The sequence below is a fragment of the Erpetoichthys calabaricus genome, chromosome 3 (genome assembly GCF_900747795.2).
Source record: "Erpetoichthys calabaricus chromosome 3, fErpCal1.3, whole genome shotgun sequence".
NCBI lineage: Eukaryota > Metazoa > Chordata > Cladistia > Polypteriformes > Polypteridae > Erpetoichthys > Erpetoichthys calabaricus.
In genome coordinates, this window is record NC_041396.2 from 92,657,360 (window position 1) to 92,785,789 (window position 128,430).

General features: G+C 37.9%; 1 protein-coding gene across 2 annotated transcripts; it reads left to right on the forward strand.

Moving 5' to 3' along the window:
• The first annotated feature begins 18,116 nt into the window (after window positions 1–18,116).
• nucks1a (nuclear casein kinase and cyclin-dependent kinase substrate 1a) lies at window positions 18,117–82,346 on the forward strand. 2 transcript variants are annotated; one of them, XM_028797127.2, is made up of 8 exons: window positions 18,121–18,421; window positions 48,157–48,206; window positions 65,705–65,810; window positions 66,035–66,084; window positions 71,326–71,481; window positions 74,856–75,011; window positions 80,383–80,523; window positions 80,875–82,346. In XM_028797127.2, exons 1-8 carry the CDS (start codon window positions 18,405–18,407, stop codon window positions 81,111–81,113), a joined length of 915 nt encoding a protein of 304 aa, XP_028652960.1. In that variant the 5' UTR covers window positions 18,121–18,404; the 3' UTR covers window positions 81,114–82,346. The 2 variants fall into 2 exon arrangements, with proteins under 2 accessions (XP_028652961.1, XP_028652960.1); XM_028797128.2 differs by lacking the exon at window positions 74,856–75,011 and having other exon boundaries at window positions 18,117–18,421.
• The last annotated feature ends 46,084 nt before the right edge of the window (window positions 82,347–128,430 follow it).

Below are 128,430 nucleotides of genomic sequence, written 5' to 3' on the forward strand. Positions count from 1 at the left end.
ATAGATAGATAGATAGATAGATAGATAGATAGATAGATAGATAGATAGATACTTTATTAATCCCAAGGGGAAATTCACATACTCCAGCAGCAGCATACTGATACAAAAATCAATATTAAATTAAAGAGTAATAAAAATGCAGGTAAAAACAGACAATAACTTTGAATAATGTTAACGTTTACCCCCACCCGGGAAGGAACGATCTCCTCAGTCTGTTAGTGGAGCAGGACAGTTATAGTCTGTCGCTGAAGCTGCTCCTCTGTCTGGAGATGATACTGTTTAGTGGATGCAGTGGATTCTCCATAATTGATTAGGAGCCTGCTGAGTGCCCGTCACTCCACCACAGATGTCAAACTGTCCAGCTCCATGCCTACAATAGAGCCTGCCTTCCTCACCAGTTTGTCCAGGAGTGAGGCGTCCTTCTTCTTAATGCTGCCTCCCCAGCACACCACCGCATAGAAGAGGGCGCTCGCCACAACCATCTGATAGAACATCTGCAGCATCTTATTGCAGATGTTGAAGGATGCCAGTTGAATCCACCTCCGATACACCTTGCCTTACTCCCCTTCCATTTAGTCTCTTCTACGCGCAATATATCAGCCTTCCTTCTCTCCATCATATCGACTAACTCTCTTCCCTTACCAGTCATACTGCCAACAGTCAAATTTCCTACCCTCAGTTCCTCTCTCTTTACCTTCCTCCTCTTCTTCTGCTTCTGGACACATCTCCCCCCTATTCTCCTCATTTTTTCAGCCAACAGTAGCCCAATTTCAGCCAGCACCCTGTTGGCTAACAGTACTGGTGGCGGCTGTTGTCAACCCGGGCCTCAACCTATTCGGTGTGGAAATTTGTATCATTGTCCGCATATTGATCTGGCAAAACTTTACATCAGATACCCTTCCTGACGTAACCCTCCCCATTAATCCGGGCTTGGGACCGGCACGAAGAAACACACTGGTTTGTGCATCCCCTGTGGCTGGGTTACCAGTGAATCCTGTGTACTCCACCAAAAAATATTTATTTTATACTAGCTGCGTAAGCCCATGCTGTAAAAAGCCTGAGGTTCTAGAAACTATTGAAATCGTCAGAAAAAAAAATTGAAATGTAGAGATGTCAGGTAGTTGAAAGGAACTACTTTGGGCGTCTATCTCCTAGGAGGATTCATTTTGTCGTCGTTCTCACATCGCTTGTGCATTAGCGGAAGGAGGAAAAGTAAATGGGATACCATTTTGCCGATGTTAGCGGCTAAGCGACTTTGTCTTTCTTTTGAGGTTTCATTTTGCTGATGTGCTGGCCCTGCTTGTGTTATTAGAGGCTAAGTGAGTTTATATATGTTTTGTCTTGGTAGAGTAATATATATATTGCTCTACTTTCCCCTATTGTATTATTAATATGTAGCCTTAGAATGCCTAATCTCACAGACCTACCACTGTTTATAAGGTGTTATTGTATATAACTTATCCCCACCTTCCCTTCTATATCTATAACCTCAGGCAATTAGATGTAGTAAAAAGACAAGCAGAAGTTAAGTTGCAGTTTAAACAATGAATTATTGATAATATTCATAAATAATAACAAAATGCAAAGTATATTTGAATATTGGTAACCATACAACCTGATTAAATGGTGATATGTAGTTTAGGCGGCACACAGTCTTCTAGTTACTTAAATGTCTCTAGTTAAGGCATCATTGGTGCTCAGCTTTCAGCCACACGTCTGTTCAAAATGGCTGCTGAGCTGTGCTCTTCATTGTGTTGTCTTCATCACAGGATAGCAAGAGAGATGCTTCTTTCAGATGTTGGTTAGTAAGAGAGAGATTGTGAAGTTAAACACATACAATTATAAATGTTCTGTCCAACCCCGAGAGCCAATAGGACATCATGGTACTTAAAGGCCTCTGAGACCAGCCAATTCCAAACAGCCATAGCTCAGACCAATGGGGGAATAGAACATCTTAATACCTGCCACCCCCAAGACCATATGTCTTTAAGTCTTTCTTGCGGGGGTAGAAATGAATTAAGCAAAGAAACACTAACCAAACCGGTTTAAGGCACATCTTCCCCCAAATCCTGTCGTAAAATTCAAAGAGGCTCAGTCGTAAAAGGAGGGGAAAACACGAATGCCTCTCACCAAAGTAACACTAAATTACATTGCTTTGCCTAAAAATCAAATAAAGACATACAAAATTTTCATTAAGTTATATGTAAAATCTCACATCACAACAATATATAAGAAATTACTTTCCCCATGTAGTTTGTAGTGATGTTTGAGAAAAAATTTTAATCTCAGACTTTCTGATATAATACAGGTCTATGGTGACCAATTCTGGACAACAGCAAATAATATCAAAAAGTCCATGAAAAAATCTCATATTACTCGTGTCTCACAATCCACATGTAAAGTCAGCTAGTTGCATGCTCGCATTATCTAAAATGCATGTATTTTTTGTCTAAAAAATGGTTAAATAAACCAGAAATGCTCTCATAAAATAAATTTTATCTGACTTAGACGAGCCTGAGCATTTGAACTGAAGACTCCCTTCCTTGCCTTATTCAGGAATCCAGCCCATTAACAACTCATTTATTGGCTAACATTTCACATCACGTGATATCAAAAAATATGTACTGAGAGAAAAATAAATATTAAAAGTTAAAGAAAAGTGAGTGAAAGCCTTATTGGAAAGACAATATGCCTTGGATGTGTGTATATGCTTCAACAAAGAGAAGATTACTTCATCTGTGTAGTTTCATAGACTTTCGCTAAATAATCTGGAGTTACTCCACTTGTGGCTCACTGCTATGAATATGTATATAAGGACGGAAGCTGGGTCCATCATTCAGATGCTTCTTCGTGTGTGAGTGTATTCCATTTTTGTTCATGAGAGTGTCTTCCGGAGGTGGTTTATTTTAAAAAAAAATTGTAAAAGTACATGTGTTTGGAATGTTTGGAGCATATGCCTGGATGACATTACAAGTGGATCATGCGACACAAGCAACATTATATTGTTTCATGGATGGTTCTGACATTGTTTGCTGTTGTCCATATGATCATTTTTGAGTGGAGTATCCTTTAAAGAGACATCATGGCCCTTCTGTTCCACCTTAACCTGTTTACAACTATCTAGTGACCTGTAGGTCATCTTGCCTCCTGCAAGAACTTTATAGTAGCTCTCTCTCTTTATATAAAAAAAAACAGTGATAACATTACAGCAGAACTTTCCAAAATACTGTACTTGTAGAAAACGTATTTTCATTTCATTGCATTAATCATGTGAAACACTTTTTTTTTAATGTGATGTTGTAGAACTGTGTAGAACTATATAAACCTTAAAATAAATCTATCAGTTCATAATTATCTGGAAGGTAGAAACCAACCCAGCTCACTATAGCAGATGCTCACTCACAGGCCCATGCTCAACTGCATGGCTTTTAGATACAGAAGGACGCCATACAAAATAAACAAGTACATAAATAGAACATGCAAACACCACGCAGTCATTATCCAAGCCAGTATTTGAATACAATCCCTTAGAGATGCAGTAATAACCAGTGAAATACTCATATACTTCATAGGCATGACTGACTCAAAATAGCCACATAGTCCATTACCTATGACTGCAACATCTCAGACAAAAGGCAGGAACAAACTCTGGTCAGACCAATAAGTAACCACTCACAAACATACTTATCCATACTAATTTAGAGATTCTGAACATGCATGTCTTTGGCAGTTCTTGGGCTTAGCTTTGAACTGTGCAGCTGTGAAGCAGCAGTACTAACCATAATTTCTTATACAATTTCAGTAACCTTCAGTAAAAAAAGAACTAATTTTTATTGTATTATATTGTACAGTAAGCTAAACATTTGCAGATCTTCACTTACATATCCTTAATTTATTTTCATGTAATTGTATTATTGCATTAGAAGTTCTTGCTACTCTTAAATTCATTCTTGTTTATCTTGTACTCTATGTGGTACTCTATGAAGGGAGGTTGCAAATAAAGATTTCCAAGTCATTCTATGTGTCAATTTTTATTTTATGTAGTGGCTATTAATAATATTTTTAAATTGTTTATCTAGTTTAGGGCCCTAAACAACCAGTGCCTATTGTAGCAGCAATGGGTGCAAGACAGAAACTAACCCTGGATGAGGCACCAGTACATCACAGGGCCCACAGTTGCATTCATTCACACTTTACCCATACAGGAGCAGTTTAGACTCACTAGATGCACATCACCTAAAGTTCATGTTTTTGGGATGAAAGGACAAAACTGAAATACTGGGAAAACACGTATGCAGACACAGGATTAATGTGCAATCCCCATATAGGTACTGCCTGGCCTGGAATCTAAACCCAGGACTCTGTGCTGTGAGCTGTAATGAAGCAATGCTAGGCATTATTTCAACCATTATAGAGCCCATCACATTCTTCTTTACATAACTAATATAGTATCAAAAAGAAATACACTGAAATTCAGTAAGAATAAAAGCTATACATGTGACTATCAAGCCAAACTCTACAGCAGATTCCTAAAGACAGTGGTTAATCCTAAACAAGATACCATTATGCCACACTTGGATTTAGTTTAGTATAACTCACTGATTTAGGCTTTTGGAGGTGAAAGTTGGACTTCTTAGTTGAAATTTGTATAAAATGCACAATGAATATGAACTTGTCACACTGCTGATGTGAGCCATTAACACTAACTGCTATGGCACCATACTACTCCTGATTTCACATCAAGCGCCTCAGCATACTTAGAATTTTTTAAATGAAATGTCACTTTCAACCACATAAATAACAGTCTGCAATTTCACATGAAAGAACTTTTCTTTGGCAAACTGAAGATGTGTATTGTGTTTTGGGAATTTGTATTTTTTCAGTTTATCACAGCCTGTTTTAATGCCAATCCCTTTGATGCAGTGGGGTTTTTCTTGCTTAAGGGATGGTGCTGTGAGACAACACATTCTAAATTATTTTTTTACAAAGTACTTTTTTAATTATAGTACATAGCAATGCACATGATAGATAGTGTTACTTGGTTCGGTGCCAGGAATATTCAGAAAAAAACAGTACCAATATAATTGGCTATGCAGAAACTACACTGTCTTTAAACTAGGCAGGGAATTCCAAAACAATTACACACTTCTGTTGAGGAGATCCGTGCTGCTCTCTGGCCTCCATTAAGCAAGCAGGCATTCCTGGTTGACTGATACTTAAGCCCCAGTGGCAGTTTTCACAGCAAACAAGCTCAGAGGTTAATCCATTCCATATTCTGCTTGTTATCCTCAGACTGCACTTTGTAATCTGATTCCAAGGTGGATAAGCTGATCTTGTTCAATGTAGAGGGAGCATCTCTACCTTCCTCTACTCCTTACATATTATCCCAAAGTAAACAGTACAAGAATGACTCCCTGCTACCTCTTTATTCCTCCAGCTCACCACAAAACCACTGAGCCTAATTGTAATCTCACAACTTATTTCAGGGGAATAGTTTTGGCACCCAGGAAGCCTCAATTCAACAGAAAATCAATTTGTATTTATGAACATTAAACTACGTAATGATTGTTATAAGACCATAATCAAAATGGAAAAAAAGCTTCTAACTTTATTATGAAAACACAATGGTGGGAAATATAGTCAGATATGAAGATAAGGATATGAAATTATTACCTGTTACTCCAGCTAAATTACATGTACAGCCAAAAAAAGAAGCAGATCCTCTAAACCTAAGAAATATCTTCTGATTCTTTTCTGAATTAAAGCCTGGACAGTATTTGAAATAAGGGCAGGTTGATCAACCTAATGCACCTCAATGCACAAAATGAAAAGATGTGCATATTAAATTTAAGCTCTAAATTCACCCAATTATAGGTGAATTTGGGTGTGAAGACAAGTGTGCCCAGTGATAAGATGATATCTACTGTAGATAAGGTGGGTTTACTCCTAATTTAAATGTATATGATGCTTCAGTAATAATGTGAGGATCATCACAATCCAGCAGGTTACTAAAATACATCTGCATAGCCATAATATCTATCATTAAGGGGAATCAGAGCACCTACAAGCAAACTTCTGCATGCATCCCCTTTTAATTAATATAGCATAACATAACATTTTGAAACACACTTAATGCAACTCAGGGACACAGAAGGTTAAAGCCTATCCTGGTAGCATCTGGCACAAGAGAAACAAATCCTGGACAAGGCACCAGAACAATCACAGAGCCTGCACTCACAGAAATATTCCAATAAAATATCTCAATTTAGAGTTTCCAGTTAACTTAGCACAGCTCTTTGGAATGAAAACTGGTACACAGATGAAAATCCATTCAAACATGAAGAAAATCTGTCAGCTCCACACAGACAGCAACTGGGTCAAAATACAATCCCAGGGCTCTGGAGATGTAAGGCAGCCCAGATAACCACTGTGCTGCCCAGACTTTAATTAATTCATTCACTATAATCTTCAGTCAGAGTTTTTGTTTTAACTGTTAAAATCTATTGTTTCTATTGACCTTATCACTTTTGACTTTTACTGGCTTTTCCTTGCGGCAACCTGGCAGTCTTTGTCAGCTCTTAAAATTTTAAACCCCACTTCCTATAATAAACATGAAAACCTTCCCTGATAAACTTGACCTGAGAGACAGTTCTCTAATGTAATTTCCTTTTAGATACTGATTCCACACTCTTGCAATGATCCAACTCACCTTTCATTTCATGATTTTCTGATTTTTTTTTCTTGCACCAACATAAATGATCATTATATTCTTACCAATATCTTTGTTTATGTTGACTGCTCCTCAGCTGCCTCATCTTCAGATTTTCTCCCTTTATCTCTCTCTTTCCTTGACTCTTTTGATCTTGTAAAAGTGGTTTACTCCCTTACGTTAACCACATGCAGAATCTTCTTATTTCTTATGGTGTCCCTATGACTATCTGCCCTTCTGTCTAGCATTTTCTCATATTTCATGTCTTTCTCAGCAATCCTCCATCTCCCATTTGTGTTACAATCATGTACCACTCCTTTCTGAAACACATTTCTTCAAACCTTTAAGTTTACCTCTCACCAACTTCATCCCATCAAATACTGACAATGTAGTTGAACTTTACAGCTTTACCTGGTCTCATATAACTTCAGGCATTAGTTCCCTGATGACTCAAGAGCTGTAATGACCAGGGGTGGTCTTCACATCATATTATATCACATACATTATATGAAAGCACATAACTAAGTACTATCCTATGCAGATCAATAAAAAGTAAAGAAGCTATACCCAGAAGGAAGTGCAAGCTCTCTGGAAATTCAGCTCTTTAAATGCTAGTTACATAACAAAAGATTGTCATACCTGTAGCAGTGTGGTAATCATGGTCTCCTTCAGTGCTCCAGTGTTGGCATAGCACTTAAATCATATACTCATACCATGGAATATGGACTAAATTAGCTATGGAGAATGCTATCAGTTAGAATATGATATGTATATCATAAGTAAATGAACTGCATCACACACAGATGCACAATCTGTAAACAAAATGCCATACTGTCTTGTACCTCCGATTAGGACCACTCAGTAGAGTACTTTTTACAAAATATATGGTCTAAGAAGTATTGTCTGCAATGCTAAAATGGCTATTTTGTCAAGTGGATTAAGATAACTGTACTCTGTGAACTAATCTGCCACACTGCCACAGGACCAGTGCTGCAGCTCTAGTTAGTTAAGAGCCCGGAAAGCTCTACAATACAATACAATACAAATTATTTTTTGTATAGCCCAAAATCACACAAGGAGTGCCACATTGGGTTTTAACAAGCCCTGTTTTTTGACAGCCCCCAGCCTTGACTCTCTAAGAAGACGCGAAAAAACTCCCAAAAAAAAAATCCTTATAGGGAAAAAATCGGAAGAAATCTTAGGAAAGGAAATTCAGACAGAGACCCTTTTCCAGGTTGGTTGGGCATGCATTAGGTGTCAAAAAATGGAGAAAATACAATTCAATACACAGAACAGAACACAAGTAATCCTCAATACAATATAATAGTACAATATTAACAGTACAAGTACAGCGCAAAATGCAAGAGTAGATAATGCTACATAATATGATTCCAATTTGTCCAGAGTCCTGGAGACCTCGGCCATCAAGCTGCCTCCCCCAAACTGGCCAGTCCATAGCTGAGTCAGTGCTGGGCTGGCCAATCTGATGATTCCAGTGCTCCCCTTGGCATTAGGACAGTGGCACCAAGTGCCACATTTGAGTACTGTGAAGAGAAACAGAATAGGTGAGGGTTAGTAACAAATTATAACTATCAAATTACTTATGTTTTACTGCAAATGCAGTATGCATTTTAAAGCTAAAACAGTGTTTCTCTACAATGTGAATGCAACTGGTATCACAGAATCTCTGATTTATAACACCATGACAGTTTTAAAATGCATTTTCAGAGACCTGTCCCATTACAAGCTTTCAGGGTATCCAAACAGTTAATTGGAGGTGTTATACCTTCATACTGGATTCCTCTATTTCATATCTTGGTCATGGTATTTAACTGATAGGGATATAATTAAATATTTGCCTGAACAAATACAATGAATTATAAGTCTGAAGATATTGGGAAGCACATTGAGCGAGGTAGATAATAAACACTACTGTAATCCCTTACTATTCAATTCTAATGCATCCTGAAAATGGTTCAGAAAACATAAAAATCGGCCATTGAGAAACTATTTCTCATCACTGTAAATGGGAAAGGCCATTCAAAAGCACCCAACTAATTTCCCCAAATATCATTGAAACACACATGAACACCAACTGCATATAAACATTAACCCATGATTTCTTAATTATGATATAAAAGAGTTCATTCATTAATTACCTAATTAAGAAACTGTTAATGACATATGTGTAATTAATGGAAATGTTTCTGCACATTAGACTACATTCGGCAATTAGAGAGAAACTGGACATTCATTGTTTTAATGCAGAGGGGGGAATAACGCTTCAGTACTGTGGAAAAATCCCACAGAAAAATGTAAAAAAAAGAAAAAAGAAATTGCACTACCTTTTCAATTGCTTTCATTGATCTATTTTTGATGTTTATTTTGTAATGATGGGCTACTGAACAAGTGCATCACAGTGAACAGTGAACACAGGCACAATACTAGTAGGAGGCAGCTCAGAGTGCATGGGCATCAACAGCAGTATCCTAGCATACATTAGCACACTAGTGCTGCGTAACTTTTAAAATGTTTCTCTGAGCTGTGTTAGATGGTATTTTCTTTATAATGAAAAAACTGTCTGGATACCACATTTGTGGAATACAAAATTAAGGGTCATTACAGCAGAAAATCACATTAGGAAAAGATAGATAAAAAGGAATGACTGTAATGTTATGGAGGAAAGGGTTAATATTGTAAAAAGGTTGATGCAACATTGAATCAAGAAACTTAGTGAGTGCACTTCACTAATAGTGTAGTTGATGGGCATTCTGTCTTGCCGGGGAAAACTGAGTAACTCTTGACTAATGGAAGGTCTCATTGGATAAGAATAGAATGTGACATTTAATATTTGGTGGGTTGCTATTGTTTGTGAACATAGTTCATTTTCAATAGTTAGCACAATATTTGTCAAATAGCTTTAGTATGTGAACATTTTATATTCTTATTTTGTTATGCAGGCATTGCAGTGCAACAGTTTTAACAGGCTATAAGAGTTTAGGTGCTTCTAGTAATATCTGCAGAACTCTGACAGTCTGGAAGGATTTTACAGTATAAGATATATGACAAGAGAACGTCAAAATGGAAACACTCTTACTGAGATGAAAAGATGCATTTATATTAGTGTTTTTAAATGTGTCTTGGGTGATTGGTTTACTTTGGGATAAGTGCCTCTGAAAACTATAATATAAAAAGTAAATACTTAAGAAAGCGAGGAGCCGTCCAACAGAGAAAGTAAGGAATGCCTTTTGTTGGACTGAAGAAAGCAACGGTTGTTTTTACTTCCGGCTCTACTTTAACTAATTGTTTTAATTATTGGTATTAAAACAAGCTAAGTTTTTTGGACAGCACTTTGTAAGCTGTTTTTGCAAAGAACAAAATTCTATTCAATTAAAAAACTGAACTGCCTGGAAGTGATAACCTGATGCTGGATACAGAAATCAAAATGTCTTCTTCAAGACTATCAACAAAATCTCATTAATGACTTTTGGTTCAATCTCCTTCTCCTCTTTCTTTCACACCAAATGTTACTCCTACATATTATGTTTGCTCAAGATAAGAAAGGGTGTCCTATTAGATAGTTCTAACTTTTTTTTAATGTTTTGAGCAGCAAACACGAGCAAAGACTCTCCAGCTGTATCTTTCATCAAAATCAATTGGTTGAAACAAAAATCAAAATGAAAGGTCAAACCCAGAATTTATGTTCAGGAAAGATAACCAGCAATGCATAACATCTCTAGTTACAAAATAGCAGTGCAAAGAAAAACAATTCTATAGTAATGTGAAATTATTTTGTCATGGTTGTAATGATAAAAATTTACAAAAATGGAAATAAAAATAATATTCAAAAAACAAAACAAAAACTGTCTAATGTTTATTCTTCTAATGTTCATTCATATAATATGCCTAGAAGCAGACATTTTTCCTTGGCCTTCATTATTATCATTATCCTTCTAGATCCTCTGTCTTCATGTTGGATCTGTACACCTGCACTGTTGATCCTTCCATTATGTGCTCACTCAGCCTGTCCCTTCAGTTAGGTTCAGTTGCTGCTGACCTCAAGGTGGAAAAATGTGCCCCTGTATTGAAGAACCCAACCTTCAGCTTACCAGGCCACGTCATGCTTGGTTCCATCATTAATATGCCTTTCCTGTTCAAGGCCAATGTTTCTCCACACTTCATTCGAACTGATCTTAAGCATCCCCCTGATTATATTAATATGAATGACACAAGACCTTGTCAAGTGTTCTAATTGTCACTAAGATGAAATTTTACAACACTTCTGCCACTTATTGCATTCCCACGGACAACATTGACACTGTTCACTGCAGTTGCACAATACAATTTTACTAACTTAGAACTGTGATAAGCTTTATAGCCAACTACAGGGTGCACTATACATCAGGTGCTACTCACCCAATGTTAACTAATGTCTACATAAACATAAGACAAAATAGCCCTAAAATTAAACAAGCTTGGAAACAGTGGAACTCTGGAGAGTCTGAGTGATTTGTCTTAAGGCCATGTCATATTAACCCACTTTTCCAGTGATTTTCAGTCATAGCCTTCATTTACATAATCATTGATTGTCAGTCCTCATGCACAAAGAGCCCACCCTTACAACTAAAGATAAAATTGAACAGATTTGTCAAAGAGAGTCACAGACTAGTTGAACTGAGTCACTGGTCACTGACTGCCTCCGACTTGCTAAGATTATGTACATGAAAGCTGAGTACTGCTGGAAAAGTCATGTAATGTGACATGGCCCTAATGTGACTTCAGCTTTAGAGTCTCTTAAATTCATACACCCAGTCAATGCATCAGAGGAATTGAGGCTGTCCTCTAAATATTTGGCCATGTAGCATTGCTGTGAGTGCTATTCAAGTCAAAGGGCCTTGAGTTAAATTGACTTAAAGGGAGATACTTGACCAAAAAGTATCGCTATATATATATGATACTGTATATTGTTCTATATTACTGAGGCATACTAATAATTTTTAAATTCACTATATGTATTAGAGGAGTTTTGCAAACTTTATTTCAGGAATTAATTTTAATAAGAGTAATTTATTTCAAATGAGCTGCCTTTCATGTTGGCTTAAATTTGACCAGTTTTCTTTAACTTTCTCACAGCGGTTCCCATTAAGTGTTTAGTAATAATAATTGCTCAAGAAGTTAAAGATTATTTTTTCCAAATGTATCTTTAGCAGCTTAGTTGAATGTATTCAGCAATAGCTCATTAACTGGTCAATTCATCATCTCACATTAGCTGGAAGAATTAACATTGTGAAAATGAATATTCTCCAAGAATATTTATATATTTTCTTTATAAAATAAATTAAATGCAATTTTTGTAACTTTGTTAATTTTTGAATACAAACGGGCCACAGATAAAATAATAATAATTCATCATATTTATAAGCCAGGGGAGATATGGCAATACCTAATTTTTAGTTTTGTTACTGAGTTGTAAAAATTCATACTATGGCATTATTAAAGGAATCAGACAGAAATTAACTTGTATTTACTTGGTTAGCCATGGAGAAGATATCCTGCACTATTTCTTCCCTGTATGCTTTGCTCTGCACAGCAGTTGCCATTAATTACCACTGACTAAGTAGAAATCCAGTGGTTCAGCGATCACTTAAAATATGGTAATAGCGTATGAGACACTTTAAGGCTGAGATGTTCCTGTTACTCACACCTGTAGATGACAATCCTATACTTTACTACCCCTAAAGCATACATATACAGTAGAATAATTTTGGTATTACGATCTTTAGTTATTTGTATTTCATTAATATTACTATATGTTTTGAACAGCTATACCTCAAACATAACCCTTCATTAAAGCATTTCTTCTATCATGGACAACTTAGATACTTTGTTAAAAATGTGAAACAATATGCCATACTTCATTGAACTTATGGAAGACAGTCAATGCACAGAGTTAAAATATTTCGTAAATTACGTTCTTGTTCTGACTGCTTGGTAAAGCTTTGATTTTATCATCTTTATTGATCAGATTATTTACCTGTTTTTCTCAAATACACATCCTGTAAGCTTGCCCTTTACAGAAGCAGGACACATTTTGTGATTAAAGGGATCAAAGTGTAATATCGCCTTGCCTCCTGGGGGTGGTGGGGGGTCTAAGTGCAGGATATGATGTGGCCCAACTTTGGCTGAATTATAAGAAGCATACCATCCATGGTTCTTTTTTTTTATTACATTTAATAAAGCTTAGTATTCTCCCACCTAAACTACAGTGCCTATAAAAGGTTTACACATTTTAAGGTTATACAGCGTTGAATCACAGTGGATTTAATTTGCTTTTTTTCACACAACACTCTTTAAAAATGAAATGAAAACACATCACTGCAAAGTGATCTAAATTAGTGGCAAAGATATAACACAAAACAAATTCATCCTATAAGTATTCAACCCCTTCAAGTTAGTATTTACTAGTCGCACCTTTGGCAGCAATTCCAGCCTTGGGGGTATCCACAGGTCTCTATCAGCTTTGCACATCTGGATATTCTTCTTTCCAAAACTACTTAGGTTGCATGTAAATCATGAGTGAACAGCCAGTTTCAAGTCCAGACACAAATTTTTAATTAGATTGAGAGCTGGACTCTGACTCTGTCACTCCAGCACATTAACAATGATGTTTTAAGTTATTCTTGCTGGAAAACAAATCTTCTCCTAAGGTGCAGGTTTCTTTCAGACTGCACCAGGTTTCCCTCAAGGATGTCCCTTTATTTCACTGAATTCATTTTACTCGCTACCCTCACAAACCTTTCAGAACCTGCTGCAGAGAAGCATCCTATTGGCAAAATGCGGCTAGCACCATCCTTAATGGTTGAGATGATATGTTTTTGATAATGTACAGTATTTGGCTTTAGCTTAGAGTAATTTGTGTGATGGTCATATAGCTCAATTTTGGTTTTGTCAGACCATGGAAATTTCTTCCAGCTGACTTTAGAGTCTCCCATGTACCTTCCAGCAAACTCTAGATGACATTTCATGTGCTTTTTATTTAACAGTGGCATTTCTTTTGCCAACAGTTGTTGTACGCACAGTCTCTCCAATCTTAGCCACTGTAGCTTACAAATCCTTTGCAGTTCTCATAGGCCTCCTGATGGTCTCCCTCACTAGTCTTCTTCTTGTATGATGATTCATGCTTTAGGCAGATGTATAGTTTTCAGTTTCTTACTAATTTATTTAACTGGTCTCCAAGAGATATTCAGTGACTTAAATATTTTTTTATCTATACCATGACTCATGCTTTTTAATCAGTTTTTCCCTAAGTTGCTTGGAGTGTTTTTTTTTTGCCTTCTTTGTATAGGTTAGGCCACAACACTGACTTGCCACAACTTGGACCTTCCAGATTTAGTTGTTTTTATACTACAATCCATTGAAACCACCCTAGTACAGAAAAGTAATCTCCATCGACCTTATTATTGTATTTGACTTCTAATACCATCTGGCTGCACCAGTGATGGTTTAGGTGTATCATAAAACTTATGCAAAACACTATGTTGAACTTTTAAGTGCCATTTTCTGTTGATCAATGTCAAAAAAACTCAATTATATCCATGCTGATTCACTGTTGCAGAAAAATAAAAAGTGACAACTTCCAAGGGAGTGAAAACTTTTTATAGGCACTGCATCTGATCTCATTTGAATACCTATATGCATTGTAATGAACCTTGAATTAAAGGAGGAGATGAGGCATCTCTTATATTTTCAGGTTGATAATTTTTAACTGCAGGAGCCCTGCAGGTAAAGACACTACAGGTTATAATATGTTATTTTAAGTTGTTTGAATTTTAAGTCCAGAGATCCTTATTTTTCCATCCAATTGAAATTTAAATTAAATATATACAGTGCATCCGGAAAGTATTCACAGTGCATCACTTTTTCCACATTTTGTTATTTTACAGCCTTATTCCAAAATGGATTAAATTCATTTATTTCCTCAGAATTCTACACACAACACCCCATAATGACAACGTGAAAAAAGTTTACTTTAGGTTTTTGCAAATTTATTAAAAATAAAAAAACTGAGAAATCACATGTACATAGGTATTCACAGCCTTTGCTCAATACATTGTCGAATTTGGCAGCAATTACAGCCTCAAGTCTTTTTGAATATGATGCCACAAGCTTGGCACACCTATCCTTGGCCAGTTTCGCCCATTCCTCTTTGCAGCACCTCTCAAGCTCTATCAGGTTGGATGGGAAGCGTCGGTGCACAGCCATTTTAAGATCTCTCCAGAGATGTTCAATCGGATTCAAGTCTGGGCTTTGGCTGGGCCACTCAAGGACATTCACAGAGTTGTCCTGAAGCCACTCTTTTGATATCTTGGCTGTGTGCTTAGGGTCGTTGTCCTGCTGAAAGATGAACCGTCGCCCCAGTCTGAGGTCAAGAGCGTTCTGGAGCAGGTTTTCATCCAGAAGGTTCTCCTCTCTCCACAGAGGACCTCTGGAGCTCTGACAGAGTGACCATCGGGTTCTTGGTCACCTCCCTGACTAAGGCCCTTCTCCCCTGATCGCTCAGTTTAGATGGCCGGCCAGCTCTAGGAAGAGTCCTGGTGGTTTCGAACTTCTTCCACTTATGGATGATGGAGGCCACTGTGCTCACTGGGACCTTCAAAGCAGCAGAAATTTTTCTGTAACCTTCCCCAGATTTGTGCCTCGAGACAATCCTGTCTCGGAGGTCTACAGACAATTCCTTTGACTTCATGCTTGGTTTGTGCTCTGACATGAACTGTCAACTGTGGGACCTTATATAGACAGGTGTGTGCCTTTCCAAATCATGTCCAGTCAACTGAATTTACCACAGGTGGATTCCAATTAAGCTGCAGAAACATCTCAAGGATGATCAGGGGAAACAGGATGCACCTGAGCTCAATTTCGAGCTTCATGGCAAAGGTTGTGAATACTTATGTACATGTGCTTTCTCAATTTTTTTATTTTTAATAAATTTGCAAAAATCTCAAGTAAACATTTTTCATGTTGTCATTATGGGGTGTTGTGTGTAGAATTCTGAGGAAAAAATGAATTTAATCCATTTTGGAATAAGGCTGTAACATAACAAAATGTGGAAAAAGTGATGTGCTGTGAATACTTTCCGGATGCACTGTACGATAAGTGTAAGGGCATTTCCATTTTAGCTTTTTTGAGAGATGACGTCTTGGGTGAGCTCTATATGATACTATGATTTGTCTGTCAAAATATGCTTTCTTTTGGGTTTCTGGCAATGGGAGAGACAGGTAAGGGAATTAAAGATGTATGGGAGATCAAAGTGCATCAGTAATAATGTGTATGCTGGTATATAGCTGTGTGTCAGCCTGCTGTGTGGAATATCGCCATCCACAAACTAATGCACTCTGTTCTGCTGGTCTAAACCAATTCTTTCAAATCAATTTCTACGCCTTTTTTTGTACTCTTTGTTGCCTAGCTATTCACATATTAGCGAGGAAGGGAATAGGAATGCTTATAAATGTCTAAAAGAAGGGATGGGACAATGCTATGTTAAGTGGTAAAATTATATTATTGTATTACTGTTTTTCAAGCACTAATTATAGAGATAAAAATATTCAGTGCTTTCTGATTCCATACCATATCAATCCATTATACTGCAACTGTAAATATTGCTGTTTTTATTCTTTTTCTCTGCTTCAGGTTCTGATGTTTAGCATCTTCACTCTATTATGTGTGCTGCACTCCTAGTTTTCTAAAAAGGAAACAAAAAACCTTGAGCAATGTGTCTTGCTTAGGCCTTTCAGAAATATAAATAATAAAACTAAGCCTGTAAATGTTTTTTTTTTCTTCTTAAGATATAGATACTGTTTACAACATTTCTTTGAAATGTTTCTAGTATAACTTGAACATTAGATGATTTATTTATAGGACATTTTAAAAATGAAAAGTAACCATTCAGTCCATCAAGCTTTGTATGGTTATTGAGTTGTCCCAAATCTTAAGATTTCTTTTACTGCTATTTTTCCTTATCTTTTACAACTGTCCTAAACTGCTTTGGTTCACTGTTTATCTGAAAGAATTCTGCTGGATCAACATTACAGCTGCTGTTTTGAAAATTCATGGTGAGTACAGTAGTTAGCTCTATTGCTTGAACAGCACGTAATTATCTTTGCAGTGTTTCAATGTTCCCCCATGTCCAATTGTTTTTTCTGTTTAATTTTGCATCCCAAACACATACAGTTTAAGTTAAACTGGAACTTGGTCCCATATGAGTTACTGTGGTAGTGTGTGAGCATGCCTTGCATTTGGACTGGTGCCTCATCTAGGAATACATTTCTTGCCTTGCAATCTTGTAGTACATTCACTAGGTTCCATCCTGCATGGATGTATAGATGGATAGTTTTGGTCCTTAACAACACGTATTTATCCAAGGCAAAAGATATTTATTTTATTTTGTCAAACTAAGCATATGATACTGTGTTTGTTCCATTGGAAAAAAAATGAAAGTCACTTTCATTGTTAGGCTGCCCATTATTGATGTACATTATACTATTTATGCTTATTTCATGTAAAAAAAAAACCTAGTTTTTCATATTTTCTCAAATAAATACCAAGGATTGAGTGTCCTTAAGATTTTCAAGAATATGCATGTAACATTGATTTTTATTTTGTGGGAAATTACTATTGCTTATTTGACTGTGTTCTCTACCCAAGCCGACTTAGAAAAATAAATCAGTGCAAAGGTATTTCAAATCCTGTCGCTTATTTTCGCTTAAAACTGTACTTTTATGTGTTTTTAACTCCACAAAACTCCTTTAACATAACTACAGAATACAAACATATTTACCTAAATTTTAAAGGAAAATTAATTATTGTAGGTAAAAATGCTGCAGTATGCCTCCAGTACACCCACATTAATTTTTCGAAGGTAATTAAAAAAAACCTTCTTATTTTGCACAAAGCACAGGAGTAACTAAAACACAATACGGAGTGAACTTAGCAACCCCTCCCCTCATTTTAAAACGTTAAGGCTGCCACCGATCCTTGATCAGCCGCGGCGTTTTATCGCAATAAAATTTTGCGTATTTTTTTCCTACAACATCAAAATAGGCATCTCAGGACTATATCCTCATAATGCATCTAAAAATGTTTCCTTTTGATCATACTTATTGATTTCATTAACGTTTGCTCATCGCTTTGCGAAGTGCGCGGCCTTTTTGTTTTCTTACCAAAATGCCATCTCAACCAATTTTGTGAACAAGGGGTTGGACACATAGTGCAAGCCTCCTGGCTCACTGACAAGTGAAGCCACCAACGGGCTACTGGTTTATGATTTAAATTACCCAATCCTAGACTTAAACGAGCACACTCCGCCTGTTCGTTGCCGGAAGGCAGGTTTTCCCATCAAGCCCCGCCTCCAAAAATCTTAGGGATAGGTTGAGCGTGAGCTGCAGTTTCAGTTTGTTTTATTCACCATTTTGTGTAGCTGAGGGGGCAAAAAAAAATCAAAGATCGTTTTTAAAAAAATATATTTTGGTCGTTTCCTTTTGCAGATTTTAGATTAAGATTGAGCATCCGGACGATCTACTTTTTGCATGCCGTTCTTGAATTCCCTTCTTCAGTCGTGAAAGCGAAGAGCTTTTTTTAATTTGCTTGCTTTTTGTGCATTTTGCTTTTTTATTTTCACCTCTACCACGTTTGAAAAAAAATGTCAAGACCAGTGAGGTAGGTGCGTTTTATATTTTTTGCATCCTAATTAAAAGTGCATGCAATGTGAGGGAATGCGTGACTGGTTAAACAATATGCAGATGCATCGTGCATGGATTACTGTTAAGGTTTATTGAAAAAAACAGCATGTATGTTCATTTTACGGTGGTACGTGAATACTAATTTTCCTTAACAGCTATAGCTAGATATTCTTGTGCACCTTTTTCACATTGTGGTAAGCGAGCATGCATGTGTGTATATGTGTATGTGTATATATATATGTGTGTGTGTATATATAAAAGACTATATGTGTATTTTGCGCGCGCGTTTTCGTTTAGCCAGTGTTAAACCTGCCTCTTTTCGGGTGTCGCGTTTTAAAATTAAATATGGCTTTTCTACCCTTGCCATGGCTTCCTAAAACTACGAATACAAGCAGAGAGTCGGGGCGAAAACGGTAATGTTACGAAAACGAAGGAAATTAAATGAATTACAGGGTCACGCGCAAAGCGACCTGTTTGAAATGTTGCGCTGTTGCGTGGCCATTCTTTTTTGCATACGCTTATTTATTTAATGTGCTTCTCTCGTTTTCCACTTTTTTTCTCCGTTTGCATAAGAGGTTACGATAAATGTATAACCACACACCCTGCAGCGCCATTGGCTAGCGTAACAGCCATTGGGTTTGAGACATTTGATGCGCTGTCACAGGGGCGGTGTTTGAGTTTCTGCCCCGCCCCACACAGTGTACAGCCTTTCGCAGTCATGCTTTTGCCACTGTTGTGTGTTCCGCGAAGTCGGCGGAGCTCGATATATGTTTGTGAGTAAAAAGTGATCACTTTTGCCGTTTGTCTAATTTTTTTTCTTATTATTCGCTTTATTTTTAGTTGGATGACTTCACATTTAAATGTTGCGTATGATATTCCATTGACGTCGTAAAATGCATGTGTTCACCGCACGTTTTACTGTCATTAAGTAATATTTGCCCACCTTAAATTTAGTATCCTTATTGCTCATATGTTGCTTGGTCATGCTTTGTGTTGTTTTCGTTATGTGTTGCAGTTATACTTTGCTACGTTCAAGAAGGAAATCTAGTCTGTTTAATTATGCATTATTTACTTTATACTTCCCGTTTTACGATTACTTTGAACTACATCGGCTCGTTTCTTAGAGGAACGATTGATTCACGTAGAAGTTACAGGCATTTGAAGCACTGTTACCCTATTCCTGCGTGTTCTTTAAAAAAAAAAATCTACGTTTTACGCAGATAGTTTAATTTTCTTCTTTTTCGGACTTATGGTAGGATGGCATCACTTCCGGTTATAAGTAATATTAACTAAAAACAGTATCAAGATTTGTAATAAACAATCACTAAAAATGAATGGTTTTCATTTCTGATTAAATTTATCAACTAGTTTAACATTATTTCTTACGCTTTTTTGCAGACATTATGAAGTGTTGTATGTAATGTTCCCAGGGCCGGATTTATATGAAAAGAGGCCCTAGGCTATTCCACTTATGAGGCCCTTTCACCTTCCATTTTTAAGTTTGTAAATTACATGAGAGATAATAAAATACGTAATACGCGTTGATCTTAACCAATACATTTTTATGTTTGTTTATTAGTCATATGCGTAGAATTTCTCCTTATTTTCGGTTCAGTGTTTTAGTGTTCACTGTTTTTAGAATAGTGTAATTTTAATTTTGCTAACAATTTGAATGTAGGCCCCTCTTGATCTTGAGGCCCTAGGCTGAAGCCTAGTTAGCCTATAGGAAAATCCGGCCCTGAATGTTCCTCATCCCCCATATTGAATGCAGTTTCCATCTCTACGTTTTCCAATATAATACCGACTTAATCCACAGTGTCCCAACTGAAGTCTTAATTACCACTTCTTACCTTAACTGACTGGTTTATCACTATATCCTTCTGTAAATGTACTTAATATCAGAGTAGAAGTGTGGGGTGAAGAAGCAAAATGTCACCAAAGGGGAGTAAAGTAGGACCCAACCCTGAAAAGGTCACTGCTGCTGCATTGAATCCTCTAGGATGAACCCTTAAAAACCAGAGTGAAACTATTTTAAGTACATTTATATTTGGTAGAATGCCTAGTAAGGCTTTTGGCCTCGGATCCACTGAAGATTTTTTCTTTTTCTGACTCATCGGACACATTGTGAGAGACCATATATAGGCACTATTTACAAAGATTATACTTATACAGTACATCTATTTTATGTGTGTATTGATTTTTATTTTTTACCTGATTTACATTTATTCTTGTAATTATTACACCTTGCCAGATGAAGGGGCCTTAGCTGCCTCATAAGCTCGCATTTGTAATCTATTTAGTTAGCCAATATAAGGTGTCATTTCACCCTACTTTCTCCTGTATCAATCTATGGCTAACATGGTACAACACTGTACTGCTTTTAACATCTTGTAAAACACTTTGAACTACATCCTGTGTATGAAAATGTCCCGTAGAAGTAAATGTGATTGTTGTTATAGAGCATGCTGAATAACTGCCATCCTTATTTTATGAGCAATAGATCCTGCCCAAACAATATGTTTACAGGCAACTGTATTAGTAGACACAAGCAAAGCATGTGACATAGTTTAGTTACACTTTCAAAAAGCCTTTCACACGGTTGCAATCAAAAGATTGAAATGTATAACTAGATGCAATTTGACATCAGATGTAGCTTATAAAGTGGATTTCAAGTCAGTTAATTGGCAGGCAATAAGTAGTAGAGATTAAGAGGTGAATGTTCCTAATTAGGTGATGTCATCAGTGGATGTCCGCATTGGTCTGTGTGTGGCATAGTGCGTTTTCTAGTTTTATATTAAAAGGATGAGTTTGGTATTTTTCAAAACAGATATTTTTTCCAGCCACTGTATACATTAATTTGCCTTGAAAATGGTGAGGCATTTTTGTAAAGCTAAAAAAATGGCATGTCTGTTCTTACAATTTAAAGTAGGGTTTATGGGGCATTGGTGCAGATGTGAAAAAGCCTTAAAACTTAACAAATGTATTTACTTTCCATTAAAGAATGATCAATTCTAGTATATTGATCCAGGTCTTGAGATCACTAATATATTGTAAAACTGTGCATCCATTTTCAGAAAAAAAAATGTCTCTGTTCTTTACCACGTCTGTCATAGTATACAACAACTGTTCACCCCAGCCCCATAATATTTATTAAACATATACATTTTAAATGCATGTTTTACTTTGTGACAACTGATGTAATTAAAAAAAAAAAAAAGGTAAGCAAAAAATATAAAATGTGCCAGTTTCCTGGACAGCAGTGGGTTAAGATTTTGATCACTATTGCTACAGTGATTCAATTCCCAGACTTATCAAGTTCAACTCTTTTGCTGGGAAGTTCAGTGGTTTAATATCTGCCTTGTACTACATGTGTGATTTTTTTTTTTTTTTTAAACCGGTCAATATCAACCATCAGCATTAATGCAGTTTTACTTTGTCTGGTGAAGTGTTTTGCTAGCCGAATGTTCAGATGGGAGTGAATCAACTGCGTAGTTTTTATAAGTGTAGTTCTTTTTATTATTCTATTTAAGAAACTATACAAGTGGAATCCTGTTATAATGAAACTCACAGGACTGTAAAAATATTTTGTTTTAACGAGTATTGTGACCGGGGCTGCAGACGATTTGCCATGTCTAATGGCAGCAGCGCAAGGACAGCTGTGTGCCTCTGGTAAACAGTAACCTAAGAGCAAAGCAATTGGTTGTACTCTGCAGGATCAGGGGTACTGTGTACCATGCTTGTTGTTAACATTTAACACCGGGCTTTGATCTGCTTATCCTTGCACTCTCCTGATCTCTCTTCCCCAGACCACATCTGTCACAACAGTGATTGTGAGTTGCTGATATACTAATCTGAAGATGGGAGCTAAAGCAGGACGATCGCCCGTACCGTGCCTCCTAACAGCTCCTATTTTGAATGAAGTCTTTATTACTGTGTAGAGAAGGCAGATACAGTCTTGAGTACCTGTATTTTACTTGAATACATGGGCTTGACTTCCCATCTCTTGTGCAACCCTGTGTCCCAAGTGTGACAATACCTGTGTGTGTGTGTATATGTATATATATATATATAATATAACATATGGCGCGTCTTAACTACACCGCAAAAATTATTTTATTTGAAAGTGAGCCGTAAGATGTAACCTTTTTTTATTTATTTATTTATTTTTTTTGAAATATATATAAATGCATGTTTGAAAATTCACTATGAAAAGGAGATGTTAGATGAAGGTGCAATTCCAAAAAACTTTTTTGCCATTTTTCTTCATTCCGGAATGAACTGTGCCCAGATTAATTTTTCCTTCAGCATAAACTGACTCCATTTCTCTTTTTTTTTTTTTTTTTTTTTTTTTCCATTTCAAAGAAAACTGAGAGCCGCTAAGAAACTCATGGTATGGTATCCGCACCACACAGGCACTCAGTGCAGCACCAGCACAGAATTCCACTATACCTGTAGGAAATCACTCGCATCTACACTCTTGGTGAGCCTGCTGTAGACCAGAAATTTTGCAACAGACTTTTGTTGTTTGAGACTACCTGTTTCAGAGTTCCAAAGATTCGGTGCAGAAAGTGTTGGAGCAGTATTAAGTATTTTTTGCATCTCATTATTATCTTCGGCGGCCATTTTTGCCTGAAAAACGTTTGCTATACTAAGATATTCATTTTGTTAAAGTGATTCATTTAATATGATGTTCTATGAACGTTTGTTTGGGCCCACATCAAGTATTCATTATTGTAAATATTTTGGTACTTCAGTACTCGCTATAGCTGCATTTAACCTGTACAGTAATCCCTCCTCCATCGCGGGGGTTGCGCTCCAGAGCCACCCGCGAAATAAGAAAATCCGCGAAGTAGAAACCATATGTTTATATGGTTATTTTTATATTGTCATGCTTGGGTCACAGATTTGCGCAGAAACACAGGAGGTTGTAGAGAGACAGGAACGTTATTCAAACACTGCAAACAAACATTTGTCTCTTTTTCAAAAGTTTAAACTGTGCTCCATGACAAGACAGAGATGACATTTCCGTCTCACAATTAAAAGAATGCAAACATATCTTCCTCTTCAAAGGAGTGCGTGTCAGGAGCACAGGCTGTCAGAGAGAGAGAGAAAAAACCAAACAAATCAATAGGGCTGTTTGGCTGTTAAGTATGCGAAGCACGGCGGCACAAAGCTGTTGAAGGCGGCATCTCACACCCCCTCCGTCAGGAGCAGAGAGAGGGAGAGACAAACAAAAATCAATACGTGTCCTTCGAGCTTTTAAGTATGCGAAGCACTGTGCAGCATGTCGTTTCAGGAAGCAGCTGCACAAAAGATAGCAACGTGAAGATAATCTTTCAGCATTTTTAGACGAGCGTCCGTATCGTCTAGGTGTGCGAACAGCCCCCCTGCTCAATCCCCCTACGTCAGGATCAGAGAAAGTCAGCGCAAGAGAAAGAGAAATGTAAGCTGGGTAGCTTCTCAGCCATCTGCCAATAGCGTCCCTTGTATGAAATCAACTGGGCAAACCAACTGAGGAAGCATGTACCAGAAATTAAAAGACCCATTGTCCGCAGAAACCCGCGAAGCCGCGAAAGGCGAAGCGCGATATAGCGAGGGATTACTGTATACAGTTTGTGTGTTGGGTGGTGATGTTGGACGAAACTCTGTGTTCAGTTGGGAAGAACGTGTTAACATCACAAGAATTACAGGTCTTAAAATTCAATCACTGGATAATCCATGACGCAGCAGTGTTTACCATCCTCCCTACATAAGAGCTGCTACTCTATGCAATGTTCAGTTTGATAGTAAATGACCTTTCCAGTTGCTGATACTGTTATTGCTATTATGAACTACTTCAGACATGTTCAAGCGTTTGTGCTGTTTTACTTCCTTCTTAACTTAACTTACCAGACAACCGAAGTTAAATGATTCTTTAAACCAAGGAAAACAGTGCCAAGGATCGGTGATGAATTAAATTTTGTTGTAATAAAAATGCTTTTAGAACTCAGAAGGCATTTTTTATAAAATCAAAGTGTTTGCTGTAACTGGTAAAGTTTAAAAAAGAAATAGTTAACACTGAAATTGGAGGGCTAACAGATACTGTGAAGTCAGCAAAAACAATTCCAAAATACCTAGACAATTTTGAAAACTGGGGAAATACTTGGATATTGCATTTTAATGTAGAAAAGTACAAAATGCTGCACATAAGCCTAAGGAACATTAAAGGAGCACTGCACACAAAAATGATAGTTGTTCCTTGCCCCTTATTTGTAGAGATTGCTGAGGAAAATGTATAATTTCCTGTTTTTGTTGAGAATGCAGGTAAGAAAATTCTTGATGCAGTGGGCATTAATGGGGACATAACTTGAAAAACTGCAAACCGTTGTCGGATGTTCATGGGGGAAAAAAATTCAAATTTTATATGTTGCATAATCCAAATTTTAGATATGTAGTTATGCAGTTAACATCAAAAACGCACATTTGCTAAAATATTGGTAAACGGTTTCCATTAAAGTTTCTTTAGCTCAACAGATTTTGAATTGGAGACTTGCCTCCACTTTCATTAGTTTAGGAGTCCTGCCCCAATAATAGGTCAATTATTGACTAATATGGTACATCATAAGCTATCATTATCATAGGGCAAGATCTGAGGGGATCATACAAATGGAGATAGAGTTTTCACTTGCTTTTCTTCAACTTTTAATCGGTTGCAAAATTACGACCATATTTTTTCATATCTGAGATGCTTCACCAAGCAGAAGGTCTGTTTTCCATTGCAGTTTCACAAACTACCGTTGGTGCCGCCAAGGGATGCTGTAAAAGTGGAGGAGCCATATGGCATGAGGTTTCCGCCTAACGGGTTGGCCAATATAAGAAGACTTGAGTCGGGAGATGGAGGACACATTTTGTGAGGAGGAGTGGAGGCGAAGAAGAGAGAGAAAAAAGAAAGGACTGTGCGTTACATTATTTGGTGCTTTGTACCATGCTGCAAAGTGGAGAGCAACAGAAAACGCTTCCCCTCTTAAATAAAAGTGTCTGGCAAACCTTGTGCCTCAGCCTGTCTGTGTAGCAGGAATATCCAGAATTGTAAGAGCTGTTACTAGTTTGATGCATCCTTCTGAGAGAGAGGTTAAATTCACTTTTAGTTTCTAGGATATTTGTTACAGCCTGAGCTGATGTGTTCTCTGCCAGAATATGTTGAGTGAGGTACCCTACTGGTGCGAACCAGCTATTCCGCCTCATGTTTCCTGCCTCGGGGGTTCCTGGTAGGCTTCCTGAAGAAGGCAGACTTTACCCACATCACTTGTGATGCAGCCTCACTAAAGTGTGTATAGTGCTGCCAGGTCCATCCATCCATTTTCCAACCCACTGAATCCGAACACAGGGTCACGGGGGTCTGCTGGAGCCAATCCCAGCCAACACTCTCCCACCAAACTGATGATATGACTACATAGAACTGCAGATTATTCAATCGTTTAATTTATTGGGACATTTGTAACAGTCACCCCTTCAGTCTGTAATGTAAATTCCACACATTTCCGTTTTTAAAATCTAAAATCCATTTTTATGCCTTAATTCCATGATTCTGTCAGTGTTTTCCGCATCGGGGAAATCATAGTGCCCTAGGTTTGAGGAGCTGTACACCCCCTAGTGGTGCACAGCTATCAGAACTGGGGCCTTGGTGCACTACTTTGACTGGGGGCCAATGATGCCGTTAAGACGGCCCTGCATATTTTTGTACACATTTTATTAGTTACAGTATGTATTGTAAGGAAATTTTACTTATTTTAGCATTTTGTGATCACTGAACAATAATCCTACATAACTGTTCATTTTTTAAATAACAAAATGAAATTAACACCTGTGGTATATAGTTTAATTATAAAAGTACACTTTAATATAGAACAAGGCTTATATTTATCTGGTTATGCAGGAGGTTAGTATAAAGTTTTTAAAGGGATAAAGCCGATCAAGTACTGTAGCATGAAAATGGTGATCGGTGTTGGCCTTTTTTTGAAGAAAAAAAAAAAAAACCTGATCGGAGCATCCCTATTTTCAGGCTTGCCATTCTTTTAATGATATTATTTTTCAAGTGAAGCGATTGTCTTTGGGAAAAAAAACAGTATGATATTGTAATGGCTGTCATTTGTAAAATTACTTTTCATATTCACAAGTAATTTTATCAGCATATCACAAGGCTGTTAATATAACACACTTCATAGAGATGAAAACCATTTTACTTGATGCTTTAAAAGCATAATTAAGACCAATAGAAGCCTTTTGTTAAGGCCTCATTACATAGCAATACATGTGTAACAGATGCATTTTTGCAGTACCTAAACTAAAATGACATTGCAGTGGGAAAGGGTTTTTTTTCCTTTAATACTTTTAATGGAACTGTAAGTTCAGTAATGAAAGATTGCTTATGGAATATTATAATTTTAGACCTTGATCCTGGGGCAAATGAACTTTTTTAAAGCTTGTGTATCATTTAGCAACAATAAAAAATGCAGAATCATGCTTTCATTCAGCATTCTATTGGTCTTTTACTAATTGATATATTTGCCAACTTGTCTTTTAGTTTGTCCTAAGCTGGCCAAGAAGCTCCACAAGTTAACTCTTGGTTATCTGGGCAGATTCACTGAAGCAGCTAATTTCTTTCATGTACTATAAGCAAAAAGATCTGAGATGCAGGGCTGCTTTTCCACAGTCAGAAATAAGCATGCGTCAAATTAGCTGAGCTTTGCTGTACAGTGGAACCTTGGGTCACGACTGTAATTCGTTCCAAAATTCTGGTCGCAACCCGATTTGGTCATGACCCAAAGAAATTTCCACCCATAGGACTGTATGTAAATGCAATTAATCCATTCCGGACCGTACAAGCTGAATGTAAATATTTTTTTTGTTTGTTTAAATTTTTAAGCATAAAAATAGTTAATTATACCATAGAATGCACAGTGTAATAGTAAACTAAATGTAAAAACATTGAATAACACTGAGAAAACCTTGATCAGAGAAAACTAACATTGCAAGAGTTCACACTAATAGCCTTACGAACCAATCGCTGTAAACACTTTTTTTTCATTGAGTTTTAAGCACTGGGAAAAAAAGTGAACATTGAAAAATCCGTAATTTATACAAAAACTAACCATAAACAACCAAGAAAACTAACCTTGCGTGAGTCGAGTTCTGGGATGAAGGAAGTGAGGAGGAACTGGGTGGAGAGGAGATTATAGTTTTGAGGTAAAGTCCCTCTGCACGATGCACGTCTGACCGAGAACAATCTACTGTACAGGTACGGGAGAGACTGAACACGTGCATAAATCACCGGCGCGTACAAACCGGAAGGGAAACAGGCTTGTTCGTCACCTGAGTGTGTGGTCATGAACAGATGCAAAAGTTTGCCGAACTTTTTGGTTGTAACCCGATTTGTACGTGTCCAGAGACGTTCATGACCCGAGGTTCCACTGTACTTGTTAACCCCTTAACCGCCCTCTGCCGGATATATCCGGCACCGTCGTTTTATTGCTAACGCCATACTGCCGGAATTATCCGGCACATTTGCCTGTGGTTATATGAATGCCTGGCAAGTAGTATAACTGACGGTTTGGCGTGGGTATTATTACTACGTTGTATTTCGACAAGTCTGTGGTTGTTTTGGCCGGTCATGTGACGTGATTCGCATGTAACAGCTGTGAATATGGCGAAACGTAAACTGACTTCAAGTGAGGCTTTGCAGGCGATTTTGGACAGTTCTGATCATGATTGTAGCAGTTCTGAAGAAGATTTTAGCGACAGTGATGAGCAGCAACGTGCGCTGCATGATACTGTGAATGAAGACGCATCGGATGACGGCGCTGAGTGGGTGTATCCCCAGCATCTCAGCTGGGCTGCTGCCCGTGGTGAACTACCTTTTCTGCATTCGTTTGAGGGAACGTGTGGCTTTATTGTTGATGTAAACAATTACACTGCTGAGCAGTTTTATGAGCTGTTTGTGTCACCTGATTTGATCAGACATTTTGTTCATCAGACAAATCTGTATGCAGCACAGTTTATTGAGAAAAATCCCAATTTACCTCCACATTCCCGTGTTCGTGCTTGGTTTGACACTGATGAAAACGAAATGAAAAAATTCATTGGGATTTTGATGTTGATGGGAATAATCAGAAAACCAGATATTGAGATGTACTGGTCTACAGATCCTATGTATGCAACACCTATTTTTGCAGCTATCATGACACGTAACCGATTCTCTTTGCTGCTGAAATTCTTTCATTTGAATGACAACAAAAATGAGCCAGATAAGAAAGATCCAAACCGCGACCGCTTGTTCAAGCTACGTCCTTTGATTGATCATTTATTTGAAGCATTTCAGTTGCCCTACATGCCAGGACCATCAGTTACAGTTGATGAAAGTTTATTGTTGTGGAAGCCTGAGAAAAGGTACATTTTGTGTTTTATTATGTGTTTGCCCATTTCTAGAACTTGCACAACATTTAGTGGTCAATACTGCTTGAATAAATGTAAAAAATGTAAAAAAAAATGTAAAAAAGTAAAAAAACGAAAATTGTTCAGATTTCGCCTGGCGTGGGGAATATTTAGGGAGTTGGCGGTTAAAGGGTTTAAGAGCACAATACATTATACAAACAATTCAACACCATTCAGTCTAAGCTTGTTTCCTTAGCCAAAGGCAAAATTGTGCTAGTAGATTATCTGGATGTTTTTAAAATCTTTTAGCTATTGGTTCATCTATGAACTTGTAATTTGGAGCACCTTTTGGTTGTAGTATTGTATAGTTTTTGTTTTCTACAGTTTTCCCTTAAGCTGCTGCATAAAGAAAATCTATACATTTACTCTCATGTTAAAGTGGTGTCCATGGTATTTTTCTAAGTAAAAATATCTGTAGACATCTGGACAATCTGTTTACCTTTACATATCATGTAAAGGATTCCTGGTTCTTCATTATTACTCCAACTTTGTTTTTGTGCTCTGCCCCAAATTTTGCCCGGCTGCTACCAATTTACAGGCTGTTTTCTAGTAACAGCTGCATGTGCAGTTCAGGCTGAGTAACATTTTGTTTAGTGGAACACTACACCTTCATTACTGGAACAGTAAGAAAAGCAAAGCTTGAACAATGTTTTCAAATCGGATAGTTTGGAAATTTCCAATCAAAACATTTACAGTGAAAATTGACAGATTAATAGTAGCATTACTAACTTTGTCCCAGATTGATCTGCATTTGACATCAGTTTTGTTTATTCTGTGTATCATACTGTGCATGATCATGGTCAGGATTACAGTTTGTCTATAAATGTGAGCTTTTGGTTTCCGTGGGTTACCTCAGGAAAGACTAATTTGTAATTGTTGCATACTATTGTATTGTGGTGACCAACCTTTTATGAGGCTTTTTTTTTTGTTTACCATTTTTCAGTCAAAAAAAAAAAAGCAAACATAGCTCAGTCAAGTTTGTGCACAGTCAAAAATTTCAGTTGTTTGGTTTATTTTCAGATAAGCATAATCTTTAATGTTCTTCCTTCACACAGATTTTTTTTTTCTTGATCAATGTAATTTGATGAAAGCTGAATTATACAACAAACTGCAACTGATTTATAAAAACCATATAAAAAAGCATGGGACCACAACCTTTTTTGGGAGCACCTGTCACTCTTATGTTTATTCTACCAGCGTAAAATCTATATCTAGTAGTGTCATAATCTTAGTCGATAGCAGTATGCAAAGCTTCTTCTTCAGTTTTTCTTTTGATGATCATGATGGCTGGTATTTGACACTGCACTGTAAATAAAAAGATGTTTTGAAGTGTGTTAGACTTGGTTCATCTTGTAGTCTGTGCTCCCATTAAGTGGATAAAATCAAGCTATGCACTCTAGACAACTTTTGTTGACGCTTAATAATGGTTTCAGACCTCTTCCCCTTGATGCTGACATAAAAGTGTTGAGTTATACTTTACAGTTAGTAGCAAGACTTGTGCTGTACAGTTTTTTGGCAAGTGTAGTTCTAGAGCATAATTGTAAAGTACTGTTGCTATGAAGGGTAACACTGAGCAATTAAGTTTTAACATTTTTGAGCAAAACACTTGTACTTTTGCATAAACCTCTGATTTAATTGGTTAACTGAAACAATAATAAGCCAAGTTTCAATTATAAAACCATCCCATCCATTGCTATCCAGTAAGTTTTTGTAAAGTGCTCAGTTTAAGCCTGTGGCACATAGACATACACACAGACTAGTAAGCATGTTAATTTTAGGCAGAAGTTGCTGGATTTTTATCACTGTAAGGATGCTGGATTACGTGCGTAGGAGTAGTAGAGGATGACTTTACTGCACAGTCTCACATTTCCCAAAGTATTGCAGGCTCATTGAATATGAGACATCAGACAAATGAGCTCCTCTTTTGCTTTTGTGGTCCACCCACTGTTTTTTTTTCCCCCCTTGTGGTTGCAGTGTATGTGTTGTACTTTCAAGTGAGCACTCGGTAGTTATTCGGCTCCCACACACACAAGAGCCTGACTGAAATCAAAATCAAGCCCATTTGGTGTGAAGATGCTCTGATCAGGGTTTTCTAGAGCTCTTTCTGATCACACATATCCTGTTACTGCATCAGTTGATTCTGATACATTGTTTTCTTTCTCTTTTAAAAAACTTTTACATTAAGTTCCTGCATAACCAGATGCATAGAAACCTTAAATTCTATTTTAAAGTGTTAACTTTTGTATTTTTATAATTGTACTATAGACCACAGGTTTTACCTGTTACAGAATTTAATTGTTGTTAAAGTAAATTTATTTGGTGATCGTAAAAATGATAAAATTTCCTTAAATACACATTTTATTAGTGTGTAAAGAACACATTTATCCATAATCTGTATGGCATTAAAAGAAAATGCTTCTCATCATAAGCTGTCATGTTGTTTAACTTCTGAAATGTACTTATCTGACACAGTTTAATTAAAAATATAGTTTTCACCTTTTTATCAAAATGTACTGTATGATGCACTCTAATAAACACCATATAAACCTTTTAAAAAAAGTCGTAAACCTGTCAAATTATTCAAAAGACGCTATCTTGAAGATTCAAGTCTAACCTGCTTAATAAATTTACAAATAAAATAGACAAATTTTGCTGTTAATCTAACAAGACAATTGTTTACTAAATAGGGATTTGAAATTGTTTTTTTATCTCCTTTTTCTAATAAAAAATATGAGCTGTTGTACTTTTTACACACTCACTCACTCTCACTCACTGTCCAAGCTTAGACAAGCACTATTCATTTTAATTATTGGAGTAAATAGTCTGAATTCATTAAATTAGCTTTTCTTGATGTTTGTCTGATAGCTCAGAACAACTCCTCTGATTCTTTTTTTCCCTTAATTTATTGCTCCACTTTCTTTAATGTAAAAGCTAATATTCCAGTCTTTGTTTTTCTGACTGAACTACTGTAATACCTTTGTGTAAAGGACCACTACAACTAAATTTCCATAAAGCTTAGAAAAGCAGATGTTAAATTTTTTTTTGTGATTGGCCAATTTACTAGTCATATATAGTTACTTGTAGTGAAAATTGTCTGATTTAAACTGGAGCGTCACTAGTTTGGTCTGTGTGATTCACGGGGGGTGTTAAACTACACAACTGATTATCACTGGAGCACTGTGCAACTACTCTTGAGTCGCTAATATTACTTAAATGAAGCCTACTACTGAAATAGTACTGAAAATAACTGGAAACTCTTGTCGATAATGTTAGTAAACCATGCAACCCCTCAAACTACTGCGCAGAAAGATGTGAGGGACAAATATGATAGACATCACAGGGCTTTCATTTCTTTGACAGGGTAGCATGTAATTATAATGTTACAAGTTTTGAAAATAAAAACAAAAATGCACATAGTATCTTATTTTCTACTTTTGTAGCTTACTAGTTGCACTAATTGTATTTGCATTGGTGCCTTGAGGAAGAAAGGTGATAACTTGATCCAACTGGTTTCCCATTACTATAGTTTAAAAAAAAAAAAAAAAAAAAAAAGATGACTTCACAAAACAATACAAATTACAATAAACTACACACTTGGAATTTGATTGCAAATGAAGTTCCTGTAGGTTTAATGAAATAATAAGCCTATAGCAACCTGGTATGTTGTTCCTAATATAAACATTTAAATGTTTTAAAGATATCAATTTTAAAAAAAAAACAAAAAAAAAACAACAACAAAAGCTGTACTCGTGACATTTGGTATACAGTGCATCCGGAAGGTATTCACAGCGCATCACTTTTTCCACATTTTGTTATGTTAGTCTTATTCCAAACTGGATTAAATTCATTTTTTTCCTCAGAATTCTACACGCAACACCCCATAATGACAATGTGAAAAAAGTTTACTTGAGGTTTTTGCAAATTTATTAAAAATAAAAAAAATTGAGAAAGCACATGTACATAAGTATTCACAGCCTTTGCCATGAAGCTAAAATTGAACTCAGGTGCATCCTGTTTCCCCTGATCATCCTTGAGATGTTTCTGCAGCTTAATTGGAGTCCACCTGTGGTAAATTAGTTGATTGGACATGATTTGGAAAGGCACACACCTGTCTATATAAGGTCCCACAGTTAACAGTTCATGTCAGAGCACAAACCAAGCATGAAGTCAAAGGAATTGTCTGTAGACCTCAGAGACAGGATTATCTCGAGGCACAAATCTAGGGAAGGTTACAGAAAAATTTCTGCTGCCTTGAAGGTCCCAATGAGCACAGTGGCCTCCATCGTCTGTAAGTGGAAGAAGTTCGAAACCACCAGGACTCTTCCTATAGCTGGCTGGCCATCTACACTGAGCGATCGGGGGAGAAGGGCCTTAGTCAGGGAGGTGACCAAGAACCGGATGGTCACTCTGTCAGAGCTCCAGAGGTCCTCTGTGGAGAGAGGAGAACCTTCCAGAAAGACAACCATCTCTGCAGCAATCCACCAATCAGGCCTGTATGGTAGAGTGGCCAGACGGAAGCCACTCATTAGTAAAAAGGCACATGGCAGCCTGCCTGGAGTTTGCCAAAAGGCACCTGAAGGACTCTCAGACCATGAGAAAGAAAATTCTCTGGTCTGATGAGACAAAGATTGAACTCTTTGGTGTGAATGCCATGCGTCACGTTTGGAGGAAACCTGGCACCGCACATCACCAGGCCAATACCATCCCTACAGTGAAGCATGGTGGTGGCAGCATCATGCTGTGTGGATGATTTTCAGCGGCAGGGACTGGGAGACTAGTCAGGATAAAGGGAAAGATGACTGCAGCAATGTACAGAGACATCCTGAATGAAAACCTGCTCCAGAGCGCTCTTGACTTCAGACTGGAGCGACGGTTCATCTTTCAGCAGGACAACGACCCTAAGCACACAGCCAAGATACCAAAGGAGTGACTTCAGGACTAGATAGATAGATACTTTATTAATCCCAAGGGGAAAATCACATACTCCAGCAGCACCTTACTGATACAAAAAACAATATTAAATTAAAGATTGATAATAATGCAGCTAAAAAACAGACAATAACTTTGTATAATGTTAATGTTTACCCCCCGGGTGGAATTGAAGAGTCGCATAGTTTGGGGGAGGAACGATCTTCTTAGTCTGTCAGTGGAGCAGGACAGTGATCGCAGTCTGTCGCTGAAGCTGCTCTTCTGTCTGGAGATGACACTGTTTAGTGGATGCAGTGGATTTTCCATAATTGATAGGAGCCTGCTGAGTGCCCGTCGCTCTGCCACAGATGTCAAACTGTCCAGCTCCATGCCAACAATAGAGCCTGCCTTCCTCACCAGTTTGTCCAGGCGTGAGGCATCTTTCTTCTTAATGCTGCCTCCCCAGCACACCACCGCGTAGAAGAGGGCGCTCGCCACAACTGTCTGATAGAATATCTGCAGCATCTTATTGCAGATGTTGAAGGACGCCAGCCTTCTAAGGAAGTATAACCGGCTCTGTCCTTTCTTACACAGAGCATCAGTATTGGCAGTCCAGTCTAATTTATCATCCAGCTGCACTCCCAGGTATTTATAGGTCTGCACCATCTGCACACAGTCACCTCTGATGATCACAGGGTCCATGAGGGGTCTGGGCCTACTAAAATCCACCACCAGCTCCTTGTTTTTTCTGGTGTTCAGGTGTAGATGGTTTGAGTCGCACCATTTAACAAAGTCATTAATTAGGTCCCTATACTCCTCCTCCTGCCCACTCCTGATGCAGCCCACGATAGCAGTGTCATCAGAGAACTTTTGCACGTGGCAGGACACAGAGTTGTATTGGAAGTCCGATGTATATAGACTGAACAGGACCGGAGAAAGTACAGTCCCTTGTGGCGCTCCTGTGTTGCTGACCACAATGTCAGACGTGCAGTTCCCAAGACGCACATACTGAGGTCTGTCTTTAAGATAGTCTACGATCCATGCCACCAGGTATGAATCTACTCCCATCTCTATCAGCTTGTCCCTAAGGAGCAGAGGTTGGATTGTGTTGAAGGCGCTAGAGAAGTCTAGAAACATAATTCTTACAGCACCACTGCCTCTGTCCAAGTGGGAGAGGGATCGATGTAGCATATAGATGATGGCATCCTCTGTTCCCACCTTCTCCTGATATGCAAACTGCAGAGGGTCGAGGGTGTGTTGAACCTGTGGCCTCACTCTTCATCCCATCCCACACTTCCTTCATGCTGTTATTCTGCAACTTCTGCTCCAGCTTTCTCCTGTACTGCTCCTTTGCCGCCCTGAGCTGGACTCTGAGTTCCTTCTGCACGCTGTGTGAATGCCCTTTCTACAACTCTGTGAATGTCCTTGAGTGGCCCAGCCAGAGCCCAGACTTGAATCTGATCGAACATCTCTGGAGAGATCTTAAAATGGCTGTGCACCAACGCTTCCCATCCAACCAGATGGAGCTTGAGAGGTGCTGCAAAGAGGAATGCGCGAAACTGGCCAAGGATAGGTGTGCCAAGCTTGTGGCATCATATTCAAAATGACTTGAGGCTGTAATTGCTGCCAAAGGTGTATTGAGCAAAGGCTGTGAATACTTGTGTACATGTGATTTCTCAGTTTTTTTTATTTTTAATAAATTTGCAAAAACCTCAAGTAAACTGTTTTCACGTTGTCATTGTGGGGTGTTGTGTGTAGAATTCTGAGGAAAAAAAAGAAATTAATCCATTTTGGAATAAGGCTGTAACATAACAAAATGTGGAAAAAGTGATGCGCTGTGAATACTTTCTGGATGCACTGTATGCTACATTATGTGAGTGTGAGAAGCCATAGTATAAAGTTTCCTTTTATTTTCCATTTATCATTAATTAAAGTGTAGAGTTTGGGTAATTCTCTAGAGATATTTGTTAGAGTCAAGTGTTAAGTTTAATCTGAAAATAAACAGACATATTTCAATAAACAAAAAATGGCTAAGTCATTGTAGTTGCACAATTTGTGTAATAAATTTTATTTATATAGTGCTTTTCCCATGCTCAAGGCACTTGTATTAAGTTTAGTGTTGAGTGTTGCAAAGCCTTTGAGATGCTAACTACGTTAATAAAATTACTTATCAATATACAACCCAAACACTGTACATATATGTGTTAATCACAATATTCTTACCGAGGTTTTGTAATCAACTGAAGAAAAACAAGCAAAACAAAAAATGCATATGCCTTAGAAAATATTGCATCATATGTTTACATTGCTAATATTAGTATGTCCCTATTCACCCCTTCAAAGGCACCATCAAACAGAGGGAAAAATAATTAAGGCATAAAATCTTGTGAATCTGATGTCAAATTTTATAACAACTTTGACTCCTGACAGTAGCAAACTTGAAGATGTTTGCCCTAAATCAAGTCTGTTGATTCAACATAATCTGCAAAGTGATTTGACAAACTAAAATTAATGGCTGATCTGAATGTCTGTATGGATGCTTTGATCAGGTTTTTTTTAAGGCTGATACAGATCACTTATTTCATGTTACTACTTTGGCTGGCTGATACTGATACCTTTTTTCTTTTATCGCTTAACCAGACTTACAGAAGTCTTATGTTAAACTGTATAAATAATCTAAAGACCATAGTTGTTAACTGTTTATTTTTTATGAACAAAATTAAATTCTGTAGACTTATTGTTCAGTGACTATAAAAATACTAAAATAAACTTTCCTTATAATACATACTAATAAAATAGGTACAACAATGTGTCCATAATGCATATGGCATAATAGAAAATGTTTTTTATTAGTTATAAGCTGTCATATTGCATTTTTCTATACTGTACCACAAAGCTTAATTAAAAATAAAAAAACAAAACATTTTTCACTAATTCTCTATTTTTTTACACAATTAACTTTGGAAATGAAACACTGCTTAAATGTAAATATACATATACTTACAGGTTTTAATCACTTCAAATTATTATTTGTACTTCAGCTTTTTTGCTGTTAAATGTGTGTGTGTGTGTGTGTGTATGTATATATATATATGTATATATATATATATATATAATATATATATATATATAAATATACACACACACATATATACACAGGCTTTTTTAATTCTTCAGTGTACCAACCAGACTTTCATAATTCTTGAGGTGTTGTTATCAATGAGTGCAGCCATAATGCTTACGGATTTTTGAAGTTCTGTTTCTCCTGTGGTGGTCTTTTTTAAACTTTTGCTGCAAAGTCTGCTGCTTTTTTGTTTTAAGTTTCTTTTATTATGTGTGATTTTAAAATTTCCTCACATTTGCTATATGTTGTAAGGTGCTGTAATTTTCCAGTGTTCATTTGCGTAAACAGTGGCACTACTCCTCTGTGTGCTTATATACTTTAAAGTGTGCATCAGTACATTTATTTAGTACATCAGGTCTCATTTGCAGCCCAACAAAAAACACTCGTGGAAGAGCACATTGACATGCTAGTCTTCCTTGCAAAAAATGTGAAATTTGCAAAGACTTCCTTGTTTATTTATACGAAATTACATTGTGCATTGTTTTCCGTTTATGCAAAGCCTTTAAGTGTATTAGTGGTCTGGTTGTGTGTTGCTTTTCTAAGCAGAGTTTACAAAAGACTATATTAATATATGATGACTAAAATTTCTGTATTCATCACTGTTAAGATTTTAATGCACACAGAAGCGCAGTTTAATTTTTTTTTAGTTACATTATATACTTTATTGGTTATAAAAATTACATTGAATTTCAATACAGTACACCCAAATTTCATGGGGTTACGTACCTAGAGCACCTGCGAATTGTGGAAAAACCATGAATTTTGGATGTGGTTAAATAAAATGCCTATTTTTATAGTTTAAACCCTAAATATGCCCCCAAAACACTTTAATTTAATTTCAAACTCCGCTTAATACATTACCTAAAAAAAGAATGTAAAGGTAAATCTGTATACTGCATATTACTGTACTGATATGTCTCCTGCAGTGCTAGAATGTTACCGCTACATGTACTGTAATTCATGCAAGCACGTTTTCATTGCCAGAAGCCTTAGAAGGTGCCGGGTGTTTCGACAGCATCTTGTGGCTTTAACTCTTAAACTGCCACATACTTGGGGGTTAATGCATACTTTTTTGCTGCAGTTTAAGTAAACGTCACAATTTACAAAGAAAAAGAGAAATTTTAATGGAATTCATTTTTTTTTTCTTGCAAAGAGCATCACAATTACTGCAACACTGATAATTTTACACACTGCTAATGAACTGTAAAAACTATTTTAAAAACTCCTGGAACAATATGTACAAGGTGTAACGGACGCCATGGATGAAATCACAGAGCCAACTGCGCTTGAACTGGCTGTACGCAAGCACACAGCGGTAAGCGCGGATGCTGGCAGGCTATAGTGCAGCGGCTCAATCTCCAGGACAGTGAGGCTGCAGGTTGTCACGCTTGGGTCACAGAATTGCACAGAAACACAGGAGATTGTAGAGACATGGACTTTATTCAAACACTTCAAACAAACCTGTTTCTTTCAGAAGTGAAACTAGCTCAGTATTCAGTTAGTTCTCGTTTAAAAGAATAGGCATACATCATAGGGGAGCACAACGGGAACGGGACCCCCAACAGGAACAGAGGATGTCTGGGGGAGGAGAGAGAAACAAAGCAATCGGCCAAAAAGGACAGGTGCTGTTCATGCTTTTAACCCTTTAACCGCCAACTCCCTAAATATTCCCCACGCCAGGCGAAATCTGAACAATTTTCGTTTTTTTACATTTTTTTTTTTTACATTTTTTACATTTATTCAAGCAGTATTGACCACTAAATGTTGTGCAAGTTCTACAAATGGGCAAACACATAATAAAACACAAAATGTACCTTTTCTCAGGCTTCCACAACAATAAACTTTCATCAACTGTAACTGATGGTCCTGGCATGTAGGGCAACTGAAATGCTTCAAATAAATGATCAATCAAAGGACGTAGCTTGAACAAGCGGTCGCGGTTTGGATCTTTCTTATCTGGCTCATTTTTGTTGTCATTCAAATGAAAGAATTTCAGCAGCAAAGAGAATCGGTTACGTGTCATGATAGCTGCAAAAATAGGTGTTGCATACATAGGATCTGTAGACCAGTACATCTCAATATCTGGTTTTCTGATTATTCCCATCAACATCAAAATCCCAATGAATTTTTTCATTTCGTTTTCATCAGTGTCTACCCAAGCATGAACACGGGAATGTGGAGGTAAATTGGGATTTGTCTCAATAAACTGTGCTGCATACAGATTTGTCTGATGAGCAAAATGTCTGATCAAATCAGGTGACACAAACAGCTCATAAAACTGCTCAGCAGTGTAATTGTTTACATCAACAGTAAAGCCACACGTTGCCTCAAACGGATGCAGAAAAGGTAGTTCACCTCGGGCAGCAGTCCAGTTGAGATGCTGGGGATACAGTATCATGCAGCGCACATTGCTGATCATCATTGTCGCTAAAATCTTCTTCAGAACTGCTACAATCATGATCAGAATTATTGTCCAAAATCGCCTGCAAAACCTCACTTGAAGTCAGTTTACGTTTCGCCATATTCACAGCTTTCACTTTCGAATCACATCACGTGATCGGCCAATACAAGCGCAGAGTTGTCGAAATACAACGTAGTAATAATACCCACACCAAACCGTCAGTTATACTACGCGCCAGGCATTCACATAACCACAGGCAAATGTGCCGGATAATTCCGGCAGTAAGGCGTCAGCATTAAAGCTACGATGCCGGATATATCCAGCAGAGGGCGGTTAAGGGGTTAAGTAAGCGTAGCGCGAGAAGCATAACGTGTGACAGAGCAGCCGCAAGTAAGGGAGCAATGTGAAGGTAGTCTATCAGCGTTTTTTAAGAGGGTTTTTTTTTTGAGGAGTGTCCATGCCTTCTAGGGGTGCATTCAGCCCCCCTGCTTACAAGGGGCTGGCAGTGGTCATGAGCTGGATGCTCAACGAATGTATGACACTGACTGATCAGCTCCTGCATGATCGCAAATGGCACTGGGAAATGACTATAGCCGGTTGTGGCGGTTTAAGGGTTCAGAGGAACAAAACGGAAAACACAAGAACACTCAGCTGGAGATGCATCACAGTCAATCAGCAGCAATGAGAAATTAATAACGCTGTAGCAGTCCGGTGCCTCTAAGATTCACAACATCGAGAAGTCGGTGATTTATTTTTATGGTGGAGATTCCAGGGACACACCCAGCCTTGGCCCGACCCGCACGGCGATTACACATTAAATACAACAAAACACAAAGAAAACACACACATTAAATCATGATAAACAGCAATGGATGAAATGTAATGATGAAAATAGATAGTCCAGAGATCCGCACGTTGAATGGGAATGTAAAGATAGTCCTACCGCTAGTTCCTGAAATGGTGAAGACAGGTGGATGGGTTCAGGAGCGCTCCTTTCTTTGCAGGATGGCCATGAATCCACTTGCAGTCCTGATGTACACAGGCAGACGGCAGACAATCCAGACGCCAAAAACGAAATGATCCAGGACAAAACAAATAAGTACAGGTAACCCAACAGAAGGCAGACAGACAGGAACTTGAAACACAAATTACAGAAACATGTTTTTTGCTCTTGGTCACTGACCCCCTTTTTAAAAGCCGCGCTGACATCCTTTGACCCAAACAGCCTCAGCAGAAGACCAATCAGAGCCACTGATGGGAGTTGCAGTTTCAAATTCTATGGGCTACTTTCACCATCCCAAGCTGTGTTTTCCTCTACAGTTGCTTCCTGTTCGCTCTACAGTACAGTATTGCCATGAAAAAAGCCATAAAAATTGCGGAGGGTATTTGCGGTTTCTGCTAACAATTATTAGATAGGTTTTAAGGAAAAATCTGCAAATGACTGAGGCCGCGAACTCTGAACCGTGACTTCGCGAGGGTCTACTGTACTTTGGTAATGTGACATCCCTAATCTATAATCGGTACTTGTGCTTGATGTTACTGGGCTGTATTTCCCATATAATGTTCTCTGACAGGCAGATTTGGAAGAAAAAAACAAAATGGAAACCATCGTGGCCTGGAAGGTTATATATTTATTTAGATTATAATACATGGGTTAATTCAAATTGAAGCTCAATAGATTTGAATATCCTGTTATGCCAAATTGTAGTTTTCATTTGGAATCAATTAATCTTACAGCCATAATTCCTCCTAATGCAGCAAATAGTATTTGCAATGGTTTTATTTTTATAATGAACATTTGTTTCCAAAAATGTGAATTATGAATTGAATGCTATTTGTGAAAAGTACCATAGTTTTTGTTACATCTGGTTTCATTCTCCAGGCATCACTGTCTGTTGTACTTTCCAACCCTTTATAGGCTCGTCTACACCAATGAAAGATTTTCAGGTTTCTGTAGGACTTCTTGATTACTGAAATATGGGCTGAAGTCATGTTCAGGTCTTTAAGTTGAATGCAATTGATCCTGTTGCCTCTCTTATCTGATATCAAGCAAACCTGACTGGCTTCTTGCATTTTCCAAACTAAGAATTTGCCTTTGAGGCCTTTAGCAGTAACTTCACCTGCATGAGAAAAGAATATTTTTGAAGGCATACATTTTCCATTTTTTATTCTCAGACATACCTCAGCCTGTATATTATATGCTTGTCTTTTGATGTCTCTGCATAATTTTATTACAATTCAAGTGTAAAATTTTACATTTTGAAACTTTTTTTGGGGGAGCTGTACTCCTTTATCCATGTATACTTTAGCCTTATTATTTTATTTAGAAATTTATCTTGGTGTCTGTGTAATCTTTCTACTTGCGTACTATATAGGTTTTAAGTATTAGTGTGTGAAAATGACCTGACTGTCATGACCTGCTTTCTCACTTCTGAATTTTTGGTTGCCACATAATTGATCACAAATATGTTAAATCATTTATTTGTCTTTTACTGGATGCTTTTATTTAATTTATTTTCTTGAATATAGTAAATGCACACACAAAAACAAATCGACACACCTTAAACCCATACAAAAAGGCAGAAAATAAAAGTTGGGAGATGCCTAGTTATTCCCAAGAGGGTTTACTTCATTTAATCATTCCAGGCACCCAATGTATACAGACCTTCCTCATGTTTTAATTTTAAGGATTTCATGTAACCATTAAGTAATTCGTTCATTGCCCATGGTGGCAATATTGTGTTCTGTCATTGTCAAGGCTGGGATGTTTTATTTTTGTAATTAATTTTTATTATGATTGTTTTGCTGATATTTTTTAATTGTTTATTGGATTATGTTTTACATTTTGTGGTTTTTAAACTCAATACAATTTACTAAAACAAAGATTTTTACATTTGTTTGGCTTCTAGTGACGAGCAAACATTGCTAAGTTTGCTTCGCTAATTATTATGCATACATAGGTCACACCCTTCCTTCTCTTATACTGACCTGGCACTCAAAGATCAACCTGCACATTGGTGAAAAACCTTGAACAAACTTACAGGATAATGACTAATAGCATTCCATTTATCAACTTAAGTTATGGTTTTAGCTTTTTGGTTCTGGTAACAACTTGTATTTGCTTAATAGCTTTTAATAAAATTTCACAGACAGTTTCACTGTCTAGTATTTCATGTCTGGCCTGTTTAGAACTACCTTCACAGTTGCTCAAAAACCTTGTTGAAAGCTGGCAATTCAGAGATGTCAGCTGCAACTAAAAAAGTAGGTGGACCTACTCTATGCAGTGGTCTAGCCAAGAATTCTAGATACTTACAGTTGAGACAATTAACATTTTAAAGTCTGTTTATTATAATACTGTATATTTATGCTATAAAATGTGAACTGAGCTGTGCGGCAGCAGTTCCAACCACTGCACCACCGTACCTCCGTGATATCAAAGAAGAAAGAAGACAGTCAGAGATGCACAATCGTATGTTTCATCAAAACAAAAGGGAAATGCTGAAATCATAATCAAAAGAAAAATAAATGTTGGTTTTTTAAAGACAGAAAATTCAAAGTGGGATGTTAGGATTGAAACCACTGGCTCATTCTATTTTTTGAAGTGTTTTTTTGAGGTGTCAGGCTCCTTCAATGTTTGTTTTCACTCTCCCTGCGCCATGTGGCTAATTAATGTGCATGCATAGGGCATGCACCTCCTCCTCTTGTGTTGACATGGAACCCGAAGATCGACGCAGGATGTTACATTGGCTTTGCAAAGCATTATGGCACACTGGTTTTAAAAATTCTCCTAAACCTTCTGACTTATTGGTAAATAGTTCAACAAACAAGGGCAAATGCAGCAAATTCGCTGCGAATAATGCTTTGGCAAAATTTGCTGATCAACACTATTGGCTTGCATTTTGACTTGTTTCTAAAAAGAGAAACCTAGTACACTATAAACAACAAATTCCAGAAATTTTGTAATTCAGATGTTTTACTGCACAATAGCTAATCTTAGGCCTCTTACAAATGCAGAATTGTAGAGAATACCACTTTTGGGTTTATGCTCAAAACGTGTCACCATATGTTAGGGATGCAGGATTATGACAAAACTGATAACTTGTGATTATTGTCCTTGATTTTATAATTGCAATTTTTAATGTCAAGTAGCCTCCTTACCATTGATTCCCTCCAGATGAATTTTGCCAAAAACTTTTTCCACAAGAAAAATGTTGTGTTGCAGAAACGTGTAAATATCAAAACCTCGACATAAATATAATAGGAAAGGTATACCTAGTATTCACTGCTATACAGATGCAGGGTATTACATGTTTTGAAATAGTCAGCATGACACAGTCAGACATAACAATTGGGACAGTAGAAGTGTATTTCTTTGCACACTTATTTTCTGTTGCAGGAGTGTGTAGAATGACCGTGATTGCTTCCTAAAATTGATATGCCCCTTGTGTTACTATAGGCTTCAACAATATAAGGGACAGTGACTTCCACATTAAATTTTACACAAAAGGCAGTTGCTGCATTGTGAACAGAGCTTATGGGGTTAACATCTTTCTACTTTATCACAATCATTTTGCCTTTTTTTTTTTTTGCCATACGACGACTTGATATCATGTTGAACCTTCAAGCATATAACTTCAGTTTGGTCGTACAGTGTCATATGTAACAGTTTCACTCTCCGTGTCTATGTCCCATTTGTGCTGTCTTCACTATCACTTGATTGAACCATTTGTTCAATCAAGTGATAGTGAAGATTGTTATAAAATTGGCCTTACAGCTTCTTGTTTTGGTAGAAGGCTTTGCACCCACTCATAAATATTGATGAGTTATCTTAGAGTGGCAAAAGTCATAGAAATTTTTTTTATAGCATATTTTTTCCACTACATTATAGCAGAATGTTGTCCCTAGAGTTATTCAGGCTTTACACTGTAAAGGGGATCATTTAAATAACACAGAGTCTGACTTTGGCTTAATTACTGTACAGGTAGTCGGACCCATCATAAGTCTGGACATACGGTTTATGTATTTAAGCCTGACTGTATGTATAGCATTGTATAATAAGTCCATTAAGTCATTGTGTAGATTTTTTTTTTTTATTTATTATTGTTGCTGGTATTGTAACCAAACCTTAACAGTTTAACAAATAATTTCTTTGTCTGTGTCATGTTACGTTATCAGTATTGAGTCTCCCAAACTTCATTGTGTTAACTGTGAGAGGATTAATTGTACCAGCAGAGTTTGAGCATTCATATGTTTTCTGTTTCAACATTTTCAGCATGTTAATTAACAGGTAAAGGAGTTCTATGTAGTTTTACTACCCCTTCGCTGAAACTTTGGAGGTTAACTAGATTCAAAGTCAGAGTGCAGCACCGTTTACAATGGAATGACTTAAAAGTTTTGTGCGATCGCATTCACTTTCCTTCCTCCCTCGTACTTCTTGATCACCTTCAATTTTGTGTCAATAAATTGCCCTTTTCCTCTTTTAATTGTAAGACAAATGTAACTGAACGTAGTTGAAACCACTGCAGGTAATAAACTGCAATAGAAATGACTGAGTCACTGTATACAGAGCTGGTGTGACAAACTGTCGTTTGCATTTGAGATGCGGTAGCAGTTGTAAGTTAATAGTCGTAAGACGCATAGGTTGTAAATTGACGACTACTTATGTGATAACATGGAATCCCCAAACCATGTTACACTACGATGACATACATATTTTCTGCAGCCAACGGTATAGGTACAATGCCATAGAAACTCCATTTAGCAGGGGACCACTTAAAAAATGAATGTATAATTGGTAAATTTTGGATTTTAAAAAATGTCCTGCATAACCACATTTGGAGAAACCTTACAGTATGTCCTGTATTAAAGTGTTAACCTGTTCATTTCTTACTTTGAAAATGTAAATTCTGTAGCCATATTGTTCAGGGACTGTAAAAATAATCAAAAATTCCCTTAAATTACATATTTTATTATTTAAAAAATATTTTTCCAGAATATGGCATTAAGGAAAGCACAATGCTTCTCATACCAAAAAATTACAAGTTCATAGTGTTTTAATTTCTTCTGTAATGTATTCATCCAAAAACAGTTAATAATAACTGGCAAATAATTTTAAGGAAGCAATTTTCACTAACAAACAGACTGTCTGCCTATATTCTCACACATTGATTTTGGCAGTTATATACTGCTTAAATGTAAATATACAGACTTATTTTGCAGTTTAATAATTTTTAGTCATTGCACTAAAGCTTTTCTTAATGTTAAAATATACATTTACTGTATTTATACAGTGTGTTTATTTTTTTACCAGTGTAATAATATCGTGGTCTTTCTCAGGTAGTCTGAGCTATTGCTCTTTGTTTGTAAGAAATAAGACATGGGCTTGCTGAACTACTGTAACTCCTGAAGTAAAGGAGAGCTGCAACTAAATTACCACAAAACTTAGAAAAGCGCATGCTGAATTTTTTTTTCTGATCAGCCAATTTGGTTTTGAATTTCAGACATTGTATAAATGTTTGATAGCAGTTCTAAAAATGCGCACAGCACTATTGCCTGTAATTAATCATTTGATGCAATTGCCTCTGTTTTGCTGATGTGCTCAGGATTAGGAAATATCCCTGTTATTGCTCTACACAGCAAGTGAGTGTTGTAAACATTGTGCAACTGGGAAAGCTTGATTTCTAACTGTGTGAGTACTAAATGGAATGTAGTAATCGCCACTTTTCACAATTAGTATAGTCTATCACAGTACCTGTAATCATGATAAATGTGTAATTAATAGTGCAGCTCTATCCCATGTGTACAGTATATCCAAGGTCTGATCTTTTATTTGTATATTGTAAATGAACACTGGAAATTGCTAGTGATACCCACAAATTCAGTTTTATCATACTATAATATTGCTTTCATATTTTAAATATTTTGCAAAGATGAAATGTGTTGGAATTTATTATTCTATTTTATTTGATGGAAGTTGAAATTCTTTTGTCATAATGTGAATGTGTCAATTTTACACCTATTAACCCTTAAACCGCCGGAACCAGCTATAGTCGGTTTCCAGTGCAGTTTAGAAGCACGCCAGAGCCGAGTACATTCGGCAACATACATTCATTGAACTCCGCATCTGGCTAAAGTTGTTTCCTAGTGCAGTTTGCCAGCATGCTGGACCCGAGTATATTCGGCGATGTATATTCATTGAATGCTGCAATCGGCTATAGTAGTGTCTCTGTGCAATTTGCCAGCACGCAGGGGACGAGTATTGAACTCCGCAACCAGCTATAGTCGCTTCATAGAGCAATTTGCCAGCATGCTGGAGCTGATGAATCAGTGCCGTATATTTGTTGAGCAGCCAGCTCATGACCACTGCTGCCCCCTGCAGCATCACTGTTCCTGGGATTCAGCCACTGCACTAGACTAGCCTGCAAGCATCGGCGCTTAATAATAATAATTCATTACATTTATATAGCGCTTTTCTCAGTACTCAAAGCACTATCCACACAGGGAGGAACCGGGAAGTGAACCCACAATCTTCCACAGTCTCCTTACTGCAAAGCAGAAGCACTACCACTGCGCCACCTCTGTGTGCTTGCGTGCAGCCAGTTCAAGTGCAGTTGGCTCTGTGATTCACTGAATTTCATCAATGGTGTCAGTTACACCTTGTACATATAATAATATATTGTTGCAGTAGTGTTTTTAAAAGTTTTTACAGTTCATTGGCAGTGTGTAAAATGAACAGCGTTGTTGTATGAAAAAATGTGTTCCATTAAAATGTCACATTTTCTTTGTGAATTGTGACGTTCACTTAAAAAGTCCAGCAAAAAAGTATTTGGCGTCCAGGGGTGCATTAACCCCCATGTATGTAGCGGTTTAAGGGTTAAGAGAAAAACTGGGCTATTTTTTTTTTTTTTTTTTTTTTCTTCTGGAAGCAGGTTTCAATATCTCTAAACAGTCTCTCCTACAAGTCTTGAATGTTCTTGTCTAAGCCTTGTATGATTTTTTTTATGCTTGCTATAGGGTTACCAGCCAGTATTGTTTGAATGTGCATTTAAATTTATGTTGGTTACATACACTATTTCATGCATGTTTTGTGTCAGTAAGCTATTTATGTGCTGTTTTCACAATAAAGTGTTGGGGACCTGAGGTGAAGATTACATGTGAAACGTGTGCAATAGCAAAATATGTTTCTGTTCAAATCAGTCTTGCAGTCCTCTGTGCATCAAAAAGATTGGTATGTGAAGGGAATGCACATTCCTAGTTTGTAGTGTGCCAGATTACTTGATATTTCATTTAAAAATACTTGCGAACTGCATATTTATGTCTTTCCTCTCCATCCCAGTAACAATAAAATAAATGTGCAACTTCAATGTGGACAGAGCAGTTTGTATAGACATCTGTGTGACATTGCTAACATTTAGTTTTGCACCAACGTTGTGAATATAGAAGTAATGCACAGTGTTATGCAAAGTGAACTTAGTCTACATTCACATAGACCGGGGGGGGGGATTAATAGTGGTAAATATTGGATCATGATGGACAGGTTAAAGAGAACTTAAATATTCTATCCGCCCCCTCTTCCACCTTTGGTGTAATTCACAAAGGGCCTATGCAAACTTTCCTCAGCAAAGTCCTGAAACTAAATCTACATTTATAATGTATGTCTTTCTTGTAATTTTTAAGATGCATGATTAACTGTGAAATTAATAAATTGGGCACATTTGCTTAATTGTGAGGGGGTTTTTTTTGTTGTTGTTTTGTTTTTTTTCCCCTCCCACCTAACTGACATGTTCTTCAATGTGGCATTTTTTTCTAGGAACAGGAAGGTGGTTGACTATTCACAATTCCAGGAATCTGATGATGCAGGTAATTGTATCAGTACTTCAATTTTTGTAATGTTTTAGGTGGTGGGCTGGAATTTTATCATACTGGAAAATTCATTGTGTATTAGTAGAGAATTAGCATTTCATCACTGCCCATATAGACCCGCCCTTAAATTGTAAAGTTATTTAGCAATTTCACCCTTAATTGACCCACAGACAGATTTAGAATTTTGTCATCTTGTAGAGCAAAAACAAGCATGAAAGGTTTCATTTTCTGGGAGTACAGTGGTGAATTACTAAAAATAGCAGCTTTTTTAAATTGCATTGGCTGGTGTGCTCACTTACTGTGTTTCTCACTTTCATTAAAGGATCCATCTGGAAACTGGTATTACCATTTTTCAAAATGCATGTTGTCATCCATAAATGCTGCAGTTTATATAGTTTACAACAGTATGCAGTTTTAACTATGTAGTTTCATATTCTAAACTAGTTATGATTATTAGCAATTGGTATGGGTAACTGCACAGTAAAATGTCAATGGTACAAAACAATACTGAACCAAAAAAAGGAGCTTTTGGTGCACTTAGCAGAAGGTTGATGAATTCAGAGGTAGAGAGATTCCCCACTGCCTTCCTGTGTTTGTTATATATATATAATATATACACACACACACACACACACACACAGTCATATGAAAAAGTTTGGGAACCCCTCTTAATTCTTTGGATTTTTGGCAGAGCTTTCAAAATAGTAAAGTATGACATGCCTTATGGAAACTCGCACATTCAGCAGTGACATTAAGTTTATTGGATTAACAGAAAATATGCAATTTGCATCCTAACAAAATTAGACAGGTACATAAATTTGGGCACCCCAACAGAGATATTACATCGGTACTTAGTTGAGCCTCCTTTTCCAAATATAACAGCCTCTAGACGCCTCCTATAGCCTTTGATGAGTGTCTGGATTCTGGATGGAGGTATTTTTGACCATTCTTCCATACAAAATCTCTCCAGTTAAATTTGATGGCTGCCGAGCATGGACAGACTGCTTCAAATCATCCCATAGATTTTCAATGATATTCAAGTCAGAGGACTGTGACGGCCATTCCAGAACATTGTACTTCTCCCTTTGCATGAATGCCTTTGTAGATTTCGAACTGTGTTTTGGGTCATTGTCTTGTTGGAATATCCAACCCCTGCGTAACTTCCAACTTTGACTGATGCTTGAACATTATCCTGAAGAATTTGTTGATTTTGGGTTGAATTTATCCGACCCTCGACTTTAACAAGAGCCCCAGTCCCTGAACTAGCCCCACAGCATGATGGAACCTCCACCAAATTTGACAGTAGGTAGCAGGTGTTTTTCTTGGAATGTGATGTTCTTCTGCCATGCAAAGCGCTTTTTGTTATGACCAAATAACTCAATTTTTGTCTCATCCGCCCAACGCACTTTGTTCCAAAATTAATCTGGCTTGTCTAAATGAGCATTTGCGTACAACAAGCAAATCTGTTTGTGGCGTGAGTGCCACAGGGCTTCTTTCTCATCACCCTGCCATACAGATGTTCTTTGTGCAAATTGCGCTGAATTGTAGAATGATGTACAGATACACCATCTGCAGCAAGATGTTCTTGCAGGTCTTTGAAGGTGATCTGTGGGTTGTCTGTAATCATTTTCATAATCCTGCGCATATGCCACTCCTGTATTTTTCTTGGCTTGCCAGACCTGGGTTTAACAGCAACTGTGCCTGTGGCCTTCCATTTCCTGATTATATTCCTTACAGTTGAAACTGACAGTTTAAACCTCTGAGATAGCTTTTTGTAGCCTTCCCCTAAACCATGATACTGAATAATCTTTGTTTTCAGATCTTTTGAGAGTTGCTTTGAGGATCCCATGCTGTCACTCTTCAGAGGAGAGTCAAAGGGAAGCACAGCTTGCAATTGACCAACTTAAATACCTTTTCTCACGATTGGACACACCTATCTATGAAGTTCCAGGCTTAATGAGATAATCCAACCAATTTGGTGTTGCAAGTAATCAGTACTGAGCAGTTGCATGCATTCAAATCAGCACAATTACAAGGGGACCTAAATTTTTGCATAGCCAGTTTTTCACATTTGATTTAAATTCATACAACTAAATACTGCTTCACTAAAAATCTTTGTTCGGAAAACACCCCAATACTTGAATGTTCTTAGGAAATGAAAGACATACCACTATTATGTTTTTTTGTTGAAAGTAAATTGTTATGCAGGCTGAGAGGGGTTCTCAAACTTTTTCATATGTCTGTGTGTATGTGTATAATATATATATATATATATATATATATATATATATATATATAATATAAAATATATTAAAGGCATTCGTAATCTGAATCGCAATCTGATTGTATGGGTGGTTACCTACCAGGTAAGTTTACTTTCTCGAAATTTATGCTTTAAGTTAAAAGTATAATTCGCCAAGAGAAAACTGCACAAGTAAAAGTTTTTTTTAAAGTGTCTGATATTAAGTATTCTCTGATATCAAAAGCACACGTTGATATGGGATCTCACCCTGTGAGAATGTGTATCACCAGGATTTACCCTTGTCCTCAAATATCAGGCACCACCATATTCTGCCAGGTTTATGGTCATGTACTTGGAATGGCTGCATAGATGATTGGAATTGGCTCCAGTGGCACACATTTCAGAATAATCCCAGATTCTTGTGTAAATTTTCACTGTTGGTTATTCCTAAAGTGGAGGAACCTGTATTATAGGTAATTGAGTAAATCACTCTGTATACTTGCGATATCGTTTGTTTTCTTAATACTGTGGTAACAAGTGTGTCTAGCAAAATATATCATAGTGAATGAAAGTACTTATTTGTGCTTTGAAAATGCTAAGTAATAGTGAAAGTAGGCAGAAGGTGTTACACTCAAGGAAACTACAATAATTCCCAAAACCTATTTCAATACTATATAGCATTGCCTGAGATCCACTGCTATGTGGACTAGCTAAACAATGTTGTCTCTTTTTTTTTTAATAATTAAATTTATCTATAATACAGTGAATTATGAATCACCTCAGGTTTTGTCCTGTTGATCTGCTTGTCCAAGGTTTCACTCTCCTGGTATCTCATTTAATCTCTCCCATTTGCCTGAGAAAAAGCATGGTATAAAATATATGTGGGTTGTCGGCTAAAGGGAGTTAAAACTAGTGCATAAGTGGAGAGCACAAGATAAGTCTGTCTGTGTAGTGCCCATTGCATGGTGTTTTGTAAAATTATTAGAAGTTCTGTTGATCTGTTCTTGATAATTGAAAGTTAAAAATAAAAAAAAAGTGAAACGAGTGTACGCCATAAAAAAGGGCAAAAAGGGTGTTCTGTTTAAAAAAAAAAAAAAACACAGATTGTAGTGTTGTCATGTACAGTAGATGGTGGTGAAAGCTGTATTGTCACTGAAACACTGACTGTGCGGTGCACTATGGCACTTACCTACTAATCATTGTTCATCTTTTTACAGCCTTCAGAGTGTTTAAAATTATTACATCAGTACTGTAAACTGTAATCCATCTTTATTTTCAGTGCCACAAGCATTGTAAAATTAATTGTGGAGTGTAAATTTGCATGCAGTTCTGATTCAGGAGGTCAAATGCAAGTTATGTTCAAGTCACTTATGTCTGTGTCAGATTTAGCAACCTATACAGGAGTGTACTAAATCTGGGTCTGGAAAGTTGTTGTTACATATGTTTTCTTGCTGTCCACATTTCCCTTCAAAGGTCAAGGTTAAATTCTCCTTAATTTATTGAGCAGTTTTATGAGGGTGTACATTAGGGCTGTTTGATCTAATGTCTCTTTCAATATAATTCACATCTATTTAAAATGTTCTTATTTGTAACTGTACTGTTTTTTGTTTTACCCACACTAATTTTGGCATAGAGTCACTCCAGACATTCTGAGCAAAGCTGCAGTATTTTGCAGACTTGACTTTGTACCACACTTCGTGATCAGCTATTTTGTAATTTTGAAAAGTTAGCTTGTCATCTTATTAGTAAACATCTAGATGTTTTTTCTGGTGCCCTGAAAATATCATTCTGCATAGGATTCTGCCACATTTACTCTTAAATCTGAGATTCCTTATGGTTTCTTAATACTAAGACCTTCTCATTAAATCAAATGGAAAATAATTCATAATTCTGATTTTCCTTTTATTACAACGCTTGAAAAATCTCACTTAAAGAGCCAATACACCATAGCCTACAATTATTCTCTTGTGTTGCTGCCAGTTTGACAATAGCTACAACAGTGAGGTATAATTTTAAAAATATTCAGTTCATTTTTATATTAAAATAGTTCTGCATCTGTAAAGGAGAGAAAAAGTAGGTTGTGCATAACCTACTAAATTTCAAGAGGCTATGTTTGGGTGGGTATCAGGTACAATTAACTTGCACATTATTTAAGTGTATTGTTCTTGATGTTGTGGTCAGACACAGATATTCTTCTACGTAGGTTTTCTTTATTGCAGTTGGTCATAGACAGAAAAGAAACAAAGAAAAATTCCTAGTTAAAGTAAAGCAAGATGGCGATCGGTTTCTTTAAAGATTTTGAAGAACATACAAATATTGGCATTTGTAATTAATGGTAAAAATAATTGAAATTATCAGTGTATCTTAAAAATATAAACTTTTAAATACTAAATGTATTTCATCATGAAAAAGAGTAAGTATAGGTTTTAGCATTATAAGCGGATAGAACACAGTCAAGATGTAAGTAACATACAGAATAAAACATAGTAACAGACAAAAACACGTTTAAACAAATTAAGACCAGGTATAAAATACATCAGCAATGTAATGAAAACAAGTTTAAACAAATTGAAACCAAGATAAAATGCATAGACATACAAAGTAGAACACATTCTACAATCCCAAGTATAAGATGCATTTTCTAAACACATTCAGTAATAAATAAACATTATGTATATGGGTAAGTACAACATGCAATCATATTTGCTTAACCATTTAAAGCATAATAGCTGCGGAAGAGTAATCTGTAGGTGATGCTGGTTCACCTTCATAGTGCTTGGTCTAACTTCCATAATGCAACTTTGCTTTCTTGAAGTGTTTAATCAGTGTGGTGAATCAAGTGGGCATCATAGAACTGGACAAGTTATTTGAAGTTTAAGTCATGTCAATATTAAATATTCTGGATACACAACTATCTTAAACTCGCACATGTTTACTTTCTTAATGTGAAGGAGAAAGTGATGACAATCTATTAAATGAATGATTACTTGCATTGCATTATGTTAACCATTTTAATATTCTTTACTCATTCTGACGTTAATGTATATCACTAAGACTTATCAGCTTCATGTGCAAAGACATGTTTGTTCACAGTAAACAGTGAAGGGTTTTGGATGCTAGAACTAGCACTTGATATACCCTCATTCGGCCATGCAGCAGTGCTTGAATCTTTGAGCACAACAGAGTTGTCCTAACCTCTGTGATGCATGGATGCAGGCAGTTCAGTCATCTGCAATATCATCTCCAAATGTTCATGTGATTTGGGATCTAGCATCACAAGTGTGTTAAGACATATTTATGACCAGGACCTGGCCATTGTCTGAGACAGTTTTTTCCATGAAGAATATGACTTCAAACTTGAACTCTTAGTGTGTATCAAAACTCTTGATTATGGCACATTTATTTGGAGGAAGAAGGTTGGTTGTTTGGTTGGTTTGTTTGTTTGCACTCGGAGCCCCCATCCAGGCAACATCTTACAAAAATAACTACTTCAACCACCAGAACACAAACTACAAATTAATGTTGTGACCTAGGAGGAATCACACTTTTTAAATATTTAAAAAGGATTCTGGAGTGTCAGAGAGGGAGAGCCCCACACTGTCATTGCACCTTTATATTTAAACTTGCCTGATTCCTCATTTGAAAGAGGAGCTAAAATATGTGAAGATTTACAGAATATGCGTCTGAATGTGAATGAAAGGGTCACTCCTCAGCTTGATTCATTATTTAAATCTGAATCATTCAAAATATAGGATGCTGATGACCATGGACAGCCAAAGTGCGTGTCCTCACCAGATGTTTCAGGTGAGACCCATTTTACGTAGGTTTTTTTTAAAAATCAGTTAGTATGTAACGATGTAGATTGTAAACATGCCAACAGTGAACATAAAAATGAATACACATTTTGTGTTGTACCCATTTTTGGTGGATGTAAGTGCAGTATTTTAAGTTTTATTATGCATTGCATAATGTCAGGAGCAAATGGACATTTCGATGCATAACATACTTCTCTGTTTCTTTATAGTTTAAAAAAAAAACCTAAATTTGACTTGCCTTCACTTTAAAAGCCACAATCAAATGCACATCTCCACTGAGAAAAATGTGCCTACCCAGCTCTTGGAAAGAGAAAATCTTGTGTGTTGGTAGCTTATTGGTTCTGTCAAGGTTCCACCACAGTCAACACATAAAGCAGTAACACAAGACATAAAAAAATGTTGGACTCTGAACATCCATTAAGTCGAAGTAAGGGGCATGTGATAGAGTATTCTCTCTTAGCTATTGTAGACAAGGGTCAACTTTGTGCAGTATATACTTAGTACGACTCTCTAAGCAGGAAGAATATTTTCCATTGCATCGGATACTCTGATAGCACAGTTATACACACACCTGTGCATATTGATAAACTGCTATATTTGTGTGTGTGTGTGTTTATATAAAAAAAAGTGTACTGCATGTATACACTATATATGCAGTAGTATTTGCTTTTAATATTTTGTTTTTGAATGTTGTTTTAAATAATACCCAGGTGGTATAAGTATAGTTGATCTTTATGCTTAAAACAGGTCTGTTTTAAAAGTGTGTTGAAAACAATATGCAACATTGTTAGTTCTCGGTATTATATCTTGAGGAATCTCTCCGTATACACCCAAAGTATAAGAAGTTGTTAGTTCAGAAAAATAGATTTTAATACTTTTGATAACTTGCACAGCAAAACTGGCATCTTGGTTTCTTTAAACATCTACCTCTGAGAAACTGTGGTTCAGGTAAACATGAAATTTTGCTGTAGATTGATAGAGAAGCAGAAATTTTTTGAGCATATAGACAGATTGCATCAGTCTTGCGTGTTTTTTTTGTTTTTTTTTTTTTAAATGCAGTTTTCTGCTTTTAAAGTGTTTTTTACACATTTCAATCCCTGATCACTATCTGCTTAAGTTCTCCCTAGATAGTCCAGTTGATTTGGTTTATTGTTCCACATCATGAATAAGTGTAGGATATGAAATTGATAGACCTCTCTAAAAAGGCCCAGTGTGTTTGATTTTGTGTGAATGTGTCCTGTGACTGACTGAAATCTTGTCCAGAACGTGTTTCTGCCTTTTTCCACAGTTGGCTGGGATTGGCACTGACCCTGACAACCTTGTATTACCGTATATGGATTTGGGCAGATTAATAAATGGTCATTTTTTGAAAAAATTGTGATATTGTTGGACATGAATCTCAGCACAAGATTGTGGGAATTGCATCTTATTTAATTTATTAATGTAGGAAAACCCTGCTTCTTTTTCAAAAAGCTTTCATTATTGCTGTTTTAGCCCAGTATGAAATTAGTTCAAAAATAAAAATACATTATTGTTGCGTTGAGAGTGTGTTTATGTGACCAGTTAGGTGTAAGTTACAATCATTTTGTATTATTGTGGAGGTTTACCTATTAGCTATTTGAGTTCACCTGCACCACATAGTTACAGCTGATTATGAGGAGTGTATGCATGTGCGCTCATGTGCTTAGTATTTATCATCATTAGTATGTACAGGTAGCATATATGGTATATGTATTCAAACCTGACCGTTTGTATGGTGCTGTATAAGTCATCCAATTAAGTCATATTGTTTATTTTGTTGTAGTATTATTGTTGCTTAGATGGGTGGCTTTCTTTGTCTGTGTTATGTTACCTCATCAGTGTGAGCCTCACCCAGTGTTCATTGTGTTAACTGTGCGGGGAGGAATTGTAACAGCAGAGTTTCTGCATTCATGTTTTCTGTTTAGTTTGTTAATATTAACAAATAAAGGAGTTCAGTGTGGTTTCATTACCCTTTCATGGCGGTTTGCATGAAGCAGCATATCGTGAGTCACAACATAGAAGCTTTACCAAATTCAAAGCCAGAGTGCAGTAGTACAGTGCTGTGGTGATCTCCGGTTACAATCAGATAACTTAAAGTCGCACGCGGTCGCGTTTGCTTTTTTCTTGTAATTGTAAGACAAATGTAACTGAGCGTAGTCAAAACCGCCGCAGGTAATAAACAGATCGAGATGAACGAGTCATGGGATACAGAGCTGGCGTGACGAAAACTGTCATTTGCCCATGAGACACAGTAGTGGTCAGAAGTCAAATGGCCATAAAATGTATAGGTCCTAAGCCGACAACTACCTGTGTAGAAAAAATTTGGACTGCTTTAATAATGTAAACAAGTTGGGGTTATATAAATGTACAAGTACAGTAATCTTTGTACAGATACAAATTACTTTTCTGTTAAAATAATGTAGCTCTGAGTATATTTTGAAGTATTCTGTTAAGAGTTGTAATTAGCTATTAGCATACTTCGGGTTCATCTTCTGAATGGGTTCTGAAATAGTGTGTTTGTTTTTGTTTTTTTGTTTTTTTTTGACAGTGTCTGTATCAGCATCAGCAGTTTTTTCTTAATTGTTTCTGGACAACAGTTGATAGGATTATAAATGTGGTGGTTGCTATAGTATACGGTTTGTCTGTCTCTCTCTCTCTCGGGCTCCTGAAAGTTTGAGCAGGATCAAACTATTTTCGATGAGTTTCACCTGACTGTGGCTGGTAAGATTGCAGCATATCCACATAAATCATGTTTTTTTCTCTTGAAGACTGTTCGGTAGGGTTGGGTATCTTCACTCATTTCCAAATTCAATTATTATTCACAAGGTCTTCATTACAGTTTGATTTTAGATTTGGATTCGATTTGATATTGATTCAGTTAGTGCATGATGTCAAGGTTTTGAATTATGGTAATGAGTTTATCTTTTACTAATAGTTGGTGTCTTGAAATAGTGGAGGGCTTAAATTGAGGATCTTATGCTGAAGCTAAGTAGAGCTTGTTGTTTATCATCACATTCCCCAAAAAGAATTCACATATGTAAAATACTTTTATTTACATTGGACATGCATGTAGACATTAAGGTTGGGCGGTATCCAAATTTTGATACCGTCAAACCTCCTCCCTATTTTACCTCGGTATACGGTATTACAGTGAATAATAAAAAAAAATGTGACGTAAGGCTCAGACAGCGTCACCAAACTGTTGGCTTGTGCCTAAACCGTTCAGAAACTGAATATCAAACACTAATACTGAACCAATAACAAAATAACATGCAGAACAATATTAACAACTTTTATTAGCAACAAATAGCAGTTTATAAAAAATTGCAAATACAGTAGAACCTCGGTTAGCGAACGCCTTTGATAACGAACAATTCGGATAACGACCAAAAATTTCACTAAAAATTTGCCTCCGATAGCGAACAAAATTTCGGATAGCGAACAGATTGCTACGTCATACACACGTGACCAGCGGACAGCTTCCCATCTTCCTTTGCTCTCGAGACACGGTTACGAACAGACGTTCATTATCTTTATCGGTGTGCATCCTTCTTATTTAGTGATTTTGTTGCTTTATTTAATAATATAGCCCTCAATCATGGCTCCAAAGAAGATTAAGAGAGCTGGTAGCAGTGCAGTAATAAGGCAGCGGCCAACAATTGAATTGAAAAAAGAAATTATTGCCAAGTATGAACGAGGCATGCGTGTGTCGGATATCGCAAGAGAATACGGCAAGTCAAAGTCGACAATCTCGACGATTTTAAAGAAAAAGGAGCAGCTTAAAGAAGCTAATGTGTCAAAAGGAGTGAGTATTATAACAAAGCAAAGGCCTCAAATAATAGACGAAGTAGAAAAGTTGTTGCTTGTGTATATAAATGAAAAACAGTTAGAAGGTGCTAGCATCAGTGAGGCATTCATTAGTGAGAAGGCGCTGCAAATCTACGAAGATTTGAAGAAGAAAACCCCAGAGACAAGTGCTTTGAGTGATTTTGTTTTAAAAGCCAGTCGAGGCTGGTTTGAAAAATTTAAGCACAGAACAGGCATCCACAGAGTCATAAGGCATGGGGAAGCAGCTAGTTCCGACAAGGCAGGGGCCGAGAAGTTCACCCTAGAATTCAAAAAAATCATAGAAGAAGAAAGTTACGTCCCGCAACAGGTATTTAATGCGGATGAAACAGGCCTGTTTTGGAAGAAGATGCAGAATAAAATGTACATAACGAAGGAAGAGAAAGCATTGTCAGGGCACAAGCCTATGAAAGATAGGCTAACTCTTCTATTGTGCGGTAACGCCAGTGGGGATTTTAAGCTGAAGCCGCTGTTAGTCTACCATTCGGACAATCCAAGAGTATTTAAGAAGCATAATGTAATAAAACAGAAATTGCCTGTTATGTGGAGGTCTAATTCTAAGGCCTGGGTGACCCGCCAATTTTTTGTTGAGTGGGTGACCGAAGTTTTTGCCCCGGCTGTGAAAGAATACCTAGAGAAGAACATCCTTCCCCTCAAATGCCTTCTCCTGCTGGATAATGCTCCAGCACATCCTCCAAACATCGAGTACTTAGAAGAAGAGTTCGACTTTATTCAAGTTCGTTATCTGCCACCGAACACAACCCCTTTGCTGCAGCCCATGGATCAACAGATCATTTCAAACTTCAAGAAATTGTACACGAAAGCTTTATTCAGAAAGTGCTTCGATATAACGAACGATACCAACTTAACTCTGAAGGAATTTTGGAAGAATCGTTTCAACATTTTGAATTGTGTTCATCTTATTGATAATGCATGGAACCAAGTGACCTACCGTACTATGAATGCAGGATGGAGGAAACTCTGGCCAGACTGTGTTCCAGAGCGAGATTTTGAAGGATTCGAACCAGAAATTGTTGATGAAATTGTTTCCCTGGGCCAAAACATGGGGTTGGAGGTGGATAATAACGATGTTGAAGAACTTGTGGAGGAGCACAGTAATGAACTCACTACTGAAGAGTTGCAGCACCTTCAGGCTGAGCAAGAAAAGAATTTGGCTGAGTATATGTCTTCGGAGGGGGAAGAGGAAGGGAAGGAGGAAGTCCCAAGTTCAGTGATTAAAGAAATGTGTGCTAAGTGGGGGGAATTGCAATTGTTTGTAGAAAAATCTTTCCCAAACAGTGCGGTAGGCAGTAGGAGCCTGAACATGTTCAATGATAATGTGATGTCGTATTATCGAAAAGTGCTACAAAAAAGGCAGAAGCAACAGACACTGGACAAGTTTTTTTTCTTCAACCTCAAAGCGACAGAGGACATCCCCCGATGTTCTCATGGAGGGGGATTCCCCCTCTAAGCAGTAATTCCACCCCTTCCTCCCCACACCTCCATAAAAAAAAAGCATAAAAAGAAAAAAAAAGTGTTTTGTAAATTAGTTTCGTAAAATTAAGTTATGTACAGTAAACAGTAAAATGTGTTTACGTATTAAAGTTACCCAGTGCTATTGTTTTCTGCCATACGTAGCGTATCTGTCATATGCCCTCCCTCCTCTGCCGTGACCCTCCCTTTGCTGTCGTAATCGCCTCACTAGAAAGGTAAGATTCCACATTTTTTTTTTATTTATTCCATGCTGTAGTGTCATTTCTTTAGTTTTTAGTTACAGAATTATGTTATGTGCTTATTCATAATGATTTTGTTCCTACACATTGTATTTTCAGTCGGTCATAGCCAAGCCTACCAATGCTACATGTCAGTCAAAACGATAAGTTTTCCTATGTTTTCTTATGTTTAAATGCTTTCTTTAATGTTTTTATTTTTATTTAACATCATTTGTACTGTATTATAACTGTTCCCATTTAAAAAACATACCTATATAGCCTGTAACTTTCATATATTAGCGAGTCAACAGGGGCTAGGAACCAATTATTTCTATTTCCTTTATTCCTTATGGGGAAAATTGTTTCGGATAGCGAACATTTCGGATAACGACCCACTTTTCGGAACGGATTGTGGTCGTTATCCGAGGTATTACTGTACAACAGTCAAACAGAATTAAATTAACATAAACATCCAGAACAGTTTTCGCGCGGAGACGCGCACACAAATCAATTAAATTAAATCACACCGCCTGAACAACTTTTAATAACAAAGAAGAGCAGCTTATAAAAAAGTGCAAATAGACCCACAACAGTCAACCAGAGTTGAATTAACATAAACATCATCCATATTATAAAAAGTATTGCAAAACAATAGTCCTAAACAAAAACTTCTTTCCAGTCTTCTTTCCAATATTGTTTTTAACGTAAACCAAATAAAAATACCTGAATCAATTAAATAAATAAAAATAAACACAGTGCGAATAGGAACGAATGGCAAGTGGCATCAATCTAGTCAAGATTTTTCGCTAGAAAAACCAGCATGTTTACTTTGTCCGGCTTTAACAGGGCACGTTGTGGACCGACAACTTTACCTGCGTGCTGAAAACCCGCTCCGATGGTGTGCTTGTGGCACAGACGCACAGGTACTTTCGTGCCACTCGCGACATCTGGGGAAAACGCCCGGCAGCATTTTTCCACCAGAGAAGTGGGTCCTCGTCTCCTTGAGTAACTGGCTCCAAACAGTAGGCTATTATTTCAGCTCCGACTCGGTCCTCTACGGTGCCGATGCCGACGGGACCTGCCATTGCATCAGATTTTTTTTGCAGCATACTTCCCAGAGTCATCTTTTTTTTGTGAGGGTGCAGGTTGCGCCTCTCCCTCTTCCACTCTGATGGCCACTGGACCTGCTGCCTCTAAGCTCACGATCTCAGCCTGTAATTCAGCCTTGGTCTCAGCCAATACGTTGTCATCCGTCTCATATTGTCCACGGTAACGAGGGTCGAGGAAAGTGCATTTTCGCAATATTTTGCACACTGAATTGGATTCATACTTGGCCTCCAGCTTTGTTAGAATTCCAGTTTTGATTGACTTTGTTAGCTGGAGGTAATTTTCTGACGCAGCCAACACATTGTCCCTGCAGAGCTGTAGTATGGGGAGGATACAGGAACTGGTGTCACAATTTTCTCCTGACAAAATATCAGTGAAGTCACCGACTGGTTTCAGTGCTTCGTGAACAGCTTTCAAGACGTCCATGTCCTGCCAGGACAGGGACAGGCTGCTCCTTCTGTCATCAGACAGGACGTGTCTGATCGCTTGGGCCTGCTCGAGGATGCGCTCCACCATTGCCAGTTTGGAGCCCCAGCGAGTTGCGCAGTCCTGCCGACGGATGGATGGATGAATTAATTAATGAATGATGAATAAACGATTAAATGAATGAATAGGCCTAAATAAACAAATGAATGAATAAATAGGCCTAAATAAACGAATGAATGCATAAATAAATTAAGTCCATTAATGTATATTATTCCATTTGGTCAAATTTGCATGCACATTTATTTTAGGCTAAATAAGTCCCTTATGCGCATCAAGCCTGCATTTATTTGATAAAAAATACAGGAAAAAAATTACAATTTAAAAAATGGTTTTCTATTTTAATATAGCCTACTTTTCAATATAATTTATTTATGTGATGCAAAGTATATACATATATATATATATATATATATAATATGCCCCTTTTTTTATATTTGAGCCCCTGCCCCTAAGGAACTTTCTGCACGTTTTATGCTTACCGTTATGAGACTATGTTTTGGGAGTCCCAAGTCCACTTGCTTCTTGTGGAGTTCATGCTTACGTTGCCAGCTGTGTGAAAAGGCCCTGACAATATTACGGTATAGTCCGAGGGCGCGCTTGTTTTTTTGCCTCTGGTCATGCAATCCATTTGTGACAGCCAAGTTTAGATTGTGACCGAAGCAGTATAACCACGGCCAATGCAGGGACCTGATTGCGGCATGAATGTTGGCAGCGTTGTCAGTGGTTATGGCTGAAAGTTTTTTCTCGTCAAGTTGCCATTCCTGAAGTGCAGCTCTGAGCGCAGCAGCAAGATTGTCCACTGTATGACTCTCAGGAAAATACGTAGTTTGGAGGCATTTGGATTCAAGTTTCCAGTCAGGTGTAATAGTATGGACAGTCAGAGACATATATGGTGTCATGTTAACTGACGACCACATGTCAGTTGTTAAGGAATAACTGTCTGCCGCTGACAGCAGCACTTGAACGTTGTCTCTAACTTTACTATATAAATGTGGGACGGCTGTTTGTGAGAAATATTTCCGTCCAGGCAGCTCGTACTGGGCATCTAGGACCTTTACCATGTCCGTAAAGGACTTTTTTCCACTGTGTGGAAAGAGACCATTTCCTTCGCCAAGTATTTTGTCACTGCATCAGTACAGGTTTTCCAACGGACACTGTCCCTTTTGTACTTTGTTGCTTTCCCGAAGGCCCCCGTTATCGTCGGCTGCATACTGGCGGTGGACCTAGATGTTGTTGGTCCTGCATCGGGAGACGTTGAAACTGTTGCACTGAGTGAACTCGGGTCCATCCTCGCAGCAGTGAGTGGATGGTGGTTTCGTATATGCGACCTTAGGTTCGAGGTATTTCCATCTCTCGCGGTCACCTTTTTGTTGCACAATTTGCAAATTGCCTCGTCCGTATTTACCGCCTCTCCCATCTCGTTCGGTCGAAACCTGAAATACTGCCAAACTGCAGAAGTTGTGTTCTTTTTCGAGACCAGGTCACTTGGTGCGCGACTCGCCATCTTTCCCCACCTCTCTCCTTCTCCTCCACGCTGTCACGTGATGACAACCACGCATACGCATTTTTAGGCATTAAATAAATTATATTTAATATTTAATCCTTGTCTTCCATATAAGTGCATTGTTTTTATGACGGTATAACGGTATTGAAGCTGACACCGTTGCTATTTTTAGATCCCGCGGGATACCATATTACCGTATTACCGCCCAAGCCTAGTAGACATACACATTAATGTATGTATCCAAATCAATTTATTGATATTTTTATATGTAATACGTGGATTTGTAATGCAACCAATAGTTCCATTTTTGCTTTCATCAATAAAACCTCTAACCAAATTAATTTAAATTCACATGCCATTGTATTTTAGAACTGTCTCAGTCTAGCATGCATCTGTTTTAATATTATAGTATGAACAAAACTGATCCAGTTAAATTGATTTCTTTTGACTACAAGTTGCCACACAGCAGATTTCATCTTTTTAATAATGGTGGACTTTTTGGGTTTATTGCTGTACATCTTGGCCAAATGCCAGACAGATTTGCGGAGCCCTCTTTAGACATGAACAGTGTGGCTGTTTTAATTGGTCTAAATGCCTTTACAACATATTCTGTTGTGATTTTATCATTCTCGGTCAGAGTGCAAATATCCTTTTCTTGGTGTACCTCAGGTGATACCAGGGCTGCAGAAATTGCTGGCTGCTGTTCGAAAAACCTATCTAGAATCTCCAGTGCACTGTTCCATTGTGTCACTATGTTGATCACTAGTTTATGTGCAGATAGGTCTAACAACTTCATTTTAACCACATGACTACCTGTTGTGCTATGATTGAAAAAATCGCTGCAACACATTTGACTCATCACTGCCCTTGAGTTTTTTTAATCCAGAATGTTTCCGTACATCAGCCTTTAGGGTTGGTGCTGGATTTACGTCGCTATATTCGGCAATTTTTGTAGACCACAGTGAATGTAGCTAAATTTAGTTCTGACAATTGTAGGAGTCACTTAAACTTCTCTAAGTGTGGAAAGTCTTTGCATTACCACACTCATGTTCATGTGAAATTCTAGAATGAATCTGAGAATATTGTAAACCGAGAATCACAACATTAAAAATCTAACTGAACTGGGAGATCGGTTTATACAACCAAGCTCTACTCTGCAATGTATAGCATGTTGTTTCCTCCCCTCCCCTGTATAGTTGGCACATCTTGCTCTGTAGCCTTTTGACCTAAGTGTATCTTTACACTTGGAAGCTGAAAAAGTGTGCAAGTGGTGAATGTTTAATATTGATTTATTTTTCTACAATATCTCTTGCATTACACTAGCAGAGTACCCTTTAGTTTACTGCTTAGTACCACATATCAGCTAGGCAGCCAAGTATTTTCATATTTCAGGTGTTCTTGTATAATGACATGTACTATACTTTTAGGTATATTAAGTGAAATTTGAAATCAAGGAACTGTGCAATCAAGTTCAAAGACTAGACTGGTGATAATAGTTCCAGATGTTAGTTGTAATACAACCTTTTGAATTTTTACCTCCGAGGAACCCTTACTTGTACTGTAGTAGATGATACTACAGTGTACATCTTCAGTTGTGCCATGTTTGAAAAGAATCCTTTGATTGTCGGAGAATGTTGTTTGTCCTATCAAAGGGTTGGTAGTCCAAAATGACTTATTTTATTTGGAATGCCCCCTTCATTTTTGACTAACTATAATTTTTCTCCATTTTAAAACAGAGCCTTTACTGATAGTTGATAGAAGTACTGCATTGTCTTATCTGATTAGTTGTGCCAAAGTCTTTGCTTTAGTTCTTACTTTATTTCTTAAATGTACCTTTTTATTGCCTAATTGGATATGATGTTTGTATTCTTGTACTAAATATTATTTAGATAGGATTATGGAAGTATTTAATATTTTGTTTTTTTGATATTATGTAGATGTTTTTAGTTAATAATCTGGCTTTGTGTTCGTTTTCTGGTGGTAAAGATCAACTTTTTGTGACTCTGCCCAGGAGAGAATAGGCATAAAAAAGACCATATCAGCTTTTTAGCTGGTTCCTTTTTGCAGCCTGTAAAACCTGACTTTCTTATGTTATAATATTTGAATTGCCCATTTGAGTAGCTATACACTTAGTACTATGTTGGTGTATATATTGGTTTGGCTTTACTTGTTTTCTTGGTAGCAGATGTTGGTGTTTAACTCCACCCCCTTTCACTCTACAGTTTGAAACTTTCAGTGATGTGCTTTTTATTTTTATATGAGCTCAGTAATTATACTAAAGTTTTTTCTAGCCCAAATCCTTACTGATTGACCGAAACAGTAAACCATTCTGGGACTCATCACTGTGAGCTTTACACAATCTTGAAAACAATTTATTACATGTGGTGTGGGGGAAAAGTCCCTTTATTTCATTTAGCAGATTTTATAAGAGAGTGGCATGTAAGAACCTATCCCTGAAAAAGAAAATAGTAGCAGAGTGCTCATAAGTACATGAATTTGCATACATGTGACAGAAGATGGTGTGGGTGGCCAAGCTAAAATGGGAACTGTCTGGTTTAGTTAGAAAATTTTTGTTTTTGTTCAGAAGCCAAATACACAGCATATCCCAAACACCATTTTTGTTGTCTAGCATATTGATGACAGAATTATATTTTGTTTCATTTGTAGATTAATGTATATAAACTGGACCTATTCCTTTGTAAAGCAAAAACAATTAGAAAATTATGTCATCACTTTATTTTCCTTTCCTACTTTGAATGCAGATGAAGACTATGGAGGAGATTCTGCACCTCCAAGCAAGAAAATCCGTTCTTCCCCACGAGAAGTGAAACACAAGAAAAGGCCTGGAAAGAACTCTCAGGATGACAGGTAGCTCTTTGCGTTCCTGCAAACAATATTTACATGTCAGCACTGCTGTTGCAAGCAGTCTGTACATAATCCACATAATCTCACTGTCACCACTACATCAGTATTTTGTTTCCTTTCACTAACACCGTTTATTAGATCTGTAGCTTTGTGTTTTCAATTAATTTTGTTTGGTAAACCAAAGTAGGCTATATCTAATCCTTTTTTTTTCCCCTTTTATTTTTTAGTGAAGATTCAGATGACAAAATCCTAAAATCAAAGAAAGATGATTCTGCAGGTAATCTTAACACTTTAAACTTGTAATTATTAGGTATCCTGCTACAGTAAATTAATGAATCCTGTAAGTGTGTCATTTTTATTTTCAAGAATAACAAATTTTTCACTGATGACTCCTCAAGCCACTGTTGTGCAGGTAGCAGAAGTTCATTTCTATTGGTTTGCCCATGTTCTCTTAACTCTTATTTTACATCTGAATAATAAATAACTATCTTGGGCTCCTTTTATATTTTACTCAGCTGTGCAAGCTTAAAAAGCTTGAAAGCTTGGTGCAGTCAAGATCTTTTTATGCCTTGCCCAGAAATCTGTTTGATACCTAATGTGCAACAGGTAAAACATCAACCTACATATAGTTATGGGTTGTCGTATATAATTAACTGAATACATAAATTCAAATTTAGGAAAATGGAAATGAATAGTAAGTGAATAGTAAACTCCATTGATGCCTGAGATACACATGAATCAATAAGAGATATGCAGGTCTCTACTGGTGAACCTCTGTACTAGAGAAGATACTCTGTTTCCTCCTTCACTGATAGCCTGATTCACTGATAACTGACAAAATAATAACACATTTGAGTGACTAGTTACACTGACTTAACTGTAATCTTCAGTTGGGAACAGTGGTTTCCAGTCTCAGTCCTTAGGGACTCCTGTGGCTTCAATTTTTTCTTCAAACTGACTTCATAGTGTGTCTACTCCACTCGTTGTTAATTGCCATTATAGAGGGCATAAGAAATTCTGCACAGAAATGTGGCTGGTAATAATTTCTGTTAACTCGCTAAAATTATTGTAAATGTCTTCAAATATTCTGCACAGTGCAGGCAATTCATCCTTCAGTAGAAGTATCATTCTCTAAGTGTAACATCTTAGTGTAGTGCATAAAGTTATGGCCAGTGCAGTATTACTTTAATCGTAATTTTTACAGTCTCCAGTTTATGCCATTTCAGACATAGTAGAGAACTAAAATCTTAGTTTCATAGGAAGTTTGCTGAGCTTGCTCGATCCCAGTCATTATCCTCTTAAAGAATTTGCTACTCTATACTAATGCTAAATGTACAGGGATTTTTGTTGTATTGGGTGTGCATTGATTTTTCTCCAAGCAAATGAAAGATGAAACTTGATCTAATAATCTATAATTGGTGCATTCAGCTCAACAGACAACATGATGTTGGTCATAGAATACAATCAGATTCCTTCTAGAGGTTAAAAGAAAAAAAAAAGGAAAATTTTTAAATCTCAAATTTGGTCAACTTTATGGATGGCCAGTCCTTCTGTGGTGGTCTATTAAGACTTATGCAAGACTTTTTTTTTTTTTTTGCTTGTTTATAAACTAATGGTTCTCTGCCAGTGTCCTTCCCTTCAATTAATACTTTGCAAGTAAGTAACATATTTGTTACTCTGCTTACCACTTAGTGGAGAATTCCTAGTAGGCTTCTAGCTTTACATCTACCATGAGTTTTTCACAGTTTGCTATAGTGTTTGTGTACACTGTACAAGACTAAAGATTATACAGAAGTGTGCTTAGCCCGCTCTCCTTTCCTGCCACATTATAATGTCCTTATCTAGATGTTGATGTTCTTCGGTTTTCTTGACTTTTGAATTCTGTTTAATGTGTGTTTCAGCAATATCGAATAATTTATTACAATATTCTTATTATATGTCATTATCTAATTTTTGCCTATGCAATCTGTATTCCACAGGACACTGGAGAAAACTGTTCCAGATGTATTAATGTATATAGCATGTAAATTGCTTGTTAAGAGTATATAATGAAGTCTTTTTATCATTTTGAGATTAACAAAAAATTATACATAAGAAATTTCTATCACTAAAGGCAAATATGTATGCATTAGTTGCAGTCTTGCCTGTGTCCATACTGTCACTTTACCTAACCTATCATCCATTGCTGCTCAATGTGGTGTTTCAGGACTGAGCCCAGTTGGGCTACTTGGGTCACCCTGCACCAGGTGCTGCTGACAAACCCCATTTTTACACCTTGGTTCAGGAATGGGTCACAGTATGCAAAGTACTGTGGTAAATAGCAGGAACTAGCTGTTCTGGTTTACTAACAGGCTTACTTGTTAAAATAATTAAATATAATATTACAAATTCCCAGGTTTCTTCATAACTAGTGTATTTTTTGTTTCTTTAAAAATTCATGCAAATTAAATCTGAAACATAAGTAAACCAATAGTAAATTTGCCTTACTATTTGCAGCATGCACACACTTTATTTTATTATTCATTCTTGGTTAATTCTTTTTTAGCATAGTACTTTTTTCTTTTGTCAGTTTGCGCATTATCTGAAATTGACACTGCTTTGTTTAATTGTCTATGTTTTAGCAAGTTATATTCTGAATTCTAAGTTTGTACATTTTTATATAAGTTTTGTATATTTTTGCTCTTAAGAGTATAACATCTACATATAGCTACATAAACTTAATAAAAGTCTATAGAGTCCGAGCTCTAGGAGCAATGCCTTTATGTATGAATCTTAACTATCAAAGATGAGTAATAGAATAACTTAAATATTTAACATCTCCTTTGATACCATGAACCTTCAGTTCCTTTCCTCTATATTCTTGTGTGTTTACCTCTCTTGCCTGGCACTTGGTCTCTTGAAAGTGTTCCCATAAAGTCTGCTTCTCACGCTCTCCTTTTGAAGTGCATTTCTGGTCTACTTTCTGCTTTTGTACTTCCGATATTGAAAGGCAAATCACAACATTTATTTTCCCCTTGCACCTCCTTGTGTGTCTTGCATTCCCTGTTTCCATTGCATCACCACAGTCAAACTGAATAATCAGTTTGCTATGAGGGACCAGAGGCGCACAAACTTTAGTGTTCTGCTATACAGTAGATAGATTTATTTATACTCCAATTCAGAAGCGACACATATTGAGTATCAGTACACTATTCGGTTTTATTACAAGTCATTTGCTACACATGCAATGAATTTGGAGCAAATTCTTGAAATCTCTATACTCTGAGACCCCTTGACAAGATAGTTGTGCTTTTGTTGAGATTCTTTGAATTCATTGCACTAGCCAGTGTTTTGAAGTTTCAAAAACTCCCATGAAAATGCTTTTGTGAATCTTCATACGTGTTTGTTTTTAAAATAGCAAAATATTCTGTGCACCTTAAATAACTGTTTAGTTTACTGTTTCAAATTTCCCTTGAGAGAGGTTGCTTCAACGTGTATTTTGTATATTTCCATATTTTATTCATTAGATAGCCACTCAATACAAAACAGCAAATTACTTGCAGAGTTATTGCACTGGAAAGCTTCTGCTTGATATGCTGCCTTTAGAAGTAGTTCCTGCAGCTATGCAGCAGCTTTATGAATTTTGGTCACAACAGCTCGCTTCTCCTGCTCCTTAAAATTGTAGTAGGTTTATTACATGACATTCAAGACTGTAAAAGTGAAAGATAAAAGTAGTTCAACTTATGTGGGAATTTATTTAAGACTTTCCTGCCTGTGGGTCGTTGACATGTTATGCATTCAAAGTAAACCTATAGTCATGGTTAACATTAAAGTAAAGACAACCTTGCGGCTGCATTATCTACACATTATAATGACACAGTATTTATTTAACACTATTATTTATTGGCTAAACGGCAAAGTGCCTACTTCTATCAAGGTCAGATGCAGCTAACGGTTTTAGCTTGGGACTTCAGATTTTAAATCTGTCATTTACTACTTTCAGAATTGTTATATTTAAGAAATTAAAGCTACAATTAGCCATAGGCATTCCACAAACAACTAGTAGTAGGACATCAATCAGTGCAATTTTTTCATCACTTCATTTGAAATCTCTTGTCTCTTTATGTCATTTCGGCCTCCATAAACCTAATTGGATTCAGTTTTCAATGCATATTGTAAAGTTTTATTTATATGTACCCTGCTGACAGCTGTCTCAACAAAACATGATGTGGAAGACATGCCCAGTCTAAGACTTTTAAAAACGCTCTTGAGAACTATAAACTTTTGAAAGCATAGCATCAGCATTTTGGTGTGGGTTGGCATACCCTGTCTGGACCCAGCTCATTACAGTGGCTCATTCCCTGACCAGTCATCCTTCATGGAAGAAAAACCTTTTCCAACATACTGAGCATAAGAGTTATTTTCAATGGCCCTTGTTGAGCTGCTTACCTGTATGCCTCTGAATTGTGTTTTATAAAGTTTGAATGCTGCATACACGCATTTTAAAGCAAATTGCTTACTTGTCCCTACAGTTCTGTGATAAATCCTGTGGACGGTAGCATTACTGCTGTAGTGAAAAATTCAGAGCCCCATGAAAATAACTCGGTTATCTACCTAAAATCTGTATTTATTACCTAAAATGATATGTTCTGTAAGGGGAGGCACAGTCCACAGCAAACTATAGTATGTTACTTTCAGCTATAATCAGCACATTAACGTAGCACAGGGGCAGTTCACTCTGGCTATCCAGCTCCTTAAAGAATTTTATTCTGTGTACACCCTATCAGAATCACTGCAAGCACTGATAGTTTTGAAAGCGTATAAAGCACAAGGGAATTTGATTTATATGGGGCTCTGAATTTTTCACTGCGCATTTCCTTCAAGGAGTTTGCTGCTGATGAGTGCATGCTAAGGTCATATGCGTTTTTGAGCAATTTCAGTGTGGACAGGGATCTTTTTGTAAACAATGTGAAAACACCATTGTGGACAGAGATGTTTTTTCTTTAAAAACTCAGTTTTTACATGAAAACATGGTAGTGTGAACGATAGCTTAAATGTGTTTTTTTATATTTTTTTTTTTAAATAAAAAAAACACCCTTCTCTGTATGCAGTATTCTGATACCAGATATCTGGTGCATTCACAGTGGTCCTTATGACATTGCATCTTAGTATATTTATATATACTTGCATCCCAGTACACTTAACATTTCAGAATATGGCACTTGCATCTCCATACAAGAAAATGAAATCTACATCTCCATGCAAAATACACATGTGATGATTTCAGTTCATGTACTATTCACTTGCAACATGTAACTCTGTGTAGGAGTGATCAGTATGGCAAAATCGGTATGGCACTAGTATAATTTACTGTATTTGTATGTTTCTTACACTGAAACATTTTTTTTTTTTTAAGATTACATATATTCATTGAAATATTTACTATTGTGTAGCCATTTGTGATGGGTGCAGGAACTGACTTTTAGTATATGTTATCTAAGGAAATTTGTATATACATCTGAGTTTCAATTTCCTTCAGATGATTTTGGAAGTGAAGATGATAATGACTTTGGAGAGGATGAGGAAGGTGCAGACAGTGATTATGACAGCTCAAAGAAGAGCAAAAAGGGAAAAAAAGCCAAACCAGAAAAACTTATGCCCAAAAGGACACCTAAATCAAGGAAACGCACTGCAGGTAAGTAGAATTTGTTTTTCAAATTATAACAATTTTATTTGCCTTTATATTAAGGTTAATCGGAAAATGTGATGAAAACTAGAATGCTCCTAAAGAACAGTGGATTAGTCTTGTAAGAGTAAATCACACAAGAATATTTCATCAAGTCTGGTACCATTTGTGACTCGTTTGACTTTGGGCACAGAATTGAGGATTTGTTTTTATTTGTGTCAACTCACATGTTTGTGTTATGTAAATATTTTAATTCATAAAGTGAATGTCGTGTTTCTAATTGTAAAGAAGTAAATTAATGAACACTTAATCTTTTTTGAAAACTTTGGACACTGGCATCTTTTTAGCTAAGTTTCATCCTGACCTCTGCATCTAAGTAGATTTTATTTGTTGAAGGCAAACTGTTATTCATATCATTTTAAATTCCAGGAATTGTGTGTACTGTTAAAATGCATACAAATCTTTGTTTGTTGCTAGCTTTTTTGTAACTGCACTGCCAGTTTGGTTTTTATTACTATGGGATCGATCAGAGTTTTCACTTCATTGGTTTCAGAGATCAGCCTTAACAAAAGGTTATGGACCATGTACAGTGGAACCTCGGTTCACGACCATAATTCGTTCCAAAACTCTGGTCGTAAACCGATTTGGTCGTGAACCGAAGCAATTTCCCTCATAGGATCATATGTAAATACAATTAATCCGTTCCAGACCATACGAACTGTATGTAAATATATATATTTTTTAAGTTTTTAAGCACAAATATAGTTAAACCATAGAATGCACATCGTAATAGTAAACTAAATGTAAAAACATTGAATAGCACTGAGGAAACCTTGAACAACAGAGAAAACTAACACTGCAATAGTTCGCACTATAGCGCTACCAACCGCTGGCTAAAAACACTTTTTTTAATGAGTTTTAAGCACGGGGAAAAAAATGAACATTTGAAAAAATCCGTAATTTAATAAACCACCAAGAAAAGTAACATTGCAACAATGCACGCTACGAACCAATCGCTGTAAACAGAAGTGAAAACAAAATCAAGCCCAGTGCATTCTTTAACTGCCTTCCTACCTTATGCGTCCAGCCCCCTCTCTCTCTCTCTCTCTCTCTCTCTCTCTCTCTCTCTCTCTCTCTCGCTGCCTGTGTGTGTACGTCTGTCTCTCTCTCCTGCTGCCTGTGTGTGTCTCTCTCTCTTGCTCAGTGCACAGGAAATGCACAGGGAGAGACTGAACATGTACAAACCGAAAGGGAAACTGGCTTGTTCGTATACCAAGTGGGTGGTCGTGAACCGAGGCAAAAGTTCGGCGAACTTTTTGGTCGTAAACCGATTTGTACGCGTACCGAGACGTTTGTGAACCGAGATTCCACTGTATTCTTTTTTCATTTTGATGAGAATAGGTTTATAATAGTCTTTCTTTCAGCAGGTGCTTCCTTGTAAATAAAATATAAACAAAGTGCTGTACATAGTTTGCTTTAATGATGTACCATAATGCCCAAGATTTTCATGTTCGTAGTACTTGATAACATAAAAAATATACATCTTTCTTAATGACATTGAAAAAAAATTAGACACGTTACTAATAAGGAAAATTAGAAATTGAATGGGGTATAATAAAATGCACTGAAAATGCAAAGTTAAAAAAAAAAAATCAATCTCAGTAATATACTCTGATGAGTGTGCTATGCTGTTGGGGGCAGAACGCTTGTTTGTGACATTTAAAGTGTCACCTCAGACTTTTCCCCCCAACAAATGCCTGGTGAAGAAGCCATTGGAAAGGACATACATACTCAGTCTGGTCTTAGTGAAATTCCCTCTAGGTATGCTGAAATATAAGGTTTATACATAATATTATCTTGTGTAATTCAGAATACAGAGTCGGTCTGTATTAAGAAGATTTTGTACAGATTCCACTTCTGAGTAGAGTTCAGTCAAAACACTGAAACAAATGCAGTTCCTATAAGGCAAAATGTCAGTAGTTTATTAGCTGCCAAATAGTGCATGTTCCACCTACTGGTCCCCAAAAATATTCAAGATACACTCCTTACAAAATAAACAGCTTTAATGTGCTTAGTGTAAGCTTTTTCTTGTGATGGATGTATTTTTAAAGTCCTTTCTAAATAAGATTCTTTGACACATTTTACACCTTGCTGCTTTCTGAGACCAAGAAAATGAGGAAGGTGTACCTTCAATAAAACGCTACATTATTTTCTTTCCAATTATAATTTTGTAATAAAAAAAAAAAACCTGTTGTTTTAAGTTTGTTCATTATGTTTTATCATTTGCCTCTTGTGTGTTTAGAATAACTTATTTTTGAGTATTTTTGTATTAATACGTCTTCCTATTCTCTGATCTTTTGCTTATAAGCAAACTATCTGCCTGTGATCTTCAGGACAAAAAAACAACCCAAAGACTCCCTAGCAGTTTTACTATATTGATAAATTAGCAGAGGCGTCAGCTAAGTGGGCTAGGACAGGTCATAGCTTGTCAAAGACAGACGTGTAGTCAAGTGCAGCTGTGGCACAAATTGAGTGGGACAGGCTGGAACCTGTCTCAAGCAAATGTATGGTAGCTTGTTGTTTGTACGTGCAGCGTGCATGTACCCCAAAGCTGCATGTTAAGTGCATGCGTGTGCCATTTCACCAAGTGCAAGTGACACTTACACAAGTTTCTACATCTTCTGTAGACTTCACACCAACTCCTGTGACTATGGTTGAGCGTGAGCAGAGCAGACTCCACACACACACACATGCATCTTTCGTAGTGGGAAATGAGATGCATGCAAGCGCTGAAAAAAAATTAAAAGTGCATGCATGTGCCATCTGGTGGCTGTGGTTGAGCATGAGCAGACTGCACTGCTCCATACACACACTCGGGTCTTTCGTTTATGCTGTATGTGTCTACTGTGACTTCATTTGTATATAGTTGAATCAAGATTTTGAATATAATTTTCAGCATATTCCTAATCATGAGGCATATTTTTGCAGTTACTTCAGTTTGCATTCATCAATATGCTCCTGCACACACATGAGAATTTCATTAAATACCATGTCATAGATACTAGAAAATGATTATCAGTTGTAGATGCAGTAGTTAGGTTATTCCTAATAGTAATTATTTATGCAAAATGATTTGGATTCAGCATATTGATCAAGGTTTTCAATGCACATTTTGAGGTAAATGTGACTGAGAATGTCTTTCTGCGATCTTGTGGTTAGACATTTTAATCAGAAGTGTAATAAAAAAAAAAAGTCCAAGTATTGACTAGCAACTGAAGTGCTTGCAAAGTTTGTTGCTTTAGAACTGCATATTGTTTGAGTTTTAACTATAATTTGCTAGTCTTTTTCAAAGTTTACATTGCTTCTTAATCTGTGTTTTGCAGATGATAGTGATGATGAGAAGGAGGCTAGTAAGAAAGTGCGACAGCAGAGGCAAGCAGCCTCTAAGGCTGTTTCGAAACAGAGAGAGATGCTTCTTGGTGACGGTGGCAGTGAGGATGAGGAGAATGAAGAGGAGGAGCAGCAGCAATTTTTAGATAGTAAGTTGTTTGTGGGTGAGGGCAAGTAAAATACACTAGCTAGCAGCATTTTTCCTAAGCCCCTTTTAAAGGGAGAAACTTCAACAGTTCTGAAGTAGTACAGTTTAATAGTGTTCTCAAAGCCAACGCATTTTTGTAGATTGAGGTAGACACAGTATCTCATTAGCAGTGTAATAGTTTGTGTTAGCGTCTTATGTACTGTTCACTTTCCTTTGAACAAAGGATTGGTAGGTCACTGAAATTTGAATTAAAAAAAAACTGCAATTTGGAAATCCTGTTGTATGCTCTCTTTAAAGTTTGGAGCAGGCCACTTTCTGTCTGCTGTTCATGTTATTTACTACATAGTCTGCAAATGATCTTCTCTGTCCTAGGCAAGTGGAAGAAGCATGACTGTATACTTAATCTATGGAAAGGCACATCCTCAGTTTAAACCTTTATTAACTTAAGATATGCATTGAATTATGGATGGGTTAGGTAGAAATAAAGTGTTTCTTTGTATTAAAAATGTTTAGCAGCTATTTAGTTTAAAGACAAAGAACCGCAGCTAATGACGAGGAGTGTTTTCATATGCTTATATTGGTGGTGATCAGAGTTGGCACCAAGATGTACTAGACATTTCAGGTTATCCTGTTCTGAGCAGCAGTCTCTGTAATCTTTTACCTGCTCTTGAGTCTTTCAGTGGGTCCTGCAGGGTATACCAATAAAAGAGGCACCCAGTCTGTGTTAAGCCACCTCTACTGGCTATATTTGGTCTGAAGAAGCAATGGTTTTATTTGACATTTCACCCATATTAGTGAGCTCCTCACCCTAATACAGTCGGTCCCCACCTGTTAACTATGTACAGTGAGTGCATTTTCGACTGCATGAGTTTGCAATATCATTATTTCAGTTGCTACACTGAGGTTATGACAAATCAGTGAAGATGAGAAAATTATAGAATTTTAAATCAAAAGCATAGTCCAAAGATCCTGACTGCATCACACACATCTGTGAATTATACCGATGCATATGAAAGATCACAGTCTAAAGAAATATCAAACTGGAAACCAAAAGGGAAGGTTTCCAATTTAAATAATAACCAAGCCTTGGCTATACCTTCTGCAAATAGAAGAGATGAGAACACTTTAATTCCCGAAGGGAAATTTAGGTGTTACAGCAGCGCTGTAACAAGTATATATAGATAAAATAACTCAAAGATCTAATACAGTATATAAGATGAAATGGATAAGATGAGTAAGAACTATAAAATACCAAAAATAGTAGTGTATGACCAATCCACAGTAATAAATACAGTGCATTATCACAGTATTATATGTAAATAAATGTGATACATAGAATGACCAGTAACCACAGATAAAGTGTCTAGTGATGGATAAAGTACCCGTGATTACAGTCTTTTATGTCATACATGTAATTCATGAAATCCAATAAGGATACGTAAATTAAACCTCAGAGTTGTATAGTCTGATATCAGCAGGAAGAAAAGACCTGCAAAATGTTCCCTCCTGCAGCAGGGGAGGAGCAATCTGCTACTCATTGCACTGTATTGGCCCCGCAGCAATTTATGGAGTGGATGGGAGAAGATCTTCATACATAATGACACCTTTGCCAGCATCCTCCTCTCAACTGTCACCTCCACAGTATCCAGTTTCACCCCCAGGACTGAACTGGCCTTTCTGATGATCTTGTTCTGTCTGTTAGTATCTTTGGTTGTGATGCTGCTGCCCTAACACACTACAGCCTAAATGGTGGTACTCATTACCACAGAGTTACAGGAAGTCCTCAGCAGCAGGCTTCTCACATCGAATGACCTCAGCCTCCTCATTAAATAGTTGTCTGTGGCAATTCTTATATAAAATGTCCTCATTCTGCTCACAAACTCCAAAACAAAATTTTCTTGGGGTTTAGTTGGAGATGGTGGTGATGGTACCACTCCACCAAGCTACTTACCGTGCTTCTGTGTTGTTCTTCCTTCCCATCACTAATGCATCCAACAATGTCAGAGTCATCTGAGAACTTTTGAAGGTGACGCGTCTTGGAATCATACTTGAAACTCGAGGTGTGAAATAGATCAGATCAAGCACAGTCCCTTGTGGAGCACCTGTACTGCTAATTGCTCTCTCCGACGTACAGTTCCCTAATCTCACGTACTGTGGCCCGTTAGTCAGATAGCCTCAAATCCAGGAAATCGGGGCAGTGTCAGCTTGCACCTCGCACAACTTGTCCCTCAATAAGAGAGGCTGGATGGCATTAAAGATGCTAGAAAGGTAAAAAAAAAAATCACGAGTGCACAAGTTGACACATTATTGCCAGCATTTGGGGGTTAAGGATAAGGATTTCTGTGGAAATTTAAACATTTTAATTTATTATGCCATACTGTACATTTTAATGTTACATTTTAATTTATAATTCTCTCTAAATAAATAATACATAAACATATAAGAAAATATATATACACAACACTATTGTCTGAACACACACCAGAATGACTGGAAAGGAAGATAATTTAAAAAGAAAGAAACCCGCTTTATATTTGCACGTTCCTAGGCATTTAGAAATTGTACCTATTACCTTATTTATTTAAGCCAGAAAAATTCTTAGTTGATGTAGCTATAATTTATTATTTGATCTTGATGCCAGTAGACTAATCATATTGTCAGGTAGTCATCTTAGATGTTTTATTCAGTGCTCTTTGGGGAAGTGTTTTTAAAGTAACAGTTAAATTAGTTTGTAAATTGTTAATTGTTTACTCATTTTCTTTTATATAGTGAATTGTGCAACTATTCAGACCCCTTCACTTTATATAACATTTTCTTATATTGCAGCCTTATGGCAAAATCATGTATTGAGTGTTTGATGTGGGGAAAAAATCTACATCAGAATGACAAATCAAAACTAGGATTTTAGAAATTTTTGGAAATTTATTAACTATATAAAATGTGAAAAATAAGATTGACACTAGTATTCAGGTCCTTGTTGTGACACTTGTTTTGTTTATCATCATGGATGTTTCTACACCTTGTTTTGAATCTACCTGTTGTAAATTCAGTTGATTGGACATGATTAAAAAGGCACACAACTGTCTATATGATGTTTCACAGTTGGCAATGTGTATTTGAGCAAAAATCAAGCCATGAGGTTGAAGAAATTGGCTGCAGAGCTTAGAAGACTGGATGTGTTGAAGCACATGTCTGGTGAAGGCTACAAAAATGTTCTGTGGCTTAGAAGAGCAAAGTGGCCTCAATAATTCCTAAATGGGCGAAGTTAGGAGCAACCACAACTCTAACTATAGAGCTGGCTGGCTATACTAACTGAGTAATCATGGGAAAAGGATCATGATAAGAGAGGTGACCAAGAACCTTTGGGTCACTGGTAGAACTCCAGAGAAGCTGTATGGAGATGGTGGAAACTTCCATAACAACCACCATCACTACAGTGCTCCATTAATCAAAGTTTAATTACAAGGTCACAAGATGTAAGCCTCTTCTTAGTAAAAGACACATGACAGCCTGCTTGAAGTTTTCAGAAGGCACCTGAAAGACACTTAGATTGTGAGAAACAAGTTTCTCTGGTCTGAACTGAACTCTAGCAGACACTGGGACACTAGACAGGGTCAAGGGAAAGCTGAATGTTGCAAAGTACAGAGAAATCCTTAATAAAATGGTGCTCCATAGCACTCTGGATCACAGGTTTGGCCGAAGGTTCACCTTATAACCTTGCGCTCACAGCAAACACAACACTGGAGTGACTTAGGGACAACTCTGAATGTCCTTGAATTGTCCATCCAGAGCCCAGAGTTCAATCCAATTGAACATCTCTATAGATACTTAACAACAGCTGTTCACCAACGGACTTCATGCAGCCTGACAGAGCTTGAAACGATTTACAGAGAACAATGGTAGAAAATCTCCAAATCCAGGCATGTATAGCTTGTCACGTCATACCCTCAAAGACTCCAGGGGCTGAACATTGCCAAAAGTGCTTCAAGTAATGCTGCATTCCATTTGAAGTGGGAAGTTGGAATTTAACTGGAACACCACCTTAATATGTATTTCCAACCTGGAAACTCAGGGCTGTTCTGATTTTAGAGATTTATGATGTCAATCCAAAATGGCGACATACTCTGCAAGCTTTATTGAGAGCTGTATTGTATTATACTGTTTATTAGTACTTCTTTCTGTTTGTGTCTCATTAAATCAGTTGTACACTCATTACTATCCAGCTTCTATCTGTGAACATGCTGCTACAGTGTTTGGTTATGCACAATATGGTATAATGTGGTATCAATTTCCATATTTTCTGATGGAGCAAGCACAACAAAGGTTTTCCTGTATGTGTCCATGTTGGTTTTCTGAATGTATTACAGGAACACGATCAGCTTGGGTGTGACATAATTCCCACCTCAGATATTCGACTTCTGAGGTAAATGGAATGCAGCAAAAGTACTTAAGTAAATGGTCTGAATATTGTATCAATATATCTCTGTTTGTCAGTTTGTTTTAGTAATAAAACCAAAATTGTAAATTTAAAATTTATATTTAAAAATGTCTAATTCTTAGATATTGAGTGTTGCTTGATGTTGGGGGGGGGGGGGGGAATGGAATTAAAATAATTTTAACATTAGACTGCAACATAACAAAATGTGACAAAGGCGAAGGGGTCTGAACATTTTCTGAATACACTAAGCTGCTAAGGGCAGGACAAAGGTATCCCTAGTGGTATCCTTCAAGATGGGATAATGCAGGTTGCTAGTGGGATAAAGACTTTGTTTTTTTTGCACAGTGAAATGTCTCCCTAAAATTTAAAACGTAAACAGAAAATGTTGTGTGGACTTTTGAATTACAAGGGAGGAAGAAGGTAGACATTGAATTGGTTTTTAGTCTGGAAAAGGAATCTTTATGGAGAAGAAGCAGATATAAAAAACTTGTTGTTATTGCTTCACCCAGTTAGTTTTGCAGTAAACTCAAAAATCATTATCATCTTTCATCATCAAAACCTGAAAACTACATACCATACTATTAGTAACACTAATGTGTTAATGTATTATCTTTTCCCATTTTAAAAGGTTTCAATGCTGGACTAGCAATGATACTTCAACGTACAACTCGTATAAACTCCAACTTCTCAATCTTACTCAATCAGGAGTCTGGTTTTAGGCATTCAGCATGGATGAGCCTAATTTGCTTCATAGATGGGCTAAAACAGGCTCCAGAATTTTATAGTTGATTACATACAATTTTATTAAAATCCATGTAAGGAATGGATATATAAAACTGAATTTCAGTTAATTTCTTCTCTGTCTACAGAACCAAGAGGTTTAGAGGCACAATGGTGGTTTCAGCACCTGATAGCATTTTTTTTTTTTAAATAGAGGAATCTGGCAGTGATGAGGATTTCATGGTAGATGATGATGACGACAGTGATTATGGAAGCTCACGGAAGAAGAGTAAGAAAGTGATTAAGAAAAGCAAACCAGAGAAAAAGTCACCAAAGCCAAGACTAAAGGCTACAGGTGAGTTGTGACAAGGATAATTTCTGTTTAAAACTGCCACTCTAATATTTGCATGCTATGTACTAGTAGGAGAAAATAAGTGATCCCTGTAATTTAGATATGACAAGCTTTGGACACACAGGTTACAGAGTTTGGCTTTTGCCTTAATTTAAAATCACATATGTAGTCAGACTGTTTGTTTAGGGTTGTACCTTTTAAAGTAGCTTTTTTACAAGTAATAATATGATACAAGGAGGTTTAAGCAGTGCAATGAATTTACCTTGGAGCAAATAAATAATCATCTTCTGAATGCTTTTCTGATGTTAAGCATATTTTCCTTTAAATTATGTGATAAAATATTTTCTCCTAAAGTGACTCCAAGCCCCATCAAAAGCAAGGGCAAAGGCCGACCAGCTGCAGCAAAAGCTTCAATCTCCCAGAAAGAGGAAGAGGAGGAAGATGAACCTGAGAGCCCTCGGGAAGAAGAGGAGGAAGAGGAGGAGGAGCAGGTGCAGCAGAAAAAAGATGTGGTTCCACAAAAGAAGACTGGTAACACAGCAGATGATGATGAAGATGTTTCAGAAGAGGAACCTCAGTCTGGGGAAGACTAAGCAGGGGGCTTGACATGGCTTTTTTATTATTACTTTGTGTAGAGTTAGAAATTTTGGTTTTCAGTGTCTGTCTGGCCCAAGGGATTGGACTTTATTTTTTATGCAAGGATACATTCAAGGACCCATTTTTTTTTTTTTTGTACAGACAGGCCTTAGTCACCCACTTCCCCATACCAGGCTTGAGTTTTCTTGGCTCTTTCATCTCTTAGGATCTCTTTGCACTGTTCAGTTGCAGCTAAATCTCATGCGTATCTTAAAGTGCTAAGACCATTTTTATAGTCGTAAACTTGACTTTGACATTAAAGATCTGATATAGCATTTTCTGTCAGCACATATGCTTAATATGTCTTATTACTGAGATTCATAAAGCACTGCTTTATAACTCTGCTCATTTCTGTGTCTGCAGAAGAAAACCTCAGGTTACTGGACAAGGGGAAAGGGGTAATAAGATTAAACAAAAAAAGCTTTATTCTTCAATGAACTAAAGATGACACTGTACTTGTGATTTGTATTTTAAAACACATGAGTTTGTTATATGTGTGTTTTAATTCAGAGGATGGTAAACAAAGGGTTGATATTTGAGAAAACACAATTTGCATCTGAATGATTTTCAGTGCATTGTGATTTTATTTTAAAACTAGGTAGACCATATCTACAAGCCTGTGTGTACTGAATAAATAAAACATGGTCCTTGTGTAAGTCTGGGTCTCAATTGGTCTGCTAATCATTTATAATTATTTTTTTATTAATATAGTTGTTGCTTAAGAAAATAAAAGCAGCAGGCGCATTGAATTGAGAAACTGCGTAAATGACTTAATGCGGCTTGTAATAGAGCTATTCTGTTGAGCTGCTGCTGGTTTTACCTGTGTCTCTATATCAGCCTCTTTGTTTTCAAGCCAACTGTATGAACTTTGTTGCCGTTTTATGTGCAGCGGTCTGTGGTTAGGTTTCTCATGGGTCATGCCCGAGAATGTGTGACTCCCATATGTTTGTGTTGGGCCTTAATGTTTCTATCATCCTGGAGTCAAAAATGCTAAATGCAACGTTCAATCCCTTGAGCCGCCTTGTTTTTATTTTTTGTTTTGTATTTTTTTTTTTTTTTAAATAGGTAATTCCCCCATTTCAAAAATGTCTGAAAATGTGTGTGGTTGGGAGTGTTTTTTTCCCTTTTAATCCAGATGTTCTGCTTATTTTTAAATTTCTTTAAAAAAATAATAAAATGTATCAATGTTATGCTGTGTTTCTGTCATGCTTTAAGTTACTGAAAGTACAGATTTTTTTTCATCCCATTACACTAGATGACTCTTGAAATAGAAATTACTATTAATACCAGTTTTTTTTGGACTAATTTGAAAGAAGACTTCCAAATCAGATGAATGTTAAATGTCTCATTGTTCCAAATCTTTCATTATCTGCCAGATGATTTTCACTGCTTCTATAATCTTTTTATGACTGATTAGAGTATACATTAGATTTTTTGTTTTTGGGGTGCAGGCAATCCTTTTTTAACATCAACTGAAGCATTTTATCTACAGCTTTCAGCAATATGTTTACATGCTAATTCTGCTCCCTTACATTTTCTAGAAGTCTCTCTTATCAATTTTGAAGGTATTTGGTAACAGCAATATGTTTACATGCTAATTCTGCTCTTTTAATATCCCTTACATTTTCTAGAAGTCTCTCTTCCCAATTTCAAAGGTATTTGGTAATTTCCTAGTACAGTATGCTGTATTTCAAAACCTCACATTCTCCTTTACCTCTGTGTGCTTTGTTTGTATGTGTCATAACTTATGTTTAATTTGTAATTAAACCTTTAATGTAGTATAGCTTATATGTTATGAATGTTTTCACCTGAAATTCTCAGCTACAACTTTAAAACAACTATCAAATAACATTTTTCAGCATTCACCTAATCTCAGTGGCGACCTCACAAAGAAATTGTCTCAAGGGCCTTTGTTCATCTTTTTCTGACCAGACCTAAATAGAAAAGGAAAATAAGTTATGTGAGGTTCAATTCAAGCTGTATGAAAGTAAACTCCTCATCTCTAATGTACATTTTTAAAAAAATTTTTTTTTTTTTAATTAATAATATTCTTGGTGCAATGCCCTGGCATGGACAGAACTGCTTGTTTTATGCTGCTGGTACTAAAGTGAATTTTGTGTGCTCTGAGAATAGCTTCATTTGTGTTACTACTTTGTTATGCCCTCTCCACCAATCAACTGGGGTGTAATTCATTTGCAACATTTAGCTTGGATTATTTGTGTCACATGGATTATAGCCTTATTTTGTGTACTTTTTAATATGCAGTTAACTATGCTACATTCCAATTTTAAAGGCACTTTGAAGGTTATTTAAATTTTCTTATTCTATTTTAATGGGTCATTGGGAGTAAGTATTAAAGATATTTAATGTGTGTATATATAATTTTATTAAAGCTGATGCATTTAGCAGCTGAGATAGCAGCATCTGCGCTTGAATTTGAATTAATTTGGCATAAGTAGAGTTCAGATCAATTTGAGGGAAAAGAGAATTCTTGAGTCTATTGGACCATAGTTGCACACTGATCTATTTTCAAACACTCAGTGTTGTCAGAAAATTGGTACACAATGCAAAATCTGGTGTGTAATATTGTCCCCATTTGCTGTTTTGTGTACAAAGTAACTTAGTCCACCACATGTCATTTAAAAAAATCCACACTAATTAATATATACAATGAGGAACATAAGTATTTGAACACCCTGCGATTTTGCAAGTTCTCCCACTTAGAAATCATGGAGGGGTTTGAAATTCACATTGTTAGGTGCATTCCCACTGTGAGAGACAGAATGTAAAAAAAAAAATTCAGGAAATCATTTATGATTTGTACAGAATTTATTTGTATTGCACTGCTGCACATAAGTATTTGAACACCTGAGAAAATCAGTGTTAATATTTGGTACAGAAGCCTTTGTTTGCAATTACAGAGGTCAAACGTTTCCCGTAGTTCTTGACCAGGTTTGCACACACAGCAACAGGGATTTTGGCCCACTCCTCCACACAAATCTCTTCTAGATCTATCAGGTTCCGGGGCTGGCACTGAGCAACACGGAGTTTCAGCTCCCTCCAAAGATTTTCGATTGGATTTAGGTCTGGAGACTGGCTAGGCCACTCCAGAACCTTGATATGCTTCTTACGGAGCCACTCCTTGGTTATCCTGGCTGTGTGCTTCTGGTCATTGTCATGTTGGAAGACCCAGCCACGACCCATCTTCAGTGCTCTGACTGAGGGAAGGAGGTTGTTGCTCAAAATCTCACAATACATGGCCCCATTCATCCTCTTCTTAATACAGTGCAGTCGTCCTGTTCCCTTCGCAGAAAAGCACCCCCAAAGCATGATGTTTCCACCCCCATGCTTCACAGTAGGGATGGTGTTCTTGGGATGCAACTCCTCCTTCTTTTTCCTCCAAACATGGCGAGTGAAGTTTAGACCAAAAAGTTCTATTTTGGTCTCATCTGATCACATGACTTTCTCCCATGCCTCCTCTGGATCATCCAGATGGTCATTGGCAAACTTCAGACGGGCCTGGATATGTGATGACTTGAAGGGAACCTTCCGTGCAATGCGTGATTTGAAACCATGACGGCATAGTGTTCTACCGACAGTGACCTTTGAAACTGTGGTTCCAGCTCTCTTCGTCATTGACCAGCTCCTCCCGTGTAATTCTGGGCCGATTCCTCACCTTTATCATCTGTGATACCCCACGAGGTGAGATCTTGCATGGAGCCCCAGTCCGAGGGAGCCCGACAGTCGTCTTTAGCCTTTTCCATTTTCTGACAATTGCTCCAACAGTTGATCTATTTTCACCAAGCTGCTTGGCAATTGCCCCGTAGCCCTTTCCAGCCTTGTGGAGGTCCACAATTTTATCTCTGGTGTCTTTTGACAGTTCTGTGGTCTTGCCCATGGTAGTAGTTGGAGTCTGACTGACTGTGGGGTGGACAGGTGTCTTTAAAGAACTCAGACAGGTGCTACTAATTAAGATTACTAAGTGGAGTAGAGGTGGACTTCTTAAAGGCAGAGTAACAGGTCTTTGAGAGCCAGAATTCTTGCTGATTGCCAGGTGTTCAAATACTTACGTGCAGCAGTGCAATACAAATAAATTCTATACAAATCATACAATGTGATTTCCTGAATTTTTTTTTTACATTCTGTCTCTCACAGTGGGAATGCACCTACAATGTGAATTTCAGACCCCTCCATGATTTCTAAGTGGGAGAACTTGCAAAATCGCAGGGTGTTCAAATACTTATGTTCCTCACCCTGTGTGTGTGTGTGTGTATATATATATATATATATATATATATATATATATATATATATATATATATATATATATATATATAAAAATAATATATAGTGCATCCAGAAAGTATTCATAGCGCATCACTTTTTACACATTTTGTTATGTTACAGCCTTATTCCAAAATGGATTAAATTCATTTTTTTCCTCAGAATTCTGCACACAACACCCCATAATGACAACGTGAAAAAAGTTTACTTGAGGTTTTTGCAAATTTATTAAAAATTAAAAAACTGAGAAATCACATGTTCATAAGTATTCACAGCCTTTGCTCAATACTTTGTCGATGCACCTTTGGCAGCAATTACTGCCTCAAGTCTTTTTGAATATGATGCCACAAGCTTGGCACACCTATCCTTGGCCAGTTTCGCCCATTCCTCTTTGCAGCACCTCTCAAGCTCCATCAAGTTGGATGGGAAGCGTCGGTGCACAGCCATTTTAAGATCTCTCCAGAGATGTTCAATCGGATTCAAGTCTGGGCTCTGGCTGGGCCACTCAAGGACATTCACAGAGTTGTCCTGAAGCCACTCCTTTGATATCTTGGCTGTGTGCTTAGGGTCGTTGTCCTGCTGAAAGATGAACCGTCGCCCCAGTCTGAGGTCAAGAACGCTCTGGAGCAGGTTTTCATCCAGGATGTCTCTGTACATTGCTGCAGTCATCTTTCCCTTTATCTTGACTAGTCTCCCAGTTCCTGCCACTGAAAATCATCCACACAGCATGATTCTGCCAGCACCATGCTTCACTGTAGGGATGGTATTGGCCTGGTGATGAGCGGTGCCTGGTTTCCTCCAAACGTGACCCCTTGCATTTACACCAAAGAGTTCAATCTTTGTCTCATCAGACCAGAGAATTTTCTTTCTCATGGGCTGAGAGTCCTTCAGGTGCCTTTTGGCAAACTCCAGGCGGGCTGCCATGTGCCTTTTACTAAGGAGTGGCTTCCGTCTGGCCACTCTACCATACAGGCCTGATTGGTGGATTGCTGTAGAGATGGTTGTCCTTCTGGAAGGTTCTCCTCTCTCCACAGAGGACCTCTGGAACTCTGACAGAGTGACTATCAAGTTCTTAGTCACCTCCCTGACTAAGGCCCTTCTCCCCCGATCGCTCAGTTTAGATGGCCGGCCAGCTCTAGGAAGAGTCCTGGTGGTTTCGAACTTCTTCCACTTATGGATGAAGGAGGCCACTGTGCTCATTGGGACCTTCAAAGCAACATACATTTTTCTGTAACCTTCCCCAGATTTGTGCCTTGAGACAATCCTGTCCCGGAGGTCTGTAGACAATTCCTTTGACTTCATGCTTGGTTTGTGCTCTGACATGAACTGTCAACTGTGGGACCTTATATAGACAGGTGTGTGCCTTTCAAATCATGTCCAATCAACTGAATTTACCACAGGTGGACTCCAATTAAGCTGCAGAAACATCTCAAGGATGATCAGGGGAAACAGGATGCACCTGAGCTCAATTTTGAGCTTCATTGCAAAAGCTGTGAATACTTATGTACATGTGCTTTCTCAATTTTTTTATTTTTAATAAATTTGCAAAAACCTCAAGTAAACTCTTTTTCACGTTGTAATTATGGGGTGTTGTGTGTAGAATTCTGAGGAAAAAAACGAATTTACAGTAATCCCTCGCTATATCGCGCTTCGACTTTCGCGGCTTCACCCTATCTCGGATTTTATATGTAAGCATATTTAAATATATATCGCGGATTTTTTTGCTGGTTCGCGGATTTCTGCGGACAATGGGTCTTTTAATTTCTGGTACATGCTTCCTCAGTTGGTTTGCCCAGTTGATTTCATACAAGGGACGCTATTGGCAGATGGCTGAGAAGCTATCCAGCTTAGTTTTCTCTTGCGCTGACTTTCTCTGATCCTGACGTAGGGGGATTGAGCAGGGGGGCTGTTTGCACACCTAGACGATACGGACGCTCCTCAAAAAACGCTGAAAGATTACCTTCACATTGCTCCCTTCCTTGCTTGGCTTACATGTGGCTGCTTTGTCAAGCGATATGCTTCCCGCATGGTGCTTCGCATACTTAAAAGATCAAACAGCACGTATTGATTTTTGATTGTTTGCTTCTCTCTCTCTCTCTCTCTCTCTCTCTCTCTCTCTCTCTCTGACATTCTCTGACATTCTCTGCTCCTGACGGAGGGGGTGTGAGCAGAGGGGCTGTTCACACACTGGCCTAGAGGATACAGACGCTCCTCTAAAAAATGCTGAAAGACTACCTTCACATTGCTCCCTTCCTTGCAGCTGCTTTGTCTGGCAGTGATTCAAATTCTTAAAAGCCAAACAACCCTATTGATTTTTGATTGTTTGCTTTTCTCTCTCTCTCTGACATTCTCTGCTCCTGAGGCGCACTCCTTTGAAGAGGAAGATATGTTTGCATTCTTTTAATTGTGAGACGGAACTGTCATCTCTGTCTTGTCGTGGAGCACATCTTAAACTTTTGAAAAAGAGACAAATGTTTGTTTGCAGTGTTTGAATAAAGTTCCTGTCTCCCTACAACCTCCTGTGTTTCTGTGCAAATCTGTAACCCAAGCATGACAATATAAAAATAACCATATAAACATATGGTTTCTACTTCTCGGATTTTCACCTTTCGCGGGGGGTTCTGGAACGCAACCCCCGTGATCAAGGAGGGATTACTGTAATCCATTTTGGAAAAAGGCTGTAACATAACAAAATCTGGAAAAAGTGATGCGCTGTGAATACTTTCCAGATGCACTGTATATATAGTAAAACAATGTGTGTGTATGTAACACACACACTCTTTTTATAGTCAAAAAAAGAGAAAGCACCTAAGAACTTCAGTTTTATTGGGAAGTAAGTGGGAGACATTTTCTCTTAAATATAATGTACTATGTTGGGTTTTTTTCTGTTAGTGGTTGGAGGACTTGTTTGGAGCAGAATTGGCTTGAGTTGGGATGGGGATTTTTTTTAGCGTAACTTTTAATGCTGTAGTGTTGAACCTAACCGATAACCTTACTCTGTGCCAGAAATGTAAAATTATTTCTGTTATGGGGGTCAGAAAAATAATTAATGGTATAAAATAGAAACCTTGGCCTATGAACTCTTGTGCAAGTTTTTTTAGGAAAGATGGATGGATGTTTAAGTGGTGATTCAATTAACTTTTTAATATTAGTTTTCCCAAATCTAATAAACGCAACCAAATTTTTATACTGTTTAAAACAGCTATAATTTTGTGCTAATTAAATTTATACTCTTTTCATAATCACTGTATTCTTGAGGTCCATTGCATTATTCTAAATCAGAATTTTTAATTGCCTCCTAAAGAACTAACATACACTTTCTTTAGTAATGGAGGCAATGCATTACATTTTTGAATGAAATGGTCCCTAACATTATTCAGTACAAATTGTATACTCAAACTATTTTGGCATTTTAAAAATTACATAGTTCTATAGAAAATAGCCAGACCTAGACACTACAGAATATATATATATTGATATTTGTGGGGAACAGCCTGGACACAGACAGGTAGACATGATGGTTTTACCACACCCATGTTTATTTACAATTATGTACAGTAATTAAAGTGCACAAAACCCAGTGCCGCAGCACCAATCACCCCTTCAGTCCTGGCCACACAACACAATGCCTTCACTTTCTCTGGTCTGCCTCCACTCCTCTCCACCGAGCTTCGTCCACTTCCACCCGACTCTTGCCATTGAATGGAGGGAGGCGTCCCCTTTTATACACCCCCGGATGGGCTCCAGGTGCTTCCCGACGCTCCCCTGTGTGGCAGAAGTGCCGGCTGCGCAACCGGAAGGACTCCGGGTGTCCCTGCTCCTCTTCCCCCCAGCACTTCCAGGCGTGGCAGAAGTGCTGAGGTCCAGGGCTCCCAAGGCATTGGGGCACCCCCTGGCGGTGTCCACGGGCCCTTGCAGGGTTGAGCTTCCCAGCTCTGTACCCGTGGTCCACAAAGCTACCAGGGCGGTTGCCCCCTCGTGTTCTGGGGGAGGTACAATCCCTCCTCCGGTCCTCCTGGGCATCCCGGCCGGGCATGAACAGGCCGGGATATATACAGTGTGTGTGTATATATATATATATATATATATATATATATATATATATATATATATATATAGCCTGTGTAATAACAGTTTTTTTACATTTATATAGTTTTTCTGACTACTCACAAGTGAGTACTCATAGTTCATAAGAAGTCTCTTCCAGTGATGTTTCAGTTCTGATATTAATTGTAGTTTTCGTTTTTATTTTATGAAATTATTATTTTTTTTTTATTATTTCATTCTAGTTTTCAGTGGAGTGAACAATTTTTATTTAGGTCTGTGTTTAAAATTTTAGTTTTTATTTTATTCTGGATTTTTTACATAATAGTACAATTTTAGTTTTTTGTTTTCTGTTGCAAAACCACAAATGCTGGCCTACACATATTTCAATGCAAGTTATGTTTCAGTCAACAAAATACACTCACAGTTCGTAATGCTGTTAAACACAGCTTGACTATGATTGATCAAACCGATTAAATGGCCTATGAAGTATAGTCGGCAAGATCAAATGTTTCAACCCAAGAAACCAGTCTGTGCAAGCACGTTGTTGTTAAGCTTTAAACAAGCACACATTTTGAGAGATTTCTTTGTTGCAGCAAAGTCCATTGCGCAGATAGCCACAAAGTGAAAACATTCGCTTGACGAATGCCTGTAATGCAGGTGCACAGACAAGGTCCTTGGCCACTGGCGCCAGCACACACTGCATGTTGACGATTTCTGCTGCCAGTACTGAAGCAGTGACGTGCAGCAAGGTTCATGGCTGGTGAGGCACTGACTCAGAGTCAGATTTACAAATATATGAACCCAAAAGAGTAGCTTATTCACTATTAAACGTGGCAGCATGCACAGTGACTACTGGTTATGTTTCATATCTCATCAGCTTTCTTTACATAGGTAAGGTACATATTTGGCAAAGAACGAACATTTCTAGCGGAGAGAGTGTATTTGCTGTGCATCCTATGTGTGTTCTAAATTTGCAGTTGCAATTTCACAATTCATACTCATTCAATTCAATTGGAAAGTATAGAGTGGTGTACAAAAAAAAATGGATTTCAATTTTGACCTTATTTGAAATATTTAGTTGTTTTTAAAAGCTTTTAATTCTGATGATCAATTTTAATACAGACTGTTCAACAAAAGGATAACAAGAAAAACAAAAGAATATTTTATTTAAGGTCAAAATTTATTCATTAAATATTGAATTTTTTTTTTTTTTTAGTCTGATCCCATTTTTTATAAAATTGAAAACTGTCTTACCTTTATTTGTAAATGAAGTCCATGCGCCTATCCTTCTCCACAGAAATCTCTGTCACTTTCTTGTAAAAGTCCTCCTTATTTTTTCCTTTAGTTTTAAAAGTCTTCATCTTCTATTTTGGCAGTCAGTCAAAATAAAATATAAAACTAAACGGGCCGCTGCAGTGCATTTGACCTTCTGATATCGCTAACTTATTGGCGCCCAGCAGCAACAAACACCTGTTGGGCTTACATCTGCCCCCTTTCAGTGCGGCATGGTACTGTCTGCCTCACCTTGTGCCTTTTCACTGTGGTTGTATGTCCAATCAGCAAGACTAGATACGTCAAATACATTCATTAAAAGTATTGGCCAGACTGTGGAAAGTCAGGGTGTATAATAAACGTGTGTGCAAACATTATATTGGCGACTTACCGAGAAACAGCAACAGTATGCATCAGTCAGCTGCCAATTGCATGCATCAACCCAGTGTGTGAGGGAGAGAGCAGTCCCGAGGTGAGGCTCCGTCGCACCTCGCGTTTTATCCCCTATATTTGATCAGGAAATGCGCAAATCAGCCATTTTGACTACTAAAATGATCAAAATTATTAGAATTATACAGAAAACAAATTTGTAGCACAGACCAGTGGACAAAATGTATTTTTTTTTTTTTTTTTTTTTTTACTTGATGACAGGTGAGATTGCATGTGTATGAAATGCAGTCATAGTGCCAGAAAAAGTGCTGGATTTCCACAAATTACTGATCCAGCTGGCCCTGCACTGAAACTCCGAGACTCTTTTCTTCTTCATGCACGCTACATTTGCTTTTATTATCATCTGCACAGTAATTTCCACACATTACTTTCTACCCGCAAACATCTGTGCAAACCTTGCCACCGTCAACCACTCGTGCTTACTGCTTCAACCCAACTAGGCAAATGTGCACAACAAACAAACGATGGTCCTTTACAAAATTGTGCCATATGACTATGGTAAGCCCAAGTTACAAAATCACCGAATAGTGAACGGTGCAACATGACTGAATGCTCAGGACGACCTACAATCAACTGCCTTGCATGACTAAACCGTATTGAATGAAAATGCTATTGCAGTTTTTTTTTTTTTTTTTTCGTTTTTACTCGGTTTTTGTTCTCATTTTAGTTTGTTCACATATCACTAATTTTTATTTAGTTTTAGTTTCTCTGTTTGCCTTAATTTCAGTTCTCGTTCTTGTAAAACGAAAAACAATATTTTTAGTTCCAGTTCTCGTTTTAGTTATGAAAATATCACTGGTCTCTTCACCTATCAGTAATGTGCACCATCCACTTGGATGATGCAGTAGCAGCCATTTTGTGCCAGAGTCAAGACCTTGATTTTTACATCCCATCCAGAGGACAGCAAAATTTTTACAGCACGGTGCCCTTGTTACTGCACTGGGGCATTGGGGTCTACATTCAGGCCACAGGGTTAAGTGTCCCCTGCTGTCCTTTCCAACACCTCTTCCAGCAGCAACAAAAGCTTTCCCTGGTTGGTCTCCCACCTAAGCATTGGCAGGGCTAGAACATGCTTAGCTTCAAGTGGATTACCAGTTCTGAAGTGCATGTAGTATGGCTGCATACAGTCATCCCTGCATTTTCTTATCTATTTTGAAAACTGTCTGAATAGCAACATAGACGCACACACAGAGAGTGGTTGTGAAATGAAATGGCAGCACTTCTTGGTTCTCTTTTACTCTGTGATGTAACCTGTAAACTCTTGACTGCATCTTGGTAGTTGAGGGATATTGAGGATTTGCAGTCATTCATTCGTTGATCTGATGGAATATTAAGTAACTTACTTGAAATCAATCATCTAATTATTTTATCTTTCTCCCTGCTTATGAGTGCCTCTTCAGGATCATAAGAACTGTAGTTCAACAGGAACTGATTTCAGCTTGACTTAGATGCAAGAACTGCTCATTTAGTCAGTTTAGATGTGGAGATGAATTCTCCAAAGTGCTATGGAGCCAGTTCTTAAATGTAGTTGGCTGATCTTCTGGCGTGAAATAATCCTGTAGTAACTGGATGTGTTTTGAGCACTTATTTACTTTAAAAAGTTGCTTTTTATTCCCTCTTTTTAAAGAAGTCCTTAACCTGCAGATGCTTCATCCTGGGTATGATGTTAATCTTCATCCAGCCACCAAAAACCTTACACTGTTCCAATGTGATGCTGAGGTGTCAGCTATTGCATGGCTGCACTCGGGTGGTTTGTTGTGTGTTAGGTGTGGCAACACACTATAATCAGTGGATGCTCCCCCAACTTTTGATGTAAACCTGCCATTCTCCTCCCTCCAGTAGCTCCTTTCTGAACTCTTACTGTACTTACACACAGTAGGTCGCTAGAGGGGGCTGTTACTCAACAAAAAAGGAAAGGGATATACCTACCAGCATCCCTAAACAGCAGAATTTAATTTGGTTTTGTTTTATAACTTTTTATCAAGACTCCCGTAACTTTTGCTTTTTACTGTGGAGGTAGCAGTGAGGATATGAGTGGGGTGTCTACCATTTTGGTTCAGATATGCAACTGCCTGCTGTCACCTCCTGCCCTCTTTATAGACTCAACATTTGCATTTATTAGCTGAAGATATCTTCAGCTCACAAATTATGCTGAAGTGAGTGGTGATAGTTAATACAGGACACTTTGTGGTTTACAGTCTTTGATTACTAGGACACAATACATTTTACCAACTGACTTAAAAGTTGAAAATCATCCCAGAAACCTGTGGTTTGAGCTTGAAAACTGAAATGACCAGTCAGTGCTCCGTTTCTGGGATTTTTTTTGTTTTTGTTTGTTTTCCTTCCTCTCTCTTCCTGTCTCACTTTTTTTTTTTAAAGCAATTTGTGGACAACAATTAGAGGCTAGCACTGCTGCCTTTTGCCTCAGTCGCAACCGCAGCTGCCACTGTCATCTGGGTGTTGACGATTCTCAAACTGTATGGCACAATGCCTGTAGATGGAATCATTAGTTAGACTTCAGTCCTAATCCCTGTCAGGATATTTTTAGTTTTTAATTCTTGAGGAGCAGGGCATACGGTGTTTGGGGGACGGGAAAAAAGCAGGTATATTTTTACAAAATTCAAACAATATGAAAATGCCATCTAAAGTCTGTGCCTCCTTTTTATCCCAGTAGCAATATGGAACTGTTGTGACAGTCATATTATGGTGAATTCCAATAACATTGTGGAAGTCTGGAAAACATTTTTTGACATTACAATCTTTTTAAAACCGTCACCTACTGTACTACAAGTATAACAAAATTATTTAATTGGTTCTTATATAACACCCAGAATTATATTTTCTTTTCTGATAATTGCTATTTCTCTTACAGGTAGGGTTCTATTTATGCATGCATCTATTTTCTGAGTATGTTTTGCTGGTTGTTCCTAAGGCAGGAACCAAAGATTGATAAATCATCAAAGTTTGTACAGACAAACAGAAGGCCAATTTTGTAGTCTTTGAGGTGCCCTTCATGAAGCATAATGTACTGGTGATGCAAAGTTCAAACTTGGCAGACACCAAAATTGAATCACATTTACCTTGTAATTCCTTCCATTTGCTTAGAAAACCACAATAATGCTGGCCATGAGAAGGTGTCAGAACACACAATCTATCTCAACTTGCTATGTATGAGGATGCTTAGCTGTAGAGCAGTCAAGAGTGACCATGCTGACCCCTACCTACTGCTGAAAGCGCCTACCGTGGGCAAGTGAGCATCAGAATTTGACCACGGAGAAATGGAAGAAGATGGCCTAGAGTCTGATGAATCACACTTTCTTTTAGATCATGTGAACAGCTATGTGTGTGTGTGTGTATGTTTACCTAGGGAAGAGATGGTTGCAGGATCTACTTTGGGCAGAAGGCATGCCATCGTAGTCGTTATGTTGTTCTGGGCAATGTTCTACTGGGAAACCTTACTTTGACATGTACCACCTACCTCAAGATTGTTACAGACCTTATACACCCTTTCATGGCAATGGTATTCCCTAATGGCAATGGATGTTCGGGAATGGTTTGAGGAACATGACAAAGAGTTCAAGGTGTTGACTTGGCTTCCAAATTCTCCAGATCCCAATCCTATTGAGCATACAGTGCATCTGGAAAGTATTCACAGCGCATCACTTTTTCCACATTTTGTTATGTTACAGCCTTATTCCAAAATGGATTAAATTCATTGTTTTCTTCAGAATTCTACACACAACACCCCATAATGACAACGTGAAAAAAGTTTACTTTAAATTTTTGCAAATTTATTAAAAATAAAAAAATTGAGAAAGCACATGTACATAAGTATTCACAGTCTTTGCCGTGAAGCTCGAAACTGAGCTCAGGTGCATCCTGTTTCCCCTGATCATCCTTGAGATGTTTCTGCAGCTTAATTGGAATCCACCTGTGGTAAATTCAGTTGACTGGACATGATTTGGAAAGGCACACACCTGTCTATATAAGATCCCACAGTTGACAGTTCATGTCGGAGCACAAACCAAGCATGAAGTCAAAGGAATTGTCTGTAGACCTCCAGGACAGGATTGTCTCGAGGCACATATCTGGGGAAGGTTACAGAAAAGGTTATGCTGCTTTGAATGTCCCAATGAGCACAGTGGCCTCCATCATCCATAAGTGGAAGAGGTTCGAAACCACCAGGACTCTTCCTAGAGCTGGCCGGCCATCTAAACTGAGCAATCGGGGGAGAAGGGCCTTAGTCAGGGAGGTGACCAAGAACCCGATGGTCACTCTGTCAGAGCTCCGGAGGTCCTCTGTGGAGAGAGGAGAACCTTCCAGAAGGACAACCATCTCTGCAGCAATCCACCAATCAGGCCTGTATGGTAGAGTGGCCAGACGGAAGCCACTCCTTAGTAAAAGGCACATGGCAGCCTGCCTGGAGTTTGCCAAAAGGCACCTGAAGAACTCTCAGACCATGAAAAAGAAAATTCTCTGGTCTGATGAGAAAAAGATTGAACTCTTTGGTGTGAATGCCAGGCGTCACGTTTGGAGGAAACCTGGCACCATCCCTACAGTGAAGCATGGTGGTGGCAGCATCATGCTGTGGGGATGTTTTTCAGCTGCAGTAACTGGGAGACTAGTCAGGATAAAGGAAAGATGACTGCAGCAATGTACAGAGACATCCTGGATGAAAACCTGCTCCAGAGCGCTCTTGACCTCAGACTGGGGCGACGGTTCATCTTTCAGCAGGACAACGACCCTAAGCACACAGCCAAGATATCAAAGGAGTGGCTTCAGGACAACTCTGTGAATGTCCTTGAGTGGCCCAGCCAGAGCCCAGACTTGAATCCGATTGAACATCTCTGGAGAGATCTTAAAATGGCTGTGCACCGACACTTCCCATCCAACCTGATGGAGCTTGAGAGGTGCTGCAAAGAGGAATGGGCGAAACTGGCCAAGGATAGGTGTGCCAAGCTTGTGGCATCATATTCAAAAAGACTTGAGGCTGTAATTGCTGCCAAAGGTGAATCGACAAAGTATTGAGCAAAGGCTGTGAATACTTATGTACATGTGAGTTCTCAGTTTTTTAATTTTTAATAAATTTGCAACAACCTCAAGTAAACTTTGTTAACGTTGTCATTATGGGGTGTTGTGTGCAGAATTCTGAGGAAAAAAATGAATTTAATCCATTTTGGAATAAGGCTGTAACATAACAAAATGTGGAAAAAGTGATGCGCTGTGAATACTTTCCGGATGCACTGTAGGTGGGATGTGCTGGAAAAACAAGTCTAATCCATGGAGGCCTCACCTCACAACTTACAGGACTTGAAGGAACTGCTGCTAACCATAGGACACCATCAGAGGCCTTGTGGAGTCCATGTCTTGACGGGTCAGAACCTACACAATATTAGGCCGGTAGTTTTAATATTGTGGCTGATCAGTATATACTGTACCTGTACTGAAGGTCACTTTTTGCCTGTCTTTGCACAATTTAAAGGTCACGTTCAGTCATTGACGGTAAACTCTGTTCTTTCTGTTTAACATGTCATCATGTTATTCTGTGCTTCTTACTAGTCGGCATTTTATCTACAAAACTGAATTCTTGCTATTGACACAGAGGTGAAGTCCTCCGCCACATCCTTGTTCTTAGACATGTAACTGTAGTATTTACAGTGTTTACTTCTTTATTGCCTGAAACACCCCCTCATACTATCTTTTCTTTGCTTACTTTCCAGGTGACTTCCTTGTGTAATGTTCGCTAAAGTCAATAGGACTGAAAACAAATAAGTATTTGAAAGAAAATGGGAGGAAGGCCATGCTTGCAGAGAGTGAGCCAGCAGTAACTGAAAAACCAAAACTGTTCATGTCTATAACAATAAACCAGCTTCTTGAAATAGAAAAGAGGGGTTAGGTGATTTTTAGACAAGAGATTCATATAAAAACCTTCCTTTGCAATTAAACTTGGGGACTGGAGAGCTTCGGACTCTTACAGATACAAAAGTACCAGCTCGGGATTTTCTAATTTGGTGCATGAGAGCAGAACCAGAGTTGCCTTATGTGAGTTGTGAACAGCAGCCAGTTCTGCACCACTACCATGCATGCTGTGATTTCTCCATTAATTACTTTTAAAATTTTGTATGGGAGAACCAAATAACCCCAAATCTTTTGGTATTTTGTGTGTTTTAGACTCCTGTGCCACTGCTTAAGTAGAACAAGCTTGAATCAAAGTGCTGCTTACTTCCTGCAGGCCATCGATAGGCCAAAGTTAAGTTGTGGGAAATGTCCGTAAACACACAAGAGGGGGGAATAAGGAAGCTATTAAAGAAATAATACAGAATTTATTTTTCTTAGTTACACAATGCAAAACAGAAACAAATTCTTTGTTTTCTGTGCCTGTTTAATTGTGTTTTGTACAAAAGCTAGGGATAGACACGTTCTCTCCTTTATGACCAAATGTTCAGTTGCCAGTTAATCCAGTAAATGTCCTTGGAAGGAATCCAAGTAATTTATGCCTGGGAATAGAATTTGAAAATTCCAGAAGAGGAACAGTTGTAATGGTCAAATCCAGGAAACCTCAAATTGATATGAACTTGGAGCTCTTTAAAAAGAATAATTAATAAAGTGTCTAATAGAAGCTTCTTGTGGCTAAAATGGGATTGATGCTGTGCGTCTACTCTGAGGTCAAAAGTGCTGCAAATGTCTGAATCTGAGTTGGTTTGTGTTTTTAATTCTTATTTCATTTACTAGACTTGGTTGCAGCATAATGATTCAATAATTAGCACAGCACCAGGAAACTGTTTGTGGCCAGGTAAGGGTGTCCTCCAGGCAAGTCAACGTGGCCGTTTCTGCTCACAAAAGTGTGCTAATGAAGGCCTGTGCTAATGAAGCACTCCTGTGACCGTCATTTGTGCAGTCTGGCATACCCAGTGACTGTGGTTTAATTCTGTATAAGTTTGTAGGATTGGGCTTTTGCGTTGGAAATACAGGGCATATGGCCAACATAAAAAGGTCTACACACACTCTTGTGTGATAAAAAAAAATGAAACCAATAGAAATCCTGTCAGAGCTTTAGTTCACCCTTAATTGCAAAATTGCAATTAATGCAAAGAAAGAGAAAACAAATCAGAAACTGTTTAGTGATAAAAGGAGGAAAAGAAAATCCTCCAAAAATGTGGTTGTATTAGTTTACACACCCCCTAAACCAGCGGTTCTCAAACTGGGGTCCGCGGCCCTGAAGCGGTTTCGGTAGGACCATGAGAAATGATTGCATATTTATACTATTTATATTTTTATAATTATTAACCTTTACCATCCAAGGGGAAGTAAGTGATTGAGCTCTGTCGTTACCCCCACCACCTAGACCCGACCGCTAATCCGCTGTTCCGTTATTCACTGCCACCGCATTGTTTTCCACCGTTATCGCTCAGCACAAACCAGCCCTTATTATTTTTATCATCATCAAAAATTATCGATTCTTTCGTAGAACATGCAAACAGTTTTCGTATATTTTAGGAGCAAATAAGAGTGCTAAAGGTGGATACAGATAATCCAGGCTGCGGGTCGAGGGGAGTGGGAAGAGTGATGTCAGAAGTAGAGAGCTGAACAGGGCCCTCCTCACTGTCCTGTTTCACTAATACGCGGCCAAAGCTAGCATAGTATAAGGATGAGTATAAATAGTAGTAATAATTACTAAGATACAGAATTTGTCATTGCAGACATTTTTCATCACAAAAGCTGCTCGCTTCTCATTTGGCGTATGTATTACTTTTTAAATTAAGTCCTACATGATTATGTATTTCTGAAAATAAACTACAGTAATCCCTCACTATATCGCACTTCGACTTTCGCGGCTTCACTCTATCGCGGATTTTATATGTAAGCATATTTAAATATATATCGCAGATTTTTTGCTGGTTCGCGGACTATGGGTCTTTTAATTTCTGGTACATGCTTCCTCAGTTGGTTTGCCCAGTTGATTTCATACAAGGGATGCTATTGGCAGATGGCTGAGAAGCTACCCAACCAGAGCGCGTACAGTGATCCCTCGCTATATCGCGCTTCGTCTTTCGCGGCTTCACTCCATCGCGGATTTTAAATGTAAGCATACGTGAATATATATTGCGGATATTTCACTGCTTCGCGGATGTCTGTGGTCTACAGTACGTGTGCTTCCTCAGTTGATTTGCCCATTTGAATTCAAACAAGGGACGCTATTGGCAGATGGCTGAGAAGCTACCTAATCAGAGCACGCGGTTAAGCTCCTGGGTGCTGTGCTAACTCTGGAGCGTCTTGCGACCATTCTACGAATGGCAAAAGATCTCCAGACATCAGTTGAAGAATGGGACCCGCAAATGAATCGTTCTTTGTAATTTAAAAATGCTCTTGACGGCGACACGGAAATGTATAGGAACCTCTTTACACAAATGAGAAAGCAGCGCCAGCAACTGCCCATCACGATGTTCCTTACACGCAAAACACTGCCTAATGCGCCTTCAGTGGAAGAAAACGACAGCGGTGCTACACAGTGGCCTGAAGAGGCTCCTTTAGAACAGCTGTGACAGTGCAGTAAATGTCATTGTTATCTGACAAGTTGGTGAGTACCCAAAACTATTTTTCTACGTACTTAGTACATGTATGTACGTTTATTGTAACTGTGCACACATTTTATACAATTTTTTCCTTGCATTGTTGGTATTTATTGCCGGTGGCCTGTCTATCGTAATGGCTGTAACAAATGTGATATCGAAGACGCTCTACAGTATCTTTAAAATAACATTTTGGTTTTATGTACAGCATTTACATGTTATAGATTTTTCTCATATTTTTATATTACCTACTCAATTACAATATGTTTAAAACTGTATTACATATTAAATAAAACTCCTCAATGATATACGATACGTATGTTTGTGAGTACTGTAGTATATAAACTGTGTTTACATACATAATTTCAACGAATCTTATCTAATAACTAAGAGAATATAAAGGGTTTATGCTGTATAACTGTACGGGGAATATTTGTAAACCATGTGGGAGAGTTTATAAGGACTTAAAATATTTAAAAATAACCATATAAACATATGGTTTCTACTTCCCGGATTTTCTTATTTTGCGGGTGGCTCTGGAACGCAACCCCCGCGATGGAGGAGGGATTACTGTATTACGTATTAAATAAAACTCCTCAAATATATTGTGAGCACGGGGGCTCTTCGCACCCCTAGAGGATATGGCCGCTCCTCAAAAAACGCTGAAAGATTACCTTCACATTGCTCTCTTCTTTGCTGGGCTTACATATGGCTGCTTTATCAAGCGATATACTTCCTGCACGGTGCTTTGCATACTTAAAAGATCAAACAGCACGTATTGATTTTTGATTGTTTACTGTTCTCTCTCTCTCTCTTGCTCTGACATTCTCTGCTCCTGACGGAGGGGGTGTGAGTAGGGGGGCTGTTCGCACACCTAGACAATACGGACGCTCGTCTAAAAATGCTGAAAGATTACCTTCATGTTGCTCCCTTCTGAGCAGCTGCTTCGTGATGGGACATGCTTCCCGCATGGTGCTTCGCATACTTAAAAGCTCAAAGGGCATGTATTGATTTTTGATTGTTTGTTTTTATCTGTCTCTCTCTCTCCCTCTCTGACATTCTCTGCTCCTGACAGAGGGGGTGTGAGCTGCTGCCTTCCTTGCAACTGCTTTGTGCGGCAGTGCTTCACATACTTAAAAGCTCAAACAGCACCTATTGATTTTTGTTTGCTTTTTTTTTCCTCTCTCTCTCTCTGACATTCTCTGCACCTGACACGCACTCCTTTGAAGAGGAAGATATGTTTGCATTCTTTTAATTGTGAGACGGAACTGTCATCTCTGTCTTGTCATGGAGCACAGTTTAAACTTTTGAAAAAGAGACAAATGTTTGTTTGCAGTGTTTGAATAACATTCCTGTCTCTCTACAACCTCCTGTGTTTCTGTGCAAATCTGTGACCCAAGCATGACAATATAAAAATAACCATATAAACATATGGTTTCTACTTCGCGGATTTTCACCTTTCGCGGGGGGTTCTGGAATGCAACCCCCGCGATCGAGGAGGGATTACTGTAATGCAAAATTAGTCACGGTAAGCCGTTTTTTCATAATGTAATAACAGAGTACTTTGTTATCCTGCAGACTGGAGCATTTCGAACAACTATAGACACAGTTCACACAAGTGGGAAATGTAAATGCGTTTTCTCTCCACATACAACAAGCAAGTTGGTGGAAGAAACCAAGAGAATCACGTAGGATGATGGCAGAAGTCAGGTAAGCCACAGAGTGACTGCAATGGCATGTTAGTCTATCATAGGTCTGTCCCACGTTTGTCCTTGTACTAAAACAATGAAGTTCTTCATAGCAGTGAATCATGTCCTTTTCAGTTTTTCTTGCTGGGTCATTCTGAACAGTCTGTTCCAATTCTAACTTAGGACAGTAGCTTCAGTGCACTTTGTTCTGCAGATAAACGTGAGTGACCACTGAATCCAGATGTTCTGTGAGGGGAGGCCTTGAGTGGAGATGCATTTTAATCCCAGCTGTAAATGTAATCCAACTAAACTACATATGGCTAACTATTTATTGCAGTGGCCTTTGCGAGTAGAAGGAACAATGACGGGTAACATAGTAAATGTAGTCATCTGAGAAAAGAAGAGTTTTATTAGGGTGAGAAGTAAGAATGGTGCAGGAGAAGAACAGATTAAAAGAAGCAGCGTTGTGCACTACTGTATGTCAGTCTCCCACCCCCCGACCCCCCACTGTTTTGGCTTACTGAGCTACGCTCCCGGCTTTTCTTGGATACAGACACGCCATTTACTCTTCTGCTTCTCTCAGTCTTTCAGCTGCTGGTAAAACTGCACCTACATGTGACCTCTATATAGTGTTCTTCATCACCACCACCTTCCCTCTGATGCTCTGTCCTTTTCTCCTTCCATTCCACAGCTCACTCACCCACCTCACTATTATTCCCTTTCTTTTTCCACTCCACTGGTTACTGCCAATCTTACATTCTGCTGGTGGCCCCGTCTCGGCGCTGCTCTAGCCATGTGAACGGCGCATGGGGTGTAGCAGTGCTCTCCTTTATATTTGGGAGGAAGACACATTTTTCTTTGATTTACCCCTCTCCTCCACTGTTTAAAATTACAAATTAAGGAATTCAGATGTGATTAAAGTACACAATGCAGACTTTCATTTCAGATTATTTGCTTGTATTTCATCACATCGCAGAAATGACAACACTTTTTATATATGGACCCACCCCATAATGTTTGGGACAATTGCCGTTACAGGTGCTTGTGATTATGTGGGTGCGTTTTGTGCAGACAGAAGATACCTACAGTAAGCTTGCTTCTACCCTTGGGAGTCTGTAGTTTCCAAGAGCTGTGCCAGTGGAAATCAAAGAAGTCATTATGAGGCTCAGAAACATGAATATATCCAGGAAGAGACATTGGTAAGGCCATAGGATTACTTAAATCAACGGTCTGCAATATCATTAAGAAGAAAGAATGCACTGGTGAGCCCAGTAATCGCAAAGGAACTAGTAGCCAGGGAAGACCTCAACTGCTGATGATAGAAGAAGCTCTCACAAAAAGCCAAAAATACCTGTCTGACAGATCCAAACCCGTCTTCAGGAGGCAGATGTTTGTGTCAGAGACAACTATCCACAGAAGACTTGATAATCAAAAATACAGAGGCCACACTGCAAGATACAAACCACTAGTTAACCAAAAAAACAGGTTGTCCGTTGTGTAAAAATAAATACAAAGCCTGCAATTCTGCAAAAAAGATCTTGTGGAGAGATGAGACAAACATGGACCTGTATGAGAGTGATGACAATAGGAAAGTGTGGAGACAAAAAAGAACTGACCAAGCTCTGAAGCATACCACCTCACCTGTTAAACATGCTGGGGATGTTATGGCTTGGGCATGTATGGTTGCCACAGGTACTGGCACACTTCATTAATGGCGAAAGCTGCGCAATGAATTCTGAAGTGTATAGAAACATCTGCTCAAGTTCCGTTAAATGCCTCCAAACTCAGGACATACTGCTAAGGCATCACAGGAACTTTTCAAAGCTATTAAAAATGAAATATTCTTGAATGGTCAAGTTAGTCACCTGATTAACATCTCCTTGAACATGCCTTGCATATGCTGAAGTGAAAACCTAAGGGGACAAGCCCCCGAAAACAAGCAGGAGCTGAAGATGGCTACATTAGAGGCCACCACCAGAGAAGATACTTGGCACCTGATGATGTCTATTAATCGCAGACTTCAAGCAGTCAATGCACAACAAATGTACTAAATATGACTGCATCTGCCATTGCTGCGTCCCAAACATTATGGAGGGCACTGTAGCTGAGGGGTTACAATATGAAACACAATTTGAGAAAACTGACAGTCATTGTGCATTACGTGTAACTTGTTATGAACAATAATTACTCAATCCAGTTTAAAAAGAGGAGTCTGACACCCATGCTGTAGCTGATTATTTGGTGCTTTTAAGTGTTTTACTGTTATATTATTATTATTTTCAGTTTTCTTGCAACCAACCTGGAAGCTTACCAGGGCCCCCTGGTTGAGAAGCACAGATGTAATTGTTGTTATCCTGTGATTCCAAGTTGTGGAATGTGACATCCTTAAGTGACAAGATCAGTAACCTCAGTCATTCTGGGTAGAAGTAGTGTGATGTGCCACCAACGTTGGGGTGATTGCTGACTCTAAACCCAATTGAGTGAGCAAGAGTGTGTGTGTGTGTATGTATGTATATATTGCAACTAATTTCATCTTTTTGTCCAATGCTGCAGACCTAGGCTTCAAACATCATGGTGTGGATGCAGGATATGCTCCATTACCATCTTGCGTTTGGGAGCCCTTGAACCCAACACCGTCGGTAATGTCACCGATGAGCTTGGCAGTGAGGCACAACAAATGGAGCAAGGGGATGGTGTAAAAAAGTGCCCAGTGCTTTTATTAAAACAACAACAAAACAAGAATCAAAAACAAAGTGTTCAAATAAATAGTGCAGTGTCTATCAAATCATCATTGCTGATGATGTGTCTAAGTTCATCAGCAGATGTGTTTTCAATCACTGACTTGTAGGGTGAATTTAACATTTTCTACTGTTAACAGAATGGAGGAAAAACTATGTCATATTTTCTTATGTTGGTGGGATAGAATCCTTCAATTTGACCAAGGTAGGATAGTGTGCCTGCAGCAAAGTGTAAGCTGTGACAATGGACTGATTGTATACTAATGTTCCATCAGTTGGTAGCCCAAATAGATCTGTTAGAAGATTAGAGTGTCTTGCCAAGCCAAGACTGGTATTGACACACTTGTAAGAAAAGATTTTATTTGAATATGTATGAGCAGGAGACATTAGCGTTCAGGCACCTCACATCACTCACGGTTTGGGTCTTTGATCCGAGAGATGGGGTGCAATGAACAATTTTGGGTTCTGATGGAGCAGATTTTACACAGCTTAATGGAAAGCGTATTTTAATTTCTCTCTTCTAACTGCTGGGACTCCCACTTTAGTTGTTGTCTCTGTGCAGTTTGTCCATTCTTTCTGTGCGTGTAGATCCTGTAGTTTCTTTCCACATCCCAAACTTGTCCAAGAATTTTACAATCCTAATGTTGTCAGTTTGTTTGTGTGCTTGTATATCCAGCAGAGAATGCATGGTCCCTGGGAATGAGTTTGTTAATGACTGCAGTGTGATATTAACCTAACCTAACCTAAATCTATACAGCTATAAATTAAATGGCCTTATCCCTCACCAGTGATATGGCTGTAATTTATTTAGCAATCACTTGGACATAGACTCAGCTTGAGTTTAATGTTGGTTTACACTGCAGATATAGTACAAAGACGAATAAAGCCAGTGACAAGACCCAGTCCTGGAGTGGGGGCCCGAGGATTGGAGTCTGCCGGTGTCATCAACGCAGCTGCGGAAGGCATACTCAAGGACAGGTGGTGAGGTCTTTCACCCATCTGTTGGCTTCAAGGCGGGCCCCACAATTTTCCAAGGCTTTATACAGCATCTCCCAGTCTGACTGCATGGTTTCCATTTGCCCTAGTCCATCTTTTTGGCATATTACTTGCATGGCAGTTCTCTGTGTCAGCTTATGTGCTTACTCTGGCTGTGTGTCTGCTCTACCGCATGTGAGTAGACATCATGTTCTATAAGATATATTTGGACAGATTGTAGTGACATTTTAAACTGATGCCTACAGCCTGAATGTGAGTAACTATCAGATCCTTTATGATCGGCTCCATTTTTACTCTCATTGCCATTAGGATAGCTTTTGGATCCCCACATCCTTGCGATCAACTATTCAAATATTTATTGTACGAAGGATTTGTGAGTTTCCAAGGTTTTTAGACTGTTTAAATCGATATATATTGTGAAAATGTTTTCCGTTTATTAGTGTGCTTCTTGGTAACACTTATTCTAGTGTGTATTGCACAGAACATTTGCTGTGTTCTTCTTTTTCTTCATCTTTTCCCACTTCTATGTAGGGATGATGTGTCTGATAAACCTTCTCTATGCAACTCAGTCCCACATCTCCTTCCCAGTCAGACCCATTTCCTTCAGATCCTCTTTTACTTTACCCATCCACCTCCGCTTTGGCCTTCCTTGCTTTCTCTTTCTCTGTACTTTCATTCCTATCACTCCTTTGCCCAAATGTTCAGTGTTATAGAACTGAATATGCTGTATCCATCCATCCATCCATTATCCAACCCGCTATATGCTGTATATTTACACAAAATAATAACATTGCATGCCCCATTGGTTCAGGACATTTTTGAGTATGAGGTGTCACCAGAACATTTTGAACACTGAGTGCTGTTTTCCTTCAGCAATGACACATGTAGATACCATTTGCTGTGACATCAGTGACGCAAAACTGGCAAAGAGGGGTCAAATAGGTTTCTAAATTTGTAGAAACCTGACCACTGCCCCTATTTATCAAAAGTCTGAAAGTCAAACAGTCCTAATTGGCTCAAAAATCTCATAGTGATGCTAATGTAGTTATACTTCCTTATTTAGGAAACTACACCTAACTTCACCAGGGTTTAAGAGAGCTTGCCCTAACTCGCTAGGAGCTATCAGAAGATGCCATTCAGACAGAGATCGGTACACACATCCTGTGAAAGGCTGAACAACGCTTAACTCGTTAAAAGATACTGTGGGAATAATATTCTGAACGAACATTGTTTATCACGTCACCACTCCGTCTAAGCAAAGTAGCCATGCGATATCAGCCGAAATGAAAGTTTTGGTAATGTTGTGTTTTCATGCCTCAGACATGATGTAGCTTTGCAATAGCAATGATTTGTGTTTAGCAACAGACCAAGACTAAGTGCAGATGCATTGTGCTTCTTGGAGACAGAGAAGAGAAACAAAGTTGCTTACTAACGTAGACCACCTTGAGAGCAGGTTTAATGGACTTAGTATTGTGGGTAATGTTACAAAATGAATTTCCATATTGCATGCTTCAGATAGACTTGTGTGGACGTGAAAAAGCACTTCTATATAAACTGCTAAAAAAATTAAAGGAACACTTTGAAAACACATCAGATCTCAATGGGAAAAAAATCCTGCTGGATATCTCTACTGATGTGGACTGGGTAATGTGTTAGGAATGAAAGGATGCCACATCATTTGATGGAAATGGAAATTATCAACCTACAGAGGGCTGAATTCAAAGACACCCCAAAAACCAAAGTGAAAAAATGATGCGGCAGGCTAGTCCATTTTGCCAAAATTTCATTGCAGCAACTCCAAATCGTACTCAGTAGTTTCTATGGCCCCCATGTGCTTGTATGTAAGCCTGACAAAGTCGGAGGGGAGCATGCTCCTAATGAGACGACGGATGGTGTCCTGGGGGAATGTCCTCCCAGATCTGGACCAGGGCATCACTGAGCTCCTGGACAGTCTGGGGTCTAACCTGGTGGCATCAGATAGACCAAAACATAATGTCCCAGAGGTGATCTATTGGATTTAGATCAGGCGAGTGTGGGGGCCAGTCAGTGGTATCAATTCCTTCATCCTCCAGGAAGTACCTGCATACTCTCGCCACATGAGGCCGGGCATTGTCGTGCACCAGGAGGAACCCAGGTCCCACTGCACCAGCATAGGATCTGACAATGGGTCCAAAGATTTCATCCTGATACCTAATGGCATTCAAGGTACCGTTGTCTAGCCTGTAGAGGTCTGTGCGTCCCTCCATGGATATGCCTCCCCAGACCATCACTGACCCACCACCAAACCAGTCATACTGAACGATGTTACAGGCAGCATAACGTTCTCCATGGCTTTTCCAGACTCTTTCACGTCTGTCACATGTGCTCAGGGTGAACCTGCCCTCATCTGTGAAAAGCACAGGGCGCCAGTGGTGGACCTGCCAATTCTGGAATTCTATGGCAAAGACCAATTGAGTTCTACAGTGCCAGGCCCATTAGAGGATGTCGGGCCTTCAGACCACACTCATGAAGTCTGTTTCTGATTGTTTGGTCAGAGACATTCACACCAGTGGCCTGCTGGAGGTCATTTTGTAGGGCTCTGGCAGTGCTCATCCTGTTCCTCCTTGCCCAAAGGAGCAGATACCAGTCCTGCTGATGGGTTAAGGACCTTCTATGGCCATATCCAGCTCTCCTAGAGTAACTGCCTGTCTCCTGGAATCTCCTCCATGCCCTTGAGACTGTGCTGGGACACAGCAAACCTTCTAGTAATGGTATATATTGATGTGCCATACTGAATAAGTTGGACTATCTGTGCAACCTCTGTAGGGTCCAGGTATCACCTCATGCTACAAGTAGTGACACTGACTGTAGCCAAATACAAAACTAGTGAGAACAGTCAGAAAAGATGAGGAGGGAAAAATGTCAGTGGCCTCCACCTGTTAAACCATTCCTGTTTTGGGGGTCATCTCATTGTTGCCCCTCTAGTGCACCTCTTGTTAATTTTATTAACACCAAAGCAGCTGAAACTGATTAACAATCCCCTCTGCTACTTAACTGACCAGATCAACATCCCAGAAGTTTCACTGACTTGATGCTATACTCTGATTAAAAAGTGTTCCTTTCATTTTTTTGAGCAGTATATTTTATGTTTATATTTATACTGAAGTATAGCATGGTACTGAATCAAATACATTTAACGCCATACCATGGAAAAAAGACAAGTGATGAATGGAAATATTGCAGAATATAAGACACAGTAAAAAGACACAGAGTTAATCTCCCTAATTAAAAAAATAATCAGCCACTGTTCGGTAAGTACACATTGAAAAATGCTGGCAGTTTCTGACATGCTCTATTCTTTCATAGTGCCATGGAGGTATCTTTGTGGGTGTCCCGCAGATCTAATATGAGATCACTCACAATATGTATTAATAGAGATTTTGCTCTACTGTGAAGGTTGTGCTATGATGAAACATTCTTTATGAATACTGTCCAGCCTCTGACTAGGTTTTTATTAAGCTTTGGTGACTGTTGGATTAATTTGGTTAATTAAGAATGCCAAATATCAATGATTCAGTGTTATCCGCTTTGGAAGATAGGGGGCATGACTAAGCCTCAAACCCTGGACACAACTGACACAGACGCAGTCACGGGTTTAAATATAATGATTTTCTTTTATCCAGTACCTTTACAGGCCCTTCTAGAATCCTCCATACAGCACACCAAATAACATCCTACTTCTCTTCCTCCAATCAAGTGTTGTTCTCTGCCTCCTGACTCCGACTCCCTAAGGTGAAGCAGAGGGCTATTTTTAAGCCAGACTCTGGAAGTACTCCCAGTATTTAGGCAAAGAGTTACTTATGAATTAGGCTGAAGTGTTATAAAGTAGGGGTAGTCCATCCCTGCAGCTCCTCCTGGTGACATTCACAACATCCCAGCAGGGCTGTCCCACAAGACTATGATTCCCAGCCTGCCTCGTGATCTGAAAAATGGGAGCAGGGACACATGGCTGCTGCCCTCTAGTGTGCCAAGGAAGTATATACTAGAAGCGAACTGATTCCCCCATTCCTTCCATTATTCTGGCCTTCCTTCCTGGCAAGGACCCACCTTTCTTCCTGGAAGGGATGACGGACAATCCCAAAAGTGAGCAAGAAACTGGGCATTCAGAGTGTTTCTGCTCTTTGTGCTTATGTTTTATACCTGACAGGTTATGTGAGTATCGCCAAAATACTGTTGGTTGCATGTTGCAATGGTCACTTATCTTTCAGTGCACTTTTTTGTGTGTACAAGCAGTGGGCTAGTGGACAGTGATGGTCTTTGTTTAACTAACCTGTTGTCAGTTTGCATTTAAACACTTTTTCCCAGAAGCCCTGCCATGAGGTCATGGAGACCTGGCTCCTGTTTCATGTTAACTATCCTCTCAGAAGCTAAATATACTGTAAGGTGCCAGGTTTACAGGTGTCAGCAGTGCACTTCCACCATGACTGTTGTAGATGCCCTGATGCTCAGAACTGTTCATAGCTGCACAACTCAAGTGGCCTTTTACATTCATTAAAGAAGCATTACTATATGGGTTTATGGAGTCATTATTGTCACATCTACAGAGTACATGTATGTAATATACAATTATATAAAACATACAGAATATCTAAAATATGTCCAGTCATGCCACCTAATGTGCAGGGGTACAACTAAAAGCACTTTTTTTTTCCCCATAGTGAGCCCCCCTGTGCAGAATGCCCCTTACGTTTTGAATCTGTGTTTTTAACTCTTGACAGGTTGCAGGATTTTTTTTTTAATCATTCAGTTAACTCAACCTTCTGCATCTCACGACTGGCTATCCCAGACCTATTCTTGACCCTGGTGCAGTTCTATTGCTTACTCTTTGCCCGCATATCTTGTACTGCTCATGTCAGGAAGGACGTGCAACCAGAGTCTCAAGGTTAAGGGTCCTTGCTGAATGTGACCTCCTATGTCATATATTTAGGTGACAATCCAGCTTTAGGGAACTTGAATGAGCATCAATGCCCAGTAGTTTTGTGAGACTTGTTTAACTCCTACGCTGAAAACAAGTGGTTGCCATTTTCATTTTTCCTTGTTTTTGTTGCAAGTCCTATCTAGAATAACCTGTTTGTACACTTCATTCATGCAGAACAAGAACCTCCAGGTAAGCTCTACATCCTTGTAGAAGTATGTCTATTGTGTTTGAGTAAACTGGAAGGCAGTTGCCTTTTGTTCTGCTGCCCAAGGGTTCACACCTGCTTCAAATGCAAAATTCTGCATGGAGTGGAGTTGCCATGTTCTCTTGGCTCTCAACTGCCATGGCTTTTAATTTATCATGCTGGCTATAGAACATGGTGTATGTTAATATTTGGAACCGGGTCTGATCCCCTCCTTGACCCAGAACTGGCACATTGAAAATGATGCATGGATAGAATAGTTAATCAATTCCATTCAGTTTATTTTTGTATAGAGCTCTTCACAGAGTGCTGTAATGAATTCTCAGGTAAAATACAATTATAAACTTCACAGATTCCTAATTGTGTACGGAGTACACATATAGAGACTGATTTGTTTAAACAGGATGACAAAGCAGTTACAAACTGTTTACCATAAACAGATCCAACCACCCTGCCCTAAATAAACAAGTTAAGAAAATGGATGAAATACATGTCCATTAATAGCAAATCAAATCACATCAAATTTCAATTATCGCATACAATTATACCACACAGTCCAATATGTTGCGCAATGCTTAGCTGCTGAACTCCAAGACTACGCATTAGAAGAGTATAAAATTGTAAATACTCAGATCTGTATATATCTATATGTATAATGAAAAACATTATATAAATATTATACAAATCTATAATAAATAACTTAATATAGGACAGTGTAGCTTTAGGCACTCTCCTTATTTAAGACGTGGCTGGACTGTGGAAAGAAGCTCTTCCTCAGTCTCTCTGATGGTCTTCAGGCAGCAGTAATGTTTCCCAAACGGCACCACAGAGAAGAAGCCATTATCAGGATGGCTGCCATCTCTGATAATTTTCTTTGATGCCAGTCCAACATCAGTTGGTGTAGATGTCATGGAGGTTAGAGAGTGCCCACCCAGTGATGAGTTCACCTAACCGTATCACTCTCTGCCTTCTATATTAAATTGAGCTTTGCTGCCTGTTGTTGCCAAATCAAGGGATAAAACTTCCTGTCACGATGCTTTCAATGGTGGATGTGTGGAAGTTGTTTAGAGTCATGCATGCGCATCAGAGGGACACCTTCAGGACTCATCCAAGGTATGCAATACCCCACCAAGACAAGAGGAGTTGCTGCCACTAACAGTTTCATCTTTTTTCTCCTCCACAGCAGCAAGATGATGCCCTTCTTGCCTGAGAGCCATAAGAATCCAGTGACCCCGAATGTCGGCGTCTCATTTGGACCTGAACTGCTTTTGAGGATGGAGCTCTAACGCTGTAACCCGCTCATAGCCACTTTAGATAAAGCCAAAAGGGCTATTTATGTTAAATTTTATACCCTCAAGCACGTATTTTGTTTCTTGTTTGCAACCTGTGACAGTGCATGTCAGCTTCACACTCCCAGTTGCTCTAGGGAGCCTCCTGAACCCGCTGCCACCAATAATGTACCCGAAGGATGAGCCGGCATATTTGGACACAACACACAAACATAGCACATCCATATTAGTATCTTGATGTGGGCCTAAAATGCCTGAGGGGGTAAAGGCATTGTTGGGCCTTTTTCATCAAAGTTTCAGTGTGTTTGAACCAGATCAGGTCCATTGTGATGTGAACATCAAGGTATCTGAAACTGTCCACGCTCTCCACCTGGGTGCTGTTAATTCTGAGGCACCTCTGCTGCTTTCTCCCAAAGTCCATAATAGGCTTCTTTGACTTGCTGATGCCCAGGAGGAGGCTGTTGTCCTGACACCAATGTAACAGACACTTCACTTCATCCAGGTAAGCCTGCTCATTGTTGTTGAAGATCAGGCCCAATCTGCAAATCTGGCAATGATGTTAGAGTCACATGGAGCTATGAAGATATATGTGTAGATGGAGCATAGCAGAGGACTGAGGACACAGCCATGTGGAGTCTCTGTATTGAGCCTTAAGTGTGGCCACTCATTCGACCTTCCTGAGGTCTGTTACGAGGTTTACTATCCAGCTGAACAGTGAAGTGATCAGACATTGGTCCTGAGCTTCGTGATGACCATGAAAGGACAGTAGTCATTCAGGATGATTGGATGTCATTTCTTAGGTTCATGTATAATGGTGGATCATTTAATGCATGTTGGCACAGAAGACTGTGTTAAAGGGAGATTAAATATTACTGTGAACACTGGTGCAAGTTGATCATCACAGATCTTAAAAATACATCTTGGGATGCCAACTGGACCTGCTGCCTTCCTGGTGTTTATTTTGCTGAAAGCTCTTCTTATGTCATGTTTCAACAAAGTGAGTGCTGTTTCCACACTTGGCACAGAATGCAGAGGTGTTGTTGTATTGCTGGCTGGCATTAGTGGCATTCGTATCAAAGCATGTGTAGAAATGATCTACTATATCTCATCTCAGCCAAAGAGGTGTTGCTTACTGTGGTGAGGATAGTTGCTTTATGATGTGTCATTTACTGTAAACCTTTCCACATGTGCCTGGAATTGGATTAATGAAATTATGCTTTCCATATTAAAATATAGCATCCATCTTAGAAGTACAAAAGGGTTAATAAGTGTTAGAAACCTGTTCAGGCATATCAGAACAACAACATTTATTTCCATAGCACAGTTTCATACAAATGTAGCTCAAAGTGCTTTACAAGATGAGGAAAGAAAACTATAAAAATAAGATTAGGTAATACTAAGTAACAAAGAATAAAGTAAGGTCTGATGGCCAGGGAGGACAGAAAACAGAACAGAAACAGAAAACCAGATAAAGGTCCAGTGAATAACAAAGCCAAGAATGTAACAGGAGCAGGTTGATGTAATACATTAAATGTATGATTAAAAGATCAGCAGATATCTTGTAAATAATAAAACTGGACAGTTGTTATATCCATGAAGATTTCAAGGGTAATACTGTATCTAAATGAACAGATACTAAAGAACAAGGACATAATGGAGAGAGTTTTTTATTTAGGCTGATTGTGCTCTATGCTAAGCACTTCATGTTTGTTAACCAATCAGAGTATGATATTCAAACATTAATCAACACTGTTATGTAAATTCAGTTATCAATAGTTTCTGCTTTTATTCTGTAACAGACTGTTGTGAAGGGTGCTCCCTCTTCAGCATGGTGCTGTAAGAGAATAAATGGCACAATGAACAGCTTTTCTCCTGCGGATAACTAACTCAAAAGGTTTTTTTTTTTTGTTTAAATCATACTTGTCTTGTTAGAGGATGTTTTTTCTTTAATTAAGATGTTGATTCTTACCACAGCATACTGTTATTGTATTATTGTGTTATTCATGAGGGAGCCACACTCTTAATGATAATGTTGCCAAAGTATTTCTTCTGAGTTATACCATTGGGAAAACATTTTTGGTTCTCTAAGAAACCATCCATATGAAGGTTATAGTAGGAACCTTTGTTTATTTAGATCCATAACTGGTGGGCAATAGGTGTGTGACTTAAAAATGATTCTTGCTGCATTCAGGGCCATCTTAATAGCATTATAGGCCCCCAGGGCAAAGCAGTGCACTGGGGCCCCTATTTACACAACCACTCATGAGAATAAAAATGTAAATGGTTGATAAAAATAAACATATATTTATTGTATTGGTACTTCTAACAAAACTAATGTTTAAACATTAAAACACATGCTCTACAGCAAAGATTAATCAACACAAACATTTGAACAATATAACATGAGCCTTGAAAAACACAAAAATTTCAACATTTAAATGATACTCAATTGGTAAGCCATACAGATGGAGATGGCACAGTATGAAATTACTATGAATTATGTATTATTAATCAAGTGTTCAACACAAGCATTTGCGAAATTTCTTTGCAGTGAATTGAGTTGAAGTGTTGTTAGCATATACGCTTTTACATTATGTAGTGCTTGAGATCCGTACACATACATGCATGTGAGGTTGCAGAGGTTATTGTGATACTAAATCAGAGGTGAATACCAATGTCTACTTTTAACATAAATAGTTTAGTATAGTATTTATTTATTGACAGCAATTCACAACATACATAGATTAGCATGGGGCCCCTATGCTTGTGAGGTCCCTGGGCAACTGCCCAGTGTGCCCATGCGTTAAGATGGCCCTGGCCGCATTCACTATCTCAGGCTAAGTCCAGGTTTTCTTGATCAGATAGTATTCTGCTAGGTAGCCTACTATACTTTAAATATTTCTGTATTGTTCACATATTGTGAACCTTTTCAAAGCCCAAATAACCCATTCTTGAATTAAATAGTTCTTTGTCAAGCAATTGTTGTGCAAAGAGCCATACAACCCTGTAAAGTCCCATTAAAAAAACGTTATTTTTAAGAGTGCACATACTCGGGCGCTGTCTGAACTTTGTTTCTGGAAAGCAGAGATTTAGTGAGAGAAAGATGGATTCCCCTGCCAATTTCATTTCAAAACAGTCTTTCAGTTTTTTGTTTTATTTCTGTTTTGTGTTTAGTTTTGAGCTTGTCAAAATCTAAATTCTAAATGAAGATGGCCTGTGTTTCAGCCTGTACTCAGTCCTTACAATCCATCCTCTTTTACCCGTTCATTCCCTGCCTCACTCTAATTAACAAAATTAACCTTTTTGATCTAATTTTATTTTTCAATGATCGAAACGATAAATTCAACATAATCAATTTATATCTTTTATAGTATCTTTCACTGAGTACAGTTCAGAGCACTTTCACAAGTTTCCAGTTATAAAGCAATGACAGAAGTAATTAAATAATAAATTATTTACATACACTAACACACAAATTAAATTAGATACACAGTTAAACAGAGCAATTTTGACTGCTTTAACACAAACAAATTATGAATGTACATGTCAATTATTATTATAATTTAGTGAAACACGTAGATTTATGGTCCTAAAATAAAATGCAAATAAAAACCAAGTTAAAGATAAGGATCTTATGATTCTTCTTATGTTATTTTAATTTCCTGTAGAAGATACAAGACGTTTTATTACTTTTGGTAGCACTTCTAGTGTAAGCTGAACATTTCTATTTTGTGAATATTCTTTTCTTTCTAACATTATAATTATTAATAGTAATTCTCTACATTTATATATGTTTTCTTGCTACTCAAAGCACTTTAAATAGTGGAAGAGGAGCCACTTCAACTAACACCAATGTGCAGCATCCATGATGTGATGGGAGCCATTTTGCGGCAGTATGCTCACCACCCATTAGCTATTAGGTAGTGAAAGGTGATGGTTAATTAGCCAACAGGGGATGATTAGGGGGCCAGAATGACTAGGCTGGGATGGGCAATTTAGCCTGGACATTGGGAAACACCTTACTCTTTACAAAGGATATCCAGGGACCTTTTATGACCATAGAGAGTCAGGACCTTGATTTTATGTCTAATACGAAGGACAGCGCCATTTTTACAGCACAGCTAGTGTCCCTGTTAGTGCACTGGGGTATTGGAATCTACACACAAACCACAATGTCCAACACTTCTTCCAGCAGCAACTCAAGCTTTTCCTAGATGGACTCCAATCCAAGTATGGGACGGACCTGAGCATACTTAGCTTCAGGTGGATTACCTGTTCTGAAGTAAATGTGGTATGGCTGCTTGACATTGATCACGTTTCTAATGTCATTTTGCTAAGTAGTGGTCTTCAAAGAAACATTGATGTAAGGATGTAAAAGCGATGCTTTCATATGGTTGGAAGTTTTGACAATTTGACAATCTTTTTGATTGTTGCTATGCATTTCTGTCTCTGGGGTTGTGGTATAACGAGTCCACAGCTCAAGTTGAAAAGACCAGTTTTATAATCACTGCACTCGCAGCTTAGAGGGGGCGTGGTAGTGTGGCCGGAGCGGTTCCCGGGAGCTTCGTGATGCGGGTGGTTCTTGCTTAAGTGCACAGCTGAGGGATCGTCCGCATTCGTAATTGATGCCGGGAGTTGGTAATCGCCACACCTGATCCATGTCCCCGTAATATATAGTAGAAGCACGAGGTGGAAAGAGGGGAGAAGAAGAAGAAGCAGCAGCAGCGTGTGACAGCAGGCTCGATGAATGCAGCTATATGTTGGTTATTGACAGTTTCAAAGAAAGTTTTTATGTGTCCAGAGACCATGGCTGCTGTACAAATGACCAGATTTAATTGATGAGAACTGCAATGAATGTAAATTGCTTTTGGAAAAGTTTGTTTTAATATTACATGCACACCTCCTCGGTTTCCAGGCATGACCAATGCACCATCAAAGCAACAGCCAATGCAGAGAAAGGGATCTTAAGTAGCTTCCAAAGCTACAATATTTTTTCATTCATTCGGTTAGAGGTCATGTCTTCTGTGCGTAGCAATCCTACTACCCTTTCTTTGATTACATCTGCATGAATATGCCAAATGCACACTAAAACAAGTTCCTGTTTAGACTTGTCTTTATATTCGTCAGCGAAGATAGCATAAAACATAGAATGTGCCTCATGCAATTGATCTTTTATTTTCTTTTAATGGAACTAAGGCTGCAAATTCCAGCAGCTCATTCTGCATCTCTGGGCTCATAAGAGTAGTATTTTTAGGAGACTGCTTAAGCCTGGTTTCAATTTCTGGATCATAGTTCATTGAACATTTCAATAAAGTTTCCCCTATTATGCGAGTCATCTTCAGCTTCCCTTTCCCTATGTCCGTGAAGTGGAATGTCCTGATTTGCTCACATCAAAACAACATCCAACACAACTTTTATGTATTGACAGTTTCTCTCTATAAATGAAATATTGGCACTCCCATGTTATTTATTTAGCACTTTCCCATGACTCACCTTATAGCCTTCTGATTTGCCAAGTGCTACTTGATGCTGTTTAGAGTGTTTTGAACAGGCCTGTCCAAAATATTTCCAATATCTAAACCCCTCTTTACTGAACACTAACTCAATATGCACTTCTGGAAAACGTCTACACACTTCGCAGAACACTACATCTTTTGCTATGCTGTATTTGATCCATTTGAATTGTTTCTCTGCAAAATGGTATGAATATCGAGCCTTTCCCGTTATTATAGTTATTCAAAATGATTGCAAATTAGATTGGCTGACTGGTTCGTCAATGGCTGACAAATCTTTTGGTGGTTCTGTCAAAGCATACAGTACTTGCCTTTTAGTACCGCTAAAGCCAGAGTCTCCTCAGATGAAGACGTGATTGAAACATTTGCTCCAGTCTTTTTCTCAGCCGCACACTGTTGCATATTGTGTGTTTTATTTGTGTCCAAGTGTCCCTCTTCATCTAAACAAGGCTTTTTGAAAAACCTTTGATATTTCTGTTTGTTTTGCTATACCAGAAATAATCCCACAAAATAAGAAACTATCTCTTGATGTTCGGCAAAAATACTCAATTAAGCAACTTAAGGTTCTGTTAGCTGCCTAATGACTACTACCAATCAGGATACACATAAACCATAACAGTGCCCCATTTATTTATTGAAAATTCAGTAAACCAATGGGATTTGACATACCACTTCAAAAATAGAAGAAAAGATAAAATAACAAATACCCAATCAATTACAAAATTTAATGGAAAAAGTCATTATCAGTGAACTGATTGGCTGGGCCTATGGCCAATCAGGTTGGGCCTGGGCCCAGCAAGGCCCACCCTTTCCCTTGCCACTGATTCCAAGGGTTCCAGTATCTCTGGCATCACATCTCCTAGGCAAAATTAACAACTTATGGCACAAGGATGATGGACCCATGGGGCCGCACCATTAGCCGCCATGCCATCATTACAATTTTCACAATGAAAAATCAGTTATATGTGGGAGCTTCACATTTTACAAAAACACCTATGCCTGGAAAAACCCAGAGAGATGCTCTTGAGATTTAAGTTAGAGGTCCACCATCGCATTTTCTACAAACATAGAACTGTCACATTCTACAAAAGGCAGAGCAGTAATGAATGTAACAGCCGAGTTTTGTTTTTGCATACAACTTGGGAAATTGATGCAAAAATTATTTTTCATGTTATTTTGCAAATAGAAAATGTGAAACTCACAAAAAAAAATTCAAGATTTAAAGTTCTTTTGGAAATTAAAACAAAGAATATCACTCCATAAAGATTTATTCACACTTTTTTTTTCACACCTGCATAACGAAGGTAATCCACAGCACTTTAAATGCTGTTAAATATTTTATGGTTCTTGTTCACAGGGGAGCAAGGAGATTTTTTTAAAATTATAAAATGCTACATATTTTCTGCATCAAAACAGACTATCCAATGTATTACCACATTTTCTCTGCAAGAAAGCACAATACACTGAACCCAGCCTTTTCTGTTAGCTAGCAACCTCCCTTTCCTGTTTCTTGACTCCTGCAGCTAAGGCCGATGATACGCATATTCCAAGTACCATGAACAAATAAATGCACCTGCCATTGTTTCTGTGTTCGGTGCATATTTAGGATTGAGATTGCCTAGACTGCCATCATAATTGGCAAAGTAGGCATCATATATCTAGAACAACCACAACATCCATCTCACAGCTTAAGAATGTCTACGCGTGATAGGAAATAAGTCCAGTAATTTTTTTTTTTTTTTACTTATTTACATGTACTTATTAAAATACTGAATGACAGAAAGAAATATGTGGAAAACACTTCCACACAAGAAATAAACACTTTTCCTTCTGTGTTCATGGTGAGAATTAAGTTGACATTACACAACATTTTTGTGAAGGTCTAAGTTTTGCTGAAAATTAAATATTCTACAAATCGCTGGCTCTTCACTCATGCATAAGTTATTTCTGTGGAGTGCACTGCATTAACAGTGACACATACTGTTATCTGTTGAGGCGTAGGGCAGTTAACACATATACTGTACATTCATTCCCCCGTACGGCAGGTGGCAGTGTCCCTTAGAGCTAAAGAGTCCAGAGTCACAGCCCTGTTGGAGTTTTTTGGGACTGATAGAAGGCGCTGCAGGGGGAGGACTGCCCTGGTCTTCATACAACCAGGAAGTGCTTTAGAGGACTTGGACATGAGACCAGAAGCAGTACCCGGGTCTAGCTTAAAACTGAATCAGAGGAGGGAGGCAGTGGGCTACGCTCACTTGGAGGAGAATTGTTGGTGGTGTATTTTTGCTGGTGCTCTGTAGAAAAGGTGTCTTTGTCATATAAAAAATCCTTTGAATCTGGAATTGTGTTGGGTATTGCTGTGATTGTGGTTTGGGGCTCAGAGGCGCCCCCTACTGGTTATGACACTTAACATACTCTTTACATCTGGAGTTGACAAAACAGAGTTCTCCTGTAGAGTAAACTATGAATCCAAGTCAAGTCAAGTGGCTTTTTTGTCCTACCACCCATATACAGTACTGTAACATACAGAAATATTCCCCAGGACTGTGGTGCAACATAAGCATAAACAGAAAACAAGTACAAGACAGGTAAAAAAAACAAACTATACTATAAATAAATAAATAAAAGGTATGTGACTAGATAGTAATAATTCAACATAGATAGTGATAAATTAATAATGACTAATTTTAAAAAAGTAGTAACAAGTGTAGCAAATGTACTGCATATAAATAAGCAACTAGGAGCAGATAAGTGGGCAGGGAGCAGCACAAAGTTTAGAGTTCAGACAGCCAAGCAGTAGAAGCTTTAACAGAACCTGACAGAACTGGTTCAGATGCTACTGTATCTTCTACCAGATGGAAGTGGGACTAAAAGACTGTATGATGGGTGGAAGCTGTCCTTCACAATGTTGTGGGCTTTGCAGATGCAACTGTATATAAAAATGTCTTTACTAGAGGGCAGATGTTCTGATTATCTTTTCTGTTGTTCAAACTATCTGTTGTAGGAGCTTATGATCAGGGACACTGCAGTTCCCAAACCAGAGTGATGCAGCTTGTCATAATGCACTCAATGATGGTCCTATAGAATGTGATGAGACATGTTTAGTGTAATTAATGAACTGTATATTCATAGGTGACTGGACAGAGCAATCTTGTGGAGCTAGTTGTCAAGTCTACCACTTACATAATGGACAGACTTGCTACAGAGATGATCAGTGTTTTCATAGAGCTACTCTTGTAGACAAACCCTTGCATCTTGTGCCATCACTTGTATAAGTGCAATCTTCTTTGTATTTACCTCTCAGATCACACCTTCAGTGAAATATTGCTTATGTGGCACTTGACCTGACACAGGCAATTCTTTTATGGATGTAACCAGCTAAGCCCAAAAAGCTGGCGCTGACAAGGTGACAACATAAGAATTTACTGGGGAGGATAAGTTTTGCTAAAAGAGTTTCTGTATGCTACTACAGCCTTAAAAGAAGAAAGTCTGCAATGTCAACTTTTGGAAATGCTTAACTGTTCAGCAGATGTAAACCTTTTGAGAAGCAGTAAGAGTTATTTACTATTTTACATTTTACTCAGTAATTCAACACATCACTTTTCATGCTATATTGTGCCTTTGAGGATAAACACCACCACAACAGACTCAACAAAGCAAGACAAGTTAACTTCAAATCCTTTTGTTGGCGTTTTAGCTCTCTGCTTCTATTGGGTTTAACTTTTATATAAGCTAAAGGTCTATATGTTTTACAATATTTACGTTTTATGTACTTTTAGACAGCTGTTTTGTTAGCTTTATCAAGCTGCATTGCTGACATGGGGAGCTGACTCAAGAAAGGGAGGAGAAGGACGAGTGAAAGTGTGGTGAGAATGAAAATACTGATGTTTATTCTCAGACGAGGAGAAGAAGCTTAGTCATGCCATCACTAGGATGGATGAATCCTCATTATGGGATTAGGGTCCAAGCATGCCTGCTTTGTTTTCTAATACTGTTTAACCTACCATTTATTATAAGGATAGGTGTGTGTCACCATACACCTGGCAGATAGAGGTGTGCCTGCCTGGTCTGTAACTTGTATAATGAGACCATTGTAAACATGTAGTCACCTATTCTAGTCAAAACCAGTTGGTGGAGACTGTAGTTGTCTTTTAACATCTCTTAAATTTTAACCCAGACTTAATAATTTAACTTTCAAGCCTCTTTTTAGGCTGCTTTTTTCATACTATTTAAAGTTTAGAGCTATAGGGTAAAGGAATGTTGTCTAAATGGAGTATTATTCAAGAACAAGAAAGGGGTAATCTCAGGACAGGGTGGGGTGTCAGTATACTTTCTTGTTAGTTACACACAGTACAGTGTTAAGTAAAAAGGTTATAGCTGATAAGTTTACAAATATGCAACAAAGTGAATTAAACTTATTTTAGTGTCTTCACCCTATTGGAATTAAAACCTTTAACAACTAAACATGTGTGTATGTGGTCCTTAAATTACTGGAAAAGATACCAGAAATACTTGGGAGCCTTGAAATTCAAAGATGAATCCTTTCATATTAGACTATCCAGCACAAATCAATGTAATATAGTAGAAAGCCCAGGTGAGATGGATAGCCAATTAGCCCAAATTACCAGAACTGTGACCATGTCTTTGAATTTGCATAATAGTTGACCATGGAACCTCCCAGAGGTTAATTTTCTCCAGGGATGCTGGTGACTGGAGTTTCTGCTTTCCTCTATTCCTTTGTCAACTGGCCATAATTTATAAAAAATAGTAATGAACGTATGTAATTAGAATTACGATGTTATTCTGTGTGAAATCACTTTGTTCTACTGTGTGTTTAATCAAACTTTTACTTTATTTATGTATATTGTAAAATATGTATTTTATTTTTTAGCATTCTACTAATCTCTCTATTATACTGATGCGCTGTGCAAGAAAGGACAAAGCCGGTTATACTTCCTTAGAAGGCTGGCTTCCTTCAACATCTGCAATAAGATGCTGCAGATGTTCTATCAAACAGTTGTGGCGAGCGCCCTCTTCTACGCAGTGGTGTGCTGGGGAGGCAGCATTAAGAGGAAAGACGCCTCACGCCTGGACAAACTGGTGAGGAAGGCAGGCTCTATTGTTGGCATGGAGCTGGACAGTTTAACATCTGTGGCAGAGCGAAGGGCGCTCAGCAGGCTCCTATCAATTATGGAGAATCCACTGCATCCACTAAATAATGTCATCTCCAGACAGAAGAGCAGATTCAGCGACAGACTGCTGTCACTGTCCTGCTCCACTGACAGATTGAGGAGATCGTTCCTCCCCCAAACTATGCGACTCTTTAATTCCACCAGGGGGGGGTAAACGTTAATATTTAACATTATACATAGTTATTGTCTGGTTTTTTTTTCACCTGTATTATTATCATTCTTTAATTTAATATTATTTATTGTATCAGTATGCTGCTGCTGAAGAATGTGAATTTCCCATCGGGATTAATAAAGTATCTATCTATCTATCTATCTATCTATCTATCTATCTATCTATCTATCTATCTATCTATCTATCTATCTATCTATCTATCTATAATAAAAAAATCCTGGGACGAGACGTGACTTTTTGAAGAGACTTTGTAGAATAAAGATGGTGACTTTTGCCATTAGATTCTTTCAAGTCGCGCCCTACTTACAACCATTTTCAAACAAGACCACAATCATCTAACCTCTCAGTCATGTGAATACTTTTGGCAGACACACTTCCTGCGCTCTCAGCTCTTATAAATTTTATCAGGACAATAATTTAATACGTTCTAGTTGACACGCCAACAACTAAGCGAAGAAGAAAGAGCAGAGCATTGAAAAGAGACCCAAAAGCGTTGGAGAGCAAAGAATGCAAAAAAGAACAATAATAATCTATGTGCAAACTCTGAAAATAAGGAAAGTAATAATCAACCCGGACCAAGTGGAACTGAAAACCTCGCAGGTCCAACCGGGGTCAGAAATAAAAGACAAATAGTAAAAGACAAAGTAGAACTTCATAAAGACATTCAAAAATGGCACAATAAACATGCACAGCAGGTTAGAGATTATGAATGTAGTATAATTCAAAAGAATCAAAACAAAAGATAGTAAAGATCGCATTAGCGATAGCAAACAGAAATTATTATTCTGTGAAATAAGGGAAAGTAATAATCATCCCAGACCAGGTGGAATTGAAAACCTAGCAGGTCCAAGCATGGTCAGAAATAAAAGACACAGAGTAGAAGACAAAGTAGAACGTTGTAGAGAGGTTCAAAAACGTTGGCGCAAAACACATGCTGAGCAAGTGACAGATTATGAAAGTAGTAAAATTCGAAAGTATCAAAAAACTGATAGTAAAGATCGCATTAGCACTAACAAAAGGAAATTATATCCGAATCTACAATAATCTATTTGCGTTCGCATCATTCAATGCTCAAAATGTAAATTTACACAATAATGGACCATATGCTATGAGAATCTGTGGTCCCACAACAATTGAAGCTACGACAAGTTTAATTTCAAAGAAACCACAATTTGGTCAGGTGTACATTTATGATCACGGAGAAGTGATACAACATAGAATTGAAACAGTTAAACGATCAGACATGTTAGACATTATACAGCCAATAATGGATACAAATCCATATGTCAAAAAGTATCGCACTTTACACAAAATTTATCTGCAAAACACGGACAAAGAAATTTTCTTGGATTTCTATATGAATCCGAAAGATCACGGTCGCATTTATAATAAAGTAACATGTGACGATGTGTCAGCGATAATAGTTTCGAAAGACGGAGCTATCAAAGACAGAGTTGATATTCGTGTATATCCAAAAGTAAAGCACGATTCAAAAGGAGATCATGATATGCCATTCGTATTAAAACGTTTACAGTTTCCCGTGAGAATAGCGCTTGCTATGACAATTAACAAATCACAGGAACAAAAATTCGAAAAAGTTGGTTTATTTATTAGAGAGAAAGAAATGATATTCACTCATGGGCAATTATACGTTGCATTGTCACGATGTAAGTCCAAACACGGGATCAAAATTCAATGTGATCTTGAAGAAAAGTTAATTCCAAATATTGTTTTAAGTGAAGTTTTAAAGTAAAAGTGAAAATAGTGCATATGTAACAGTTCCCATGAAAATAACAATCTCTTTAAATTGTACTGTATATCCGGTTAACCAAACCCAGGGGTTGGCGAGCAAAGTGAGCAGGGGGCAGAGCCCCCTAGTCTAATATATAATAATAAAATAGCAGATAAAACCATTTACTGTACTTCAAATTATATATTTTATTTTTAAACTTGTTACTGTGTCTGACACTATACTCAGTGAATAGCACTATATAAAAATAAATTGGATCGAATTAAATTGAATTGAGTCCGAACGTTCTTGGGTACTGCAGTTTTTTTCCCCATGTCTTCAAAGATTTACATATATATGAATTGGAGATTGTAAATTGGTCCCATGTGAGTGCAAGTATGGCTGTGTGTGCTGTGTGTAATTGGGACCTGCAATGATCTTCCACCCTGTCCAAATCTTTTTTTTTTTCTATGCAATCAGTGCTCCTGGAATAGACTCCAGCCCCTTGGAATCCTAAACTGAATGAAGCTGAAGTGATAATGTGTTTTGTTTATATATATATATATATATATATATATATATATATTTATATATATATATATATATATATATATATACATACCATGTTGTGCTGAAATATTACTTTTTTTGGCAGTAAGTTGACTTTATGAAATTACATCATCATGAATCAACATCTGTTTGCATTTCTCTGCAGCCATTTTTCCATTGATTTTAACAAGATACCCTGCACTACTGATTAAAATGCACCCACAGACCATGACAGAGTTGCTGCCCTGTTTTGCTGCAGACAGGCATCAACATACTTATCATTAAACACATGAACATCAATATACTTCTCAGTCTCTTGTCTGACATACTTGTATCTTTATAAACCAAAAGTCTCAAATTTGAACTCATCACCCCAAAATACGTTCTGGCATACACTGTCACTCCATGCTTTATGGTCTTTCTCATACTACAGTTTCCTTTATTCGTTGCCTTTCGGCAAGAATGGTTTCCTGGCTGCAACATGTCCTAGAAGGCCATTTCTCTTAAGACTTCATACAGTTAAAGTGTGTACTGTGTAGCCAGATAATAAGCAAGCACGAAATTGGATTTCTTTTTGTCTCTTAACGAGACAGAAAGAAATCCAATTTCGTGCTTGGTCATTATCTAGCTACATAGTTAATGAAGTGACCTTTAAGTACTATTCATGAGATGCCTTTTGAGTCTTCTTTCACTGTCTTTCCTGTTGTTCAGTTTCTTCAAATCTCTTGAATAAATGTACATGTACTTATTTGGCTGATGCCTTTATCCAATGTGACTTATATCATTTCAGATACCATTGGTTACATATCTTTTTTGTTTTTCCAATTGGAGCACAGGCAGTTGAAGATACTCGGTCATGGTCACACAGGATTTGAACACGCAACCTCAAGGTTTGAGGTGCAAAGCTTTAACTATTAAGCCATGCTGCCTGCCTTTTATTGTGCTGCTTGCTGACTATAGCCTTGTTCATACAATCTGTCTTATCAAACAGTGTTAGCTTAGCCATTTCAAAACATCTCCTGGAGACACATCAGTATTTGTGGTTACTATTCAATACACCCATTTATTTAATAAATTATAGCATAAGAGCACCTGGTTTGGATAATCACTGTCTTTTTAATTTGAATCAGGTGTGCTATTAGTGGAATTTAACAAAAACATAATGGCAGGAAGTACCTTGCAGAGAGGTTTGAGAACCAAACCTAAGATATTCTAGTAACCTCACAAGATTAGAAAACTCAAGAAACATCTATTCTAATGGTACATAGAATTATAGAATAGAATCAAAGCAAATAAACAATTACTTTCCAGATACGTAGCTTTGAAAGTACAGTAGTTTTATATAGTACTATATATAGTATACTATATATGTATGTGTGTGTGTGTGTTTTAATTTCAAGACATATATATCTGTTGTGAAGCTAGAAACTACAGCTGATGACATCTCACAAGTGCCATCCATACTCTCATCTCATAATTCCTGTATAGTACTTCAAGACTCTTCTTTCAGGATGTTTGTACAACAGGATCTGAGATGAGTTACCACTCTGTCACTGCTAAGGAACCACTTTGAGTTAATTTTTGGTAGCACTAAGAAATGAACAGTGGCAGACTAAGTAAGATCACTTAAATCATGGTTTCCACCTGGCTAAGTACATATAAAGACCATCCTTTCATGGCAGCCTTAGTCCTGGTAAATTACAGCATGAGCAGCCTTCACTTTTCCAGAAGAGGTAACACAAAAGCGAAGTAAGTATATTAACTGTCAAGTTCACTGAAGGCAACGCATCAAGACTTAATCTGAAACTCCATTCTGTTACAAAATAGGTTGAAGTGAAACTTACTGTACAAAGTAAAAACAAAACAACTGCCTTAAAGTGCATGATACTGCAAATACTGTAAAATATATAGGCAGTGCTGGTGCTAGGTTATTTTGCACCCTAGGCCAAGCTTATTAGTGTGCCAACAGACAGTTTGGTAGCTAACCTGTGCGGCAGGGTTTTTTTCCCCCTTATGATCTTCACTCTAGGCTAATGCCTAATTCACCTTAATGGTGGTGCCGGCCCTGCATATACTGTAGATGTTTAACCTCTACAAAAATGAAACCCGATGGTAGCAGAAAGATAAAACAGAATCATGAAATTAAAAATTATGCCTCATTTCTGTGTTGTGTTTTTAAGCCAAACAATGACATTTTGGTGCCATTTACTGTCCATAAACAAAAAAGAAACACTGTTTTGATCTCTTCCACATCTTACCATACACTTTGCAGAGTAATAAAAAATATAGTACAAATGTAATGTCCATTATCTTATTTTGGTGAATGTCTGAAATACCATCCTGAGCATAACAGGACAGTGTGTCCTCACAGGTGGCGCAGTGGTAGTGCTACTGCTTTGCAGTAAGGAGACTGTGGAAGATTGTGGGTTCGCTTCCCGGTTCCTCCCTGTGTGGATAGCACTTTGAGTACTGAGAAAAGTGCTATATAAATGCAATGAATTATTATTATCTTTAACTTCTATATCACTTTAAAACTGAACTCACTATGATAAAGTGTCATTTGCATATTTAATTAATTATTCTTTATTTTATAGAGCTCCAGCTCCAGCAAGCAGTCAGTTCAATTTTATATAGCAAACATGGCATCCCTTCTAGGTTTGGTTCAAAGCTTGCCCTCAATGTTAGCAGGACAGGCCCAAGCTCCATGCTGCCTGAACAGGATAAGTGGCTTAGAAAATGAATGGTTGGATCGGCATTTCACAGAAAACCTATATAAGGTTCTTTAAGGCTGAATCGTGGCTCTTCAATGAAAATGCCATTAACAGACATTTGGACATGAACTCAGCATTTGCTGGCTTCAAAAAAGAACATGTACATAATAAATAAGATTGTATGACCAACACCCTCCGAACCCTACCTCATCAATAATCCACCTTGCCCTCTTTTCCTTATTCGATATATATTGCCTTGGATTCCTGTAAGTCTAATAATTTTCCCCAGACAATGATTCCTTATAGGAGTCGAAAGCTTAGAAATAAAAAACGATTTTAAGATGCGTGATTTATTTTCTCCCTTTCCTGATTTCCAGCTACAAATAGCAAATTGTATGACAGACCTTCACTTCCATAAGGTACTTTACACAGCACACATTACACTACAAGGTAATCTGAAGACATTGGAGAATACAGGTTATTTAAAATACATGATAAATGACAGACATATTGCATGCAGTTCTTGCAATTTCCTTCGAACCACCTCGGTTCTAATAACAAATGAAAACAATGAGCTGCAATCGACGTGCTAAAAGCAGTAAATGCACAAGTAGCACAATCAAGATGAGCACGGTACGCATGCAAAAGGGACATTTATCAAATAACTGAAAACACATATCTGATGTGAAATACAAATGAGAAAAGTTATATTTTCATACTTTATCTTGGATCGTGTCACGAGATGGCAACTCTGGAACAGAGGTGCTTATAGATCTCAGCTGATCACAGGTTAATGCCAGTTACTGTTTCGTAGAATTTCCCTAATACAACACTTAGGGTCGCGGTGGTCTGTTCCTACCACGAATTCAATTTATTTCTAAAGGCTACTTGTGCCATATTATTGATAAATTCACGGAA

What these genes read in the sequence shown, in the direction of transcription:
- nucks1a (XM_028797127.2), top strand. An exon ending in CCAGGAATCTGATGATGCAG is followed by an intron (nt 48,207 to 65,704) that starts GTAATTGTATCA and finishes CTTTGAATGCAG; the next exon opens with ATGAAGACTATGGAGGAGAT. An exon ending in GCCAAGACTAAAGGCTACAG is followed by an intron (nt 80,524 to 80,874) that starts GTGAGTTGTGAC and finishes TTTCTCCTAAAG; the next exon opens with TGACTCCAAGCCCCATCAAA.